Source organism: Hirundo rustica, chromosome 19 (assembly GCF_015227805.2).
Source record: "Hirundo rustica isolate bHirRus1 chromosome 19, bHirRus1.pri.v3, whole genome shotgun sequence".
Lineage (NCBI taxonomy): Eukaryota > Metazoa > Chordata > Aves > Passeriformes > Hirundinidae > Hirundo > Hirundo rustica.
Window position 1 is genome coordinate 10,375,391 of NC_053468.1, and position 132,389 is coordinate 10,507,779.

Genomic DNA, 132,389 nt, shown 5'->3' on the forward strand with positions numbered 1-132,389 from the left:
AATAGGACTGATGCCACCTGAGATTTTAGGTGTCAGGTGTGGGTGGCACAGAGAGATGAGAGATTTCCTTTTCCGCCCTAAGAAACTTTTATTCCCTTCCACCGAGCTCAGCTGGAGCTCCAGCATGGATGCTGCAACCAGTGCCAGGACTGGTGAGAAACCAAAAATAGGACACTGGGGAATTGCATGGAAGCATTTGCCATGTGGAAATATCAATCTCTGCCTTGGGAAGGCTGGGTTTGAGTGGGTTTGAGGCTTTTTATTTTTAAAGGTGTGATGGAACTCACATGGAATGGAGTGCAGGGAAGGGTGGGCACAGCTGGGGCTGTCACTGGAGGATCAGTGCTGGGTTTTATCCTCTGGGAAAAGGGGAACTGGGTAAATCATCCAGTCTGGGGCCAAAAGCAGAGGCTCTGTTGGCGGTTCTGGGGAGGGAGAGGCAGCCAGGGGATCCTTCTTGGAGCTGCAATGGTGGGATGTGGGAGGTTTGTGTATCCCAGCCTCTGGGGTGAGAGCTGCTTCCAGCCAAGGAAGCACAAACATTTTCCATTCCCATGTTGATAAGAGGGTTCATGGAGGGGACGATGGGGTTTGGCCTGGTGAAGAGCAGGAATTGGCATCACAGCCACCATGGAGCTCAACACCCTAGGCCAAGCAAGGTGGGGCTGAGGCAGCACTGGTAAAGGAGGGAAGGACTCCAAGGAGGTGGGGTCCATGCTCTGACCCTCAGCAAAGGGAGAAGTGGCTGCTACAGAGCAGTGGTGGGGCTGGCAGGTCCCACAAGGCAGTTTTCCTCCGCAGCAGAGACCATGGACCACTTCAGATGGTTTTGGTGGCCTCCTCTGGGCCTGCTCTACAAGCTCCATGTCTGTGCTGGGATGAGCTGGAGGCAGCTCCAGAAGGGTCTCAGGAAAGCAGAACAGAGCGGAGAAAGCATCCCCTTCCTCCCCTGTTGCCACTCCACTGGGTTAAGGCCAGGACACACTTGGCTTCCTGGGCTGCCAGTGCCCATGGGCAGGTCATGTCCCATTTGTCACCCACCAGAGCTCCCAGTTCTCTTCCACAGGGTGCCATCCATCCATCCATCCATCCATCCATCCATCCATCCATCCCTCCATCCCTCCATCCATTCATCCATCCATCCCTCCATCCATTCATCCATCCATCATCCATCCATCCATTCATCATCCATCCAGCCAGCCAGTCAACCATCCATCCATCCCTCCATCCATCCATCCCTCCATCCATCCATCCATCCCTCCATCCATCCATCCATCCCTCCATCCATCCATCCCTCCATCCCTCCATCCCTCCATCCCTCCATCCATCCCTCCATCCATCCATCCATCCCTCCATCCATCCATCCCTCCATCCATCCATCCATCCCTCCATCCATCCATCCCTCCATCCATCCCTCCATCCATCCATCCATCTATCCCTCCATCCCTCCATCTATCCCTCCATCCCTCATCCCTCCCTCCATCCACCCGTTCCCGGTCTGTGCTGGCCCTGGGGATGGCCCTGCCCCAGGTCCCCGGCCCTGCCCTCAGCTGGGCTGGATCAGCCCAAGGGCTCTGAGGGCAGGAGATGGAGGGGATGCAGGGGCAGGGGTGGGGTATTGGGGTGCAGGTGGGATAATGGGGTGCAGGTGGATGATGCCCACTGGGAGGCAGCTGGAGATGCAGCCCATCCATCCCTGCACTGCTCTGCCCAGCCCTCCTGCTCCTCCACCCCAGCAGCTTCTGGGGGACCCGAGCAGGGGTGACAGGGCACGGGTACTGGTGGTGTCTCCAGCCAGGGCTCCCCCACTGCGGGGGGACTCAAGGGTGCCCAGGGGCAGCAGGTAGAGGGCAATCCCATCCCAGCTCAGGCTCTGCTCTCCCCACTCCCATCCCAGCCTCACAGCAGGAGAACCCAGCACCCCAAAGCATGTGAGAGGGGGAGACCCCCTCCTTGTGCCCCCTCATCCCAGAGCTGGATCCCAAGGGGCTCTCCCACCACGCCCCAAGCTGGGTGTCCCTGTGAGTGCAGCACAAACCCCCCACTATCCATTTTGAGCCTTTTCCAAGGGGACAGGAACTGGGATCAGAAGGCCACAGCACAGGCCACCACCAGCCTCAGAATGTGGGTGCCCAGTGCTGTGGGGTGCCCAGGGCTGTGGGGTGCCCAGGGATGAGGGATGCCCAGGGCTGTGGGGTGCCCCCATTCAGTAGAAGCCACATGAGGTTGCAGACAAGCCAGGTCAGCCATATTTATTGAGAACAATTGTGGAGGGATAAAAATATTTCCACTACTCTATAAGAATTTATAAACCTATACTCTCTGATCCGTTAATAAACGCCTCTAGGACCGTCATGCCAGGGGAGGGGCTTCTGTAAGAAAATAGCAAGATTAAAAAAAGGAAAGCGCTAAATATTCCCTGCGGGGCCCTGCCCAAGGAGGCCCTGCCCATGGGGGCCTTGGGGCCCCCCGCTGGCACAGGGACATGGGGGACGCAGGCCAGATGTTGCCCTGGCACCCTGCAGCCCCCACCCCCGAGCCTCAGCTGGGCACAGCCCCCACCAGCCACATCCCACCTGGGGGACCCCAGCTTGGGGGCCTTGATGGGCACAGGACACATCTCCACACCAGCAAGTTCCCAGTGATCCCACTGATCCCACCATTCCAGTGATCCCACTGTTCCCAGTCCTGCCTGCATCCTCACCATCCCCTGTGGGCTTTCCCATACCCAGGAGGGGGTTTGGATCCATCTCCCCAGGGATGCTGTGAGAGGTGGCCAGGGCTCACCCTGGGGACACACAGTGGGGCTTTGCAGGGAGCAACACAGCTGGGGACATCCTTGGGGACACAGGGACACTACACAGAGCCCTGCAGGGTGGTGACATGGCTGGGGACATCCCAGGGGGACACAGGGATGCGACATAGCTCTGTGGGAAAGCAACACGGATGGGGACAGTCTGGGGGGACAAGCTGGGGGGACAAGCTGCAGTGCTCTGTAGGGCAACAACACCAACCAGGACGTGGTGGAGAACATGGGGACACCACGGGGGACACGGGGACACGCAGCAGTGCTTCGCTGTGAAGCAACATGGATGGGGATATCCTTGGAGAATACACAGGGCTGCTGTGCCAAGAAGCAGCAGGGACAGGGACATCCTGGGCACACAGAGACACCACAGACAAGCAAGTGGCAGCTGGGGCCGAAATTCCAGGCAGGGCCGGTGCTGTTGCCATGGGGTGAGAGGTGCCATGGGCACAGGACACTCATTATTGCTTTACAGGGCCAACATCATGGCAGCTGGGGGTGCCCAGCCTCTGATTTGGGACTCAAGGGACTTTTCCCTGGGGCCATTGATTCCCCAATGCTCTCCGTGCCACAGCCCTGCTGTCACTCAGTGGGGACAGGGTGAGGACACAGGGCTGGACACCGACAAGCTTCAGTCCCCTGCACTGGTGTTGGCATGGCAGCTGTCCCTCTGACCCCTCTGTCCCCTGTGGTCCCCAGGAGCTGCTGTCCCTCCACGCCAGCCAAGGCCAGGGGAACAGCCCTGTTCCCCACAGCGGGGCAGCTGGGGCCTTTGGGGGGCTGCCACCAGTGCCCCCCTTTCCTCTTCCCTTAGGCCAGGGCCAAGCTGAACATAAAGGCTGTAAGCTGAGAGCCCGGGGTGACACAGGGACAAGGGACACGCTGTGGGGACCAGGCTGGCCAGGGCCCTCCCCAGAGCTGTGGAGAAACGGGAAACCAAAACTTGGGGGACCAAGATGTCCCCAGTGAGGTGGAAGGGACTGGAGCAGGGGACCCCGGGTTGGGTGCCCTGTCCCTCACTGTCCCCTCGCCGTCCCCTCGTGCCCCCACGGGCGCTGGGCGCTTGGATAAGGCGATGCCGCAGCTCAGGGTGGTGGGTGAGTGTTGGTACCGAGTCTGGCAGCGGGGCCGGGCAGGTGGAGCGTGATGTAAACATTTCTGATCTGGGGCCAGGAGCAGGAGGAGGAGGAGGAGCGGGGCAGGAGGAGGGACGGGCTAGTGCGAGTCCTTCATCTGCTTCTGGATTTTCTGGAGCATCTCCTGCATCCGCCGCAGCTGGAAGGGAGCAGAGCCGGGATCGTGGACGGTGCCAAGCCCCAGGCACGCAGCTCCCGTGCAAATGGGGCTCGGGCTGAGCATCCCAGACAAACTGAGATCGCCAAGAGCTGGGCAAGGGGGAACCCTTGGATGCACCTCCAGACCCTGCTCGTTGGAGCAGCAGCAGCTGGCAGGCTGCAGGAAGGGTGGCTCCTGAGGGCTGTGCCATCACCGCGGCTGGAGGGAGCGGAGATGGGGTTTGGGAGCTCAGCCCGCCCCACACTCACCTCCTCATCCTTCTCCCGGATGAGCTTCTCCGTCTCCACATCTGGCACCGGGGGGATCACGGGGATGGGGAAGTCTGTCCCGCTCTCCCGGGTCAGCTTGCTGTGGACAGAGAGAGGAGGTGAGGGTGCTGCCCCAGCCCCTCCGGGGACATTCCCCCGTGGATGCCCCAACCCCCACAGGTGCCCAGAACCCCCTGCACGGCCCCTAGGCCCCATGCCCACCATCAGAGTGGCTTTTCCCCAGCAGGGGAGATGTGAGCAGTTCCAGGCAAACCTCAGCACCCTCAACCTGCCACTCATGAACCAAGGGGGGACCCAGGGACTTCCTCCACAGCCTCCCGATTTGGGGAGAATCTCACTGGGGTTGGGCTCTCCTGGGCTTGTATTTTCCCTGCTGCTTTAAAACTTCAAAACCTCGGCATCTCCACTCCGTCCCCTGGTCTCAGGAAGGGGTCTCCAGGCACTCCACTGCCCTGCCAGACCCAGGGATGCTCCACACCCTTTTCCCGAGCTCTGCCCCCATTCAAGCCCGCTCCTGCTGGAGAGAGCCGCGAGCATCCCCCCGAGGCCATGGCACCACGCAGGACCAGGGCCAGCCCAGCCGATGGCTTCTCCCATGCGCACGTCCCTGGGAGGGACCAGCTCTCCCAGCCGTCCCTGTGGATGCCACGTGCCACCCCAGCGGGTGACAAGGCCGGGACACCAACGGCGGCCAGCAGGGTCGCGTGCTGCCGTGTGCCACCGCCACGTGCCACCGCCAGCGCAGCCCCCCCGGCAAAGGGGTGATGGACACGGGTGCGGGGCGGGCAGAACAGGCCATCCCCACCCCACGGGTCCTACTGGGCCAGGGGCTGGGCCAGGCCAGGGTTTGGCCGCCTCGGGAGCCGCTTTGGAAGACGCTGCCGTTGTCTCGGCTCTCGCCGTGGGGGACGTGAGGAACACGTGGAGTCAGGAGCACGTGGAGCCCCTGATGGCCTTGGCAGCAGCACGAGACCGGAGCAGGGCACCAGCAGTGGGGTGAGCAGCAAAGGCTCTCAGCACCCCAAAATCACGTCCCCAGGAGGGCAGCGTGATGGGGGCATCCTTCCCTTGGGCAGCCCCGGGGGCTCAGTGCCACCAAACAGTGACGCATCCCCCAAACCTGGGGGAGCCGGGGTGACACCACCGGCACACAGCGTTCTTTGGCAGAGCAGCTTGTGTGGGGCACGAGTGGGTGGCCACGGGGCCAGAGTGGGTGTCCACAGGGCTGGCTCACCTCGAGGGCGGCTGCCTGGCCCTGGCACGGGCACAGAAGGACCAAGACAGTGTTGGGTACCAACAAGCACTTTATAGAGGGGCCGGGGGGGGCAGGGGTGGCAGGGGGGGCTGGGGGTGGCAGAGGGAGCTGGGCGGGGCCCAGTGCAGCCCCGGGCGGTCCCGGCTCAGTCGGCGGAGCAGTTCCCGCAGCACAGCCGCAGCACGGAGGGATGGCTCCTGCCCCGGGGCACACAGGGAGAGACACTTAGAGGTGCCTAGAGAGGTGCCTATAGCCACAGCACAGCTCCAGCCCCCCAGGAGCCACAGGGTCTCCACTCATTCCCACACTGCTCCAACTCCCAGCTGGAGGGTCTCACTAGGGACCCTGCTTGGGGGGGCTCCCTCAGCACCTCGGGGTGGCTGAAGCGGATGTGGGTGCTGTGTTTGGCTGATCTGTGAGCAAAGCCTCAGCCTTTGTCGGGCTCCTGCTGTAGTGCTGGAGCATGCTGGGGCGCAAGGGTCCCCTCCCTGTTGGAGCATCCCCCCACAGCCAGCCCCAGGGGGATGCAGGATCCCCCTCAGTGCTGAAGCATCCCCCAAGACACAGCCAGCCCAGGGGGGACACAGGGTCCCCCTTGCTGCCAGAGCACACCCCTGGCCCCCAGCCCCGGCCCTTGGGGGCACGTGGGGTCCCCTTCACTGCTGGAATATGCCCCTCAAACCAGCCCCAGCTCTGGGGAGATCCAGGGTGCCCCTCACTACCAGAGCATCCCCCCAGCCACCCTGGGGTCACAGGGTGCCCCTCACTGCTGGAGCATCCCCCCCAGGCACTGCCAGCCCAAGGGCACAGGAGGGGCCCGTCACCACACTGGGGCTCCCCAGCCGGCCCCGGGGCTCCCCGGCACGGATCCACGCACAGCCCTGACCCGCCGACACCCCACTTGCAGCGGGTGGGGTCACCCCGAAGCGAGGAGCCCCCCGTTCCGGCCCGGCCCCAGCCCTGCCCCGTACTTGCGGTTGCGCTCCTTGACCACCATGCGGGTCATGCTCTGGATGCACTGCGTGCGGTAGTTCTCGTAGTGCGTCTCCCGCGTCACGTCCTTGAGGTCCTGCATGTGCGTCCTCACCAGCATCGTGCGCAGCTTCACGAAGTCGCAGTGGGACGGGTTCTCCACTGCGGGGGAGGCAGGCTCAGGGGGCCACGGCCAGGGTCCCACCCGCCCCGGGGCCGCCGTGGGCGCACCGCGTCCCCGTCCCCAAGGCCGGGGGCTGCCGGGGACAGCCCAGCGTTACCTTCCACGATGCCCCAGGGGTAGAGGCGCCCGCGGACGCGCCGGCCCTTGGCCTCCACCACCGTGTTGCTGCCGATGACGGCAAAGGGGATGCTCTCCTGTAAGGGCGTGGGGGGTCAGCAGGGCCCTGCCGTGACCCCCCACCTGCCAGGACCCGCATCCCTCCACGTGCCCTCCTCGGCTGTGTCCACTACCGTTTGCCAGGATATCCCAAGGGCCCGGCTGTGGAGAGCCCCAGTGGGACAGCAGAGGCCATGTCGCGGGTTTCTCCACCCAAGCCCTATTGCACCGAGCTGCAGGCGTCACCCATGGGATCTTGGTGACATGTCTGGGTAGTGAGAAATGTGCCAGCCCCTCCGTGTTGGAGAGCTTGCACGGCCCCAAAGAGCACAGCAGCTAACCCAGGGTGATGTGTCCTCCTGGCCACGGGGCTCTGCCCCTCCAGTGATGGAGCTAGAGGAGCCAGACCCACCTTCAGTGCCTGGTCCTGCAGCTTGAACTCCTCATCCTCGTCTGAGTCACACTCAGGGAATTGGTAGATGCGGATGCCATAGTGGTCAATCTCCTCCCGGATCTGGAGGCAAACAGCTCCCTGAGGGCAGGGCTCCGGCCTCGGGAAGAGCATAGGAGGCACCACACAGGGCCAATGGCCCCCAAAAGCCCTTTCCTTCCAGCCAGATGTCATGGACACCCCCCAGTCCTTCCAACCCCCAGCTGAGCCCTGGGCAGATATGTCCTTGGTGGCCATGGGGGCAACATGGTCCCCTACAGTGCTTAGAGTCTGGAAAACGTTCCAGGGCAAATTCCAGGCAGGAGACGGATGGAGACCCCAGGGCACCCCTACGCCCAGGGACCTGCTGGGACATCTCCCAGCTGCCCCACCTCCCCTCACCTTGTTCTTCATGCGCTCCACCTCGGCAGGAGTCAGGGTGTCAGCCTTGGCCAGCACAGGCACGATGTTCACACGCTGGTGCAGAGCTCTCATGAACTCCACGTCCAGGGGCCGGAGCCTGCAGAGGGAGCCTGGTGAGCCCCGTCCCACAGAGACCCTGCCCAGCCCCCCCGGCAGCGCGGGCAGGGCCGCCCGTACCCGTGGCCGAAGGGCGAAATGAAGTAGATGCAACAGTGCACTCGGTTGTCCTGGATGTTTTTCCGGTTGAGGCCACTTTCGTCACGGAAATACTGCTCGAACTGCTGGTCGATGTAGTCGGCCACGGGCTTCCAGCTGCAGGGACAGCGAGGTGACACCGAGTCCTCCGTGGGACCCCCCCACACACACACTCCCTGTGGACCCCCAGCTCAATACCTCCCATGGTTCAGCACCTAAGCCCAGTGAGACATGGGAGGTGTCTGCCTTGGGGAGACCCCCACCCCTTGGCACTCAGCATCCCCCCAGCCCGGGGACAGTCCCCACCCCATGGCACTCAGCATCCCCCCAGCCTGGGGACAGTGCCCACCCCATGGCACTCAGCATCCCCCCAGTCTGGGGACAGTCCCCACCCCATGGCACTCAGCATCCCCCCAGCCTGGGGACAGTGCCCACCCCATGGCACTCAGCATCCCCCCAGCCTGGGGACAGTCCCCACCCCATGGCACTCAGCATCCCCCCAGTCTGGGGACAGTGCCCACCCCATGGCACTCAGCATCCCCCCGGCCTGGGGACAGTCCCCACCCCATGGCACTCAGCATCTCACCCAGTCTGGGGACAGTGCCCACCCCATGGCACTCACCACTCAGTGTTGTTGACAGCGTCCCCAAAGCCCGGTGTGTCCACGATGGTCAGGCGCAGCTTGACCCCCTTCTCCTCGATGTCCACCACGTGCTTGGTGATCTCCACTGTCTGCGTGATGCGCTCTGTGGGTAGGGACACGCTACCAGGGGAGACACCAGGGATGGTGGGGGTGACATGGGGACATGCTGTGACCCCTGGGTGTCATCCCCCACCCGGGGGCTGGGTGACCCAGCTGGCTCAGCCCCGACACATGCCACGCTCCAGCCCAGGAGGGGATGCTCCATGCTGTGGTTCCCATATCCCCGTGGACCTGCACCCATCCCACGGTGGCTGTGCCACTGCCACCCCAGGAGCACAGCTCAGGCAGCACAGGGGTCTCCTGGGGCTGGGCCTTGCTGCAGGAGCATTTCAGGTGACCCCACAGCTCCAGACTGCATGCGCCCCTTCAACCCAGGACCCTCCGTGTCCCTGCATCTCCAAGGATGCTCCTACTGCATTGTGTGTTTTGGCTTTCACTCCAAGCAATGGAAACAAATCAAAGCAAACCTCTCTAACTCCTGGGGATTTAGGCAAGTTTGGGCCATTTTAATTTAAAAACTGGCTGCAGCTGAGCTGGCACTGTGCCCCAGACCCTGACTGTCCCTAGCCTCCCAGAAATGCTGCAGCTCCAGCCAATCTCCAACAAGCCAGGGCTTGTTTTTCCTGTGGAAATAAAGTCCCCGTGGGGAGTCCCCATCCTGTGCACGGGGGGTCCCCATTGCCTCGGAGCAGTCCCCAGTGCCAGTGGGCAGTGGGCAACACAACACATGTCATTTAGAGGAGCCTGGCTGGGCAGGGAGAGGGGCTGCGGCCCCCAGGAGCATCCCTGGGCTCTGCCACTGCCCAGCTCACCCAGGACACCCCCCTGGGCCGTGACTGTCCCCCCTGACCTTCGGCGTTGAGCAGCTTGCGGTCCCTGTACATGTCCGTCAGGAAGAGGCTGTTGACCAGGGTGGACTTGCCCAGCCCAGATTCCCCTGAGAAAGCAGGACAAAGATGGGGGGCGGGCAGCCTGTGCCCCCCCACCCCCAGTGCAGGGTGTTTGGGATCCAGAGTGGGGTCAGGTCAGCACCCCCAGGCCGGCTGGATCCCCTTACCTGCCACCATGAGGGTGAAGTCGAAGCCTTTCTTCACCGACTTGCGATGCACCTGGTTGGGCAGCGTGGCAAAGCCCACGTACTCCTTGTCATCCTGCAGAGGGCACAGGGGACGTGGCACAGGGACACTTCCTACCCTGGAAAGCGCCCCCCGTTCCTCCTGCCCGCAAAAGGATTCCCAGCGTTGGAGTTCCAGGGGATGAAGCCATGCCTGCCAGAAGCCTTTGCGTTCACCTCCTCCCTCCCGCAGCCCCTGGCTGTATGTGTCCTCCCCTTCCCCGCGGACACGTCCTGCACCTCGGAGGAGTCGTAGGGGTCCAGCTGCCCCCAGGGGCTCCGCGGGCGGTTGGGGCTGGGGGGCGGGGGGGGCGGCGATGTGCTGCTGGAAATCCGGGGGCCGAGAGCGGGAGAAGATCCTGGCGTCCCTCTCATCGCTGGCTTCGTCTGGGGGCACCCTGGCCACGCTGCCGAGGGGCTCCCGCCGGCCCTCCGGGGCCTCCACCTTCCTGGAGCTGTCAGCTGGTGGGCAATCCCGCAGGAACTGGGTCAGCTCAGCCTCGTCCGAGTCCTCCTTCAGGAAACGCTTTATCTGGGGACCAAGGGAGGAGGTGACACTGGCGGTGGCAATGCCAGCCTGAGACGGCAGCGCCCAGCTCAGCCCCACAAGCCCCAAGCCGCAGCAGCCAGACACATGCAGCCCAAAGGTGGCAGGGATGGGAGGAGAGACGGGACACGGCCACCCCAGGGGACCAGCCACCACCCTGGGGACAGCCACGGGGACAGCCACGGGGATGGCAGTGGGGACAGCCATGGTCCCTTGCACCTCGGGCGCTTACGACTTGCGGCGTGGGGACGGCAGACGGCTCCTGGCACTCCGGGGGACAGGGGTGGGCACCTTCCCCCTGGGCACCCCGCCGCTCCTCGGGGTCTTCTGGGGCAGCCAGGACCCCCCCGCGCCCCACGGCCTGCCAGGAGGACAAGGAGGCACCCGGGAGGAGGCAGAGACACCAAGAAGAGATGAAGAGCAGTTGGGGGGTGACCTGAGTGGGGCTGCAGCCAGGGGAAGGCAGGTAGGAGGCAGGGGTGGGCAGGGGTCCCCTGGTGCCCGAGCCCCCCGCCCACCGCCCGTTCATGGGGTGTCAGCACAAGGGGCTCCCGTCCCCGCAGTCCCAGGAGACAGCCGGACAGACACGACCGGGAGCCCGACGCCTCCTTCCCCCGGCTCTGCCCGGGTCGGAGGGGGCGCGGGCAGCGGCCCTCGGCAGGGGCTGGGGGCACAGGCACAGCTGCCCCCAGCTGCTGCCCCGGGGGGCGGCGGGGCTGGGACGAGGGACGGGGACGCCGGGATTGGGATGGCTCCGCATCCTGTTTACAAGCGCTGGCGGGAGGAGACGCGTCCCCAAGGGCACGTCCGGCAGCGGCTGCCGTGGGACCAAGCCCCGCTGCCAGCCGGCACCGATGTCCCCAGGGTGCCAAAGCAACTGCCAGGCGACCCCAGCCCCACGGGCGGTGAGACCCCAAAGGAGAGGCATGCAGGGCCGGGGGGCCCGTGACCGCGGAGGCTCCCAGCCGGGGGTCAGCGCCCCCCAGACCGGGGCCTCCGGGAGAGACCCCTCCGTGGGGACGCGTGTCCTCCCTCCGCCGCGTCCCCGCTCGCCGGTGCCGGCGGCAAGGCGAGATGCGCGGAGTTAGCGGGCTGGAAACAAGGTCACAGCGCTGCCGGGGCTGAGCGCTCGCACGCCCGGCCCCGCTCCCGCTGCCCCCGCGGCCACAGCACGGGGACCGCGGGGGCAGGCTGGGGGGCTGCGGGACCCCCGTGCTCCCCCCTGCCCCAGCGGGTCCCGTGTGCTCGGTGGGTCTGTGCGACCGCAGCATCCTCTTCCTCGCCGCCTTTGACCTGGGGTGCATCAGCGCCGGCCCCCAGCACAGCGCAGCCCGGCCGGGGACACTCGGGGACGGGAGGTGATGCCACCAGCAGCGGCGAGCGCTCCCAGCCCTGTTGCCGCTCCGTCCCTCCGGGCTCCAGCCCCTTGGGGCTCGCCCCCACCCCTGGCCCATGATCTCGGCAGCGCCGCGACACCGAGGTTTGCGCCGCGTCCTTGGGGGTCCTGCAGCAAGCGCGACCCCGGCAGGGCTGTCCCAGGGACAGAGGACCAGCCGCGCCACCTCCCCACAGTCCGTGCCCCACACCCCCTCTCTCGCCTCGCCGGGGACGGGCGCTGCCCCCGTACCTCTTGCCCGGGCTGCAGCTCGGGGCAGGTGGCCATGGCGCAGCCGGTGTCGCCCGTGGCCAGCAGAAGATGCCGAGTGGCCCCGGCTGCGCCGAGGGCTGGGGAGCAGTATTAGCATAACTCCACCCTGGGCAGGCTCCGCGCCGGGCGCCCGCGGCACCCAGGAGCCAGGCACGGCCCCTGAGAGCGGCACGGGAGGGGAGAGGAACCCCCGGGGAGAGACAAAGCCAGCTCCTGCCTGACTGGGGAGATTTCAAGGAGCAGCCATCATCGGCTAAGGGAGATCCTGGGTGGGCTGCAGGACCACCATCAGCAGCACCGGCACCACCAGCACCCCTTGGCTGAGCACACAGATTGGCTGCAGCCCAGGAGGACACTCAGTCCTTGGAAACACCTCTGTCCCAGGACAAAAACCCACTCCATCCTGGGACAAAAGTCCCTCTCTCCCGGGAAAAAATGCCCCTCCATCCCAGCGCACACCATGTCCACTCCTGCTGCCCACCTGGAGCATTCCCCAGCAGGGCTCCACAGCCTCTTTGAGGTCAGAAACCTAATTTCTCCACACTTTTGCACCCGACAATTAAAGCTTCCCCACGTGGCTCCAAGCTCTTGCTCGAGCCGGGCCTGGCCAGGAAGGACCCAGCCCTGGGCTGGGACGCTCCCACCACAGGCTCCAGCATTCCTGCTCGGCTTTCCTGGCTCATCCTGGGAAGCAAAGGGTTGACAGCTCCCCAAGGAGGAGCCGTGGGTGGCAGTCAGGGTTCCCCAGCTGTCACTTCGGGGTCACCAGGGATGGTGATTCACCTTGATGTGTGTCGAGATGCATCAGGGCAGCTCAGGGGCTCTCGGCTGCTTTCCAAGCGTCCCAGCCCGCACTCCAGGCAGGAGCAGAGATTTACGGCAGGGAGAGCCCGGGGCTGCGCTGGTGCCCCCGTAAGCAGATTACACACGCGGCTGAGTGCAAGCCGGCCTCACACCCGGGCTGTCAGCCCCAGCGAGAGCCGCACACGCCGCCTCGTCCCCGCCTGTCACTTTGCATCGCACCGTCCCCGCGCGGTGACAGCCCGAGGGATGCGGCGGTGGGGGACACGGGGGCAGCGGGCAAAGCCTGACCTAGGAAAGCCACCGGCTGCCCCCGAGCATCGTTCCACGGATACCACATTCCCACGGGAGGTGTTTTCCCGGACTGCTTCTGCAGGGAAAGGAAGGGGACATCCCGGCGAGGTGCTGCCCCCACCGCCAGGCCGACAGAGGCGTTCCCAAGCCCTCTAAAGGTGACACCCAGAATGCCACCTCACTATGGCTGAGCATCCCAGGCACAAACGCTGCCCCAAAGGCACGAACCCCACGCAGGACAAGCCCCCAGCGAAGCCCAGCGCTGCCAGGACCAGGCCAGCTCGTTCCAAGGGAGACAGAACCTGGGCCGTGCCTGCTCGGCCCCGCCTCTGGACGCGCGGGATGCTCCCGCCGGAGAATCAGGGTACCCCCAGCTCTGCCATCCCACCCGTCAGCAGCATTCCAGGTGGGAAACTGAGTCTCTCGGCAGCTGCTAGAGGAGCAGGGTGCTGGGTACCCTAAGGATGGGGGGCAGGCTGAGGCGTGGGTCCCGGCTCCGGGCAGGGGGTCAGCCCCAGGCAGGTGAGCACGGGGGATGAGCCACAGCTCCTGGTGCAGCAGCTCCAGTCCCTCTCCCGCAGGGAATCCTGCAGCTTGAAGGACCTGTGAGCACCTGAGCGAGGACCCCAGGATGGGACCATGAGCAGCGGCTCCCTGTGAGCCGGGACATGACAGCAAGGCCAGTGCAGGCTGGAAACCAGCCGACATCGCAGCACGTGGGGCTGGACAAGTTCTGACCCACTCAGAGCCGGGAGCAGAGATCGGGGAGGAACCAGTGCTCATGCTGCTCCTCCGGGCCAGCTGGGAACTGTTCTGGGGACAGAGGGATGTGGCACCGGCGGCAGGGGAACCGGCTCTGCCTCTGTGGGCCCTCCTGGAGCACCTCCAGCCCCAGCTCACCCCCCGTGCACGGGCGAGGGAGCGCGGTCTCCCCCGGTCCCCAGCCGCGCCTGCTGTCCCCCCGCGATGTTTCCAAGGCTGATGCGTGTATCCCAAAGCCACTGTCTGGAGCCTGTCGGGAAGGCGCTCCGTTGCGACACGCTCCGCCAGCCGCCCTCCTCTCTGGTTTCACCGCGTCCAGCTCCGAAAGAATGTGCCGGGCTGGTTCCCACGGCGGCTGCCGGGGCAGCGCGGCCGCAGCGCTCCCACCAAGGCCACTCGTCCCGGCGGCCACAACCCGGTGCCACGCGAGCCGCGGCCGCAGCCCTTCGTCCTCATCCCCACCCTGGACACGGCCCGAGGTCCCCGCGGAGACGCGGCCCGGCCGAGCGGCTCCTGGTGACCCATCACCACCGCGGAGGAAGGAGGCAGAACGGGAGATGGAGAACAAGCTCCCGCGGGCTGGGAATGCCAGCGGCGGCTCCGGAGCTTGCCGGTGAGCGCAAAGCCGGCTCCACGCGTGTCACGGTCCCGGCCGAGGACCGGGCCGGGCCGGCAGCGCCACCAGCGCCGGAGGCCGGGGACCTGCCGAGAGCTAGGGACCGATGCTCGGCACGGAGCCGCGCCAGAGCGGCTCCCGCTGCCCACGCACGGACACCCGTGGGGGGAGCGCAGGACGAGGGGACACGCGGGTGACGCTGCCGAGCTCTGATCTCCGGGACGCGCCGGTGAGTGGCCCGTGCCCCTCACGCCTCCCCCGGGGCTGCCGCTCGCCGGGGCCGGGCAGGTGCTGCCCCGCCGCCCGAGGCCCCCCCGCGCTCCGCTGCGGCACCGGCGGCCCCGGCCCGCTCCGCCCCCGCGCACCGTCACCTTCACGGAGGGCGGCGGGCTCCGGGAGCGGGCCCGTGCCACGGTGCGGGGCTGCCCGGGCCGGGCCGGTCCCACGTCCGCGCCGGCCTTACCATGGCTGCGGCGCCGGGCGCCGTCCGGGAGCGGCGGCTGCCGATGGGCACGGCCGGGCCCCGCCGCGGATTAGCAGAAATAGCAGCGGCGGGGCGGGGGCGGCCCCGGGGCGGGGCGGGCGGGGGACGGGCGGGGCCGTTCGGCATCGCCGACAGCGGCACCGGGCACCGGCAGCAGCGCCCGGCACCGCGCACCGCCCGCGGGCACCGGCACCGGCACTCGGTGCGGCACCGGGCCCGAGCAATGCGTACCGGGCTCCGGGCACCGGGCACCGGGCACCGGGCACCGGGCACCGGGCACGGCACCGGCACCAGCACCAAATAACGCACACCGGACCCTGGCACCACACACTGGGCACCAGCACCCGGCGCTGAGCATCAGCATCCAGCCTTGGCATTCGACTCTGGCATCGATACTTGGCACGGGCCCAGGCACCTGCTTTGGCAGCTGGCACGGGGGCCGAGCACCAGGCACCGGGAACTGCACAGTGGCACGGGGTGGTGACACAGGTCAGCAGCACCTGGCACAGGGCTCCACCATCTGCACTGTGGCATCAGCACCAGGAACGAGACACTGAAGGAGGGACTGGGCACCAGTACCAGGGACAGGGCACAGGCAGGGCGCCAGTACTGGATGCTGGCATTGGCAGGGCCCGGTGCAGGCAGTGGGTACGAGGCCCCAGCACCAGTTACTGGTGCAGGTGAGAGGGAATGGCCCCTGTTACAGTGAGTGACCTCCTGGCAGTGTCACCAGCCCTGGGCATTGCCCTGCAGGTACCAGGTACTGTGCAGGAGGCGCTGGGCTCCACACCAGCCTGGCTCTTGGGAGCACTGGGCACCACCTAGGGAGCGTTCGGTACCGGGAAAACACCCCAGCAGCACACATCCCACATCACCTGCTGCCTACCAGGGACTGGCAACTGCACTGGGCACGGGTCACCGAATCTCAGTCTCCCAGTGCTCCCTCTGCAAAATCCCAGCCTGTCTCTCCCTCTCGAAGTCCTTCCCAGGGCTGTTGCTGAGCCGTTCTGCCCTGGCCGGTGGGCTGGCAGAGGGCCCCAGACACCCGGCTGGCTGTGCCCCTGTCCCCATCCCCACCTCATCCCGGCTCAGGGATGGCAGCGCCTTCCCGCGATGCCCCCGGCCCCAAGCCCATGTGAGTGGCAATGGCACGCGGCCGTGTCCCCGTGTCCCTGAGGGCAGGGAGGATGCTGGCACCGCGGGCGGGGTTGCCCAGGGCGCTCGTGTTCCGGCCATGAAAGGGGCCGGGAGAGCCTTGGCTGCGGAGGCTGCTCCCCGTGGCGAGCAGCTGGCAGAGCTCAGCCCTCCCCACATTTCAGTCTCTCGGCCCAGCTGCACCTCGGGACTGTCCTCGTCCCACCTCAAACTCACTCCAACCCAGGGAGCTGGTGAGGTCACATGCATTCCCAGCGCATCCCTCTCATGGGCTTCTCGTCCCTTGCCTCAGTTTCCCTGCTCATGAAAAAAGCCAGTGGTAATTCCCCAGCAGGAAAAGATAGATCCAGCCCCAGACAGGCTCTGACTGAAGTTGTGTGACTCCACAGGGACCATCTCTGCCTTGTCCCCAGCATTTTCACTGCCTGGAATCTCCTTCCCTCCAACGTTGTAGATCCAGGCTGTGTCCAGATGGCTCCACATTTCCTTTATTCCCATAAATAACCATCACAGGTTCAACACAGCCTCAGAGAGCCCCAGTGGCCACCTCGACCCCGAATTCAGGGGATCCAGGCAGGGATGCCGCTCTCCCAGCTCCTCATCTTGGCCAGCTGGAGGGTCCCAGCGGGGGGCAGGTAGGGGCAGGCAGGGGCAGGCAGGTGAGGGTGGCTGCTCACATCCCTAATCCCCACAGCCAGCGCTTTCCTCCAGGATTACCGGGGATTAGGGGCTCGGGGGCTCCAGGAGCTCAGCCTGGGCTCTCCCTGCCCTTCAAGGAGCAGCGCTGAGCCCCGCGGGGGCGGGAGGGCACTGCGGGAAGAGCTGGGTGTTCTCGGCCTGGCCAGTGGGCACAGCCTGGAGCAGCCACCCGCTTGCCACGGCCTCGCTCGGGTAGCCCAGTGCCCATCGAGGCCGGGGAGCTGCAACCTGGGCTTTACACAGGGCATTAAAAGCTGAAGGGATCAGCTGCGGGCAGGAGGGGACACAGGGGCTGCACCTTGCGTCTGGGAGATGACGCAAAGAGGGTGATGCCCGGGGAGGGTGGCACAGCTGGAGAGGTCCCCAAGGTCCCCGAGGCACCCCGGGGTCCGTCGGCCTGGCGGCAGCAGCGATCCCAGGTCTCGGCCCGTCTGGGAAGTCTCCGCTCGCTACCGGGGCCCAGAGATCTATAATTACCATGGGAGGCTGAGTTATTTTGGGAAGCGGCTTTGCTGCTGCCAAAGCTTTTATTCCTCCAAACCAAAACAAGATGGAAAGAGCCCAGCCCAGGATGCTGCATCCGGCGGGCGTGGGGAGCTTAACCTCCTCGCTGCCTACAGCCGGCACCACCCGGCACAGCGAGGGCGCGGGGCTTGGCTGGTCCTGCAGGGTTCGAAGGAGGGTCAGGGGGAAGATTTGGGGTCACGGAGACCACAGGGGGTCAGCCAGGCGTGGGATGGGGCTGGGGGTCAGTCCTGTCCTCAGCTGCTGGCAGGTCCAGGGGCCACGTGTTCGGACGCTTACCTACCATGTACCGTGAGAAACTTTATTTTTAGCTCTCGCAACAGGTCCCGTTTGGGGGCTGTCCCAGGGCGGTGGCTGGGCAGAGGAATGCCATGAGCATGGAGTGGAGCACCTTGCTGCTGCTCCCAGTGACACATCCCAGGGGACAAAACCCCAAGGGTCCATCCTCAAAGCCACCAGAGCCCAGGCAGAAGTTCTGCTCTCCACTTTCCAAAGCAGCCAAACAGACTCCAAGCTGGGAATAAACTCATTTTTCACACTCTGGGAAGGATGAGCCACATCAGGCACCCCAGGGTGCTTCTAAAGATCTGCTCCAGCACAGGGATGAGGTGGGCTGGGGGGCTTGTGCTCAGGGGGGAACCTGAAAACCTGGGGTGTAACTCCTGCCTTTTGGCCTCTTTCCCTTGGTCTGTGCCCAGAAGGGCTGCCCATGCCTGGGCTGCTCCCTGTGCTTGAGTCTTACAGGGCAGCCAATAGCCCCCAAACCCACAGTCTGGGGTCCCTCAAACCCAAACCCCACATGCCAGAGCCTTCCAGCTGCCCAAACCCACACGCAGGGGTTCCCTAGAATCACACGTCAGGGCTCCACAGCTCCCCAAAGCCATATACCAGGGTTGCCCCATCCTTGGGCTGTCTCTGCAGGGAGCTCCTGCTCAGAGTGGCAGGGCTGGGAGGTTCTGAGGGTCCACATTCCCCAAGTCTGGGCAGTGCCAGCCCTTCAGAAGGGTTTGGACACAGAACGAGCTCTATGGGATGGTGCCACAGCAGTGGGGACAGTGTCACATGCATCCAAACCAAGTGGTCCCACCTAAGCTCTGCCCACCTGAACCTTCCCACAGCTCCTCTTGTGTCATCAGCTCCCAGATCCCTCCCAAAGGACTCATCTGTCGATGCTGCCCATCCCTGGGGACCTGGTGGCACCGGGGAATAAGGAGCAACCCATCACTTACCTCCCGCTCTGGAGGCCCCCTGGGAAGGGGCTGCGCTGGCAATGGGACTGAGGAGAAGCCTTTTCCCATCAGAAGCAGCTGAGGCTTTCAGGGCCCCCCAGCTGCCCCCTCCCAGGTGCCTGTGTCCCCATGGGACCATAGCTGGGTGGGGGATGGGCCCCACATGCCCCCAGCTGCCAGAGAGGGGCAGGATGGCAGAACCGTATTCCCAGGGCTGTTTATAAATGCCACGTTTGTGTAGACCGTACAAAAACTGCTGGCAAATGAGGTTGGGTCAGCGTCCCATGGGATTTTCTTGCCTGGATTTGGCCAGCCTCACCTGTCAGGGACCAGAGGACACTGGAGCAGGGCCAGGAGCTGTGGTGACAGCCCTTTCTTCCCATCCTCATATCCCATGTGATGGGGGAAATTGAGGCAGAGAGGTACTGACCCCCCACCATTGGCCTCGGAGCTTCACCAGGGTTTTGGGCATCTGGATGTTCCCCATGGAGCCACCAGGTCCGGGTGACGTGTGCGACACAAGGAGGTGGCTCCTATGCCAGCCCCGGTTGCAGAGGGGAGGTGTGACAGTGACACCAAATCACGGAGGGAGGGCTCAGACTGCTCCAGAAGCACACAGAGCCCCTGCTCCTGAGCCAGGGGGAGGGATCCTGTACCCAGGGGACAGAGGGGACAGGATCAACCATGACAGACACCCCACAGAGCCACGTGCCAGATGCAGGGTGGAGCATCAGAGGGGTGGAGGACAGGAATGATCCCAGGATGTCTCCAGTCCAGCCTCTGGCTCAAAGGAGGGATGGGCTGAGGTGGAAAGGGTTCCAGAGGATCCCAGAGCCATCACCTGCTCACCGCAGGAAAATCCTCAGGTGGGGGTGTCTTGCTGTGGCCAAAGATGGGGACCAGACCCCATGTCCCCATGGAGCTGGACACCTCCACCCCTCCTTACAGAGCTGGGCACCCTGGTGGGATCCCAGTGACACTCCTCCAGCTCCCCACATCCCTACGGACCTGGGCACCCTGGTGGGAGCCCAGGAATCCTTTTCCATCTCCATACATCCCTGTGGAGCTGGGTGTCCTGGCTGGTCCCCAGCATCTTTTCTCCTTGCACATCTCGAGCCTCATGAGGACCTCTGCCTGTTACCCACCACGAGATGTTCCCCAGGAGAGTCCCTGCAGCACCAGTGCCCACCTTGCCAGGATTCAGGGAGACCTTGCCCTTTTTCCTCTTCTCTGGAGCCCCAAACTTCTCCACGAGGAAGGTGACAAACCCACGACCAGTGGTTCACGGCTGGAGCCCTCAGTGTGTCCTGCCAGAGCCACCAGTGCCTTTGGCCACCCCCTTGGTGGGAACACCTGGCTCCCCACGTGCCACCATTCCAAACCGGGGTCAGGTGTGGGTAGGACCTACCACGGACATCTCTGGGTGGCACAGAGCAGGACCTGGGAGGAGACAGTGGATGCAGTGGCAGCTCTTGGTGGCCTGTGACACAGTCTGGGTGGCCTTGACCCTCCTGGGAGGAGGTGACTGGAAGCGACAGCCAGGTGCTGGTGATGCGATGAGCCCCTCCTACAGGCACTGGGTCAGGCTGGACCAGGGCTGGATTTGGGGCCATGGTGCTGCACACCTCTACCTTCAGGTGACAGTGACAGCATAGGGCCACTGCAGCTGTGCCAGAGCCACCTCCCTGCCTGGTGAGGGGGTGTCCCAGCTGGTGACCAGGTCTGGGATAAGCTGCTGGTCACAGGGGTGACTGAGTGGCCACCTGGTGTTGGGGCCAGCTGCTGGCTCTTGCCCCAAGGGCCACCAGCAAGTGTCACAGCGGGTGTGCTGTCCCTGTCACCAGGAGGCACACCACACCCCAGCTGCACCCAGCTGGGTGAGGGGCTGGGGAGGGTCCCATGGGTTTGGGGGTTCCTACTGCAGGGCTAGGGGTCTCCTGTGGCAGCAGGGGACAGGGGACTGTGGTGTTTCCCAGGTGTGATGCCAACAGTGGGTCCCTCATGCCAGCGTTCCCAGGGAGTGACAGCATCCTGCTCCCAGAGCAAAGGATCAGCACAGTGGGGCGTCACCAGGGACAGTGTGGTGTCACCAAGGGCGGTGTGACAGCCTGTGACACCAGGCAAGGGCGTTGGTCCCTGTCCCTCACTGGGGTACTGGGGAGCAGGCAGTCAGGAGCCAGCCCAGGAGGGGGACAGAGCCACTGTCACTACATCCCCCCAGTCCCTCCAGAGCCATGATGGGGGTTCCAGCCCAGATCCTGGGACCCCTTCAGGCTCCTTCCCCAGCTGCAGCATCACTGGGGACATCCTTGGGGACATCCCCCCAGTCCCATCCCTCCCCTGTCACTCCCCCCTCAGCTCCTTGGGTTTTCCAGCTCTTCTCCAAAGCTTCCAAAGCTCAGCATCCCCCAAGGATGGAGCTGCCCCACCTCAGGGACCTTAGTTCGGTTCGGGAAGGTGTTCAGGTGACAGAAGGACAGCATGGGAGGGCCACGAGCTACCCCAGCATGATGTACCTCACCGTTCCCTGGGGCTGGCCTAACACCAAAGGCAAAGCAGTGCCGTGGCACCGACAATCACACAGCTCCATCACCTGCCCGTCAGCGCCCTGGTGTGACAGCGGGCATGGCCACCAGGCCAGCAAGGGGCCACGGGGCTTGGGGGCCCTGGTGACACAGGCAGGGACGGCACCAATCCCAGGGCTCGGGGTACCCACAATGGGGTGGGGGCAGCACAACGGGGGACAACAGGACTGCCCCCACGGGCGCAAGCGAGCTGCTGGGCGCCACCGCGGCCAGTGCCACAGCCCCACCCTGGGCAGAGGGACCGTCTCCTCCTGCCTCAGTTTCCCCAGGAGCTCCCAGCCCCCCCCGGGGGAGGCAAGCGATTGCCAGCAGGCCGGGCAGCGAGCGGGGAAGGATTTATTGACTCACGGCTCGGGGTACATCACAGTTTGAGCTCCCTTCCCGCCTCCGCAGAGGACATCGCCTTGGACTTCCCGGGCAAAAGTGCACGGAGAGGCTTCACAGTTTGATCCCTTCGGGAAAGCAGAACCGAGGCAGTGACAAATGGCAAACGCTACGTTGTATGAAAAAATAATACAAACTCTTCTCTTTAAATATCTTACAGAAAAATGAACCTGAATAAAGAGCATGAAAAGCACCGCGTGGCGTAACCCCCCCGGGCCCCCTGGGCCAGGGAGACCGAGATGAGCCGCGGCCCCACGTCCCTCCGGAGCACCCGGCGCCGTCCCCGGAGCTACACGGTCAGGGCTCAGCACGGGCAGCAGAGGCGTGGGGGCATCAGGGACCACTACGCGCCTGTCCCCACGCCACGGAACCGCCCCCCACGACCCCTCGCTCGGCCGGGAGTGCCGGCGGCCCCCCGAGCCCGGGGCGCCGGCGGGAGCAGCCTCAGGGGCCGGCCGAGGGCGGGGGCGTTGCTATGAGGGTGCCCGGGGGGCCGCGGGGTCTCTCCCGCGTCGCAGTGCAAGTTCACGGAAAGCCAAGGCACCGCCGCGAGGCTGCGGCTCCGTGCGGGGCAGCCCGGGGGCTCGGGCGGGGCAGCCCCGCTGTGCAAAGGGGAGGTGAGCCAGGGCGGGGGACGCGGGGACGTGGGACGGTCCCCGCGGTGCGGCCGGCCGGGCTGGTCCCGGCGGTCGGAGCTACGGCGTGCGGGGTGCCCAGGGCCATGCGGCCCCGGGGAGAGCCGGCTCCCCGGGGCGGGCAGCAGGGTGGGGGCGCGTCCAGGGGCCCGGGGATCCAGCCCCGGGGTGGGGCAGCCCCAGGAGCGGCTGGCGGCAGGCGCGGCTCCTTCTCCCGCGGCTGCAGAGGGGTGCGGGCGGAGGCTCTACCGCGGGGGCACGGGCAGCGCTCCATCCCGCCGGTGCGTCTCCCCGAAGGCTCGGTCCAGCTGCTCCAGCTGGGAGCTCAGCGGCAGGTGGATCTCCAGGTGCATGCGCAGCGTCTCCAGCCACTGCTCCAGCTTGGCGAAGGACGGCCTGAGCAACGAGGGGGACAACGTGGCTGCTCCGCCGGCTCTGTCCCCACCCCGTCCCCTGCCCCTGGGGGCCCAGGGGGTCTCCATCACCCACCGCTTCTCGGGGTCCAGGTCGCAGCAGCAGACGGCGATGGGGAAGAAGCTGGGGGGGCAGGCGGGGGGGCAGTAGCGCTCCAGGAAGCCCCGGACATTGAGGCCAAAGTCGGTGGTGCGGGGCAGGTAATCGGGGTCAGCGCTCACCCGGCCGATGATCTGGGGGCAGCGGCAGGGACGGGGCAGGCTCAGCACCAAGGGGAGACCTCAACCCCAAACAGGGACCCCTAAGCCCCAAGGGCGGAGATGTCCAAGTCCCAGGAGAGAGCCCAAACACAATGAAGAAACCTTAACCCCAAGGGAGAGACCCCAACACGGAAACCCTTAACCAAATGAGAGAGATCCCAACTCCAAGGGAGGACTCCAAACTGAAAAGGGGGAACTCAAGCACAGTGAAGATCTCAACCCTGAAAGAGAGACCCCAAAGCCAAGGGCGAGAACCTTATCTCAGAGGGGGACCCAAACACAATGAGGACTTCAAGCCCTAGGGGGCCCCAAGCCCAAGGGAAGAGGCTTCAATCCTAAGGTGGAGACTAAACACCCCAACCCCCAGGGGGACACCCCAAACATCACGAGGAACCCAGCCCCCATGGCAGACCCCAGCCCCACGGGCACTTGCCTCGCACAGGACAATGCCAAAGGAGAAGATGTCCACCTTCTCATCGTAGCTCCTCCCTGCAGACACAGGGTCAGACCATGTCACACATCCTGTCCCTGCCCCACCAAGCATCCCCTGTCTGGGGACAGAGCCCAGGCTGGCCACATTCCCCTCACCATTGATCATCTCGGGGGCCATCCAGTAGGGGTTCCCCACCACCGTGTAGCGTTTCTTGCGGTCTGGTTTCTTCAGGTTCTTGAGATGTTCGGGCTGGTTCTTTTCATCCACCATCAGCCGCGCCAGCCCGAAGTCAGCCACCACCACGCTCTTGTTCTGGGGGGCAGATGGAGGCGTGAGGCCTGGGGGGAGGCCACACAGGGACTGAGAGCCCCAGCCAGGCCAGCAGAGGCCAGCACCAAGGTGGGACTCACCTCCCGCACGAGGCAGTTGTGAGAGTTGAGGTCGCGGTGGATGATGTTCATGGAGTGGAGGTAGGCCTGTGGGAAGGGTGGTCTGAGAGCACAGGCACCCCCACGCCGTGGTCCCCCCACCCACCAGTACCCACCCCACCCACCCATCCCACGGCGGCACCCACCATGCCAGCGGCGATGTCCTTGGCGAAGCTGACCCGCTGGCTCCAGGGGTAGTGACTGTCCTGGGGGGCAGGAGGGGGAATTTGCCAAGGAATGGAAAACAAAGAGGGGCCCCCAGCCCCACTGGGATGATGAGGGACCAACCTGCTCCCCCCAGTGCTCACCATGCTCTTAATGAGGCTCCTCAAGGTGCCCCCTTTGATGTACTCTGTGATGAAGTTGAGCCTCTTCTCCTTGTAGAGCACCCCGATGAACTTGAGCACATTGGGGTGCTCCAGGCAGCGCATCACCTTCACCTGCAGGAGACCCCCCCCAGCCTCGTGTCTGTGACACCCCGAGGCTCCCACACCCCTGGACAGAGCCGCTGCTCGGGCTCGGTCACCCCTACCTAGGGGTTGTGCCCAGGTGGGGCCAGGATCAGACAGACCCAAGCCCGCATGTGCCCCCAGCCTGGGGGATTAAGGACAGGGGACCCTCACCTCCTTGAGGAAGGTCCTCTGCGTCTCCTCATCGAAGCGGATCAGCTCCTTCATGACCATCACCTCGCCCGTCTCCCGATGTGTCACCTGGCCGGGAGTGCAGGGACTCAGCCGCCCCCGCTCCATCCCGGGCAGCTGAGACCCCCACGCTCACGGCCCCTGTCCCACCTTGATGGCCTGGCCGAAGCAGCCCTTGCCCAGCACCTCTCCGTGGATGAGATCAGAGGGGCGGAAGATGCGGTGGGCGCGGGACACGACACGCAGGGACTCGGAGCGCCCGATGTCCTTGCGCTGGGACGCGGGAGAGCCCACGGAGCCCGAGCCCGGGGACTTGTCGGTGCTGCAGCTCCTCCTGCGGGATGGACAGGCAGAGGTCAGTGCGCGGGGGGGCCCCAGCGAGAGCGGGAGTAGGGGCTGGCCTTACGTGACAGCCCGCTGGCGCATGGCAGCGGGGTCCCCGCAGGGCACGGGGGCCGGCGAGCACAGGGGGCTGCATGGGGCGGGCAGGGGGCTGCCCGCCAGCCCCGGCTCCCGGCTCAGGGGCTCGTGAGGGTCGTGCTCGATGGTCAGCTGCAGCAAGCGGCTCGTCTCCTGGATCAGCAGGTCAATCTGCAGAGGGAAATGACGATGGCGTGGGTCTGGGGATGTGGCGGCAATGGGGCTGGCTGGGGTATGACAGGGGGACCATACCTCGTCCAGGGGGACGTGGCCGATGGGGGTCCCATTGATCTCCAGGATGCGGTCACCAACGTGGATGGAGTTCTTCATGTCAGGGCTGATGCAGTCCGGGTCCACTCTGCGGGGACAGTGGGGTCAGACCCCCAACACTGTCAGAATCAGGGGAGTGCGCTGGGACAGTCCAAACAGGTGTGTCAGACTCCACTGTCACCCTCCTGGACAGGGACACGCTGGCACAGTCTCCACAAGCCACCCCAACCACACAGGGACATGTGTGGACACAGCACACTCTGGCATAGGAGGCAACGTCAGCATGGCCAGGGATACACCGGCACAGCCCCCACAAACCCCTCTGCAGCTGGGGACACGCCACCGAGGCCCTTACAGGCCACCCCTGGACAATGGGCACAACCCAGCCCCATTCCTCTTCCTCCCACCCCAAAAGGTGTCCCTGGGATGGATCCCAGGGGCAGAAGGGGCACGGGATGCGCCAGCCCTGGGAAGGGGACGGTGGCAGAGGGGACAGGGACGCACTCTCTGACGCGCACGGTGCGGGGGTGCTCGGTGCCGCAGCCTTGGTCGATGGAGACGGAGAAGCCGCGCTTGCTGTCGGAGCAGGCGGGGATGGACACGAGGGTGACGGTGTGAGGGATGCGGGAGGCCGGGGAGTCCGGCAGGATCTGCTCGATCACCGGCGTCACCACCATCTGGTAGTAGCAGTGGCCGCTGCGGGGAGCAGAGCAGGAGGGTGGGTGGGGGTGCCAGGGGATGTGACCCCCCCGGTCCCCCCAGAGCAGACGTACCAGTAGAGCTTGGAGCGCTCCACCAGTGCATAGGTGTCCCCATCTCCGATGAAGGTGCGGCAGTTGAGGCAGCTGAAGCACTCGGGGTGGTACTTCTGCTCCCCGGCCACCTGCAGGCAATGCCATCAGCCCCGGGACCCCTGTCTGGGCACCGAGGGCGGGGCCGGGTTTGGAGGGGGCTGGGAGCACCCTCGGGTGCACCAGGGCCATGGGACTGGCAGGCTGAGCCATGCAATCGTGGGGACAGAAGTGCCACCAAGTTGGGGATGGCTGTAGGAACTCCCACCACCCTGCATCCCCCAACCCCAACATAGTCCTCCTAAAACACAGATGACACCCCTGCCACACCCAGTGGTGCTGGGGGTCTGCACCCCTTCCTTGTCTCCCCTGCTCCCCAGGAGCTCAGCCACGGGACAAGGCTCCGTGTCCCACCCCTGGGGCCCCCACGGTGCTCACCATGACCAGCCCCTTGGTGATCTGCTCGGAGCAGCCGTGGCACAGCTCCCCAAAGTGTGCCCAGTAATCTTTCTTGCAGTACAGGCGCCCATCCTTCTCGTAGTATTGGTGGGAAAGGGAGGCCCCGCACTCACAGCACCTGTGGCAGGGACAGGGACCCCCTTGTCACCTCATTCCCATTGTCACCCTGGTGCGCAGCCAGAGCTCGCTCCCTCCACAGCTCTCCTGGCAAGCTGCTTCCCCCAATTCCTATGTAGCTGCAGGGCCACTGCATCAATGTGTCACAATCCCCAGGGTGACAGGAGGTGATTCTGGCGGTGACAGTGCAGGCTGGGGCTGCAGGGACAGGTGGGGTCACTGGGGTGGACAGGAGGTGGGACATGGGGCAGGGAAGAGGAACGAGGAGGGAAGTGCCAGCCCTGCGTGGATGTGCCAGCCTGGACAAAGACACACAGAGGGATGTGCCAGACTTGCCATGGACGTGATACCATGGTGACAGACGTGCCAGCCTGGCACAGACAGAGGGATGTCCCAGCCTGGTCAGGGATGTGCCTGCCTGGTCACGGACACACAGAGAGATGTCCCACCCTGGTGACAGACGTGCCAGCCTGGTCAGGGACAGAGGGACATGCCCCCTTGGTCACAAACTCCCTACCCTGGCACAGACAGCCAGAGGGACATGCCAGCCTTGGGACAATCCGCAAGGGGCACAGGGGTTGGGGGAGCTGCTCGGGGACTGCTGGGGGGGTGAAGGGGGTTAACAACAGCAGGGTGTGCCCAGGGGTGCAGAGGGGCCCATCAGTTTTGGGGTACAGTGGCAGTGGTGCACATCAGACCGTGCAGGGCGGCACAGTGGGTACCAGAGAGGATTTGTGTGGGGGTGTGGCAGTGGCTGGGGGGTGCAGAAGGGGGCTGTAGAGGATTTTCTATATGGGAGTGCTGACTGGGTGCAGGAGATGCTGTGGGAGGGGTGCAGGGAGCTGCAAGGCAGGAGATCCTCTCTGGGGAGAGGGGTTGAGGGGGAGCTGTAGGGGATTTGCAGTACAGGGGTGCTGCAGGGGTGCAGGGAGTTGCAAAGGGGGTGCAGGGGGAGCTGTAGGGGATTTCCTGTAGGGGATTTGCAGTACAGGGGTGCTGCAGGGGTGCAGGGAGTTGCAAAGGGGGTGCAGAGGGAGCTGTAGAGGATTTCCTGTAGGGGATTTGCAGTACCAGGGGTGCTGTAGGGTGCGGGATTGCTGCAGGACACCCTGCAGGGGATGCCGCGGGGTACTCGGGGACTGTCGCAGTCCCCCCCCTCCACCCCCGGCCACGCAAGTGGAATACCAACCAGCGATGACGTCACGGCGCGGAGTTTCCCCACCCCATGACGTCACCACGCGAGGACTCCCCCGCCCTATGGCGCAGCACGAAACCTCCCCTGGGCTGGGGGCGGGGGGAGAGGAGGAGGAGGGGGAGGAAGAGCAGCAGGGGGAGAAGGAGAGGGAAAAGGAAGGGGATACAGAGGACAAGGGGAGGGGGAGAAGGAGAAGAAGGGAGAGGGAGAAGAGGAGAAAGAGCAGAAGCAGGAGGGCTTTCAGCGAGCCCAGTGCTGCCGGAAGCTGCTCGCCCATCGGGGGGACCGGATCCAGCTATAGCCCCGCAGCGGCTTTGCTCCAGCAGACTCCCCAGAGAGGGGGAGCAGAGCGTGGGGGACACAGTCTGAACCCCCCGGGGCTCCCTGGGGTGCAGAGCCCGCCCTGATCCGCTCCCGCTTCAATCCCACTGCCACTCACTTAGCTCCGGTGCTCAGGACGCGGCTCTTCCTCAGCACCGCCGCCAGCATCCTCCTCCACCGGACAGGGATACACCCCGGGGACAACCCTGGGCACCCCCAGCCCCACAGGGAATCCTGTCAGGTCCTGGGCACCCCTGTGCCCCCCTTTCTCCTTCTTCTCAGAGCTCCAAGGGCTGGAGCTGCTGGGAGGGCTCGAGTGAAAGAGGAAACAGGGAGGGAGGGGGGCGGGTGACACGCGCACCCTGTCACACGGCAGGAGGGGACAGCGAGGGACAGGCAGTAGAGCCCTCTGCCAGGCCTGCCGTCAGCCAGGGTGTCCCACGGGTGCCAGGAGCCACAGCCACGCTCCAGTGAGTGACACCGTGACGACCTCACGCATGTCCCTGACATGGCCAGAGCGGGAGGGAGCACTGCCCCTGTCCCTGCAGAGCATCCCACCGCCCCTGATGCCAGCCTGGCGTCCCTAAGGCCATCCATTCTGGTGCCCGTGACACCATCCATCCCGATGCCCCCGATGCCACCCGTGGGTCCCACCTGAAGCAGTCGGCGTGCCAGTCAGCCTTCAGTGCCTGCAGGTACTGCCCATCGTAGATGCCCTGCCCGCAGCTCGCACACACCGGCAGGTCGGTCCCTGCAGGCAGGGGAACGCCAGGGGACAGGGCCGTCACTCCAGCCCCGGCCACCCACAGCAGCACCCGGGATGAAATCCCTCTGCCCGGAGGGGTGAATTCCATCCCCCACCCATTGATCCCACAATGGGTCAAGGTCGTGGCACCCATGGCCCCAGGGCTGGGGTGGGATGGGGACACACAGTGGGTGCAGGACGGGGGCACAGGGGGCAGGATGGGCGCACAGAGTGTAGGGAGGGTGAGGAGGAGCAGCATGGGTGTGCCAAGGGATCCAGGGAGGATGGCAGGGTGTGGGATGGGTGCTGGGTGCATGGGGCAACAGCAGGATGAGTGCTGGGGGGTCCTGGAGGACACAGGGGGTGCAGAGTGGGTGCTGGGGCATGCACAGTGCAATGGGGGGACGCAGAGGGGTGCAGGGTATGTGCTGGAGGATGCAGGAGGACACACAGGGATGCAGAATGGGTGTTGGGTGATGAATGGGGGTCAGAGAGGGACGCTGGATAGGTGCTGAGGGGATGCACGAGGACACAGAGGGGTGCAGAGGGTGCTGGGGGATGCACAGTGCATGGGGGAACACAGAGGGGCTGCAGAGGTCCTGGGGGTGCAAGTTCTCGAGGTGTCTGGGGTTAAATGAGGGCCCTGGCAAGTGCAGAGGGGAAGGAATGCACAGCAGGGATCTGAGGGTGCAGGAGAGATGCAGGCCGGAGGGGATGGGGGGTGCAGGAGGGGCACATGAGGTGAGCAGGGGAAGTGTGGGGGTACAGGGGGATGTGGAGGTGCAGGAGGGGATGCAGGCTGGACACGGGCACAGAGGGAGATGTGGGGTGCTGGGAGGGTGCAGGCAGGGATGCAGGCTGGGTGCACAGGGGGGGAGTTCTTGACGAGGAGGATGGGGGAGATTTGGGGGTGCAGGGGTGAGTGTAGGCTGTACAAGGAAGGGTGGGGGATGCGGGCTGAACTGGGGGTACAGGGAAGATCTGGGGGTGCAGAGAGGATGCAGGGTGAACAGGGATGCACGGGGACATTTGGGGGTGTGAGGAGGATGCAGGCTGGATGGGGATGTAGGGGGATGCAGGCTAGGGGAGCGATGTAAGGTGGAATGGGCTGGGTAAGGGGTGCAGCGGGACATTTAGTGGAGGATGCAGTGCGCGATGTGGGCTGGATGAGTGAGAGGTGCAGGAGGTGATTTGCGGGTACAAGAGGGATGCAGAGTGGCTGGGGAGTGCAGGGAACGTGCGAGGACCAGGGGGATGTAAGGTGCAGGAGGAGAGTTTTAGAGAGGAACGTAGGGGTGCAGGGTGATGAGAGGGGCTGTGGGGAAGGTGCACGCTGGATGGCAGGGTACGGGATGTCGGGGTGCAGGGGGGAAGCAGATCAGAGAGGAAAGCAGTGGGGGATGCAGGCTGGGTGAGGGGCTGCAGGGGAGAGATGAAGAACGAACTGCGGGCGCACGAACGAACGAAATGCGGGACATTTCGGGACACAGGGGTGATGCCGGCTGGGTGGGGAGCGCAGGGGGGGGCATGCCGGGGGTGCAAGGGTGCAGGATGGGGATGCCGAGGAGGATGCAGGGATGCGGGGACAACGGGGAGGATGAGGCTGGCCGGGGGCCGCGGGGACGATGCGGGCAGGATGCGGGCAGGATGCGGCGGGCTGCAGGCCGGCGAGAGGGTCCGCACGAGCCGGGCTGGGGGGTCCCGGGGCCCGAGCGGCGGCGGAAGCGCTGAGTCAGGCGGGGGGGGGCTCGGGGGGTCACGCACCTTCGTCCTCTCCCATAGGCTCGTCCCTCCAGGTGCAGCACAGCAGCATCAACCTCATGCAGGCGCGCTGGCCGGCGCCGCGCCGGGCCGGGCCTGTGGCGGTGGCGGTCCCGCGCGGGCGCAGCCCCGGTCGGGCCCCCCCGGCCCTGCCGCTGCCGCTGCGGCTCCCGGGCGGGACCGCGGCGCCTGCACCGCGCCTGCGCGGCCGCGGGGGGGCGGGGCCTGGGGGCACGGGGCGGGGCCGGGGGCGTGGTCAGCGTGGGTGTGGTCTGGGGCGCGGTCAGGGGCGGGGGCGAGGCTCGGCGTGCACGATAGGCCCCGGGGGGATGCGGAGATTAGCGGGAGGTGGGGACGTCCTCACCCTCCCCTGACCATCACGGGTGTCCCTACACACCGTGGTGTTCCCAGCTACACCGGGCCAGCTCCGTGGGCAGGGCATGGGTGTCGCCACACCCACTACTGCCCATCACGGGTGCCCCCACGTGCCCCAGGCTGTCACTGTGGTCCGGGCACAGGTGTCCCCTTTTGCCCTGGGATGTCACCGTGGGGCATCACATGGGTGTCCCTGTCATTCCCCTCGTTGTCACCACGGGGTAGAGCGTGGACATCTCCCTGCATCCCCAGGCCACCACCATGGCAAGGGGCACGGACCTCATCCTGGGTCTTGGGCCTGTAACTGTGGGATAGGGTATGGATGTCCCCTTCACTCCCCGCACTGTTACCATGGGAGAGCACATGGATGTGCCCCCCTGGGCTGCCACCAAGGGCAGGAACAGCCCCGTTGATCCTTAAACTGTCACCGGGGCACAAGGCATGGACATTTTCCTGCACCCCCAGGCTCCCACTGTGAGTCAGAACAGAGACCTTTTCCCGAGGCTGTTACACTGGGACAGGGCAGAGAAGTCCCCAATACCTCAGGCCAGGGCACAGATCTCCTCCTGGGACCCTAAGTTGTCACTGCGGGAAAAGGCATGGGCAACCCCTAGGCTGCTCCTCCCCCACCCCCTAGCGTGTGTCCCAGGGCTGTGACCATCCAGTGGGACAAGCGACATCGCTGAAGCAAGGACCCAGCATGCTTCCAGGCTTGTGCAGTGCCACGGGGTGGGGCGAACCCCCTCGTCATTGCCACTGCCGTGAGGAGGGGTCAGGGACATGGGACACAGGATGGAGCCAGAATCCTTTAAAAACTTGTCCTTTATTAGTCTATCAGAAGCGAGTCCCTCTGTATAGGGCGTCCCACCCAGTTATAGCAAAGTGAGCAACGTGAAGGGACCGAGCCCCTCCGGCCCGCGGCCCCCCTAAACCGAGGGGAGCGCGGGACCGGAGCGGGGGCCAGGCTGACGGGGCCATCCCTCCCCGCACAGCCCCCGCCGCAGGCATCCCCTTCCCTCCCTTCAATGTGGGGTGCCCCTCATCCTGTGTCCCCCCCCGGGGGCCAGCTCTGGGGCTGGGGAGGGGCCCGAGAGCCCAGGCCCCCCTAAATCCCGCAGAGAGCGATAGCACCAAGGGGGACGGCTGCTCCCCGCACTTTATTCCGCGCTCCCTGCCGGGACCGAGGGGCGGGGGGGGGACGGACGCTGCCGGGGGACGCGGGGTCCCTCCGGGGAACCCGGGGCCGGGCACGGCCCTGGGATGGACGGGAGGGTCCGGGGCTCGAGGAAGGGCTGTCTCAGCTTTGCTTCGGATTTACATTCTGGACCATGCAGTAGCACCAAAGTTCATGAGGTGATGGGTGGCGGAGCGTTACTTCCGCTTCCTCCCGCAGTACTTCCCTGCCGCGCAGCCCGCGCCGCCTGCCACGGGGGATGCGGGATGAGCCCTCCCTGCGCCCCCGCACCCCGCCAGCAGCGATGGCAGAGCGGCGGGGGGGGCAGGATCGGCCCCTGGGAGCGGGGGAACCGTGCTCACCTCTAAAGCCCAGGGCACCCAGGGCTCCTCCGTAGGGCTTGGGGGGCTTCCCTGCAGGGGGAAGGCAGAGCGGGGTGAGCGGGGATGCGCATCCCCCCCCCAAAATGCCTCGCGGGGGTGGATGGATACTCACCACCAAATCCCAGGCCGCCGACTCCACCTGAAAGGAGAACGAAGCCCTCAGCATGCACTGGGCACCCCTATTTCTCTGCCCCACACCGCCCCGGCTGAGCCCAGCCCCTGGGGTCCCTCCCCGGCCGTGTCCCCGTGAGCCGGCCAGGCACCGACACAGGCCCCGGCTGCGTGCCGAGGCGCCGAGCTGGAGCTGGTACCTGGAAATATCGGTGATACGCCGAAGCCGGGAACTCCAGCCCCTGGGAAAAAAGCAACAGCCAGTGACAGCAATGCCACCCTAACGCGGGCTGGGGACAGCCTGGCTGGGATCCCTTGCTTACGCCAGGTACAGGAGCTGATGCAGAAGCCGTCCTCACCCTGGCACCCTCCTGTCTTCCCAGTGCTCCCCCAGGCAGCCGCGTGCCCAGCAGGGAATGGCAGCAGCATGGGGACAGCAAGCGGGGACGAGTGTGGCAGGGTACGGGACACACTCCCACGCCAGCCCCAAACTGCAGCACTCACCTGGCTGCAGCCCCCCAGCACCAAAACCTGCAGGTGGGTGAGCCCCAGTGAGGGTGGGGAGCGTGAGCACAGCCATGGCAATGTGAATGGGGACAGGAGCCACTCTTCCAGCCCCTCTGCCTGTCCCTTACCTGGCTTGGGAGGTTTCCCAGCAGCTCCTGGATACAAGAGTCCTATGTCAGAGGGGGACACCAGTGCAGCCTGCCCGGACTAACTGCCCCAGGGCGAAGGCCAGACCCTTCAGGAGGGGCCCAGAGGGTCCCAGGAGGGACCTGCATCTCCACAGGTTGGGGACACGGTACAGTACCATCCCCTGTTCCCACGGCATAGGCAAGGCTGGTGCTATGGCCCTCAGGCCCTGCTCAACAACGGCAATCCCTTTGGATCACCCCCTGGGAACAGGGCAGGTGGCAAACAGGATGGGGTACAAGGCACGGTGACCGTGTGGGGTGGGGTTGTACTGTGAGACCGGGAGGGGACAGAAGTGACCCATAGACTCCCTTTCCTTTTCATCGCTCTGCCAGCACTCCACTGCTGCTGCTGCTCCCTGCAGCCCAGCACTGGGGAGCCCCACGCCAGGACCAGCATCACTCACCGAGGCCACCAACTCCGAGCCCACCGACTCCAAGGCCACCTACAAGGAGTAGCCCGGGTGAGCACCAGCAGGGACAGACAGCGGGACAGTGTCTGACCCACTCCTCATCCAGTCCCAACCGTGCCCATCCTTCCTCAGGCAGCCCCGCTCCCTCTGTGCTCAGAAGGAGCATGGCTCCAGCTCCACCCCTCTAGGGAAGCATCCCTCTGTCTGCACCTCCCCACTGCCTGGGCTCAGCTCCTGCCAGCACTCACCTGGGAGGCCACCAACCCCTGGGACTCCAACCCCAGGAACACCTGCCAGAGAAACACCATTAACACCTGTCCCCCCCACAGCCTGGCACCCCCAGCTTGGAGCACCCCCAGCCGCTGCCCAACCTGCTGGGGAGGCCCTGGCACCCATGCTGGGAGTCCCCAGCACCCATCTCAGCACCCAGAGGGGCTTCATGACACATGAAGGAGAAAACTGTCCCCAGCGAGTCCAGGGCTGGGGGTACAGATGGCCCTTTACACCCATAGGTGACAGCACACCACTTCCCATGCCTGGGCCATCGGGGCACAGTTGGCACTCAGGGGACAGGAAGAGAATTCAGCACCCTGATGGCCACAGGAGGAGCGTGCCCGGGGACAGTCCGAGGTGGCCCTGGGTCAGGGGGGCGGCAGGGGTACGTACCAAATTTGGGAGGTTTAGCACCAGGCTGCACCCCTACTTGGGGGATGCCTGCAAAGTGAGTGAGGACACCAAGGTTAGGACAGTCATGCCCACACCACGCTCATGTGCCACCACCCTCCATCGCTCCCTGCCACCCCTTCTTGTAGCTCAGTGGCTTTTAGCATTCCCAGCCACCACTGTCCTCAAGCAGAGCGGGACAAAACATGTACCTGCCCCGGGAAGGATGCCAGTTCCAGGTACTCCTACCCCTGGCACCAAGCCAGGCACGCCACCAACACCGGGTATCACTCCGGGCACCGCACCTGGCACCCCTCCAACCCCGGCACCTGCGGGGAGAAGGGTGAGGCAGCAGGTGTGATCCCCGTGCTGATGTGGGATGATGTGCCAGGCATGGGTGCCCAGCTTCCCCTGCACCGGTCAGTGCCACACCAGGGCTGGCAGGGAGACTGAGGGGCTCCAGGCTGACTCACCAAACTTGGCTGCCTTGGCTGCTGCTTTGGCTGCTGCTGCTGGACCTCCAACACCTGGGCAGAGACAGCAAGAAGGGGTCAGTGACCCTGGGGAGGCCTCACAGCAAACCTGGGCACAGCCCATCCCTCAGGCTTTGTCTGCATTCCCCCAGGGAACACTGCTGAGGTTCTCCTCAAGCCTGTCCTGCCCCCACACCAGCCAGGCTGCCCCCACCCTCACCCTCCTTCTCACCTGGGACACCTCCAACACCAGGAACCAGACCACCTACTCCAGGAACCAGACCACCTACTCCGGGAGCCAGACCGCCCACGCCGGGAGCCAGGCCACCCACTCCTGCAAGGAGAAAGAGAAGGACTGGGCCTTCAGCTCAGGAGGAAATGTGGTGGAAGGAGATGGATGAGAAGGCATGGCAGGCTGGGGGGCATGGGTGGATGGATTATGGGATGGATATGTGGCTGGATGAGGAGTGTTTGAAAGGCTGGTAGGGTGGATGAATGGTTGGATGGATGGTGAGATGGACGAATGAATGGATTCTGAGATGGACACATGGGTGGTGGGATGGTGAGATGGAGGATGGATGGAGAGGTGGTGAGATGGATGTTGTGGCATATGGGTAAAACCTTACAAAAGAAAGGCCTTGTAAAATCATGGTTCAGGCCTTGCTGCTTTGGCTGGGTACAGCTAACAGCTAGCCTGATAAGTTCCCGTGAGAAAGGAATTGTAACAGTGAGAATCAGCTTGCATATCAATCAATTCCTGTGGGAACAAATTTGCACCTGTGAGGAGAGATTCTATCCCTGTGAAACATCTTCCCAGGAGACAAGAATGAAAACATAATTAGAGAGGAAAGTTTTTGATGGACATGTACAGTAGCCATTACTAACCAATGAACTGAGTTACAATAAGTTACTAACCAATTAGAATTAAACATGATGCCTTCAGAAAACTATATAAATATGAGCTGTGAAGAATAAAGATGGGCTATTCCTGCATGAAGAAATAGGTGCCTTGTCTGTCTACTGCAACAGGATGTGTGTGTGAATGGCGAGTGATTGAATGGATGGATGAACTAATAGTTGGAGGGATGGTGAGATGGATGTGTGGATGGATGTGGAGTGACTGAATGGTTGAATGGAGGAGGTACGGATGGATGCACAGAGAAGGGGACAGATGCTGCTTTGGCTGCTGGAACTTCAACACCTGGGCAGAGACAGCAAGAAGGGGTCAGTGACCCTGCGGAGGCCTCACAGCAAACCTGGGCACAGCCCATCCCTCAGGCTTTGTCTGCATTCCCCCAGGGGACACTGCTGAGGTTCTCCTCAAGCCTGTCCTGCCCCCACACCAGCCAGGCTGCCCCCACCCTCACCCTCCTTCTCACCTGGGACACCACCAACACCAGGAGCCAGACCACCCACGCCGGGAGCCAGGGCACCCACGCTGGGAGGTGGACGCTGAGGTGGAAGTGGTGTGGCTGGGTGGGCAGAATGGGGTGTGGATGGGCTGATGTATGAGAAGGTGTTTGAAGGGTGAACTTGGGCACTCAATGGGGCTCAGCTCTCTGGGGAGCAGCCCTGACACAGCCAGAACTTCATCCCACATTCAGCCCTCTGGGGAGCTCATCCCTCACCCTGACCCCCAGGGACCCTGGGCACTGCTGGGCCTCAGCCCCGACAGGGGAGAAGCCTGGGGTGGGGCTGAGCGGGAGACAGGACATGTGGGATAACCCCAGAGAGATGCCAGCTTACCGTACTTGGCTGCTTTGGCGGCTGCTTTGGCAGCGGCTGCCGGACCTCCTGCGGGACAGGGAGTGAGAGGGTCAGGAAGCGTTCAGCCAGCACGGCTGGGGACATCCGGGCATCCCTTGGGAACCATCTCACCTGGAACGCCGACCCCGGGCACCAGACCGGGCACACCAACGCCAGGCACACCAACGCCAGGCACACCCACTCCAGGAACGCCAACGCCGGGCACTCCAACGCCGGGCACGCCAACGCCGGGCACGCGTCCTGCTCCTGCAGAGAGGTTCAGGGATGTGTCCGAGGGGGCAGACTCCACAGCAGGAATCCCATTGACCTCCACAGCACCGAGGTGTCCCCACTTCTGTGTGCCAACACACCTCCTCCCTCCCTGGGAGAGCTGGTGGTGACGGTGGTGACAGTGGTGACTCACCGATCGCCGCTGCTTTCGCTGCAGCCTTGGCTGCGGCCGCTGCTGCTGGGCCACCCACTGTGGGGACATAAGGGACACAGTCAGGGCACTGCCAAGGCCAGCATGCTCCCCGCAGCTGGTGACAGCCCATCTGCTCACCTCCAACACCAGGCACAGCACCAGGAACACCAGGCACACCAGGAACGCCTGGGACACCAGGGACACCAGGGACACCGGGAACTCCAGGAACACCGGGAACGCCAGGAACACCAGCAATACCAGGAACGCCAGCTCCTGCAGGGAATGAAAAGGGAGAAGTCAGATCTTGCTGCAGCAACAGCTGAAAGGTGGGGCCTCTGTCTCAGAATTGTGGCCCAGAAAGTGGAGAATCCACAGCCACTTCCAGGACAGACACAAGCAGGATAGGAGAGGGATCAGTTCCATGTCTTGCTAGGCCCAGTGGGGCGAATTTCAGGATCCCACTAGGTTTTCCAGGGCGGTGGAAGAACACCAGGCCTCACGCAGCACGTACCGAACTTAGCTGCCTTTGCTGCTGCTGCTGCCGACGGCACTCCTGGGGACAAGGGAAACAGGGACCCTCAGCCACCACGGCCCCACAGAGCCTGGCCGTGGGGACAGGGCTCCTGGAACAGTCACCTGCCACCCCAGGGACAGCTCCAACGCCAGGTACCAAGCCAGGGACAGCTCCGACACCGGGCACCGCCCCGGGGACAGCTCCGACTCCGGGCACGAGGCCGGGGACGCCGCCTACACCCACACCAGGAACACCAGCACCTGCCGGGAACAAGAGGGGACAAGTCAGAGCTGGCTGCAGCAGGAGCTCAGAGTGGCACCTGCCATGGCTCTGTCTCATCATCGTGCCCTGGAGAGCGGAGCATCAATGGCCTCATCCAGGAGAGAGCCCAGCAGGGCAGGGCAGGGATTGGCCCCATGACTCTGCCAGCGATTGCCAGGAAGTCACCAGCACAGGGACCACAATGACCCTCATCCTCACAGGGGCCCAAGGTGCTCCTTCTCGCAGGGACATCAAGCCTTGCAGCCAGACAGGCCACAGAGGAGAAGGGGCTGGGAGGGCTGGGAGCCCAGGCACTGGTCAGACCTGGGAGCTGCCCAGGGCACTGACAGCCTGGACCAGCTAGCACACGGTAGTGCCACACGGACAAGCATCAGGTCCCTTCTGCAATGTCTGAGTGTCAGAGGGCTTTGTCCTCACGGGACACTGCTCATCAGGGGCACCACAGCACAAAGCACCCATTGCTGACTTCCTTCCTGATTCCCATCCTTCCCTGGGCTTCTGGAGGGATTTTTTTTCCACAGGGTGTAGAAGAGAAGTGGAAAACAGGAAGGGCAATAGTGGTTTAACCCTCAAAGGAGAGTTGCCATTGACCATGGCTCCTCCTGGGGATTCCCTGGGCTCTGCCGTGAAGATGGAGGAGTATGTCCTGGGACCTGGCCAAGTACCAACTGCTGACTCTGCCTTTTGGAGCAGCATGTGGAAGCCAGTTCTGCCTCTTCCATGCACACAAGCTCCAGGTTGGGGTAGTTATGCCTCCTGGATACCTGGGTCTCGCTGGACCCAGTTGGATGCACTTGACGGATCCCAACATGCCATCACATTTTGGAGGACCGTGACCATAGGGAGGGATTCCTCTAAGGAATCCCTGCCCTAATGGCAGCAACAATGAGGCTTCAGCACCGGATTTTGTGTCAGGTCTGCTGCTGGAAAACAGATTTTGCACAAAATCCAGGAATTCAGATGAGTCCAAGGCCATGAATTGGGGCTCATTGTTCACCTCCAAAAGGCAGCCGGGAGAAACCCTGGAGAGGGATGAGGTCCTGCCTTAGAGATGGAGCCAGGCCCAGGAAGAGCAGCTGTCATAGGTTAGTACAGTTTAGTTTTTTAGTCATAGAAGAATGTAGAATGATTTTCCAGGTCAGGACCCAGGAATTGCTTTAGAAAAGACAGGGACCTATCAGAGGGTTAGTTGGAATATTGGCACCTGTTCTGACCACTGAAAATTGTTGGCTACGACTTTGGGAAGTACCATATAAAACCCCTTGAGTTCCTGTAGGTGGGCCTTTTCCTTCTTTCCTTTGGCCAGAGAGAGGCAGGTAACATCCAGCTGGGCCTGCTGCTCCCCCTTTTTTGGGGGGGAGCTGGCCTGAGGCCTGGCCGAATTCCATTGGCTCCCGGGTGCGGAAGGAGAGGTCGCTGCTTTACAACAACTACTTTCTCTAAACTTCCCTGGAGCAGGGAGAGATCTCTGCTGGGCCCCTGATAAGAGCTATGGGCACCATTTAGGCTGAGGCCGCCCCGATTTACACTGAGTGATGGGCTGAGAAGGCATTTATGACCCTGCCTGGGTATTTTTGTGATTCCGGACTGCCCGGGTGCTCTGATCTCTGATGTTTCTGTGTGAGATCTTCCTCCCTCACCAGCATGGCCTGGAACATCTAACACCATAAGCTACAGAGGGAGAGACAAAGACTCTGGGCAGATTTAACCCTTTCCTGGCAACATGAAGCTTCCAGAGCTTGGCCTTTCTCTGAGAGAGTAAGAAAGGGACAGAGTAAACATGAAGAAGAAACAGCATGAAGTCAGTAGAGCAAGAGTGAAAAGACCATTGGGACAGAGGGCTGAGGAGTTGGTTGTTCCATTCTTATTTGAGCCATGGAAATGAACTCTATATTTAGATCATTCCTTTAAATCATGGGAAAGAAAGCATTTGGGGAGATGATTGTTTCGATCTGAGTGTGGATTTGAGCAGAGGTGTTTGTGATGGACTAAGTGATATTAATCCCATGAAATGCTTGAACAGGGATAGAGATGAGAAGCCCCCTGCACCAGTGAAGAAGTGAGAAGATATCTCTGTACCTTGCGATTAAGAATCCTTTGCTCTTGGAGTTATTAATCTTTAAAAGGTGACACCCCAGAATGCAAAAGTCTAAGACCCATGACCCATAAGCAGCCCGGGAACCTGCTCCTGGGAGGGGTCACAAAGGCAGGTTTCCCTGGGCGGTTGTTTTTGTGACAGTTTAAAACCCACAAGAGAACTGTTCTAAGTTGTCAGTGGGATCCATGACTCTAAGAGAGACTCTTCTCCTAAAGAATTGATGAAGGACTACTGTCAGATGGTGAAACTGACTAAAAATTACAAGTTTTGTCTCTTTATGTTGTTTTGTAGGAAAGAAACAGTTTGTAATAGGAGGGAAGAGTGTTTCTGGAGTTTCATTCTGTTTTGTTTTAGCTTTTTCCCCAACTTTCTTTTTCTATTCTTTTAATGTGTGTTAATAAAACTATTTATTCATTTTTAAGGTTGAGCCTCCTTTGTTTTTCTCCTAGGCTCTTTCCCACAGAAAAAGAGTGGCTACTAAGACCAGAATTTAATGAACGTGAAACCACTACAGTAGCCAAGAGCTGGGCTGAGCATTCCCCATTCCCCCTCAGCAGTGATCCCAGGGGACACCCCGTGCCCAGGCACCCCCCGCGTGTCAGGGTGGGCAGGGGCCAGGGGCTGGGGTCCCGCGCAGCACGTACCGAACTTAGCTGCCTTTGCTGCTGCTGCTGCCGACGGCACTCCTGGGGACAAGGGAAACAGGGACCCTCAGCCACCACGGCCCCACAGAGCCTGGCCGTGGGGACAGGGCTCCTGGAACAGTCACCTGCCACCCCAGGGACAGCTCCAACGCCAGGTACCAAGCCAGGGACAGCTCCGACACCGGGCACCGCCCCGGGGACAGCTCCGACTCCGGGCACGAGGCCGGGGACGCCGCCCACACCCACACCAGGAACACCAGCACCTGCCGGGAACAAGAGGGGACAAGTCAGAGCTGGCTGCAGCAGGAGCTCAGAGTGGCACCTGCCATGGCTCTGTCTCATCATCGTGCCCTGGAGAGAGGAGCATCAATGGCCTCATCCAGGAGAGAGCCCAGCAGGGCAGGGCAGGGATTGGCCCCATGACTCTGCCAGCGATTGCCAGGAAGTCACCAGCACAGGGACCACAATGACCCTCATCCTCACAGGGGCCCAAGGTGCTCCTTCTCGCAGGGACATCAAGCCTTGCAGCCAGACAGGCCACAGAGGAGAAGGGGCTGGGACTTGACCAGGTACCAACTGCTGGCTCTGCCTTTTAGAGCACCATGTGGAAGCCAGTCCTGCATGGAATGTCAGGGACAGGTCTGCCTCCTCTCTTGGCCTACGCTCCAGACTACTCCGCTGTCTGACCATATCCTTTGTCTCCACTCAGGTCCTTGGGGGTGGTTGTAACTGATGGATCCCACCATGCCACTAATTCCAGCACAGTTTGGAGGGCAATGACCCCAAGCATTGGGGACCCCTCTGCCAAGAATCCTTGCCCTAATGGCAGCAACAATGAGGCTTCAGCACCAGATTTTGTGTCAGGTCTGCTGCTGGAAAACAGATTTTGCACAAAATCCAGGAATTCAGATGAGTCCAAGGCCATGAATTGGGGCTCATTGTTCACCTCCAAAAGGCAGCGGGGAGAAACCCTGGAGAGGGATGAGGTCCTGCCTTAGAGATGGAGCCAGGCCCAGGAAGAGCAGCTGTCATAGGTTAGTACAGTTTAGTTTTTTAGTCATAGAAGAATGTAGAATGATTTTCCAGGTCAGGACCCAGGAATTGCTTTAGAAAAGACAGGGACCTATCAGAGGGTTAGTTGGAATATTGGCACCTGTTCTGACCACTGAAAATTGTTGGCTACGACTTTGGGAAGTACCATATAAAACCCCTTGATTTCCTGTAGGTGGGCCTTTTCCTTCTTTCCTTGGCCAGAGAGAGGCAGGTAACATCCAGCTGGGCCTGCTGCTCCCCCTTTTTGGGGGGGAGCTGGCCTGAGGCCTGGCCGGATTCCATCGGCTCCCGGGTGCGGAAGGAGAGGTCGCTGCTTTACAACAGCTACTTTCTCTAAACTTCCCTGGAGCAGGGAGAGATCTCTGCTGGGCCCCTGATAAGAGCTGTGGGCCCCATTTAGGCTGAGGCCGCCCCGATTTACACTGAGTGATGGGCTGAGAAGGCATTTATGACCCTGCCTGGGTATTTTTGTGATTCCGGACTGCCCAAGTGCTCTGATCTCTGAGGTTTCTGTGTGAGTTCTTCCTCCCTCACTAGCACAGCCTTGAACATCTAACACCCTGAGCTACAGAGGGAGAGACAAAGACTCCGAGCAGATTTAACCCTTTCCTGGCAACGTGAAGCTTCCAGAGCCTGGCCTTTCTCTCAGAGAATAAGAAAAGACAGAGTAAACATGAAGAAGAAACAGGATGAAGTCAGTAGAGAAAGAGTGAAAAGACTATTGGGACAGAGGGCTGAGGAGTTGGTTGTTCCATTCTTATTTGAGCCATGGAAATTAACTCTATATTTAGATCATTCCTTTAAATCATGGGAAAGAAAGCATTTGGGGAGATGATTGTTTCGATCTGAGTGTGGATTTGAGCAGAGGTGTTTGTGATGGACTAAGTGATATTAATCCCATGAAATGCTTGAACAGGGATAGAGATGAGAAGCCCCCTGCACCAGTGAAGAAGTGAGAAGATATCTCTGTACCTTGAAATGAGGAATCCTTTGCTTTTGGAGTTATTAGTCTTTAAAAGGTGACACCCCAGAATGCAAAAGTCTAAGACCCATGACCCATAAGCAGCCCGGGAACCTGCTCCTGGGAGGGGTCACAAAGGCAGGTTTCCCTGGGCGGTTGTTTTTGTGACAGTTTAAAACCCACAAGAGAACTGTTCTAAGTTGTCAGTGGGATCCATGACTCTAAGAGAGACTCTTCTCCTAAAGAATTGATGAAGGACTACTGTCAGATGGTGAAACTGACTGAAAATTACAAGTTTTGTCTCTTTATGTTGTTTTGTAGGAAAGGAACAGTTTGTAATAGGAGGGAAGAGTGTTTCTGGAGTTTCATTCTGTTTTGTTTTAGCTTTTTCCCCAACTTTCTTTTTCTATTCTTTTAATGTGTGTTAATAAAACTATTTATTCATTTTTAAGGTTGAGCCTCCTTTGTTTTTCTCCTAGGCTCTTTCCCACAGAAAAAGAGTGGCTACTAAGACCAGAATTTAATGAACGCGAAACCACTACAGTAGCCAAGAGCTGGGCTGAGCATTCCCCATTCCCCCTCAGCAGTGATCCCAGGGGACACCCCGTGCCCAGGCACCCCCCGCGTGTCAGGGTGGGCAGGGGCCAGGGGCTGGGGTCCCGCGCAGCACGTACCGAACTTAGCTGCCTTTGCTGCTGCTGCTGCCGACGGCACTCCTGGGGACAAGGGAAACAGGGACCCTCAGCCACCACGGCCCCACAGAGCCTGGCCGTGGGGACAGGGCTCCTGGAACAGTCACCTGCCACCCCAGGGACAGCTCCAACGCCAGGTACCAAGCCAGGGACAGCTCCAACACCGGGCACCGCCCCGGGGACAGCTCCGACTCCGGGCACGAGGCCGGGGACGCCGCCTACACCCACACCAGGAACACCAGCACCTGCCGGGAACAAGAGGGGACAAGTCAGAGCTGGCTGCAGCAGGAGCTCAGAGTGGCACCTGCCATGGCTCTGTCTCATCATCGTGCCCTGGAGAGCGGAGCATCCATGGCCTCATCCAGGAGAGAGCCCAGCAGGGCAGGGCAGGGATTGGCCCCATGACTCTGCCAGCGATTGCCAGGAAGTCACCAGCACAGGGACCACAATGACCCTCATCCTCACAGGGGCCCAAGGTGCTCCTTCTCGCAGGGACATCAAGCCTTGCAGCCAGACAGGCCACAGAGGAGAAGGGGCTGGGAGGGCTGGGAGCCCAGGCACTGGTCAGACCTGGGAGCTGCCCAGGGCACTGACAGCCTGGACCAGCTGGCACATGGTAGTGCCACACGGACAAGCATCAGGTCCCTTCTGCAATGTCTGAGTGTCAGAGGGCTTTGTCCTCACGGGACACTGCTCATCAGGGGCACCACAGCACAAAGCACCCATTGCTGACTTCCTTCCTGATTCCCATCCTTCCCTGGGCTTCTGGAGGGATTTTTTATACACACTATAGAAGAGATTGGCATTAGTGGTTTAACCTCTAAGGAGAACTGCCATTGGCCATAGCTCCTCCTGGAGATTCCTAACAATCTTCGTGGAGATTCCCAGAGTTTCACAATAACAATGAAGGAGAAGGCCCTGAGACTTGGCAAGGTAAGTGTTGGCTCTGTCTTTTGGAGAAGAACACGGATCCCCATTGATGCATGAAACCTCGTGGCGAATTCTGCCTCCTCCCTGTGCCTAAGCTCCAGAGTACCCTACTGCTTGGCCATGGCACTTGGCCCCCTGGAGCTCCTTGGAGGTAGTGATACCTGATGGATCCCATCATCCCAACAATCCCAACACATTTAGGAGAGCAGTGACCCTGGGCAGGGGCCCCTCTTCCAGGAATCTCAGCCCTAATGGCAGCAACATCGATCCCTTGGGCACCAGATACTGCAACAGATCAGATGCTGGAAAATGAATTTGGTACAAAATGCAAAAATTCAGTTAAAACCAAAGCCATTAACTGGGTCAGCGTTCAGTTCCACAAGGCAGCCTGGAGAAACTCTGCAGAGGGAGAAGGTCCTGCCCCAGGGTTGGAGCCAGGCCCAGGAAGAGCAGCCAAGAGCTGGGCTGAGCATTCCCCATTCCCCCTCAGCAGTGATCCCAGGGGACACCCCGTGCCCAGGCACCCCCCGCGTGTCAGGGTGGGCAGGGGCCAGGGGCTGGGGTCCCGCGCAGCACGTACCGAACTTAGCTGCCTTTGCTGCTGCTGCTGCCGACGGCACTCCTGGGGACAAGGGAAACAGGGACCCTCAGCCACCACGGCCCCACAGAGCCTGGCCGTGGGGACAGGGCTCCTGGAACAGTCACCTGCCACCCCAGGGACAGCTCCAACGCCAGGTACCAAGCCAGGGACAGCTCCGACACCGGGCACCGCCCCGGGGACAGCTCCGACTCCAGGCACGAGGCCGGGGACGCCGCCTACACCCACACCAGGAACACCAGCACCTGCCGGGAACAAGAGGGGACAAGTCAGAGCTGGCTGCAGCAGGAGCTCAGAGTGGCACCTGCCATGGCTCTGTCTCATCATCGTGCCCTGGAGAGCGGAGCATCCACGGCCTCATCCAGGAGAGAGCCCAGCAGGGCAGGGCAGGGATTGGCCCCATGACTCTGCCAGCGATTGCCAGGAAGTCACCAGCACAGGGACCACAATGATCCTCATCCTCACAGGGGCCCAAGGTGCTCCTTCTCGCAGGGACATGAAGCCTTGCAGCCAGACAGGCCACAGAGAAGAAGGGGCTGGGACTTGGCCAGGTACCAACTGCTGGCTCTGCCTTTTAGAGCACCATGTGGAAGCCAGTCCTGCATGGAATGTCAGGGACAGGTCTGCCTCCTCTCTTGGCCTACGCTCCAGACTACTCCGCTGTCTGACCATATCCTTTGTCTCCACTCAGGTCCTTGGGGGTGGTTGTAACTGATGGATCCCACCATGCCACTAATTCCAGCACAGTTTGGAGGGCAATGACCCCAAGCATTGGGGACCCCTCTGCCAAGAATCCTTGCCCTAATGGCAGCAACAATGAGGCTTCAGCACCAGATTTTGTGTCAGGTCTGCTGCTGGAAAACAGATTTTGCACAAAATCCAGGAATTCAGATGAGTCCAAGGCCATGAATTGGGGCTCATTGTTCACCTCCAAAAGGCAGCCTGGAGAAACCCTGGAGAGGGATGAGGTCCTGCCTTAGAGATGGAGCCAGGCCCAGGAGGAGCAGCCAAGAGCTGGGCTGAGCATTCCCCATTCCCCCTCAGCAGTGATCCCAGGGGACACCCCGTGCCCAGGCACCCCCCGCGTGTCAGGGTGGGCAGGGGCCAGGGGCTGGGGTCCCGCGCAGCACGTACCGAACTTAGCTGCCTTTGCTGCTGCTGCTGCCGACGGCACTCCTGGGGACAAGGGAAACAGGGACCCTCAGCCACCACGGCCCCACAGAGCCTGGCCGTGGGGACAGGGCTCCTGGAACAGTCACCTGCCACCCCAGGGACAGCTCCAACGCCAGGTACCAAGCCAGGGACAGCTCCGACACCGGGCACCGCCCCGGGGACAGCTCCGACTCCGGGCACGAGGCCGGGGACGCCGCCCACACCCACACCAGGAACACCAGCACCTGCCGGGAACAAGAGGGGACAAGTCAGAGCTGGCTGCAGCAGGAGCTCAGAGTGGCACCTGCCATGGCTCTGTCTCATCATCGTGCCCTGGAGAGTAGGGCTTCCACGGCCTCATCCAGGAGAGAGCCCAGAAAGGCAGGGCAGGGCAGGGATTGCTAGACCCAGTCGGATGTGTTTCTGACCCCCAGCAAGTTGTTGGAGGACAGTGATCCTGGGCAGGGGCCCCTCTGGTAGGAATCTCTGCCCTAATGGCAGCAACACTGAGGCTTTGGGCACCAGATTCTGCAACAGATCAGATGCTGGAAAATGAATTTGGTACATAATGCAAGAATTTGGTTAAATCTAATGCTATCAGCTGGGGCTCATTGTTCACTTCCAAAAGGCAGCTTGGAGAAACCCTGGAGAGGGAGAAGCTCCTGCCTGAGAGATGGAGCCAGGCCCAGGAAGAGCAGCCAAGAGCTGGGCTGAGCATTCCCCCCTCCCCCTCAGCAGTGATCCCAGGGGACACCCCGTGCCCAGGCACCCCCCACGTGTCAGGGTGGGCAGGGGCCAGGGGCTGGGGTCCCGCGCAGCACGTACCGAACTTAGCTGCCTTTGCTGCTGCTGCTGCCGACGGCACTCCTGGGGACAAGGGAAACAGGGACCCTCAGCCACCACGGCCCCACAGAGCCTGGCCGTGGGGACAGGGCTCCTGGAACAGTCACCTGCCACCCCAGGGACACCTCCAACACCAGGCACTGCCCCGGGGACAGCTCCGACACCGGGTAACAAGCCAGGGACACCTCCGACTCCGGGCACTGCCCCTGCACCTGGATGGAAGCAGAGTAATCAGACCCCATACAAACACACACTTTCCCACTGGTGGGGACACAGTCTGTCACATGGTCTCAGGAGTGTCCTGGCCACCTCACTCATCCTAAAGCAGCTCCTCAGGGAACCTGGGATGCACCTGGGAATTTGATTCCCGTCTCCCAACACCCATCAGTGTCCTGGCCACCCAGGATGTTGGCAACTCCCAAGGTCCCCCAGGGCTGTGGCTATGCATCCCAGCTGCCACAGCGCTGGCACATTTTCCCTGAATATGTGATTTGCTCCTCTCATTTCTCCCATGGAACATCCAAGGAGGGGAGCAGCAGAGATCTGCCATCACCAGAAGCATCCCTCACTAGGGAAGGACAGCTCAGCACAGACACCACGTCACCGGCCACCCCGCTGGCACCTAGCACAGCAAACCCACACCTCATGGAGAGACCGCATGTGATGGGCATGCGCTGCCCCATGCCAGGTTGCTGCGTCCCGAGGTGCCCACCAGCCAAAGCCACTGGAGCAGGGGGCAGGTAGAGCACCCCAGAGGATGGGATAGGGGCTGCTGGGGCAGCTGTGGAGTCACACAGCCCCTGGCTCTTCCCTGTCCCGAGATCCGTCCAAGGCAGCAGAAACTCACCAAAAGCTCCTGCCTTTGCCGCTGCCTTTGCCGCTGCTGCCGGTCCTCCAACTGCGGGGAGAGCGGGAGAGAGTCAGGATGTAGGATAACGGGAGGAGACCCTCTGCGAGCCCCAGGGCAGAGCCCTCTCAGCGCCTCACCTCCAACTCCTGGGACACCGCCGACGCCGACACCGGGTGCGACCCCCGGGATGCCTCCAACCCCGGGCAAGACACCGGCTCCTGCCGCAGGGGACAGCGCGGTCAGCCGGTGATGCGGGGACAGGGGGACACGGGGACACAACCCCCCGGGGCTGGGAGGGAGGGAAGGGGAGAGAGCGGCTCCCTCCTGGGGAGATGGGTGGTATTTGTGCCACAGAGGGCGACGCACCAAGTTTCGCTGCTGCCTTAGCTGCTGCCGCCTGTGCTCCGACCCCTGCGGAGGGACACGGGCACCGAGCCACAGAGGTCCTGAGACCATTCCCACCTCAGCTCCCCCACCCCACGGGGACCCTGGGGACCGGGCACTCCTGCCAACATCTGTCCCCTTCTCCTGTGGGAGCTGCTGCTCCCCTTCGGGCTGTCCCTGCAGTCCCCGGACAGCCCGGCAGTGCCCAACACCCAGCCAGGGGCCAGCGAGGTGACAGGGTGCACGGTCTCTGCCATGCCCGTGCCAGTCCCCACCCTGGGGCTGCAGGGTCGGAGCGTACCTGTCCCAGTGGGGTATCCTGCCTTTCCTGCCAGGAGGCCGGCTCCTATCCCGGCAGCCCTGAGGCCTGCAAACACAACACAGCCAGGTCAGGCACCAGCCAGGGGAAGGACAACGAGACAGACGGAGCAGCTCCTGATGGCTCTCTTCCCTCTGGCGCCAGAGGATGCGGGAGGATGCCAAAGCTAGCTCCTCCCCGCTTGAGATCCCAGTTCAAACATCCCTATCTAGAGCTGGAGTGGCTCAGGACAGATTAACAGCTCCCAGGGACGCCAGGAGAGTTGAGTTCCCAGGCTGGTCCACAGCCACCGTGGGCAAGGCGCAAGGTCCCCAAGGAACCACCTCACCCTGGGAACGGGATATCCCTCACGCCACCCCCAGGGTCGGTAGCCACGAGGTGACGGTGGCAGCCAGTGGAGCCACAAGGAGTGAGAACACAAGCACTCACCACGGGGCAGCTTACCATTGGTGTAGGGCAGTCCATAGCCACCTGGGGACGAGAGGAGAGGAGAGGGAGAGAGAGAGGGAGAGATAGAGGAGGTTAGCACCTGCCTGCTGCTGGCCCTGTCCCCTCTGCCCCACGGCGTGGCCCCGCTCTGCCAGGGCTGTGCAGCACCAGCCCGGGGGCTCCGTCCACTGTGACAATGAATCCTCTGGGATACAAACCCCCGTGGTGGAGCAGACCCAGGAGATGCTGTTCTCCCTCACCTTGGAAGCAGTGACTGAAAGAGCCGCCCCCTCTGAGCCCTGGCCGAGGGCTGTGGTGCCTGAAGCTGGTTCTGCAGGAGCCTCCCATGGGAGGGGTCCCGCGGGAGCCTCGCAGCAAGAGCTGTACCCAGCTGGCTACACCCCGGCCAGCTCCAAAGGAAAGGTTTTAATTGGAATCAGGGCTTGGGAGCCTCGGCTGAAACGTGACCTCGTTAGGAGGTCGGTGCACATGGATGGGGAGGGATTATGAGCTGGAACGTCACGGCCAGGGAAGTGTCTCCTTGCGAAAGAGCTGGATCCCAGCGCTCGGACTGGCGCGGGGATGCCCCTGACTCAGCGGGGACCGTGGCCTTGGCAGCCAGCAGCTCCCAGCTCCCATCACTGCTGGCAGCAGCCCGAGGCCACGGGCTGCCACATTCCTGGGGGGGACACCTCGAGCTGCACGCAGGGTGGGGGGTGCCTCCAGCAAGGGGGCCATGGGCAGGGATGTGGCTGCCTGCAGCCAGGATGCAATTACTCATGGCACAGCATCTCCTCGAGCACTGGACAGCATCCCCACCCAGGAGCCAGCATGTGGGGACCAGATTTCCTTCCATCCTGCTGAGCTATCCCATGGGTCCCACACCAGCACAGTGCTGGCAGGCAGAGGCTAACAGTCAGCTGTGCCAGGTGTCTCCCACCTTGAAGGCCACCCTTGCCCATCCAGGGGCACCTTATCAGCAGCACCTTGCTCACCCTAAAGCTAGGAAAGGGCTGACACACATGGAGGTGACTCCAAGGACCAGAAGTCCAAGCCTTGGGTCTCCAAGGGTTTTGCCGGGTCCAAGTGCAGCTCCCCACCATCCCCAGCTGGATGGGAAGGCAGCCCCTGCCCTGGGACTGTGCCCATGGGAACGTCACCAGCACTGCCAGGGCGGCTCAGGTCGGTGCACACACTGGAAGGGCTGCGCACAGACTGGTGTCACCCAAGCACAGATGGACACTGGGGAGTAATCCCCATCCCTACAGCATCAATGGGCCCAGACTGAACCTCTGAACCCACCCAGCAAGGTGAGTGACCCCAGGGCTACCTCCTGAGTGGGGACAGCACAGGAACAAGTCATCTAAAGAGATGATTTTCCACTGAAAATTATTTGTCCCACTGTCCCCTAATCCCCTCTCAACCAGACCTACTGCAGCAGGGACAGTGCAGGGGATACCCCACATGTGGCAGCCCTGGATCCACCTGCAGCACCAAGACAACAGCCTCCACAGCCAGCAGTACAGTCTGTCCTTGCCCTGCCAGCCCTGAGCCCTCAGAGGTGACAAACTGGCATCCCCCAGCACCCCAGGAAAGTCTGGAGACACCCCCACTATCCTGGTCCCTGTCCTGGGGACCCAGATGGGATCTGCTGGTGGCAGGGCCGAGTCTCCTTAAGGATCCTAACTCTGCTCCACTGCAGGAAACCAGAGCGGGCCTGGGATCCCTGCCACTGCTTGTGGCCACAGGCCCTGCTGGGGGGAAGCCAGCAGAGCTGCTGGGGCTGGAGCAGGGCTGGAGCGTGCTGGGCTCAGATGTGCTGCCTGGGGTGGGCTCCTCTCACCGAGGCTCTCTTGCCTCCAGCAACTTGTTTGAGTGCAATGCTTGCAGATCTCCAACGCACTCCCCAGCTCCCCAGGGACGGGGGCCCTGCCCAGGTGTGGCTGCCCTCTTCCACGGGATGCACTGGGGAGCAGTCAGGTGGCAGCATGGCCCCTGGAAGGCACAGAACCCGCCACTGTCCCTCCGTGGGCATGGCTGCCCAGGGACAGGCAGACCTGGCACCACAGCTGGGAGAGGAAGGTGTCCAGAGCAGCCCAGGCTAGGAAAGGGGTGAGCTCCCCCAGGCTGACCCGGGCTGGGGCTGAGCCCCATCCAGGTGGACAGCGGGGAGGAAGACCTGCCTGGAGCCTCCAGATGGCCTCAGCTACAGCTCCTTGAGCCAGGACACCTGGCCCAGGTAAATGCCCAGCCCAACCCCAGGAGCCACAGAAACCAGACTGTCCCTGCAAGGGCTGTGCCTTGTGCCAGCAGGAGCTGGCAAGGACATCCCAGGGTGGCCTAGCCCAGAGCATGTCCCCAGAACATGGTCCTTCCTACCTCACAACAGCTGGAGAGAGGCACAGCATCGTCCACATGAGCTGGGGGCATCACCCCAGCAGCTGCCCAGGGGCTGCCACAGGCAGGGCACAGCAGAGCCCCCGGCTCTGTCCTGCTGTGCCAGGGCCAGCACAGGCACTGCCAGGTCCAGGGGACCTGTGAGCACCGTGCCTCAGCCCCGGGGAACGGCGGGTCCTTCTGCCACTGCTGGGGATCCTTCACCCACAGTAAAGCCACTCTGCTGGCTGTGGAGCTTACCTGGGAGCTTAGGAGCTTTGATGGGATACCCCAGAGGGACACCGGGCTGCTGACCTCCAAAACCTCCCAGTCCTGCAAACCAACAGCAGACTCTCACCTGGAGCCCGCGCCACGGCTGCCACCGGTCCTGGAGGGAGGGGAGTGCCCCAGAGCACCCCGGCAGAGGAGAGTGGGTGGCTTGAGAAGCCCTGAGGCATCTTCTGATGTGGGGAGACCATGGCTGTGAGGAACAGGCTTGGGAAGGAAGAGAAGGACAGGCAAGAGAGATGGGACACTCACCAGGGATTCCTCCAAAGGCTCCAGCTCCTAAAAGGAAACACAAAGACACCTGTGTGAGCCCTGAGCTGCTGCCAGAGGCCCAAATTAACCTAAGTGGATTCAGCCGTAGGTGGACTTCACTGCCAAGTGCCCTGTAGGGCTGTGATCCCAAAGGATGGGCTGAGGGGCCGAGCTGGAGCCAGCCCTGAACCCACCCCAGCATTCCAAAGGGATTGAGGGGACCTACCTGGGGCTTTAGGCTTGACTCCAGCTCCAGTGGGGACTCCAGGCAGCACCCCCACGCCAGGGAAGCGAACACCTGGAGCAGAGACCAGAGGGGTGAGCTGGGGCCTCGGGATGTTACTGGTACCCAAAACTCCCACACCCAGTTTCCAAATCCCTGTCACCCATCTCTTGTCACCCAGGGCACCCTCACCCTCGGGGGCTTGCTGGGACAGCCCTGTGCCAGCTGCCTACACCTCCAGCTGCCAGGAGAGGTTTGCCCCAGGCCTGGAGCTGCCTATGGAACAGACTCGGAGCCTGCAGGAACAAGGCGCTCAGGAGGGGTTCCACTGGCGACAGCAAAGCTCCAGCCAGACCTGGGGAGTGCTCAGTGCCCTGGTGATGCTCAGTGGCCTGGGGCCAGACAGGGCTCTCCAGCCCTCCAGGGGCAGCAGACAGTGTTTTGGCCTTGCGGTCGTTTGGGTCGGATTTTTGGGTTTTGAGTTTCCTTTTGGTTTGGGGTTCTTTTTCCCCCTTTTTATGAATGTCTTTCATTATAACTCGAGCGTTTTCAGACATGGAAAAGACATTCCTGACCAGCAACACACTCCGGACAGTGTCGAAACATCTTGTTTTCACAAGTTTTCCTCCCCCAAATTACTTTGCACTGAGGAATTCCTCTCTCCCGCCACCTCCTCCCTCTCCTTCCCACGCCGCCAGCCCTGGCGGCTGTGCCAGCTCCTCTCCTAGCGCTGGTGCTGCCTGCTCCCGCCAAGCTCGGCACGGGACGGAGGTGTCAGGTCCCCTCATGCCTTTGGCACGGTGGAAATGTCACTGTGACCTCAGCCAAGGGGTTTGGAAGCTGCAGGGAGCAGCGGGAGGGCGGCAGGGCAGGGTGCTCCCCCCACGGGGCGTGCTGGCATGGGCGGGGATCCCTTGGAGGATGGGGTGCTGACGGTGGGGTGGGGACCCCCAGCTCACCTGCGCCGGGGAGCACGCCGCCCGGAAAAGCTCCAGGAATCCCAGCACCTGCAGGCAGAAGAGATTCAGGGATGAGGGGCCGGATGGAGTCGCTCCCCGCCCCGGCCCCGACTCCGGGGCCGTCACCTACCTGGTATTTTAGGGGGCTTCCCTGCCGCGCCAAGGCCGGGCTGCACCGCGCCCGGTACCACGGCACCTGCGGGCAGCAGAGACCCCTGAGCCCCCGCCCGGCTCCTGCCCACCCCGGGGACAGCTCTGTCCCAGGCTTGGCTCTGCTGGGATCGAGGGGTATTTCCTACCTGTGGAGACCCCGAGGCCACCAGGACCACCAATTCCACCCACGCCTCCAATGCCAGCACCTGGGGGCATTGGGAAGAGCGGTGTACCAAGGGGAGGTGCCACCGCTGGGCTGCGGCTGGCCGGCACGGTGCCGGAGAAGGGATAATGAGCTCAGCACGGCCCTTGGGAGGTGAAGGGGACACCCTGAGGCAGCCCCGGGGTGTGTGTCCCCCCCATATTGGGCACAGGGACCAGTCAGCTCTGCGCTCTCTAATCCTGGGGGCTCAGCTTTGGCCAGCTCCCCCTCGCCTGGGTCCCTCCGAGAGAGCATCCGCTCCTGCCTGCAGCCCCGGCTCCAGGAGGAATCTGTCCTGGCCCAGACTCCCAGGGGACACCGGGAGTGGCTTTGCCCAGATCCCCCCCCGCCCCCAGCACTCACCAGCTTTTGCAGCAGCCTTGAGCGCCGCGGCCGAGGCGGCTCCCGGGAACACCCCCCCGGGAAAGGCAGCTCCGGGGAACAGACCCGCAGCACCTGTGGGGAGAACAACCAGCATCAGCACCCCTCAGAACAGCTGCCAAGAGGGTGTCCTGCCCTCGCGGTGGGCACAGGCGGCTGCGTGGCACTGCCGGGGCTGGCGTTAGGCTGGGCGAGGTGGCATTAGCAGGCGCCGCCCTGTCCTGCGTTCCCCAAACTGGTGCTCCCATCCCCATCCCGGCTGGCACACAGAGCACCTGACGCCCCTGCAGCGGGTGCTGACACCCCTGAAGCCCCTGGCTGACCCCCTGCAGGCACTGTCCCTCTGCTGCTGGCCCTGCAGGGACCCCAGGTGCCTCCTCTCCTGCAGGGTCACCCCACTGTGGTTGATGTCATCGTGCTGGGGGACCTCAGGGCTGCCCTTTGGGTGGCTGCAGTCCCTCAGGTCTGGGAAGGGCACACAGCCCACATGGGACCCACCCAGCGCGCTCTGGAGAGCTCTGGAGATGGGGGCAAGGGGTGTGCTGTCCCCAAGGCGGGTGGCTCTCTGGGGACATCGCCCCGGGCATGGCCCGGAGCAGGGGTGGACAGCGGTCGGTGCTCACCTGGCTGCAGGCCAAGGGGGCCCAATCCCCCAAGTCCTCCGACCCCTGAAAGAGAAGCGGGGTGAGGTGGGGGGTGGCCAGGCCCAGAGGGACAGAGGAGTCCCTGTGGCACCGTGACGATGGGCAAACAGCGCAGGGACTGGCACAGGGACGGGTGACAAATGTCCTTGCCAGCACTCGGGTCCTCCATCCCGTCCCTTCTGCCTCACCCACCCCCCACCCTGCCGGGCCGCAGCGGGACGGAACCAAAATGTTTATGGCTGAGGAATGAGTCCCTGGGTCTCCGGCCAGCGCTGCCTTCCAACATCTGGGGCTCATCAGCCCTCGCTCCCTCCAGGCGCAAATTCCAGTGCCGCTGGCTCCGGGCGCGGACACCGCTCCGGCTGGGCCTTCGCGGCCGCCCCGCGTTTGGTTTTAATTACGCCGAAAGAAAGGGCCTTGTTTTTCTTTCCACGAGCTGAAATCTGAGCAAACGGAGGCTGCTGGCCCCCGCCTCGGGCTGCGGCTCCCACTGCGCAGCCGGGCCGGCTCGGGGGGCCGGGGGTGCGGGGTGCCCCTGCCCTGGGCACAGCGGGGAGAACCACCCCTAGGGTGGGCACGGAGCGGACCCCAGGGTCTGCCTGAAGCACATCTCTCCATGGGGATCAACAGGCACCGGGCAGAGAGTGCCAGGACAAGGGGGAATGGTTTGAACCAAAAGAGGAGAGGTTTAGGCTCAAAGCAGGAGGAAATTCTCTGCTCTGGAGGTGGTGAGACCTGGGCACAGGGTGCCAAGGGAAGCTGTGGCTGCCCCTGGATCCCTGGCGGTGTCCAAGGCCAGGTTGGACAGGGCTTGGGGCACCCCAGGACAGTGGAAGTTGTCCCTGCCATGGCACTGGGTGGAACTGGATGACCTTTAAGGTCCCTTCCAGCTCAAGCCATTCTATGATTCCATGATTTCCCTTGGCCCCAGATGTTGCACACTCAGTCCCTGCTGCCCCAGGCTCTGTGCCCTCCAGCTGTGCCTTCTCCAGCTGTGCATCCTCCTGCCAGCATCTCCCCTCTCTCCTCCCCAGCAGCCCTAGGCCAGGCAAAGCCCAGCGTGGGCTGCAGGAGCCCCTGCAAAAGCTGCTTGGCCCCGATGGCGGGCAGGTGGAGGCGCTGCCAGCTTCCCACTGGGGCTCTGGCTCCCGGCTTTGCATCTCCTCCCGCAGCTGTGGCGCAGCTTTACAGGCAGCAAGCACCCGCAGAGGGCAGCGCCGAAGCGGGGTGTGGGAGGGAGGCTCCTGGAGGCTGTGGCAGGATTAGTGTGGCAGGGCAGGGCTGGCTGTGCCCTGGCCAGCGCGGGTCCCCCTTGGCCACGGGGTAGCAGCGCGAGGGCGGCAGTGGCTGGGAAATGTGCGGCGTGCCTGGAGGTGGTGAGAGCCGGGGAAAAGCCTCTTACCTGGTTTAGGAGGCTTTCCTGCAGCCCCGAGTCCTAGGGGAGAGTGAGCAGAGGGAGAGGGGTCAGAGCCGTCCTCCCTCCGAGCATCCCCGGGCAGGGGGACACGTGGGACAGGGCCAGCCTCAGGCAGGGGAACATGTGGGACAGGGCCAGCCTGGTGGCAGATCCCCTGCCCAAACAAGGCAGATCTGCCCCTCTCCTGAGCCCAGCACAGCCTGGCAGGGGGTCCCAGCACTCACCTGCTCCCAAACCCCCAACTCCAGCACCTGCAAGCAAGGGCACAGTCTGAGCGCTGCCCTGGGATCTCCCAGCACCCATCCAGGCTCCCGGGGGTCCCTCGGGAGGTGGAGAGGGTCACACGGGTGTCAGGGGATGGGCCAGCCCCCCTGGGATGTCCTCGGGATTTTGGCTGAAGCTCTGGGGACAGGCTATGATCTCTGAGCACCTCCTGAGGCCAGGGCTGGGCAGGATGTGGGTGCCAGCCCTGGGCTATGGGCCCCGCAGGGTAAACCTGGCACTGCCACCCAGTCATGTCCCCACACCATGGGGCTGATGTTGAGTCCGTGCTGATCAGCCAGACAGGGCATCCTCATGTCACCTGATCCTGGCTGGCAGGTCCTCAGCCTTCCATGGTGTCTCAAAGGCGTTCAAGGACCCCCCAGGCACCTGCCCATCCTTGCAGACAGGGTGATGCCCCCTTACCTGGGAAAAAGCCTCCTCCGGGGACTCCTCCTCCCGGGATAGCACCAGGAACCCCTGCAAGAGAAGAGACCTTTGTTAAAATCCCTCCAGAGGTCCAAGGCAGGGGGGTGGGGGTCTCCTCCTGGTTCCCCTGCTGCTGCCTGCAGAGGAGTTGGGATGTGGAGATCGATCTGCCTTGCATCCCTCTTTGCTCAGGGTGACAGCGGTGACAGGGCTCGGAGGGGCCCCAGCTGGGACCCAGGCGTGGCACCTCAGTGGGGGCATCAGCGGGGCCTGGCCCTGCATGGGAAGGAGGGAGGGACAAGGGGCTGGCTGCTGTCCAGCTCTGCTTCCCAGCTCCTGCCCCCTCCCACAGGCAGGGCTGTCTCCATCACCTCCAGCTTCCCGTGGCCCTAGGGGGTGGCTCCAGGCACGGCCACTGACGTGGGGCTGTCCCCGTCCATCCCCACAGTCCCTGCTGGTCCCAGCCATGCCTGAGCATCCTCTGGGCCTGCCCCAAGGATCCTTGGATGTGTCCTGTCTGCTGAGGTGACAACAGGAAGAGCCAGCTCCGGCCAGTGGGACTGGGGTGACAGACTGAGGGGACACTGCTGAGAGCCATGGAACCCCCCCGTGTCCCTCTGCCTGTCTGTGTGACACTGAGGTCAACACCCAGGCGCCAGCGCTTTCCAGGGCATCTCAGCTCATGCTCAAGAGGCCACAACAAGGTGTTTTGGCTGGTTTGGATGCTGGCAGGGGCATGTCTGCTTCAGGCCACCAGGCTGCCACCCCCCGCTGGCCCCCCGGCTCCATCAGGGCCGTGGGCAGCCTGGGGACTTGCAGGTGGGTTGGAAACACGAGAGGGCTGCAGTGCAGAGGGAAGCTCCTCTTCTGGCAGCGGCACAGGGGTTGTGGTGGGGTTTGCAAGGCAGAGCCAGGCAGGGGGGCTGCCAGGAGGGTGTGGGGGCACTGCCAGGAGGGTGTGGGGGCACTGCCAGGAGGGTGTGGGGCACTGCCAGGAGGGTGTGGGGCACTGCCAGGAGGGTGTGGGGGCACTGCCAGGAGGGTGTGGGGTGCTGCCGAGGCCACAGTCCCCATGGGAAGCTGCAGCCAGCCCTGCTGCCTGCGCTGCCACAGAGGAGAGACTTCAGGGGGCACGGGCACTGGAGACCCTATGGGGGTGTTGCTGGGACCTGAGGACCTGCAGTGGGACGTGAGGACCTCCCCAGCAGCCCGGGAGGTGGGTGCATGCAGTGGCACGGCCCTGGCAGCACCACCACGGGCTGGGCGATGCCCAGGGGCCGGGCAGTGCCAGCGCCCAGGGGGGACAGGCAGGTGGCAGGGCTGGCACAGCACGGTAGAGCGCATTGTGCTGCACATCTCCATCGCGGATGTGGGGCAAACTCTGGGGGGGCGTCCCCCGCACTGTGCCCCACCGGAGGCAGCGATGGGGGCGTCCCCTGGGCCCTGCTGATGTGTCCCTTCCATTCTTGGTACCTGGCAGGGAGGCCCGGTGCCCCACAGGGATGCACCAGGCTGTCAGGACACCCCAGTGTGTGACGGGAGTGCCGCGCTGTGCAGGCACAGGAGATCTTGGGACGCTCAGTGGCAGGACAGGACATCCCTGGGGATGCAGCATGCAGGGGGAGGAGCCGTGCCAGGACTCATCACACAACCCCAGAGAGCGGGGCCGGGCCCGTGCCCCCCACAGCCCGTCCCGAGGTTCCAGCGGTGTCCCTCGGACAGGAGGGGACGCGCGCTCAGCCCTCTGGCACGGCCCGGCCTGGCCCCGGCCAGCGGGTTGCAGAGCAGCTCCTTTTCCCGGCCAGGGGATGACAGAACGGCTCCTTTTCCCGGCACATTCCCCGCCCCCAGCACCCCCCAGCCTGGATAAATACAGCTCCAACTTCTGCTTTGTTTCCAAACAAACTCCAAGCGTCCGCACACGGCCGGTTCTCCCTCCCAGCCCCGCCGCCGCTGGGAGCCAGTGCCGGCCCTGGCCAGGGACACGCGGGGCACAGCCAGGGACTGTCCCCACCCGCGAGGGGATGCTCAGCCCCCATCACAGTGCGCAGCCTCAGCCCCCCAAAACCAGGCAAGGTCCCTGGTGCTGGAGGAACAATGGGGGACCCGGGCTCACCTCCCCTGCCCCTCTGTCACCCTGTGCCCGTGCTGCCTGATGGAGACTCCCAAGGAAGCTGGGACAGGTATTTCTCACAGCATCCCCCCAGTGTGGGGACCACGGAAATGTCCAGGTGTGCCCTGCCCACATCCACAGCTGCCAAACTCAGCCCTTTATCATCATCACCACTGTCCTGGGGCACCGGGGGTCCTGCCAGGAGGGTCCCAGTGTGGTGACACTGTCATTGCCCCCTCCCCAGGCACCCCCCAGGCGCCATCCCAGAGACAGGGCTCTGTGCCTTGGCACATTCAGGAGGGTTGCAGAGGCTGTGCTGGTCCATCTGCCGTCTCCTTGCCCAGATCAGGGTGGGCAGGTCAGCAAGGCCTGGCAGGAGACGGGATGGCCTGAAGACAGTGGGATGGATGGCCAGCTTGTAGTGCCAAGTGGCTTTGGTGGGGACAAACCTTTCCCTCAGGAGCTCTTCCTGACCCGGTCTGCTGCCAGGCACGGCCAGATCTGCACTGCCCTGGACGCTCCTCCACATGCTGCTCCCCCAGAAGCCAGCTCAGGGCTGTTCCCTGGTGCAGGCACTGCCAGGGGGTCTCTCCACATCCCTCCAGCATCTCCAGTCCCTCCCCCTGGCAGCAGCACCAAGCACAGGTGTTGGTGACAACCCACACACTGGAGACACCATGACTGCCCTGGGCTCTGGCCATTGCTCTCTGGCCATCTCTGTCCTTGCCCACCCTCAGGACCAGCAGATTCCGGCCCAGTTTGGGGTCTGTGTGCTCCCAGTTGTCCTCTCCACCCATTCCCTTGGCACATCAGGGAAGGGGAGACTGAGTCAGCAGCTTCCCAGCGCTGAAGGAGCTCTCTGCTGCCTCTGCTCTGAGCCTGCCAGTACCATGGGAAGGGGATTTTCCTGGGCTCCCAGCCTGTCTCCTGGGCTGGGCTGGCTGTGAGCCCGCATCCCACCCCAGGGATGGTTTCTCAATCCAGGAGCCAGAGAATTTGCAGCCACTTGTGCAGCCCCAGCTGTGTCAGGGTGTGAGCCATGGAGGTGCTCAGGGTCTGGTGTGGAGTCTCCTTGTTTATGGGAATGGGACGTTTTCCCCCCAAAGCTCCATCCACAGGTGTGGATATCCATGCTGTTCTGCTGCCAGAGCTGCTTCCGATCCCGTTTGGATCAGCTGCACCATTTCTATCTGCACCACTGCTTGCAGCTCCCTTCACAAGCCAGAAATGCAGAGGATTTCTCTATTCCATTGGTTTTGAGACCAAGACCAGGATGGAGAATCCACCACAGGACAGCCTCATACCTGACCCCCTCTCTGCGCCCGTGGGCACCCGCTCCCCGAGGAGCCTCAGTGCGAAACCACCATTGCCCCTCTTCCCTTATTCCGCTGTTTTCTTTTTCTTGGGAGAAAGTTATGGAAACATTCAGTCTCCAAGCGACTTTGAAGCTGTGCTGCATCCCAGGCCGAGCTCGCTGGTAGCAGCTCGGGGGGAGCGGGGGGGCTGCTGCCGGGGCCTGGCTCCTCTCCAGCCCCCCTGAGGCTCCAGCTTTCATCTCCGAGCGCTGGCGGACGAGCTGCACCCTGCCAGTTGTGAGGGGAGGGAGCAGCCCCAGCAGGCCAGGCTCCAGCTGCGAAGGGGCGATGCCATCCCAGCCCCACCCCGGGGACTCTGGGTGTCCTCAGAGGGTCCCCAGGCTGGGTGCCAGCACACCCAGTGCCTGCCCCTCTGCACCCACCCGAGCTGCTCCCCGTGGGCCCAGAGCCTGAAGGGCTGGGACCTCCCCAGGGTCCCTCTTGTCTCCTCTGAGGGTGTCACTGCCAGATCGCCTGTGCTCCACACAGGAAGCGCTGAGGAATGGATGGAACGCTGAGGGATGGATGCCCTGCTCGACATGCTGGGATAGGCTGCACTTGGGACCTTTAGGGAATCACGGCACCTTCCCCCTGCAGTGACATGTGTCCGGCTCTGCAGGTCCCCATGGTGCCAGCACGGCTCTGCTCCCCAGGGGCAGATCCTCAGGGGCTGATCCTGACACCTGCTGCTGGGGGTTTCCTGAGTGCCCTGAGGTGACAGGCACAGCTCTGAGGTGACAGTCTGGGTGTAAAGCCCTCAACCCTGGGATGTCTCAGGGTTCCCTCTCCTGGCAGGCTGATTTGGAGCTGCACACGCAGCCTGTGCTGGAGGACGTGGCCCTGATTGTCTCCAGCACCCCTGGGATCCCCCTTCACCATGCCACCATGACTCTGTGCCAGCTCTGTCCCCAAGGGCTGGCATGCCGGGCTGCAGAGACACTGCCCAGTCCTCCATGGGAGAGCCTTCTCCTGTGTTCTACCAGCACTGGGGCCATCTCCAGGGTGAGGTCACCTCCTCTGTGAGCTGCTTCCCAAACTAGCAAACAACCCTGGAGACTGAGCCAGGGCCCAGAGTAGGGCCAACAGTCTCAAACTGCTCAGGAGCTGCTGCAGGGTCTCAGGGCTCCAAAATCCTCCAGCAACTGTCCCAGCTGGCCAGGGCTTGAATGATCAGAACAAAGCCAGTCTGGATCAGCAAGCCACATCTCTCTCACCACCAGGGATGGCCAATGCCTGGGACTGAGCACATCCCATCCAGTACCCTGAGCAGGATTAGGCATCGACAGCAGCTCCACTTCCCAGGCTCTGGAGTCCCACTGCCTGCACAGCCAGGGTCAGCCAGCCCAAGGCTGGGTCCATGAGCTGCAGGCCATGAGCAGATGGAGCTCGGCCCTTGGTGACAGGTGGTCCATCCTGTGGCTGCCCTGGTGCCCACCCAGCCCTGGCATTGCCTGTGGTATCTTTCCTCCTTTCCTCTGGTCCTCAATCCTCTCTGTCCTACAAGCCCCACATGACAGCCCGGGCACTGACCCCATGGCCGATGGTGGCTGTGCCCATCGCACGCTCTCCTTGGCACAACCACCCAGCTCTCCAGAGGTTATTGTCCCCTCCCTGGTGGTGCTGTCGCCTCCTCAAAGCCCTCTGCCCAGTTTGGCCACTGCAGTGGCGGCTCTGAATCTGTGCTCAGCTGCTCTCCCCGCCTGGGTGGCAGTTCAGCTCCCAGTCCGACCCCGAGACAGGGGCTGGTCACCGGGCATGTGTCACACGGCCGGGACACAGACCCCTGCGCTGGCTGTCACCTCCCCGCCCCGGCCGCGTGTGCCGCACCTGCGTGTGCGTGGTCTGGGTTGTCACGCGGCCCTGGGACCGCGCTGGGACAGGGACCCGACGCTGGTGGCACAAGGGCGATGAGGGCGGTGCGAGGGCCCCCGGCACCCCCAGCCTGCCGTTCGGGTGGGTCGCGCCGCTCTGCAGCTGCAGCAGCCCCGGGGCTGTCACGGCCACACACTGAGCGGCAGCTCGCACACAACGACTGCGGGATGCTGCCACCCACCCTCCGCCCTCAGCTCCCGCTGCCATCGCACCGCGGGGTGACAGCTGCCGCCTCCCCCGGTCCCTCGCACTTCTAAATCCCATGGGAGTTAGGTGGCCGACCCTGGTGTCCTGTCTGCGTGTTCCTGAGCCTTTGGTGCCTGCAAGCCTCTCATATTCCTTAGCCTCTCAAAACCAAACCTCTCATGTCCGCAAGTCTCTCACGTCCCCAAACCTCTGGTGTCCCCAAGCCTGTCACCAGGACACGCCTCGCAGCTTCCCCCTGACAAGTGCTCGTTGCAGCGGTGCCGTTACCGACCGGCCCGTGCCACCGCCCTCGGGGACATCCCATCCCACCCGGGCACGGCACAAACCACCCGTCGGTTTGGGGAGCAAAGAGCCCTCGGCGGAGGTGGCACCCGGGCGCCTGCCCACCCACCCTCGGGGATGTCCCCAAGGCGGGGCAAGGCGGGTGACTGTCCCTGCTCGGGACTGGGCAGCCGGGACAGGCGAGGGGCAGGCGAGGGGTGCCCGGAGGGTGGGGGTGTCGCAGCCCCGGTGCTCGCGGAGGGTCTCCCCGGGACTGGAGCGCTGGCCGGGGTACGAGAAGGAGCCTTTCGTTCCTTACCTCCTTGCTGAGTAGCCGGGAGGATGGAGAGGAGGAGGAGGACTCCGGGGAGGAGGGGTGCAGCTGCCTGCCTTGCCATGTCTTGAAGCAATGCCCCCGTGCTCCCGCGGGCTGTGTGTTTTATCCCAGAGCTGCTTAATTGTGGCTCCCAAGGATGCGAGGGGAAGGGGAGGGGGGTGAGGAGGGAGGGGAAAAGGAGAGGGAGAGGGGGGGAGAGGCACAGGACACTACGTCATGAGGAAAGGCCAAACACACACGAGCCTCTCCCGCCGGTTGGGCTGGCTGCTCGGGGAGGGTTTTTTCCTTTCCCCCTTTTTTTTTTTTTTTTTTTTTTTTTTTTTTAATTCCTCGCTGCTCTCTCCAAGCCGGCGCGTCTCTGCCAAAAAAGCTGGAAGAGGGGGGGAGCTGCCAAGGCAGGCGGTGGGGGAGGACGGGGGGACTGCGGACTGCGCCCACCGGCATGGGGACCACGGGGGTTTAGCATGACGGAGGTGTGTCGCACCGCGACTGGCACCTGAGTGGTCTCGCATCCCGGATGACATCGGGGGGGTTCGCACCCCGGGTGGCATCGGCCCGAAGGGGGACTGGGGGGCAGGTGGGGATCGGCGGGGTGAAGGGACGGGGGTGTCCGGGGGTGCAGACGGGAATTTGGGGGGTGCAGCTCCAGCCGCGGGGCGCGAGGGAAGGGATCGGCCCGATGGCCGGTACCGTGCCCGGTGCCAGTGCCCCGTGTGCGGAGTCCGGATCTCGGTGCCGGTATCGGTACCGTTGCCCAGTGCTCGGATCCCGGTGCCAGATACCGGTGCCCGGATCCTGGTACCGGTGCCCGATGCCCGCGTTCCGGTGCCAGTGTCCCGATCCCAGCGCCGGTTCCGGATGCCGGTGCCAATCCCGGTGCCGATGCCGGTGTCCGCCGGCGGTGGCCGTTAGGTGGCGGGCGCGGGGTGTGCGGCCGCCGGCAGGACTGGAAAACCGGGCATTTTGCAGGAAAACGTGCTGCCGGGCCCCGGGGGTCCCTCCCGGCCAGGGGTGCCCTGGGGACACGCAGCGCCAGGTCCGGCGGGGACTCGTGATGGACTCGCGGTCCCCGCGACCCCCAGAGCCAGGGATGAGGGGGGTCTGGCAGCTGAGCTGCTCCCAGCCCCTTCAGGGGCTCCGAGTTCCATCAGCTCCAAGTCCAAACCCGGGCCCTGCGTGTCCCCACTGAATTCCTCATCCCCCTTTTCGGGGGGTGTCTCTGGACAGAGCCTGGGGAGCAGCTGGGGTGGCAGCGAGTTAAATGGTGGGATCAGTCACAGGATCATGGAATGGTTTGAATTGGAAGGGACCTTCAAGACCATCCTGTTTGACCTTCCTGCCACAGGCAGGGACACCTTCTGCCGTCCCAGGTTGCTCCAACCCCTATCTAAACTGGCCTTGGGCACTGCCAGGGATCCAAGGGGCAGCCACAGCTTCTTTGGGCAACCTTGTGCCTCCCCACCCTCACAGGAAAGAATTTCTCACCACCTCACAGGGAAAAATTTCTTCCAAACATCTACTCTCTCACTCCCCTCTGTCAATGTGAAGCCATTGCCCTCATCCTGTCCCTCCATCCCTTGTCCCCAGTCCCTCTCCAGCTCTCCTGGAGCCCCTTTAGGCCCTGGCAGTGGCTCTGAGCTCTCTCTGGAGCTTCTCCTCTCCAGGTGAGCACCCCCAGCTCTCTCAGCCTGGCTCCAGAGCAGAGGGGCTCCAGCCCTTGGAGCACTTCTGTGGACTCCTTTGGACTTACTCCAGCAGGTTCATGTCCTTCTTATGCTGGGGACCCCAGAAGTGGCTAGAACACTGCAGCTGAGCCAGAGTAGAAGGGGAGAATCTGTGCGGATGTGAATTAGAATCCGCTGTGTGGATGAAGGGCGAGGAATGCAAAACCACCCTCTCCACGGCAGGTCCAACACTGCCCTGTCCCCGTGTGCCAAGGGTTTGAGATGCTGCTTACCCCAGTACCTGACTCCTCACGCCCCAAGGTGCTGGGAGTGGGAGCACGTGCACGGAAATGCCGCGTCTGCACCCCCTTCCTGCAGGGCTCCCTGTCATCATTCACCCGATTCCCCACGCTCTTTGCACCGCTGCGGAAATTGGCAGCCAATTATCAGCAAATCCACCCGGTTCCTCTCCGGCTGCGAGGTGCGAAGGCCCGACCTGGCCGCCCACTTAAAGAAGTGTGAGCTCAATCCGCGCTCGGGACCGGCCCTGCGGAGCCTGCCTGTCTGGCTTATCTCAGCTTCCACTTTATTTTAGGGAAAGTGCTGATGGCTACGGCCGCAGGAATTCCGGGAGGTGGAAATTACGGAGCGTTTTGCCCTCCACGCCCGGCTCTGGGACACGTCAAGGAGATGGGGAAGGGGGCTGTGCGTGAGCCCCTCGGCGGGCTGTGCATGGAGGTGGATTATCTCTTCACCTGCACAGGGCAAAGGGCTGCGAGCTGGGGACATGGGGCACGGGACAGGGGACTAGCATCGACAGGGACAGCGCAGCCGGGCTGGCCCCGTCCGTCCATCCGTCCGTCAGTCCCGCTGGCGTTGCCAGGTGATGTAATGCTTGAGCGAAAACACACGCGGTCGTTAAACACGAGCTCCCCGCTCCAGAGGAGCGACGCGGGAGCAGATGGATGCGGGGTCCGGCAGCTTTGCAGCGGCTCCGGCAGCCTCGGGGCTGTGATGCGGCCCGCGGGATGCAGCCCCCCGGGCGCGGCTGGCAGGGTGATGCACCCTCGATGCGAGCGTCTGCAAAACACGCAGAGAGCGGGGCTGGGAAAGCGGCCTCGCTGGGAATCAGAACTGGGGCAGCTGGCCGGCTCCGAGCAGCTCCCAGCCCTTGCCAGGGAAACCGCTCTGACTTTTGAATGCGTGTTTTGTACCTAGAAAGAATAGATGTGAGGCAAGATCTCCCCGCCCCTGGCACTCGCGCCGGGGAACGGGATCCAAACCCTTTGTGATTTGGCCCGAGCGCTCCGAGAGCCGCCCGCGGGGATGGGCCGGGAGCATTCCCCCGAGCCTGCAAAGTGTCGGAGCTGCGGGGAAGGCACAGAGACGGGCACGCTCTGACGGGAAAGGGGCAAGACAGGAAAAGCTTCCCACAGCGGGGCCCGTGCGGAAAAAGGGGGGTTGCTGCATCGTGCAATATCGGGGTGAGAAAAGCCACGACCAGGGCTGCAGCAAGAGCACCTGCAGCCGCAGCCTGTACCAGCATAGGGGGTCCTGGGAGCCGTGACAGCTCCGGGAAGGATGGATGCAGCCGGTCGGTGGCAGGTGCAGGTTACACACAGCTCCCCCAAACGCTGACATAGCTGCTGGGGGAAATGCCGAAGAGCCTTACGCTGCTGTGACACGCGCGGGGAGCTGTCCCGGGGGTAACACTGACGTGCAAAACACAGAAGTAAACACCCCTTTGCCATAGCTACGAGGAGACCCACACCTGCCCGGCCCCCGGACCCCAAGCCCGCCCCGAGCGCTGTTGACGGCGTTGTCATAGGAAACGGCACCGGCGGGGAGTGCCGGGGCTTTGCGGTGCCTGCGCCGGATGCGCTCAAAGGAAAGGTATGTGCAAGGGGCAGGTCACACGCCCCGAGCGGCCTCGTCACCGTCCCTGAGAAGCTGAGGCTGGTACGTGGCTTTGGAACAGCCAAACTCACCGCGACCGTGAGGCCCCCAGGTTTTCATTCTTCCCGTGTCTCTGCTGAGGAAATGCTCCTTGTTTGGGGTGTGCCAGGAAGGTGGTGAAGGCGGTGAAGGGACAGGGGAGCTGCCTCTTGCTGTGCTGACCATCCTTTGGTTTTCCTGCCGTGGTTCATCACTGTTAACTGTTGGCCAACAGATCATCGCCCCTGGATATGCTGTAGAAAGGAAGCTCCAAACCAGAGAGTGTCTGGAAAGGACACATCCGTGAGACATCCCAGAGAAAATCCTCCTAGGACTTGGGGCAGGAAGATTGTGAGGCACAGACAGGGCTCTGTGGTACCTGGCAATCAGGGCAAGTCTCTGCTCAGCTTTATTTTCAGCAAGTGAAGCCCTTTTATTTTGCCAAGTGCCCCACTCAGAGGTGTTGTCACCCAGTGTTGTCCCTGTGGCTCTCCTGATGTTAAAACACCAGGGATCTCAGGGTGCTCTGAGCGTGGTCTGGGAATGGGGTCTCCATCTCTCCCTCCTCTGTGCATCCCATTGCATCCCCCGGCACCTTCTCTGGGGGAACATTTGACCCCATGCACAGCCCACGCCACCGCCCCACAGGACACCCATGTGGCACACATCTGGGGCAGCCAGGGAGCCACCCTGTCCTCTCTGTGAGGCTGGAAGCCACCACAGCCTTATTCCAGTGTCACGGGCAGGATCCTAGGTTAGAATCACAGAACCATGGAATGGCCTGTGTGGAAGGGACCTTAAACATCATCTGGTTCCAAACCCCTTGCCCCCACTATCCCAGGTTGTTTCAAGCTCTGTCCAGCCTGACCCTGGCCAATTCCAGGATTAGATTTTCCCAGCTGTCCCTGTACACTTGGTGCTGGGGTGTTTGTCATGGCAGGAGGAGCATTGCCAGCTCTGCAGGGGCTGTTTGGGGACCAGAGGGGGCTCAGGCAGCCCCTCCCTGCCAGATCCCATTGTCTGTTGGATCTGAAGGCTCTTGTGATCCCATCTGTACCTCGCCTTTCCTTAACTTTCCATGAGCTCCTCTTTCCCTAGCAGTCTCTTCCCACAGTTGTTATGGGAAGAGGTTTTGCCAACACAAGGATGCTGTTTGGAGGGAGCAGGGCTGGAGCAGCAGCCCAGGGCCATGGGGGGATTCTCTTCCTTGACATGACCAACAGAAACAGGATCACCCTTCCAGCACCAGAGAGCCACCTGAGATCTCTTGGGAGTGCTTGTCATTGGAGTCTCCTCATGAGAAGAAGGGGAGACACCTTCCCCAGCCCCATCCCAGGTTTCTGTTTTCTGCTGGGCATGAACAACCAGGAGCAGATCCATATCTCCTCCTTGGTAACCCATCCTTCTCCTGTCCCTCCAAGTTGGTCTCCTTTTCTGTCTTTCCACCTGGTGCCTGGTTCTGCCCCGCCCTGGCCCCCTGTATCTCTCCTGTATCTGTGACCCCCTCACTGCAGGCCACACTTGGCTGCAAGCCCTGCCCCAGCTCTCCTTGCCTTGGTCACAGCAATATTCGTGGCAGTGCCTTCTCTGCAGGCTTTGCCTCTCTCACCCTCTGCCCTTCCCTCATGGATAACCAGCTCTCCGTGTGCTGGGAAGAGCCGTGGATGTGGCCCATGAAGTTGGGATTGTGTTGGAAGTGGTGCAGCCATGGGACGGGATCTCCATCCTTGGACGTGTTCAAAACATGCCTGGACATGGCCCCGAGCAGCCTGACCCGGCTTTGGAGTGCTCACTCGCTCTGGGGCTGGGCTGGGGACCTCCAGGCAGCCATTCCAACCTAAATCCTTCTATGATTTATATCGAATTGTCTCTGGTATTTCTGCAGTTCTGGGAAGCCATCAGTGATGTATCATTGAACAGCTCTGATCCGACGCTGGCCAAGGAGGGATTTAGTGGTCCTGGCTCCTTCCATCTCATTCACATTGTCCTTCTCAAGGACAGCTGAACATCTGCTAACGTAGGTAACTCCAGGCCGCCGCTCCCCGCCTGGGTGTGAAACCTCTGCCTGCCTCCATCCGCAGCTCTGACCTGCCCTCAGAGCTTTCGAGTGATTGTTTTCATCCTGCTCCCACTGTCTGGAGCTTTCCAAGTGTTGATTAAAAGGTACCATCACTGCAAAACGTGCTGTGCCTGAGTGGCTGTAGCTTTCAGCAAGGGAGACTCAGTGTTTACTGGAACGGTCAGCACCTCTTCCCCGCCAGATGTCAGTTCTGACCCCCAGCAGTTTCGGCAGCAGATCCGCTTAAAAATTGGAAAATTGTTTTGTATTCTCAAAAGAAGGGGGGAAAAAAAAGCAGGGTATGTTTATCATGGAGATATGGCTTTCCACTGCCTGTGTGCTCTGCGATGGCCAAAGTATGTTCAAAGAGACTCTCAAACCTCCTTTGTGCAGGGAGCGGGGCTGGAAAATCTCAACCCAGAAGGGGAAAACTGAAGCAAATCGTGGGCAACCGAGCACAGAGATGTAACTGGTTACACTCAGCCAGAACATGAACTTTAGACACTGCCTGTGCTCCAGTTTGTGTCTGCAGCACAGAGGGGCCCTGAGGAAAAGGCGGTGGAGCTTTATTATCTCACAGCCAGATCCTTGTGCTGCTGGGGGGAAACACAGAGCAGGCAGGGCTGGGCTGCCCCCTCCCCTCCCCTCCCCTCCCAGTGCACCCTGCAAATGCCAGTCGATGGCTCACAGAGCCCTGATAATTCCAACCATGACTCAGAGACCAAAAATCAAGAGCAGAGCCTCAATTTAAGAATTATTAAAAAAAAAAAACAAAAAACAAAAAAACACCCACAAACAAATAAAACCCACACTGGGTACAGTTTTTTGTATTCTGTTTTTCAAGCCATAGGGTTTATGCCTCTGGCTTTTCTGTGCATCCAGAAGGGCTCAGAATTTGCCTTTCAGGGATGTGAAATACGAGCCTCCCTCAGGCACAGGACTCTGGGAGATGGGGATTAGAGAACCTGCGAGGTGAGTGATGCATATGCTGATTGCAACAACGCTGCGGATCCACACAGGATATTCTTTCCCCAAAGGTCCCTTGCAGGGAACTGTAAATCCCCACACAGGCTGGGGGACACTGGCCTGTCCTGCTTTGAGGTGACCTGGAGGCTGGAAGGGAGCAGCTCAGCCATGGGGTGATCTTGAGATGAGTTCCCTATGCCAAAACACTTGTCAAGGTGGGGATCTGGCTCAGCAGCCACCTCCAGCCTCCTTGTCTGACTCCCAAAGAGACACAACGTGTGTGATTAAAAGCCCTGCAATCCTGAGATCTGGAAGACGGTGGTGTCTTTGCTGGGAAATGACAGAAATCCTGCAAAAAAATAAAAAAGTGCTTTGCCCAGTGCTGCAGCTGGGTACGTCTGTGCAGGCTGGTGGCAGGTCCCTCTGCCACCTTCCCAGCGCTGCCGAGGTCCTTGCAGTTTTTCCATTATTTTCTCTCTTGGGAAAGCACCTGCTGCTGTGGAGGGTCTCTGTCCTCAGCTGGTCTGCCTCTGTCCTGGCAACTGGAAATGTGACTGTGGGATTTAATGGCTTCAATGAAATAACATGGAGAGGAACCTGGGGAAGTGATGCAGGAGGTTGTGGGTCCGGGGGATTGCCAAGCTGGGGGGTCTCCACGGCAACGTGGGTGTGGGGACAGGAGGACAAGCAGAAGGGACCAGGGAGTGGGGTGAGGAGATGGCTGGACCAAGGCAAGGAGAGCTGGAACGTGACTTGGAGCCACAGAGCTGACCTGCAGCAATGGGGTCATGGACGCAGGAGAGATTGAGTGGCCAAGGACGGGGAAACCAAGTGTCAAAATTGAGGGAAAGATGGAAAAAGGGGGACCAGAAAGGGATAGGTGCCCACCAGTTAAGGGATCTGGATCTGGTCCAAGATGGGAGAGTGAGGAGAAGGCATCAAACACCCTGTGAGATGGAAGGGACCAGTTCTCAAAGCTGGGAAAAGAGAAAAAGAGAAGACCTGAGACCTAGTGCCAGAGACAGCAGAGGGGTCAGGGGCTGAACAAGGGCTGGTGACACCAAGCAGAGGTGACAGTGGCCTGAAAGTCCCTTCATGGGCTGACATCAGGAACGGCAGCTGTGACAGAGCAGAGGAGGTAGGGAGGTTCTGCTTTCATCCCAGCACCAGCCAGGATTCTCTCATACCTCCTGGTGCTCCTCCAGAGCTGCTTTCCTGCAGGATTCTGCCAGTGCATTCCTGGCCATCTCTGGTTCATTCTTCTCAGTCAGTGCTGTTCTTCAGTCTTCCTCCCTGAGCAGCAGCAGAACCAGATCCTCCCTCAGACGGGCTCTGCCCAGCCCTGGCTGCCTCTCCCCATCACCGTGGGGTCTCTGGCCAGCATGGTCCTGCTCTTCAGCAGTGCCTGTGCTGGGAACATCCTCCCCGAAGTGTTCCAGCCTGTGCTACCCTCTGAGAGCCAGGGTGGGAAGGAGAGCCAGGTCACCAGGAGCCTACAACCCCCTACACCTCCAGACCCCAGGGATGCCTGGCATAGCCGGCAAGGATCACGAGGATCTGCCCCCGTCTCTCTCCCAGGGGTGCATAAGGGATGATCCAGAGCCGTGTGTTGCTACATCCTCCTGCAGCTTGAGGAGAGAAACACTGGTGGAGCAGAGAAGTCCCTCGGTTTGGAGTGATGGGCAGCCTTTTTGGGGTTGTTTCACTGAATTCCTTCTCTCCCTCCACCAAGCCCCACTCCAGGTCTCAGCTTCGCAGGGGAAGCCGTGACTTCGTCCGTCTGCTGGGGCTTGGCTCCTCTCCCGAGCAGCCCTGGGAGCCGCTGCCCGGCGCTGGCAGGTCTCGGCGTCCCGGTTCCCAGCGGCGTGTCTGGGCTGGGAGCAGCCGCGGGGCTCAGCCCGCGGGGCTCAGCCGCTCGCTGCGCAGTCTGGCAGCGGCTCCGGCACAAGCGCAGCGCTGGCCCGGCCCCAGCGCACGCTGTTTCCTCCCGGCACGCCGGCCAAGAGGAGTCAGCTGAGGACAGGAGCTGAGCCGGCAGCTCAGGCACCTCGGGGAAGGGGTGACGGGAGCCTGGGGTCGGTGCTGGGCAGTGCCAGGGAGAAGCCTCATGGAAGGGCAGAGGGAATTTGGAAATTGCTGCCGGATGCGCCTCACTTTTCTTCCACCAGGTTTGGGGGTGTTTCTGGTTCTGTTCTTTGCCAGCATCCCTCGGCAGCCGCTGGAATTTGGGGCTTTTCCCTAGTGTCAGAAATCCTGCGCTGTCAGACACAAACAACCCGTTCCCTCCAAACTGTCCCTCTTGCACAACCATTGCTAAATTTTCCTCCCAGCCGTCGAGTTTCACCTGTTGCCTCGAGGGATGTCATCTCCATCTCTCAAGTCCCTTATTCCTGCTGAGATAACAGAGGCTTCCCTGTCCTCCTCTCTTTTATTTGCTGGAACAGAGGCTGGACGGGGCGATTCCTTCTGCCTCATGGCTCCTGCCTGCCTGTATTTGAAGCTGCTGCTCTTCATGACGTGTGTGCCCTGGCGTCAGCCATGTGCCAAAACCTTCAAAGATGGGCAGGGATGGAAGGTTTGAAAGCTTTCAGGTTCACCTCTGCGCTGCCCCCCAGGATCCCGTTGCCCACGGTGATGCTTTGGCTCTACTCGGCCAGTTACGACGTCATTTGTAACTAGCACACGGATAATGTTTCAATTTAATTAAGTAGACTAATCCTTGACTGCAGAATGTTGCCTCAGGCCAGGTGAGCTGCTCGCTGAAGAGGCTGCAGACAAATAGATCATTGATGAAATATTTCACCATTTCAAAGGAAAATTTGTGAGATTTTTTTTGTTTCAGCGTGGAACTGGATTGCATTTCAGGGCTGAGCACATAAAGCAAAACCCAGCGATTATATTTCAGGCTGAAACAGGCCCGTTTCACTTTTTCACTTTGAATCCAAATTATTAGGAATTTAGTTCTGTTTTCAGGGATAGAAATCACAGAGATACTGGGTTGAGGTAAAGCTAATAAGCATCAGGCTTTTAGGTCCATTGGAATTGCTATGGGAAGGTGATTCCCAGTCCCTGAGGTACTCCAGTGTTGGATCTGAGGAACTCCAGCCTGATCAGGTGAGAGGATGGGGAGTTGTGTGGTGGCTTCAGGAAGGTCTCCACAGGTGCAGCTGGATGAGACACTCACAGCAGGGGCTGCAGGGCCACTGCTGTCATGTCGTAATCCAGGGGGATGTGAAAAGTAGTTAAACACACAAAGAGCAAGATGAGACTAAAGAAGAAGAAGTGACAGTATGAGCTCCCTTGGGGGTTCTGCATAAGAACATCCTCTGGATCAGCATCACTTTCACTAGACACAGGTTTTCAGGTGGCATTTGTGAGGGTAAATATTCTCCCAGGGAACGGCCAGCCGAGCCCCTCCGGAGCTGGGGTGCTGGGAGCAGGCAGTGCCCTTGGGAGGAGGCATCTGCCTCTGGGCAGCACCGGCGCTGCCTGGCAGAGGCACGGGCTGCTCTGCTGACTCGCCTTGCCATCCCTGCTGGAGCTGCCTTTCCTTGCAACACTTCACAACTCAGCACTCTCGAGTTAATTAGAGAACCATCTGCCCTCTGCTCGCACATCATAAAAGCGTGTTTAAAGCCGGGCGATAAAAGGGAGCATTAGTCTGGGTCACTGCAGGCTCCGGGCCCAGCGTGGCCCCGCCTGCTGCACTCCCTGGCCCACTCTCAGACCAGGTGGGAACGATGTTTGAGTCCATCTGAACTTGCTCTGCTGCCAGCTTCCTTGAGAGACTCACAAGTATTTCACAGCGCTCTCTCTCAGGCACGCTTTGTTCTCTAACAGTCTCCTACAGCCTGTCCCTACTTAACTCTCCTGGCTCCTTCTCTCCCCGGGTGCTGAGTTTCCATCTTCCACAGGAAACTTGGGACCTTGCCTGGTGCCAGCTCGTGATAGTGGCCAGCAGGTCTGTCCCTGGTTTGGTCTTCAGATGTCTTCAGGCATTTCCAGGTGGCTGTGGACAGCACAGCTCCTGTCCCCTCCCTGAGCTCACAGGACATGTCCCAAGAATGGCTTTGGGCACATTCTGGGGGACACGGGTACAGGACAGTGAGCACACAGGGACAGCTGGTCCAGTGGCTCGTGCCCATCACTTTAAAAATCCAGAGAGCTCCTCTTCCCTCATTTCTGCCTGGAGATATGTTTCCCTCTCATCCTGGTGTGCAGGGCAGAACAACTCACCAGATGTTTCATGTTAAAAACTCCCTTTTCCTCTTTTCTGCTTTCTTTAAAGAGTCTCAGACGGGGAGGTGAGGACCCTGTCTGCTCTGCTGAGGACCACCTAATCTGATCAGGTCCCTTCTGGCCCGAGGCACATCCAGGCTGCCATCAACCTCACATTTGAATATTGAGATGGAGTGCAGGCCTGGGCATGGAGCCACAGAGCAAATCGGGTGAGCAGAGAGCTGTGGAGCTGCAGAACCAGAGCCTGCAGCATCCTGCAAACCTGCGGGGCTGTTTCCAGGAGTTCAGGGTTATGGAGAATCACCAGTGTGGTGGGACCATGCAGCCTGAGGAGGTCACTGGGAATGGGACCTGCTGACCATCTGCACAGGTGTCTAAAGTGAGGGGGAAATCCCTCCAGATGCTCCTCAAGGAAATGTGTGTGCCAGCCAAGCTGAACAGACTTTGGGGAAGGTCCACCACTGGCCATGTGTCCTCTGTGTGCTCTGACCAAGCACAGAAGAATGGGGAGATAGGAACATCCTGCTGGTCAGTGCTCCAGGAAACTGGGATTGGAGCAGGGAGATGGCTCTGAGAAGAGGATGTTCAGTGTCTGAAGAGAGGGAAAGTCACTGAATCACAGACTGGCTGAGGTTACCCAGGACTCTGCAGGTCATCTCCAACCCTCTGCTCGAGCAGGGACACCTGGAGCCAGTCACCTATGGATCATGTCTATTGGACTGTGTCCATGGCTCAGAGCAGGTCCTAGGCCCATTGTAAGATGGATAGAGGGGAGGAGCTGTACCCTGGGGCACTTCAGGAAGGCCAGGACACTCTCCTCTGGTGGAGCAAATCCTCCTTGTTGTGTGTGGGGCTCCCAACAATTATCTCTCCTGCACATCCATAGCACCGTGATTTCCCTTTCCTGTAGCACCAGGATCACCACCAGTGTCTGGAAGAATGTCCCCCATATGTTCCCCCGTCTGCTGGGGAGGCTCTGGGAAAGGGGACCTCAGCCCTGCTCTCCTCCAGGGACAGGGTCAGGAACAAGCAATGGGCAGGGAATGAGGAAGAACCAGAGCCCCAGCACGTTCCTGGTGTTCTTACAGACCCTTCTGACATGGGTTTCAGGATCTCCAGGGCCACAGGTGTCCCAAGCCCCAGCACAGCTGAGGAGGCTTGGGGAGAACTGCACACTGTGTTCCTGCCAGCCTGGCATGCTCTCTGGCTCCTGGACAGCCCTGGCTGCTTGTGCCTGCCCAGATGCCTGGGACCTGGCTGTCCCAAAGGATGCTGAGCTGTGAGCAGCAGGCCCTGGGCTATTTTTGCTGTGCCCAGGCCTTGCCCTGCATTCCTCTTTCCTTGGGCTATGTTTAGACAACTTTGCAGGACACGCTCCTACTCCAAGTTCATTTTTCTGCATGACTGAATCCCCACAAGAGAGAGGAGCAGGTGAAAGCCAAGACAAGGCCCCAGGCTGGGTATGTGCCTGGGCCAGGTGGATGGCACAAGCAATGTTGGTGTTGGGCATCCCTGGATTAAGCAGGGTCCACTTGCTCCTCTCTCAGCGCATTGGGGAGCATAATCCATGTCTCACACATGGGATTGCCAGAGCTTGGGGCATCCTGTCATGGATGGAGCTCTGCAGGAGGACAGGGAGACTCTGGCCACGCCATTTCCCTTGCTCTTGGTCCACTCTTGGAAGAGCTTGATGGAGAGCTCATGGACAGGTCTCTCCAGAGCACGGGGGTTCTGCTGAGCTCTTGTCTCCTCCTTGGACATCGCTATGGCTTCACAGACAGATGTCCAGCTCTCTTTGCTCCTGAGGCCTGGGAAAGTGGGGTCACCTTTCAGGGGGACAGGTGTTAAACATTGCCCTTCCTCCCCAGGCTCTGGCACCGCTCATCTCTGTGGTGCCTGAGTGGGAAGGTTATTAAGTGAGTATGAACATCCTTGAGTGTTATCCACACGCAAATGCTAAGTTAAATTGAAACCAGAAGATCCCTTTAGCAGCACGGTTTATTGCCATTAACCCTTGGGTGACACCAACTGGACTTCCCCTGCAGTACCAGGAGGGAATGGCCCACCTGAAACTCCAACCCTGGCCTGGAGTTTGTGCATGGATAGCTGTGGCCACAGCTGGTGCCTGTGGTGCATCTCCAGCTGCCAAGCCCCATATGCAAACCCAGGAGTGCACCAGGAGGTCAGGCTGCTGGTGTGCATGGCTGGAGGTCAGCAGCATTTCAAAGGGGAGATGCCCCTCCCAGTCCAGGAAAACACCCTGGGATGGTTTCCTGGTGCATCCAGGGCACCCTGCTGCCCTGCACCCACCGGAGCCCCTTGGAGGCCTCTTTGGAGGAGCTGTGAGGAAAGCACCTGCTCCAGACAGAAGACTCAACACAGCTTGCCACAAACATTTTGGGGGAATCCACAGGGATGCCCAGAGTTTCTGCTCCTCTCTCCAAGCTGCCTGTGCCAGGTGCTGAAGGTCAGAGGAGGCGCTTGGACGTGGGGCCACATTCGAGCATGGTGGTGCAGAGTTCCCACAGGGACAGGGAGAGGATGGACAAGGCAAAGTTCCAAATGGCCATGGAGCGAGAGGAGAGGAGAGGAGAGGAGAGGAGAGGAGAGGAGAGGAGAGGAGAGGAGAGGAGAGGAGAGGAGAGGAGAGGAGAGGAGAGGAGAGGAGAGGAGAGGAGAGGAGAGGAGAGGAGAGGAGAGGAGAGGAGAGGAGAGGAGAGGAGAGGAGATGGAGCTACAGTACAGCTGGACTGTGGCAAGAAAGGGCAGAGCAGTGGCCGGTGCCTGAGGAGGGAGCATGGGACAGCCCCGTGTTTGCAGCGTTCAGGCAGGGCCACATCAGCCTGTGCTTGTTCACCTGCTGCCTGTTCCCCTTCTATGACCTCCTCCTCCCCTGCAGTCCCTGCCCTCTGCTATCCCAGTTGCTCCATCCCTCATGTTTCTCCAGCCACCCCTTCTCCACTCACCAGGTACCACCACCCCAGCCCTGTCCCCAGAGCCAAGCTGGGACCATGCCATGGGGTTTTCCCCCTTCTTTCCCCCATTCTTCCTATGCAAACCCCTCTTTGCATCCCAAAACCCTGCCTGGGGATGGGATTTCTCCGAGGCTCCAAGCTTTCTCTGCCCCGCTCATGCCAGCAGCTGCACGGGATGTTGGCAGGAGGCAGAATGACCTCAGCGACGCGGAGCTGGTCCGAGCTCTCCCATTCCAGGGAGCGCAGGCAGCTGCCAGTGGGAGCCAAGGTGCACGAGGGGAAGGCTTAGGACATGGTTGGCAGGGCCACGGCCACCCCTGCTCCAAGAACCACAGAAATATGTAAATGAGAAACTCGGCCCCTTATTTATGAGACTTCGCGATTCATTTTTCATTTGGGGAATGCGAACAAATGAAAATATGAAATATTTCTCCGATGACACAGTTTCCACCCAAGAAAGCACATTCCTTGGAGGCAATGTGCGTGTGCACGGGGGCCACACGGGACCAGGCCTGGGCTCTGGGGCAAGCTGGGCTGAGTCTGTGGTGGGACAGCAGTGAAAGTCTTGGTGAGCTGGAAATCCCTTCTGTGGTGCTGGAAGGGCCAGAGCTCAGGGCAAGGGACAAAGTTCAGCTGGTCCAAGGAGCAAGGAGGAGGTTGCACTTTATTTACAACCAGAGCAAGAATTCATCTCCCTTCTGCCCACTGAGAACAGAACTTGTCCTCCCAACATCTACAAAATGCTCACTCTGGTGAGGCCTGGATTTCCCAAAGATGTCCAAGTCTTCCCATTTATTGCCTTAACAGCTGAAATTCATTACTCAGCTGGGTCCTTCAGGATGGCCTTTCCAAGGTCAGTGTTTCCCATGTGCTTCATGAGCCCCAGACAGAAAACCTGCACTAATAAAATCTATGGATTCAGTATCCACATGATGTCCACAGACCAAGCACACTCCATGTTATGGTCCTGCCTATTCCCACATTTCATTCCTGGAAAGTTTGTTCCAGCCCTTACCTGCTCTTGGTCCTCAGGCACCAGAGGTGTTCTCATCTACCCTGAATCCTTCTGTGCCTCTTCCAGGAGCATGTCCCAGCTCTGCAGAGAGCTCCTCCAGTCCCCTGAGCCAGGCACAGGAGTCTCCCAGGGCTCCAAAGAGACCTGTCCCAGTGCTGGTGGTGGCTGAGGAGTCCCATCCCTGCTGGCCCTCCCCAGTCCATGCTGACTTACTGCCATGGTGGCCGTGCTGAACTGGAGCCAGTTCCTCTAGGATTGGAGTAGGTGGGCTGGAACCACCACTGGCTTTGGCTTCCTGGGGACATTGCCATGAGCCACCCTGTGATGACTGAGTTAATGTCACAAAAAAGTGATGTATTTAGGGTGGGCCCATCCCAAGATCACCTTTAATCTCCCCTCTTCTCCACTCACATTGACCCCTTCCCTTTATTGACCCAGCCATAGAGTCTGTCACTATTTGCACCTTCCCAAGGTCCAGCTCAGCTTGACTTCTGGCAGTTCTCATTTCCACTGGGCACTTCCAGCTCCTCAGACCCACTTTTCCCTGACGATTTACCTGGTCTCTCTAAGCTTTGCTCATTCTCACTGTGATTTTAATAGGCAAACCACTGTTGTGAGAAGTACCACCAAGTTTTGTACCTTTGCCTTGAAAATCCTGCCATCCTCCAGCACCTTCAGCCTCTGGGCTCTTCATCTCAGTTGACTTGAATCCCTAAAAATCTCCCAATGCAGGAAAGAGGAATCCTCCACCTGCACTGCTGATCTGGAGGGGGTTATTCTTCAGTCTGTTTTAGATGAATCCTACGTGGCCAATGTGCACATTCCACAACTGGTTTCTCCATCGTGTTCCCCCGACGGCAAAGTCCAAGTCTAAAATAGTAAATCCTAGAGCCATCTATCAGCTGCCACATCCCAGAATAGCCAGTAGCATTTGCTCTCCAATCTATATCTGGAAGTAAAAGCTTCCCTCAGTGACAGCAAGATTTATGGGCAGTTGTGATTAAGGGACATGTGCAGACTGCTCACTCTGGGGCCTAAAAAGGACTTGGGCACAAGCAATGGGAAAAGCCCCCTGGGGCTCTGCTGGGCCCCTTGAGCCCAGCTCAGCCAGGACATCCCTCCATGGGGTCTCCCTGTCCCAGTTCCCAGGGGGAGGGGGACAGACCTCATCCCACCCACCACTTTTCCTCCATGATGTCTTCAGCAACTCCAGCAGGCTCCAAGCGGACTTGAGCATCATCAGGAACTTCTGTCCACAGCCTCCTTTTTCCAAGCTGCAGATCCCAGTCTGGAGGCAGCCGCAGTGCTCTGGAGGTGCCCATTTCTCTCCACCTAGTGTCTCTAGTCATGGAGACACTTCTCCTCCCAAAGCAGAGCCTGCAGCCAAAGTCAGTCAAACCTCAGCACATCAACCCTCAAAGTCTTTTCCTCTGAGCATGATTCTGGAATATCCCCACTGACAGACTGATTTTCTGCACAGCATTCCCCATCCCAGGGGTCATTCCGTGCCCTCACTCATCCCTTGTGTCATCTCACACTACCAGGTGTCCTGAGAGAGCTCCATGGGCTTCTGTTACAGCACACACCTCTCTCCACGGTTTGGCCCCAGTCATGTTTCTTCATGGGCCCTGTCCTCTCCTAACCCCAGCACTGCCCAGGCCCTCGTCCCATTGAGCTGGGTTCTTGGTTGACCATGCTGTGAGCAGGAACCTGGGGGTGACTCCAGCCACAGCCATCTTTACCCTCACAAATTTGTCTCGTGCTCAGATCTACTCTTAATGGGATTTGGGTTGGGATGGCCGTAAAAAAGTGACGTGTTAGGGTGAGTTCTGTTCTTGCCAGGATGGGAAGGGACTGGAGCACATGGTGCATAGGGGACAGTTAGGGATTCATCAGTAAGTGACTCTCTAATTGCTGTTTTCAGCTGCCTAATGAGTTACAAAAACAGAGCCAAACTCTTCTCAGGGGTGTGAGAAGGATCCAGTGGCTGCCAGCACAAGTTGTGATGAGAGAAAATCCAGCATGAGGTGAAGAAAAAGAAAGATTTGCACAGCAAGGGTGAAAATCCTCTTTGGAGATGTTCGCAACTAGCCTGGACAAAGCCCAAAGCCACCTGGTCTCTCCTTGGAGCTGGCTCTGCTCAGAGGCAGCGATCCCTCCCCGCCTGTAGCTCCGTGCCATACTACGATGTCCTGCAACACATGGTCCTGGCTTCCATCCCAATTAAAGAACTTTTTTCACCAAATATAAACAGTCTGCTCCTTTCAGGGAAATCTGCTGGCCTCTCTTCAGAGCCAGGGAGCCACATTGCTGGTTGTAGCTCGGCCATTGATTTATTGGTGTGACCAAGGCCAAGTTGGACAGCGTCGCCATGCCGAGATCCAGCATCCTCGAAAGACAGGAGAAACCCAGGCTATCAGCTTGTCCATCTCATCCTAATCCAGCATAGGGCCTTCACAACCATCAGCATAATCAGCTCACAGATGAAAGCCACTGGGGAAGTGCATCCATCATTGTTAGGCTGATTAGAGCTAATTCACAACATGTCTGCTTTTGAGAGATTGTGTCTTTTTCTCTGCCTCGCTTCCTGTTTGCAAGCAGACTGCATCAGTCTTTAATTAATTGTGGCTTCAAATTATGCCGGCACTTCTCAGGGAATAAATAAATCTTCCCTGAGTAAACAGAGCGTTTTGCAGGGAAGACACAAGTTGGAGGGGAGCAAGGGATGTCTGCCGTGGGCAGGACTGTACCTCTGTCCCAAAGCCTTGCCCCGTGCCAAGGCCCAGGGCTGACCTCCATCCCTTTGGAGCTGAGCACTCCTGTTCCTTGGCCGTTCCAAGGGCTGGTCCCTCTCCCGCTCGTGAACGGCCTGTACAAAGCATCTGCAGCCCAATCCCGATCTGCCCAAGGAATGCAAGTGAATTTTCCTTGGGAATTACTTTCACTACTTGCTCTGCTGTTGCTGTCAGAGGGCCATGAGAAGTGATTGCCATAATGATGGTTGAAATCCAGTTTCCCTTCTAAGCCTTTTTTCATGTTATTTAGAGCTCAAATCAACTCTTTTTTGGTTGAAAGTTTCCACTCTTGGGTTCAAGCCAAAAGCAGATTTTTCAAGAAATTGGAATCGACTGGGTTCAGTCATTTCTGAGTCACACACATGGAAAAATACACATTTCCCTCTCTTGCTCCACGGAGACACTTTGGACATGTACGACTCAAAACCAGCTGGAACAAAACACTTCAGACTTGGCTTGTTTGAGAGTCCACATTGAGGTGTAAAAATCACGCCAGGTTTGGAGAAGCTTTCATTGGCATTTTCACACTTCCCTCCCCAAAAGAGCTGTTGAGTGGTGTGCAGTGGGCAAGAAGACACTCTGTTCTCTCCCCCGTTGCTTTACGTTGCTCTCTCCAATGGAATAATCCCAGGGGATTAGCATTTAAAGTAATGAATGTTTAAAGTTAGCAAGAGAAGAATTCCAGCAATGTTCAATTCTTCCTAAGCCCCTTAAATGGAGTCGAGCTGAGGGGGCCTCAAACAGGGAGACATCAGTCAGCTCCTGAAGTCCAACAGAGTAAACACAGGGAATGGGCGCTTCCTCAGTCCAGGGCAGACACAAGGACTTTCACCCCAAGTGGCCCAGCAGCTGGGATGGTGCTGGTGCCACCACTCCGAGCAGTGGGGAGCAGTTTGGTCCATGGCACTTCTGAGGGTTCCGTGTGACTCCCTAGGACTGAAGCGTGGCAGAGGCAGGGACAGAAGCCAAGTCTCAGCCACCAAACCTTTAACCACAACCCTCTTCTTTCTTCCCTAAATGAATTGTGTCAAGACCACATGAATTTCACTGCTGGAATTTTCTGCCTTCTTCTCCTTGAGGCAGGGAGTGGGCGCGGAATGAAGAATCACCACGAGACACTCCTGTGACAAGCAACTCCCAGGACAAGTGAGCACGTTTGGCCAGATGGGTGGTGTGTGTTTGCCACCAAATCTGCCCCTTTTGTGCCCAAAATATCAGGTGGGGAAATCAGTTTTCATCCTAGCCCACAGCTGTGGGGCTTCTACAGGCACATGGCTGTTCCACAGCGGTTTCCCTAAGGAGATGACCAAGGAAGCCTCTAGGTTTGAGGATCTCCCAAAAGAACAATTGTTTAAAGCAGGTTCTCAGGCTCAGGGTGTCCAGGATGCCCAGGATGCTGAGTGTATCCAAGGTGCTCACAGTGTCCAGGATGCCAAGGATGCACAGGGTTTACAGGATGCCCAGGATGCCTAGGGTGCCCAGGATGCCCAGAGTGCTCAGAAAGCAGCAGGAGGGTTGTGGCCAGATGAGCCCCATGGCCTGCCCAATGCCCCATCCCTGTGGGGTGGGTGGTGTGGGGCAGGGAGGTGCCTGCCCCTGCAATTCCTAGGGAGCAGGGCTGCGATAAACTGGGTACTTCACACCCTTCCCTGCCAAGGAAGGGTGGAAGTGGGAAGGAGAGGCCAGGAGGTGCAGAAAGGGCTGGGAGAGGAAACCAGCAGCATGAGTCATTGCAGCTGATGGGCAGTATACCCACAGGAAATGCCTTTTCCCCTGGATAAGGTGCAAGGGTCAACTGGCACCAGCCCCTGGGCACAGGTTGTCCCCAGCTGGGTGCAGGGCACATGTACGAGCAGCAGAGCCAGACAGAAGCTGGCAGAGGCTTTACTCAGCTGTTTACTCAGCTCTTGATGTTCTGCCCCAGGACTGGAGGGTTCCCTGCAGTGTCCCCCCTGTCCCCAGCAACCCCATTGGCCAGAGGACACCTCCAGCCCTGCTGTGTAGCTTGTACATGAGGAGTCTGGGAAAGCTGGGGCTCTTCCTGTGTGTTCCCTGGTTTGGGCAGGGAGAAGGATGATGGTGATGTCCCAGCAGAGCTGGAGAATCATGGAATGGTTTAGGTCGTAAGGGAACTTAAAACTGATCTCATTCCACCCCTGCCATTGGCAGGGACACCTTCCCCTATTCCAGGGTGCTCCAAGCCCTGTCCAAACTGGCCTTGGACACTTCCAGGGATCCAGGTGCAGCCACAGATTCCCTGGGCACCCTGTGCCAAGGCCTCACCATCCTCATGGGGAGGAATTTTTCCTAATATCTAATCTAAACCCTGCCCTCTGTCAATGTGAATGCATTCCCTCTTTTCTTTTCACTCCAGGCCCTTGTAAATAGCCTCTCTCCATCTTTTCTGTAAATTCCCTTCAGGAACAGGAAGGCCACAATAAGATCACCCTGAACCCTTCTCTTCTCCAGGCTGAACAGTCCCAATTCTCTCAGTCTTTCCTCACAGGGGAGCTGCTCCATCCCTCTGATCAACTTGGTGCCTCCTCTGGGCTCACTCCAACAGCTCCATGTCCTTCCTTCTGTCCTTCCCAGCAGCAGGAAGGACAGTGTTCCCTGACTTCCCCAAAATACCTCTGATAAATTGATGGAGCTGGTGTTTCAGAGCACGTTGTAGAAACCCTGCCCAGTGGGTCAACCCAGGCTTGTCCCCAAACAAGCCCTGGAGAGCAACACAAGGCAGTTCCAATGTAGAAGGAGAGCAGATCGTGCTGCCTGTCAGGGCTCTGCACCCCCTCTGTCCTGGACAGGCACAAGGCACCCCTTCTCCAAGGGCTGGGGCCACATAGGAGCCCACAAGCTGTGGAAACCCTCTGGCTGAGACCCTGGGTAGTGACAAGGGTCCAGAGAGAGCAAATGTGGCAGCCACAGAAATTTTCTACACACCACACAGGACTGAGCTGGGGTTGGCCTGGCCTTGGCAAGGCTGAGCCTTCCCAACTTGCTCCCATGAGCTGGAGAGTGGCTTTGGGCCACTGCACAGGACATGCCTGGCACTGGGATGGAAATCCAGGCCTTAACATGAGCAGGGGGTAAAGGCAGGCAGGGAGGGAAGCTGGGAACGGTGCATCGCACCAGCACAGTGACCCTTTGACTGTGGGATCAGCCACTGCTGGTCTGGCTGTGGGACCTCTCCATTGCCCCATTCCACACCCCATTACCTCCAGACAAAAGAATCTCCTGCAGCTCCCTGGCCAGGACAGAAACCCTGTCCCAGCTCCCAGGGGGTGGGGAACGGGTGATGGGGAAAAAATGTGGGCACAGCAGAGGAGATCAGGGGGAAGAAGGGCTAGGCTGGGACTGGAGCAGAGCTGGTGCCCACACCAATGCCCAGGGATGCCCACAGGATCCAAGAGGAATGGCACAGGGTGCAGGAGTCTCATGGGTGCTCTGTCATCCACCCCACCCCAGTCCTGGGCCCAGGCACTTCCATACTGACACAGCTGCTCCGGCTGCTTTGCTCCGACTGCTTTTCCCTGTGTTTAACCTGACTTTCCCCCACTAAAGCCCATTTGATATCCTGTCTGCCACCAGAGAACAGTCTGTTCCTTCCCCTCTGGAGCTGTTTTACGTCTTTGAAAAGACCAGCGCGGCTGCCCTTGCCAAGGCTCCATGAGTGTCATCCCGATCTCCAGAGCACTGTCCGTTTTCCATCCCATGGACAATGCCCTTTTACCTGTTTTCCTTGCCCTGCCATGAGCAGAGGCAGCAGGGGCAGCATGGGCAGGGCCCTGGCAACCATCCCACAGTGCAGCATCTCTGACACATGCGTGGCTCACTCCAGCTGGGCCTGGTGTGGGTGCTGGAAGTCCCACACGCACCCCAGGGAGGGCTCAGAGGGCGTTTGCTGGAGAACACCCCAAAGCACGGCATTAATGGGATGGAATGGCTCGAATTCCCCACGGCTGCCAGGCCGGGCTGGGGGCACACGTGTCGCCAGCAGCTGAAATATCCGGTCCCCACAGGTGCGGAGCAGCAGCCGGCACCAGTGGGATGTGGGGAAGGATGCTGGGCAGGGATGCTAAACCAAATCGCCAGCTTGGAGAGGCCCTGGCGCACAAGGGCTCTCCTGGAACGTGGTGGCAAGGGTTGGCCTTGGTGTTGGAGCTCTGTGTGAGTGCTGGAGCCAGGCACAGCCAGGGATGTCCCCATGCCACCACAGGGATGCCCCCGTGCCACCGGCTGCGGTCCTGCTCGCTGGCCTCCCTGCACAGTGCCAGGGGACAAGGCTGGGATGAGGCAAAGAGGGCCAGGCTGGGGCCGTGCAGGGAAAATGCAGGCACCATCCTTACAGCTTTTGGTCTTTTTCCACCAAAGGGTTTTGGGGTGGAGGGTGTTTTATATCTCGATTTTTTGGAAGGGTTTTGGTTTGATTTCCTCCTCCGCCAAGCACTAAGCAATCTCTCTTTCCCCCCCTTGGCAGGAGCTGCCTGTCTCGTGGTGTTGACCTTGGCTGGGTTTTCTCTGCGGCTGGAGCAGACTCACACCATAAATTCCCTGTCTTCTAGGAATCCAGTATGGGAAAGAAAAGAAATGCGAAAGAGAAATGTGGATTTAAATATTTTGCATCTTAGCACATAAAAAAGGGGGGGTTTGCTTCGAGCAGCAGATGACTTCCTCGAGCTGAGAGGTGTTACATGGACACCCCAGGCAGGTTTGGGTGGCACCTGTGTCTCATGGCACCTGTGTCTGTCACAGGTGTGTGGGGACAGGAGCTGCCCTGTCCCAAGGGAGAGCCATGACAAGGGTGGCGCCGTCCTCAGGCACACACGAAGATAACCATCAAGCACTGCTGCCTCTCCTGTGCCCATCACATGCTCTGCTGGCATTTGGGGCAGAAGGAGAAGCAAGTGCAAGTGCCTGGGATGGGATGGGATGGGATGGGATGGGATGGGATGGGATGGGATGGGATGGGATGGGATGGGATGGGATGGGATGGGATGGGGGCCCAGAAGTGAGGCTGAAGGGGGAAAGTAGGAGGGGGAAGTACTGCTGTGGCAGGCATTGGGGTTAGAGGTAGAGCCTTGCCAGCACCCAAGGTGTCCCATTGCCTGGAGCACACCAGCCTCAAGGGCTGAGAGAGTCCCGCAGCAGGGTTGTGGCCAGTATTCCCACAGCTCCCAGGGCAGTCAAAGCCACTTTGGCCAGTGTTCCCACAGCATCCTGGTCCCAGGGGAGTTGAAATCACCCTGCCCAGCCCCAGTACAGAACCCTCTTCAGCAAAGCCCTGAGGTGAGGCTGCTCCCACCAAGTGATTTAAAGCTTTAAGTGATTGCTTTCCCAAGCAGGTGAGGCCAGCACAGCACTAATTGGATCCAGCAGAGCCACCTTGGGCAGACAAAGCCCAGCAGTGACTCAGCCTCGAGCTGAGCAGACACAGCCAGCACAGCACCCAATGGGATGGATTTGCAGCGCCTTGGAGTATGGGAACATCCCAGGTTGATGCCACTCCACAGGCTCCAGGATATGGAGGAGAGAGAACACTTTTTGGGACAGACACTGAGCCTGGGATGTCCAGGGTCCTGTTGAGTGTACAGGAGCCCAGAGGAGCTGGGGGTGCTGGGAACACTTGGACAGTGGGTGCTGCAGCAGAGGGCACCCACCAGGTCATGATGCCTGAGCAGCCTGGGGCAAGGTGTCAGGGTATCCCCAGGGGTGACTGTGTCCCCTACATGGAGGGTCAAGACTCCTGCACCCTGACAGGGCTTGCAGAGCCCGGTGGCAGCCTAGTGACTCAAAAACCCGGCTGTGACCCCTTCCCACCCTGCTCTCCACTGGATATTAGCTGAGTATGTCCAGAAGGTCCCCCAGGAATGGAAGGACATGGCCACAGGTTACGGGCAGCTTGAGAGCTGACAGGAGATAAGATCCTCATTTCCACGTAGGGGAGAGAGGCTCTCAGTGTATCAGGGTAAATCCTGTGCCTGAGAACTCTGCGGAGCTGTGAATGCAGCACAGGCAGGCCCATCCTGAGGAGGGGTCCCAGGGGGCTGAGCCGTGACGTGGAGAGAGGAGTGGTGCCGTGCTCGGGGAGCAGCTTTACATCTCCTGTGCTCCGGGAATGCCAAAGCACCAGTGCATATTTGACACTGGAAAAGGGCCCCATTTCCCAGAACTGTAACCTGCTCTAAGCCCAAGTAGTTGGAAGGAGGCCCTGAGTCCCCCGAGCGCGAGCGATGCTTCTCATCTCTCCTCAAACACTTTACAGCAGCCATCCCTACTGCCTAGCCTCGGCACAGCTCATTCCTGCTTCTCAGAGCTTCCCGGGACAGGGAAGGGGGGAGCCATGAAACTGAACAAAGCCTCCAAATGGGCTGGGAGGAAAAGAGGAAATTGATAAGGAATGTGAAGCAAAATGGTCACATGGAAAAATCTGCCTGTAGCAAATCATAGAATCACAGAATGGTGTGTGTTGGGGTGAACTTAAATCACATCTCAACCATGGGCAGGGACAACTTCCACTATCCCAGGTTGCTCCAAGCCCTGCCCAGCCTGGCTATGGACACTTCCAGGGATCCAGGGGCAGCCACAGCTTCTCTGGGCAACCTAATCACAGAATGTCCTGAGTTGGAAGGGGCCACTAGGATCAAGTCCAATTCCTGGCCCTGCACAGGAGGCTGGATGGGAATTCCCTTGGGAGCACATCATGAGAAGGTACAACTAGGAATGGTGTAGGAAGGCTCCTTCCTTGGGGCCTGCAGGTGCAAACACCTGTGCTGGGTGTGCATGTTGTGTCACAAATGCTGCACCCCCTGTCAGGGGCTGTGCCCTGCTCTCTATGCCCACTGCCCATCCAAGGGGGCTGGGCAGCAGGAAGAGAGCAGGATCCTATGTGATGGGGAAATGGGGAAAAGTGGGAAACCTGAGTAACACCAATGCTGAAGGGTATTGATGGCCCAGGAAAGTGAGTGGCAGTTCCGTGAACCTGACCCAAAACAGGCAGGGGAAGGATCTGGGGCAGGGTCTCTCTGCTAGTGTGCAGCTCTCCCCACACCTCTGCATCGCTGATGCTTTGGATACTGACACCTTGGGGACAAATCAGTACCTGGGACTGTGGCATTCCTGCCAAAAACCTTCTGGGAGCCATGGATGCAGTGTAACAACATCACCCCTGCCCCTTGTCGTGCGCAGGGAGTAGCTCTGGGGAATCCCGGTGTAGGAGGCAACAGCACCCGTTACCTTCACCATGGCTTTTATCCATGTCCCACCAGAACATGGCTGTGGTGGGAGGAGAGGAAAGGAGAATGTGGAATAAGGAAACCAGTCCTAGGAAAAGGGCTTGGAGGGCAGGCAGTGTGAAAGGTGACTGAGTAGCACCAGGAACTCCCTGCACACAGGCAGGGCTGCTGAGGGAACTCCTGAGGTGGGGGCTCTGAGGGACAGGGAGGGAAGGTTTGATCCCAGACCATGCAGGGAAGGAAAATAGCATAGAAGAGGCTCTGGGGTCTGCGAAGTTGTGATGGGAGGAGGGAGGTGGATTAATTGGCACCGAGGAGAGTGGGAATTATATGAATGGTGCCCTTGAGCATCACCCTCACACAGCAGTGCAGAGACCCTGCGCCCCTCTGGAGCATCAGCTTATGAGATCCTCCTGCAGCATCACCTTCCCAGGCAGCACAGCTGGGATTCATGCAGTGATTAATTCCCTCTCAACTTCCCAAAGGATAATCCCCAAGGGCAGTCTCTGTGGCCATGGAGCAGAGCAGGAGGGAGCAGAGAGGTCCCATAGGAGGGTAGCCAGGACAGCACTCCCCCTGGTCATGGCAGGGTGTCCATGGCCTGGTGCTCCAGGCTGCAGCCACAGGTCAAATGCCGGCCGGGGAAGTGCTCCTGAGGGACCCATTCCCATTCCTGCTACCACAGGCACCCATCCGGGTAAATCCTCCCCATAAATTTTCCAAGCTCCATCTTGAAACCAGTCAGGCTATTTGCAGTCTTGGCCACATGCCAGGGTTTGTAGTTCACCAGAAATGTTGTGTTTGTTTGGTTTTTTTAAACTGGGCCTGGGCCAAGCTGGATCCACACCAGGGTTTTTTGAAGTTTCCGGTGCACCACAGCCTTCCCAGCCCCACAGCTGCTCCATGAATTGAAGCCTCCAGCTCCTTCCCAGCTCACACCAGTGGGAACGTGATGTGACTTCAGCTCTGACAGCACCCAGGATTCTGACCAGCCTCTCAGGGCTGCTCTGGGTGACTCTCCCAGGAGCCCACCAAGGATCCACGAAGGGGGTCCCCTTCCATGGTGACACAGAGGTGCAGAAGCCTCTGAAGATGATTTTTGACAAGGCTGCTGGGCCACAGTTTTCGGCTCAGTGTAGGTTTTGGCCCTTGCTGACCCCAGGAGAGGCTGTCCCACATTTGCCTTTAGCAAGGAGGGGATGGTTCCTCTCTCTGCAGCGTAACCACATTCACGGCCAGCTGATAGCCATCTGCTGCTCTGCCAGCACACTCCTCCAGCCTAAATAGCTCTGATCCTTCCTGATGTTTACTCCCAGATGTATTTATAGACTAGCTCTCTCTCAGCCTTCATTTTCCTAGACTAAATAAGCCCAGCATTTTCATGCTTCTCTCCTAAACCCAGCTCTCCTTCCACCTGCCTGTCCCTCCTCTGCCCACAAAGCTCCTCGCGGTGTCTGTGTGTAAGCAGGGCTGGGACAATGCCAGCTCTAGGCAGTGCCCCCTCAATGACATGGGGATGAACCAGTACCCACTGCAACCACCCTGCCAAGGGGGATTGTCCTTTACAAGGCCACGGTGGTGACTCCTGTGTTCCCACACTGCTCTTCTGTTCCTGTTTCACCTTTCATGGACGCTTCTGGGAGTGCTGTGCCGATACCTTGCCCTAATATTTCTCCCAGCCCAACCCTTCCAGGCTATTTTGATCATTCTCTGTGCCTGTGATGTTGTCCTGTGTCAAAGGCAGAGAGGCAGCAGGACCAGGGCAGTGCCTGTCCCCTGTGCTGGCACTGCTGAGACCCCTCAAGGCCTGTGTCCAGTCCAGGGCCCCTGAGGGGCTGGAGCGTGTTCAGGGAAGGGAACGGAGCTGGGAAGGGTCTGGAGCCCCAGGAGCAGCTGAGGGAGGTGGGAAAGGGGCTCAGCCTGGAGAAAAGGAGGCTCAGGGGGAACCTTGTGTCTCTGCACAAGTCCCTGACAGGAGGGGACAGCCAGGGGGGTCAGGCTCTGCTCCCAGGGAACAGGGACAGGAGGAGAGGGAATGGCCTCAGCCTGGGCCAGGGCAGGCTCAGGGTGGACATCAGCAGGAATTTCCCCATGGAAAGGGTGGTCATGCCTCAGCAGGGGCTGCCCAGGGAGGTTTGGAGTCCCCATCCCTGGAGGTGGCCAAGGAGGGGCTGGTGGTGGCACTCAGTGCTCTGGACTGGAGACAAGACGGGGATCAGGCACAGACTGCACTCGATGATCCTGGAGGGCTTTTCCAAGCCCTGTGGTTCTCTGTGTCCGTTATCTCTCCCATCTGGCACTCCAGCAGATTACATTAGCAAGGCCACAGTCTCTGGACCAGCTCCAGCACCTGCCTTCAAGCCACAGCTCATCCTGCAGTACATTCTCCTACTGCCCTCCCTCCCAGTTCCTCTCCATCCAGCAGCCCAGCCTCTGTCCCTGTTTCCCCACCTTTCCGCTCTATTTCCATGCAGCTCTTTCCCAACCCCTTTGCCAAATGCAGGCCAGATGGACAAATCCTCGCAGCAGCCCCGGCGGATGCACCGAGCGCATCTGTGGTGCTGCAGGGGAGCATGGGCGGCCTCCTGGGTCGACCGTTCCTGAGGCTCCAAGGGACACCAGGCACCTCTGTGTCCATGGACTGAAGGAGAAGGTCTTGCTCACAGTCACTAGTGCAGGCACAGGGCTCCAAACACTGGGGACTGATTCCTGATATCCACTGGCACACGTTGGCTGGAAGGACACTGATGCCTCTGGTCCAGCCGCCCTCAAGATCCCTGTCTGGAGCTTGGCAGCCACCAAAGGAGCAGTGGGCTGGTTTGGCATGGTAGTGAGGAGACCAAGGGCAGCAATAAAATACCCCTCAGTCCATTTATCAGCTGGTTTAGCCCAGATCCCGCAGCCAGACCCGGGCAAGATGCATTTTTAAAGGAAAGCTGCTGCTGGTATAATCAAGGCCTGGAAAGCTCAGGTTGGGGGTGCTGAAGGCTCAGGATATTGCACACAATCCCAGAATGGCTGAGTTTGTAAGGAATCACTGGAGGTCACCAGTTCAACCCCGCCTTGCTCAGGCAGGGCCATCCCAGAGCACAGGGCACACGATTGTGCCCACAGGGCTCTGCAATATCCCCGCTGAGGAGACTCCAGCCCCTCCCTGGGCAGCCTGTTGAGGGCTGGGCACTGCCCAGGGCAGAAGTTGTGCCTCCTGTGCAGGGGGAATTGCTGGGCTCAGGCCCTGCCCGTGGCTCTGGTGCCACTGCTGGGCCCCGGAGCAGAGCCTGGGCCCTGCTCTGCCCCTCCCTGCAGACCTGCACAAGACGATCTCTGGTCCTTCCAGCTCCTGCCAGAGGAGTCACATTGCAGAGGTCTTGTCACTTCTGGGGAGAGGGACGGGCATCTACAAAGCCCCACAGGAGAGCCTCCATGGCACCGCTCCTCAGAGGGCCACCAGAGGGTCTCCCTGTCGCCTGGGGCTCACCAAAAGCCAGTTCACCTCTGAAGCCAAAAGGTTTCTGCCCAGCACGAGGTGGTGGCTGTGTGAGCTTCACAGGGACAGCACAAATGGGGTCCCAGCCTGGCCTGGGAGGCTGCAGCAGCCTGAGGCACAAATGTGGTTCAAGGGAGTTCACTGTAAGCGAGAGGGATAAAGGATACCGTCCCAACCAGTAACGGTGCTTTCTGGTCTCAGGAAGAGCCAGTTTCCTAAATCTGAGAACAATTACGACCAAGATTGTCTTGGAGGAAAAATTTAAACAGAACAAAATGGGAACCATGGCTGGGAACCATTCAGAAATACTTTCCAATGAGCCCGAGTGTTGGCCGGAGGCAGCGGAGCCTGGATGATTGCAAGACCCGTTCAGACCTCCCTGGACTGGCAGCTCATCCCTGTTCCCCCCCCACCACGCCAGAGGCCTCAGCAGCACTGCTCACACGGTGCCCATCTGCATCACTGCTTTCTAAGAAAAGCAGCTCCGAGGAGCAGCAGCCATCAGGGCTTTGCCCCGGGGATCGCTACGCGGTCTGCCCGACTCCCCACCCAGCTCTGAGGGGAGAGAGCCAGCCCTGCCGAGCCCTCCCGCTGTGCCCTCAGGCTTGGGCAAAGTCCTGCTCCTCATTAGGAGAAGCAGCTGCAGCAAGGGATTTGTTTTCTTGTGTATTTTGCCCTCCTTTTCCTGGGCCCCGGGGCCTGTCAGTGCTCCGGCTCCTGTTCCAGTTCCTCCACCTCCTCGGGAGGCCTGAGACACAGCTTGAGTTTGGGACTGCAGGACAATGACCCAGGGCTGCCCAGAGTGTCCCACCTGAGCCAGGGCTTCCCAGCAGAGCTGCTCAGTCCCCAGGGAAACTTTATAGCGGCTCGGTGTCAGTTTTGTGTGCAGGCAGCCCGGCCCCACCGCTGCAGGGCCCTCCTGGATGCTCGTGGGATGGACATCACCCAAACAACAGCAACAGGCTCCTCTCTGAGCTGAAGAAACAAATGCAGCAAACACAGGTCCCGTGACAGATGGGAAAAGAGATATTTTTAGCTGTCAGCACCTTATGCTGGAAGGAAGACAAGAAGAGACACCACCCCTGCTGAGGATGGTGAGGAGTCAGCTCAGCCAGACCCAGCTGAGCCATGGGAGTGGCAGCATGGAGAGGCCATGGTGGGCTTTGGGATAGACAAAACTCTCTGTTCTTCGTTTCTACCCCTGCTAAGCTGTGTCTGGGTTATCCCCTGCCTGGGAGAAGTAGGGGCAGCGCAATGCCAGTGGGCATCCAGCTGTAGTTTCTGGGGACAGGGGATGTGCCAGGCAGAGTTTAGACTGGAAATACTCATTTGCTTTGCCAAAAACGTTTATTTTGTTAGGAAAGAGACAGAATGTCTTAACTTCACTAATGTAATATAAGAGTTTTGCTCATAAAATTGAATTAATTTCTATTAGGGAACACTGCCTCTGCTGCTCTCCACAGCAGCAGCCACATCCTCACATCCAGGTCTTCCACCCATCACTGCTGCTGGATTTGGATACAGCCAGATCTCCCCTGGGAGAGGGAGCTGGAGGGGCTCCAGGTGCAGTGATGGCCAAACATTTCCCTCCCAGTGATGGTGCTAGGGCACCAGGATGGGCACAGGGAGCTCCAGGTGCTGCTCCAAGGAAGCTGATGGTGTCTGCCAGCACTGCAACATTGTCACGTGTACCTTATCTGGGTACAGGAGCAGCTCTGGGACAGGGGGTACTTCCTAACCATCCATCAGCACTTGCCAGTGCTCTTCTCAGGAGCCTTCAGGGAAACTCCAACAGCTCAAAGGCTAGTGGGATCCAGGTAGGGGTGCTGGGGGTGCACTCAGCCTGGCTACAGCTAAGGGATCAGAGGCTCCAGAGAATCCACTCTCTACCTTTCCACAGAGACAGCAGTGCTGGCACCTGCACCTGGAAGCCTTTCCCCAGGAGCTTGACCACAAGTCATGCAGCTGCAGCATTTGGTGCCCATGTGTGCTCCTCTGAGCCTCGTCCCCTGCAAACGTGGACCAGACACTCCTAGAGAGAGACACCAGAACAGATGTAAACAGGAAGGAAAGCTGCAAAGATCTGTCTCTCACTCAGCTGCTCCCCAGTGAGCGATTTATTTTGGGTACCCAAATGCAGGTCGGCATTCTGTTGACATGAGGTTAATCCCGGCCAGAGGCTCCCCGTGCTGGTGCTGAGCGCTGCTGTGTCCCAGCAGATCGATGCTCCTGGGCCAATGTCCAGCCCAGCCCAGCAAGGTCAGCAGGTCTGACCTGAGCCTCTCTGTGCCTTGCTTCACTTGCTATGCTCTGGATGCAGGTCCTGGTTGGAAAGCAGAGCTCTGCTGCTCCAGGGGAATGCCAGGTGTGAGGAGCTGATCCCCCCTGCTCTTGTCCAGACCCAGAGTCTGAGCTCTCTGAAGTGACAGGTTGTGCACTGCAGTCAGAAACAACTCCCCATCACCGTGGCTGTTCTCCTGATCTCTTCAAACACCTCCCTGTTACTTGCAGCTTCGAAGTTTCCAGACAGGAATATCCACCCATTTTTCTTTTCTTCCCCTCCACTTTTCAGGGCCATAAAAATCCAGTGTGTCTAGGATATGTATTCATTGCACTTTTCCATTTCTACCCATAGCTTTTCCAAACCTCTTCACCTCTGGAAGAGCTACAGAAGCAGGAAAAGGAAAACTGAAACCCAGGAACGCACCACAGCAGGGCTGTGCCAAGTGTAAGGCCTTTGAGAGGATCAGCGGGACAGAGGAAAAAGCCTCTTCAGAGTTGTTTGGAGAGAAACAGATCCTCTTCCCCACAAGGATCAGCTGTGTGATGCTGACATGCAGCCAGATCGAGCCCTTGGCCCCACAGCCTGAGGATGCTGATCCCCTGAGCCTTTCCTTGGGGCAGTGGGAGCTGTGGAAACCCCCCAGGGGTCTCAGCCCCTGGGGTTCAGGGGATGTAGGGGGGGCTGCTGACCTCACTCCCAGATGTGTGTCCAGCAGGACTAGTGTGGGCAGGAGCAATGCTGACCATGGAGAAGGAGTTGTGGGTGGATGGGATTCCCCCAGGTAGGCACTGGGGTGTCGTGGGGGTGAAGGTGGAGGGAAAGGCAGGGAGAGCTCCGTGTGCCTAGAAGTGGACGCTGGAAAAGAGAAGCAGATGGAGAACACTACCCTTCTTCCCTGGATCTGAGATGACACAGAGCACCACCTCTGCACCCCCACACTCCTCAAGCCCAAGGGTGTCCCTGGAGGATCCCATTCCCATGCTGGGCCATCCCCACAGCGCTCCTGCTCTCCTGGACTGCTGGTGCTGTGCTGCAGGACAGGGACAAGCTCGATTCTGCACACAGGGCAGGTGCACTGCATACAGACCTGGGACATCTGGAGGGGTGCAGGCTGCACCTAGAGACACAACTGGGCACATCTGTGGGTCAGGGAAATCCTGTGGGACCAGGAAGAGGGGCCGGCACTCCTGTGCTCTGGTCACAGGCTGAGCGTGGTGGAGCCACAGGAACCTCATGGCATGTTCTGCACATGGCCCAGCCCCAGGTTCAACACGAGCCATCTGGACTTGCATCAGCACCGAAGGCTTTTCAAAGAGCGTCCTGTTCACAGCAACCAGCCTGCAGGCTGATGTTCTCCAGATGACACTGTTGTCTTTGGAAAGCCTCCTAAACACTTGAAAAACACCTTCAGCCATACTCCGACACAGCCGAGCGGGACCGAGATTAGAAGCTGCACTTGAGAGTGCTCAATTTGTCCAATAGGATTAAAACCAGATCCAGTTCATGTCTCTGCAATTACACACCTCCCTTCCATAGGAAAAGGGCTTTCTCTTTCATCTGACATCAGGGTGTGCACTTTTTATTCCTCCTTAAGCCTCAGCCGAAGGGCTCCTGAGAGTATTTCAATACAATCTCAAACTATTCTGGACAGATGTTGCACAAACTGGTTTCAAAACAGCGGTGGTCCTCACCACGACAGCCCGAAGTTTAATACTGTTGGATTCTGGGATCCTATTGGGACAGCAGACTGAGGATTTTGACTTCTACTGAACCAAATCCATTAAGGCAGTGCTGATAAGGCTGTGTGTTTGTGTTGATACAGCGAGAGAAAGCACCTCACAGGGAAAATGGGAGCCCTGGCTGGGTTATATAGAGCTGACAGAAAGGTGGAGGGGTTGGAGAGGTGGATGAGAGCTCTGGGATCATCCATTTAGAATGGGGACACTGTAGCACCTTCTGTGGATATCATCAGCCACCAAACACTCGTCTCCCAGAAATGCAGCCACTGAGGATGATCACAGTCCACACCCCAGGAAAACACATTGGAACAATTTGTTTCTCCAACCTTATTTTTCCTGGATAGCTGCAGAATTGTCACTGGACATCCTGACATCACGCTTATCTTTTAAATGGACTTTTTAAGAACTTGATAACCCGCAAGTGAGAACTGAGAAATTTCCCTCCAGATCCTGCAAAAATCCTGGTGTTCTTTCCAGGAAGGGTTGCAGTTCCTCATCTTCCCTCTGGGCACTGCAGTCGCTTCCTTTCCCAGCAGAGGGACTGTCCCTTCCCAGAGAGATGTCTCTGGTGCTACAGAGCTCCTGGGACAGTCTGTGCAGGAGATCTGGGCCAGTGGTTTGGGATCAGCTCTAGGCAGAGGATTTTCCTGGGACCCCTCACTGGTCTCTTTGTGGAGGCACAGAGCTGCAAGGGAATCATGGAATCAAGGAATCATAGAATGGATTGGGTTGGAAGGGACCTCAAAGCTTATCCACAGTGCCACCCTTGCCATGGACAGGGACACCTCCCACCATCCCAGGCTGCCCCAAGCCGCTCCAACCCGGCTTTGGGCACTTCCAGGGATCCAGGGGCAACCACAGCTACTCTGGATGGAAAAGAGGGAAGAGGCTGAGACAGTGCTATGGGAATCTAGAGAGCACCAACGTGCCAGGGAGAAAGGGAGGAGCAGCCTGGAGAGAACGAAACTTTAGAGATGTGCAGCAAACTGAAGGCTGTTGAGTGATCAAAAGCAGCACTTGGGGGTATTCAGGGCTCTAATTAGGCCCAGGAATTAATGAGGATGCCAAAATCAAAGCTGAGTGAGCTGGCTGGGGTATCCTCATTTAACACCCACAAAGCCAGTCTGCTTCTGCCAGCCTGGAGATCACATCCTGGGGGGAAACACCAGGAAGGGAAGGGAAGGGAAGGGAAGGGAAGGGAAGGGAAGGGAAGGGAAGGGAAGGGAAGGGAAGGGAAGGGAAGGGAAGGGAAGGGAAGGGAAGGGAAGGGAAGGGAAGAAGGGAGGAAGGGAGGAAGGGAGGGAAGGAAGGGAAGGGAAGGAAGGAAGTGAAGGGAAGGGAAGGAAGGGGAAGGGAAGGGAAGGGAAGGGAAGGGAAGGGAAGGGAAGGAAGGGAAGGGAAGGGAAGGGAAGGGAAGGGAAGGGAAGGGAAGGGAAGGGAAGGGAAGGGGAAAAAGAAAAAAGAAAAAGAAAAAGAAAAAGAAAAAGAAAAAGAAAAAGAAAAAGAAAAAGAAAAAGAAAAAGAAAAAGAAAAAGAGGACCCAAAGAAGGACTCCTCAGAGAGAGGAAAATCTCTCAGTGCAGGATTCCCTGTGGGCACCCAAGCATGGGTGGGACTGGAAAATCCCCTTGGTGACCACTGATGCAGGCTTGGAAAAGCTGCTGAAAGGAACTTTTGGAAAAAAACTCCTCGTGTTGTGCACAACCACGTCAGAGCTGGATGTGGGATGATCCTGCAGCATGGGACACAGAGGCAGCATGGAAAAGATCCTGCTGGAGGCTGTTTTGGGAAACTTTTCGGGGGGAGAATATGCCAGATGGCAGCGTGGGACCGCGCTGACCTTCAAATGGGTACAGAGATCTGGGGGGAACCCACAGGGGGAACCCACCCCAGCTGCCCACTCTATGCCTAGACCTGGCTCCAGTGCCCTCCTTGGGAGGAGAGGACAGGGCTGGGGAAGCTTAGGAAATAATGGGTAACGTGTAATTTTAGAAAATCACGTTGTCCTTTCATAAGAGCAGCTAAAAATGTCCCTCTGGCACTGCAGCAGTTCCGACAGAGGAACCAGCTGGCAACAGGGAGATGGAGATAGCAAAGCCCTTGCATAGCTGCTCTGTGCAAAGGAGAAGGGAACTCTTTAGTCTGGGATTGAGTTTGGTGTGAAAATGGCTTGTTCTGCCCTGCCTGCCAGGGAAAGGGTTTGGAGCAAGTGGCAGAGGTCAGATGTTGTCATGTTTTCATCTGGATCCTCACCGGTGCCGCTGGACAAAGCCCAGCCTTCCTGCATGTGTGCTCCGAATGCCTTATCTAGGAGGTGCTTCCTGGGACTCCCTGGGGGTGGGCTGTGCATCCAAGATATTTCACAAAAAGATACTGCAAATATTTGGGATGCTGAAGGCAGTGGAGTTCACAGGGATCATATTGTACTACAGGGAAAAATGCCAGAAGAACAGAACTGAAGTCCTGAGAAGCTCTGGGAGGGACTTCAAACAGGCAAATCCTCCAGATTAAAGAAATAAAGTAAATATTTGAGGGAAGGTTGAGCCTCAGCCCCCCGGGGAACTGCCTGAGCTGCCCACCCAGACCTGCTGCCCTGGTGGCATCACCTGGCCTCCCACCCATACACCAGTGCAAGCCAGCAATGCCCCCTGAACCTGCTGGCTCATCCCAGACCAGATTCAGTTCATTCCCACTGGAAATGTACAGAAATGGATGGAGTCACTCCCTGGAATAACCCCCAGAAGGGGCTGCTCCCCTGCAGGGAAGTCAAGGCTCTGCTCAGACACTGCGACCTCCTCCCCCCGGAGCCACACTGGGAGCCTTGGGATTGGGACTACTTGAACAAGCCAGAGGACACAGGCTAAGAAAAAAACCTGGGAAAGCCTCTGTGCTGGCTGATCATCCCTTCAGAGCCATCAGGAGCCTCAAGGGAGAAGGGAACTGCAGGGGGATGTGTTCCCTGGCATGGGCACAGTGCCCTGTGGCAGCAGAGCCCCTGCACAGGTGGAACCCCAGCCTGGTAACACCACCTGTCCTGGCAGCATGGGAGGAGAATGCTCACGGACAGGAGTCCTTCCAAGCATCCAGGCTGGCTCTCCTTGGGATCAGGATAAGGGACGTGCACATCCAGGCACCCTCTGCCCCAGAATCACCGTGCCTGTGGAATGAAATGTCACATAATGCAAGACCACAAGCACTAGGAGCTGTCAAACCAAACAAACAAGGACGGTAGTTCCAAAAATTAGAGACATAATCCAGCACTGGCGTCAAGTCATTTGTATAATTAATGACACACTAGTTCTCAATTAGCATCACTGCAATCCAGAAATAGTATTATTAGAGACTGCAGCACTCAGCCATGTAATGGCACAGAAAGAGCTGCACTCCAAGCCATGACCCACCTACTGTGCTGGCGACAAAGAATGGCCCACGATTCCCTGGGAGGAGCTCCGGTTTCTGTGGCGAGCAGGCTAATGAGCCTCAGCCTAATGAGGTCATGGAAAACACTGTCAGATGCTTGAGTGGACACTTGACATACCTTCAGATTCCTGAGCCATCCCATCCGGATCCTGTTCAGCGCTGCTGAATTCCTGGAGAGCTGCCTTGAAACCGCAGCACCCACCTAGAGAGGCTGCAAAACCTGAGCTGGTTCCAAAACCTTCCCTGCCAAAATCTGAGAGCCCCACAAACCCCACGGGGGAAGGGGGGCGGGGGGCAGCAAAAGGCACGTGCTGTGGGAAGGCACGTGGGAAACAGCTTTCCAGGGTTTGCAGACACCAGGAATGGGAAGCACAAGGCAGGACACTGGGGGGCACCTGGGGGATAGGAGCTGTGCCTTCATGGGCTGAGGTAGCCCAGGACTCTGCGCTCAGCACAGAGTGGTTTGGGTTGGAAGGACCTTAAAGGCCATCCAGCTCCTGTCATAGACAGGGACACCTTCCACCAGACCAGGTTGCTCCTGCTGAACACAGCTAGGGGTGCACCAACTCCTGCAGTGTCCTGGTTCAAGGGATATATCCCCCACTGGAAATTGTCCTGCCTGCTGCTGTGGTGGATCTCCATCCAATCCCTTCCAGCCTTTTTCCTCTGATGTTTGCAAATTGCTGTTAGATTAAAGGCTGCTTTAAGTTCCAGAGTTAATGAAGACCAATCCACTCCTCTGTGGGAATCCCCAGGGAATGTCCTGCCCTCCTTCCATCTCCTGGGACAGCTCATTCTCCAAACCCTCCACGGAAGAGGGCAGAGAGCCCTCTCTGTCACGGGGGACTTCCCTCTAGAGCACAGCATTCCCAGAGCACTGGACATGCCGTGAGAAAGCAAACCAGCAGACATGAGCCCCTTAAGAGGGACAGTGGCAGTGAGGACCTGGAGAGGACACAGCTGAGCAGCACCAGGGCTTCAAGGTCTTCCTGGCACGCCTCAGCACCGTCGTGGCTGCACTGGGAATGCCGGTGGCCGGGCTCCAGCCTTCGTGCCCAGATGGAGGCGCTGGAACTGGCACCGTGTGGCGCGGTGCCGGCAGCAGCCGCCTCTCCTTGGCTCCGGCACTTGGAGCCATCTGTGCCTGTCGGGGGGCGATGGAGGGGGTTCCCAGGGCTGGAGAGATCCTGGGATACGAACCAGCCGGGGCCACTGGCAGCTCCTTGGATCAGTACTGGGAATATGCACACCCCACGTTGTCAGCCCAGTGCCAGAGCACAGGGACAGCGCTGGGCTCCCCTTTCTGTGGGGAGCAAGGGTGGGGTTGGAGCAGGGAAGCACATCCAGAGTCCTAGTCCCCCCATCCCGAGGCACTGGAGCCGCACAGGAGTGGAGGTGTGTGTGAGGAACAAGATGTCACCTGCACCCCAGGGCTGGGGCCGTCCGGACACACTCAGATCTGATGGGCTGCTCTGCCTGTGCCACCATCCCTGGGCACTCCACTGGTGCAGAGCTGTACCAGGCATGTCACCGATGGCGTGTTACGCCCTCATTATGTCTGCTTGTCTAAGTTTAATGGGTTGTGACGGAGCCCTTTGGAGATATCTAAATAATCTCTGATAATGGATCCCATCTGTTGGTCCTCGAGCTCTAGAGCCGTCCCTGACAGCCCAGCCCGGCTGCCTGGGCACCTGCCCAGTGGGCACTGGGTACCCCTTGTCAAGGAGGAGATGTGCCATGTGCCCATCCCAGGCTTCCTCTCCCTCCCAGCGCAGCCCAGACATTGGCACCAGCCACAGGCCATGCTGGAAGGGGGGGATGTCTGCAAGGGGTGAGCAGGGCTGCTCTGAGGAGGGCTGCAGGGAAGGCTGCTGGTTTCTCCACTGCTCAGATCTCAGTTCCCCTTTTTTGCTCTGGCTCAGCTGTGGTGGGATCTCCCCAGGACTCCCCAGCATGAGCAGGAACTTGGGTGAAGGTCCGTGCCCATGTCAAGGCTGGGAGCATGTGGATGAGTCCTGGCAAGGGTGTGCACGGACAGCATCAGCCTGTGGAGGTGGCACAGGGAGGTCAGTGGGGACCTGGGCAGGGAGACACAGGTCCTGTGCAAGTCCTGCAAAGGATGATCCCTCCTTGGTGGCAGAAGGGAGCAGGAGGTGACCTTCAGAGCAGAAAGCTTTCAAGGACATAACAGAGCAAGCACAGTGACTGGAAGTATTCAAAACCAGACTGGACGGGGCTTGGAACAACCTGGGGTAATGGAAGGCGTCCTTGCCCATGGCAGGGGGTGGGACTGGATGGGTTTTATGGTCTCTTCCAACCCAACCCATTCCATGATTTCTGTCTGGCATTCGAGGGAAAGCCAGCTCCTTTGAAGCCAGGCTTCAATGAGTTTTGGTAACAGGTGGCAGAGCCTCCAGACAAAAATTGTTCCATTTCAGTGCTGCAAAATCCATCCTGCAAGAGGGGTCTGGAAAGAGGGGGACATGGCAGTGCTGGATAAGAAAGGCAGCACCTAAGGCATGACCAGCAGAGCTCAGTGGGATGGGGTGTGAGCCCTGCCATGGCCCTGATTCCACAGGGAAGAGATGGAGCTGTGTTCCCCTCCCTGCTGTCACAACAGGGTTAACACCAGACATTGCACAGAGTTGTGACAGGGGCTGGTCCCTCTATTTTCCATTATCTAGCAGCCCTCTGTCACGCCGGAGCTATTTATGAGGATCTTCCCAAAGCAGTGCTTACGTGCTCCGGCCATAAATCACCAGAGATGATATCTGAGTATCAGCACCAGGCATGAGAGCTCACCTCTGCCAAGTCCCAGCTGCAAGGAAGCAATTCCCTCCTCCCTGTACACATCCCTTGGCTGTGTGAATGTCCAGGGAATGGCTGTCCTGGTGCCTGCCAAGGTGGATGTGTCAGTGGAGCTGTTGTCCAGCTCTCCATGGGCAGTGTCCAGATACAGGCAATATCCCTCTCTTGAAGAGGACTCAGGAGCTCATGGATCTCTTGTGGAGGAGCTCTGTGGTTTTGGGCCCTTGCCACACTTCCACAGGGACAATCCCGGTGGCCCCCACCAGGAGCACCAAGCACAGTATCCTGCCCATCCCCACTCTTGCTGTGGCAGTGACTTGGTCTCTCCTGGCCCGCATGAGCAGAGCTGTGGTTCAGGAGCAGGGTTTCCATGGTGCCAGGCTCCCAGGAAGTGCAGGCACAGGGCTGAGCCAGGCATCTCCTGCCTGGCATGGGATGTATCCATGGCCTCGGTGCAGCTGGAGGTCTGCTGGGGTCTGGTTAGGGGGCATTGGGAAGAGGCTGGTGCTCCTGCCAGAACAGGCTCAGCAGAGAGCATCTTTCAGGTTGTGGGAGAGATGTCAGACCCCTGCCACAGATATGGGATTTTAAGAGACAGATGTTGCTCTAGATTCATCTCCTGAAGCTCCAAGAAGCATTCTGGGTGCAGGGATGGGGTGACTTCCAAAACACCTGATCGTGGCCTGCCAAACACTGGATCATTTTCCTTCACTCACACAAATCACATTGCCCCTTCCCCAGGGCAGAGCTGCCTCCTCCTCTTTCTCTTTTCCTCTTAGCCCAGGACCTCATCTCCAGGGTCACCAGGAGATGGGCACTGCTGGGCACAGGTCAGTGCCACTGCTGGGCATGGGTCAGTGCCACTGCCAAGACCAAGGGCACCCACAGCTTCCCCTCTGCACAGTGCAGGCACTCACAGAGGTGGAGACCTTGCCATGGCCCCATGACAAGACCATTGTTCTGCAGAGCCAAAGCTCCCCAGCCCATCCAAGGCACCCTGGGAGCACCAGCTGGGCTGTCTAAGATGCTGCTCCAGCCCCTGCCCTGCCTGGAATTCCGGGGCTGGATTTCCACACTCTGCCTGCTCTGCTTCTCTGAGTCCAGGCTGGAAATCCCAACCATTGCAGCAGAGTGCATAGGCTCCTTCCTGCCCAGTTCCACTTGGAGTCCAGCCCTCCCCTCCCCTAGGCCTTCATCCAGCAAAGCACTTAAGTGCTCACTCCTCCCTAAGTGAAACAAGTGGGGCCACTCACGTGTTTAATTCCAAGGCAGGGATCACCAGAACCACCGGCTAACAGATTTCCATGCCAGAGCCCACGTCCTGCTCCTTGGACACAGATCCTTGAGGATTTGATCTGATTTTATTTAGTTTTTGCTTCCTCTAGACCCATGAAAACAAGCTGCAGGACCCAGCCATGGGGCACAGCACTGAGAAGTTCAGTACAGCTTCCCTGGTCAGGCCCACGTATTCCATACCCACCTCTAGGGAAGCCTTGCTTGCCAGGCTCCTCGATGCCTGGTTTCTGCGTTCTCCAGGTGGCTGCAGCTGCCTAAGGTTCACAGCTTCTCATTATCCCCCAGCACAGGGGGCTCTACCCCATCACATCTGTGGGTAAGAGCTGAGCTTGTCCCCAGAGCTTCTCCCTCGCTGTGTTTGCTGCCATTTGGGCCTGGGCTGTTGTGCCCCAGCACATGTTTTTCACATATGTGTTCCTATTCCCCTCGAAGGCGGTGAAGAAGAAGTGCCAAGATGTTGCAGTCACAGCATCACTGAAGCCCATAAATATCACGCTTGCCCTGCTCCCAACGTGGACAAGAAAGGAGCTGTGACTCGGTCCAGCCCCATTTATCCTTCAGACACCCAGACTGTGGAACATGCTCCTACTTTCCGCCAGATGTTCTGAGTTCTGCTCTTTTTATTGTTTATTTTTTGAGCCTATGAGCCGGTCCCTGGCCGTGTTGTGCTCAGCCTAGCTCCTTGAAACCCTTGAGTCAAGGCTTTCAGATGTACTCATTTGGAAAGTGTTGGGAAAGCAAGAGAAAATTACTGCCCTTGAGATTACATCCTTGACCAGAATCCTTGGAGTGAGGTCAGGCCTGGTGCGTTTGCACAAGGCTTGGAACACGTGTCCTGCTGCAGCAGCATGGCGCTGCTCGCTCCTGGTGCAGCCAGGGAATGAAGCTGCTTCCAAAGGGAATCTCTGTATCCCAGGCAGGGACCCCCATCCCAGCACCATCCACAGGGACAGTGTTTCCAGCTCCAGCAAGGAGGAAGTGAATATGGAGACCTCTTTATTTTCCAGATGGAAATGGAGATGTTCTGAATGAAAGGAGTTATCAGGATTTTAGTCCTAAGAAGTTTGGGGTGCTGTCCTTCTTCCCTGTGTTTTTCCTGCTCTCTCCATTCAGCCACTGCGTCACAGATGTCCCTGTGGCCGTTCTGGTGCACAGACCCTTTCCCTGCACACGGTGAGCAGGTGAATTAGAGGCATCTGTGCACCAGGAGCTGCTCTGGGGACTGTGCTGGAGGACTTCTGGCTGCCAAGAAGTCCAAGGTTACCTCATTCTTAGCCCTAATCCCCTCCCACTGTTGCTCTGAAAGATCTGCAAGGGGCAGAAGTTGTGGGGAGACTCTGGCTGCCCCACTGCTATCCTTGGATTCCAGCAGCATGGACTACCTATCTTCCCGAGGCTGCAGCCCTGATTTGGATATGGGATGCATTAAGGGGAGTGGGTGCCTTTGGATGTGAAACCATCCACCCACATTCCAGGGCAGCCAGAGCAGGAGCCCAGCAATGCTGGGCATGGACAGGAGCTCCCCGGGCTGCCTGACCTTTCCTTAGCACTGGCTGTTGGCTGTGGGAAGGCTGCATCTCCATCTCCTGAGCTGCTGAGTTTCCCTGGGATCACAGCAGGACCACACTGGTGTCCATCAGAGGAAGAGGAAGAGGAAGAGGATCCCCCACACTGACAGGCACTGGAGTGGGGTGGGCAGCGAGACAAGCTTCCCAGTGAGAGAGCCAGCACTGGGCTGAGCAGGGTCCTGGTGCCAGCCATGGCACCTTGCTACAAACCTGGAGATCTCCAGACACCAAGTTACAACTTGTGAAAATTCAGGCCCACAAAAGTGACGGAGACAAAACGCTGGAGCAGCGTGGGAGGAGCCAGTCCATGGCTGCAACAATATCTGCACGTGGGCTTCCCAAACAAGGAGTGCCTGATGCGCACACAGGGCTGCCACATCCAGCTGGGACTCCCCAGGAGCCACAAAATCAGGCTGGAGCCACCTGAGCAGGTAATGCTGGTGGGGCTGATGGAGCCCTGGTCAGCACAGGATCCCCAAACTCACTGCAGGACAGCACAGTGCAGAGCCCAGCCTGCACACAGCATCTGGCAGAGGCACCGGGTGATTCATGTCCAGCCCTTCCCCAGTCTGGAAACATTCTTGGCATGTGGCAGGTCCCAGCCGCCCCTCTGGTTAACCCTGGTTTAGCCCAGTCTGGCAGGAGACGGAGCACACATGGCCCCATTCAGCCCTGTGGTCAAGTCCAGCTCCCAGAGCCCTGCCCAGACCCAGAGCCCTGCAACGACCCCAGAGCCTTCATCAGAGACCCCAGATCTCTCCTCTTCGGTCTCTAGCTTGAGAAGGAGCAAGGCAGTTCTGGTATGGCTGAAAAACCAGGAGGAAGGAGCTTTCCCAGCTATCAGACATCCCGGGGTGGCACAGGGGTGCTGCTGGTCTCCTCTGTGTGGACTAAGTCATGGGAGGGGTGTTGGGGTGAGCAAAGGAAGGTGTCCTGAGAGGAAGTAACATCTCATTTGGTTTGATTGCACTGGGAAAACGCTACAAAACAAGCAGCTAGGCCCATGCCTGGGCTCCCAGCAGCCCTGATGAAACTCAGCGAGACCAGCAGAGCACAGGGGCTGGGTGTGCAGATGTGCTGGATGCACTGGTCACCAGCACCCACAGCCTGACCTCTCACCCCACACCAGTGCTGCCCAGAGGGGACAATGAGCCTGGGGTGAAGGGCTGCAGCACCCAACCCTCTGGGGTGACCTGCCCTGCCTGGGGTGACCCCAGCACTGGGAGCTGTGCCAGCCCCATGAACTCAGCCCTGCAAGGCGTTAGCTCCTGTTCCCACTGCTCACAGGGCTTGGCAGACACCTTCCTTCCTGCCTCTTTGGGATCCAAAGACATGACCCCAAGCCCAGGCTGGGCTTTCTCTACCCAGTCAGGGGAGACAAGCCCTTCTCGGCACCCCGCATTCCCCGAGCCCATTGGTGTGTGGGAAGCCCCCCTGGAAGGTTCCATGCCACAGGTTCAGTGCACCTGCCATGGAGGCAGCAGAGGGTGAGGCTCCACTATCCCTCCTGGACACTGTCCTGGGATGGAGCAGCCTGTGCCCAGGGTGGAGCTGGACACGAGCAGGCAGCACACAGACGCGGTGTCTGAGCGTGAGCTCTGGCAAAAGTGAAAGCAGAGCATGCAGCAGTGCACAGACACAGGGGAGGGGTGGCCACTGTCCCTTCCACATCGGCCAGGCCAGGGTGGCCAGAGCAGAAGGGAGCAGCCAGCACAGGAGGAATGTGCTGTTGCATGGGAGGGAGGAGATCACAGCAAAGGAATGCGCTGTGCCACAGCCAGGGCTGGGGGGAGCACGAGAGAAAGCAGCAGGCAGGAAAAATAAACTCCGTCTCTCCCAGGGCTACAGTCCTCTGGTCACAATTTTTTTCCCTTCTCCCTCTTAAATAAAAATGACGTCAACCATTGTTCTGGCTGCACAAGGGTTGCCAAGAGCTCTGGCTGTTCCTCAGTGTCCTCCAAACCGTGATCACCTCACCAGGCCAGGACTGAGGACATGAGGCCATTGGTTGGGGTCACCCTGTCTGCTGGTCCCTGCAAGTCCAGGATGCAGCAGCATCAACCAGGATCATAATCCCACTGCCCTTTCCTTCACCTCATCCAGGAGCACTACACCACTGTGGCAGGACTTTTCACCAGCACCATCTCCATCAGCCTTCTTCAGACCCTCAGCAAGCCTGGAGCCTCCAAAACCTCCTGGGCTGGTGGCCCTGAGCACGGCCTGGGAACACTGTCCAGGGCAGGAGTGAGGGGGAAGCTTGGCAGGTCCAAGATGGTCCCCACAAGGCTGTGCACAAAGTCCTGCCCTAGCACAGGCTCTCTTCTCCCTCCACCCCTGCAAAGACACGGCTCTGCAGGAGCCCTCACCAGAGCAGAACAGGCCAGAGGAGCTGGCAGGGATTCACTGGGACAAATTCAGCATAAGACTACACACCCCTGGCTGTACTGCAGGTGGAAGGAGGATGTGTGTGTGTGTGTGTGTGTGTGTGAAATGGCAGAGGCTGTTCCAAAATCCTGATTCAGCCATACAGAGTCTCGTCGATCTCACAGGCTGTGCTCACGGGGGTCAGTTCCTGCTGCAAACACAACCCCTCTCTGTGCCCTGGAGCAAGGGAGCAGCTGTGTCACAGCCCCCTGGCTATCACACAGGGCTGGCTGTCACACCTGGGGGTCCAGCAGGCCACCCAGAGCATCAGTCAGCCTGGCCCAGTCTGCTGTGAGCGCTGTGGATGCAACCCAGAGAACCAAAATGAGCCCACAGGGGGTTTGGCCCATCCCATTCCTCCCTGTCCACCCCAGCTCATCTGCCAGCTCCAGGTGGTTGTCAGACAAGCAGCATCTAGCTCAGGAACTTCGAGTAGTGTCACCAGACCTTCCCCAGAACAACACGTAAACCACAGTGCTTGGGAGAAACCTGGTCCAAGGCAGAAGGGACTGAGGGATCCTCCAGGAGCAGGACTTGGAACACAGCCAGAAGTGAAGACCCACCACTGCAGGAAGGCTGGCTGCTGTGGCCACAGCAACAAGTCTGGGTGGGCAGGATGCAGGAGGGGAATGATGCAGGTGGGAGAGCTTGACCTTTGTGCACAAAGCACACAAGGAGTGGGGGTGTGAAGGGAAGCAATTAGGGGAGAACTCCGAGGAGTTCTCCAGAGAACTCTGCCGGTGGAGCCCCTCAGGGTGAGAGATGGATGGAAAATGTTCCTGAAAGCATGGTGCTCCTGCACAGCCAGGACACTGTGCCACCCTCTGGGCAGGGCTGGGCAGAGACATCCAGGGATCTGATGTCACTAGACAGGCCAGGTTGGTGCCATGAACAGGGGTCAGGACTGGACTCCTCCAGCAGGTGAGACAGCGCAGGCTGGATGGCACAAGCAGGGGCTGGCCAGCACACCAGCAGAGGTTGTCCTTGTCACCAGTGGGACCTGTCAGCTGTGAGGGCTTCAGAGCCCACTCCATGGCTGGGGCATGGGTCAGTGTTGGGGGTGAGGTTTGTTCCTTTTTGTCTTAAAGAATTTTTTCCCATAAGTTGCTAAGAGACTAAGTACTGGTGCTTAGATAGTGTTTAACCAACACAAAGGAGGGGAAAATCATGCGAGTGTTGGGGGAGGAAAAGGACAGGGCTGGGGGGGCTGGGGAGCTGGGGGCTCTTCTTGCTCTGGGCATCGGAGGGGACATCCAAGCTGCTGCTTGCTGCGGGAGAAGTCCACCACCAACAGAAAGTCGGGTCCTGGGAGATCTACCATCATCTATCTGCTCGTGTGCCCAGGAATTCTGAGCTCCTTCTCCGGTCCTGCTGGAGCTGGGCCAGCCCCGTCCAGCCGTCACAGTTTTCTTCAGCACCACTCTTTTTGCTACGCTGTAGCCCCACACCCCCGTCTGCCTGACACCCCCCTGTCTGCCAGGGACATCCTGCTGTTCCAGCCACCAGCCAGGGAGTTTCCACTGCTCCAGCTTGGTGCTCTTGGGTCCCAAGAGATCAGATTGCCCCAGGCTTTGTGAAACAAAGGCCCTCAAGGTTCCTGGTTCTGTTTATTATTAATGCTGTAGTTGTTGTTTGTTTTCCTTGTTATATTTACTAGCAAAGAACTGTTATTCCTTTCCCCATACCTCTGCCCGAAAAGCCCCTTTAATTTTCTAAATTGTAGTAACTTGGAGGGAGAGGATTGGAATTCCCCATTCCTAGAGAGGCCCTGCCCCTCCCTAGCAGATACCTGTCTTCCAAAGACAGTCAGTGTCCCTTGAGCACATCCAATTCTGCCCCGTGCTCATGGGAACGTGGGACCAGGGTGGTCCCAAGCCCCCCTCCACCACTTAGTAGTTTCCACAGGAGCCACATCCTCTTGTGTGGACATTTCCTTAAAGAAAATCTCAGTGACACCAAGGAATTATGGACTTGCTTTTCCCTATCATTATCCATGAGCTGTTAACATTAATTTCTTCATGTGCCAAGCCCAGCCATGTGCTCAGGCAGCCTTCACCCACAGACTCTTCTCTTTCTCTAAGCCAGGATGGTTTTCCATGGCTGTCATGAACTTCATTGTCCCCTTCACCTGCTGCCACGCCACAGGGTCCCTGTCCTCCTGCATCACTCTCAGGGTGGGAACCATCATCTTCAGTCCAGTAGGAGCTGGGTTTTGTCACAGCATGTCACAGTTCATCTCCATTGCCTTTCTTCATGTCTCGCCCTAGCAGCCTCCCCCAACACCATCAACTCTGGGCATCCTTGACCAGGCTGTGTTCCCACAGCCATGGGAATTGAGGGTCCTCCCTGTGCCTCTTGCTGTCCCATCATCACCCCAGCAGGGGCAAGGGACTCTGTGCAAAGGGGTGACACCCCCAGAGTGCCACCACTCCTGCCAGCATATCCCTAACCCATTTCCAGCTCATGCCCAGCCCTACAGCCAGTCCTTCACCTGGTCACCACACACAGGACAGGTGTCATGTCCCCTCCATAATCCCTGCTCCATCACCACTGCCCCTGTGGGACTGTGGCAGGGAACAGGGACATTGCGCTGACCTTTCATGGTGACTGTTCCTGGCTTGCCACCAGATCCAAGGAAAGGAACTGGGGAGCTCAGCCACTTCTGGGTGTCCCCTCCACAGAGACCGGAATGTGTTCCACATTTTTTCCTTGAGATTTAGTCCTTTCCAGTCCCGAGGGCTGTCCCCTCTGGCCAGGGAAGCAGAACATTTCCTTCTCCCTCTGCTCACTTGTGCATCCCCAGAAGCATCGGGATGTGTGGAATGGGTGCGGGGCCAGGGTGGGCGTGCAGGGCAGTGGGACCCCCACTGTGCCCCCAGGCCAGGACTGTCACCCCATCCCTCCTCCTCTGCTGTGCCCCCAGGCCAGGACTGTCACCCCAGCCATCTGCCTCCACTTGCATGACTGTGGTAAACAACTCCCCACATGAAAAACGGGTGGGAAGCATGGAAAGCGAAGGGAGCTGTTTCCAATTCCAGGCCTATTAAAACTTGTCCTTCCTGGAATGAGAAGAAAAATATGGTCTTGATCCTGGAGATAAGACCAGCAACAGTTAACATGTGAGATGTCTGTGAGGATTTTGCAGCCACCCCAGTGTCTGAAGGGGAGTGGAGATGTCACCAACACAACCTGTGCAGGGCAGATGGGTGCTGTGCTGTGCTGGGTGCCCAGGGACACATCTGCTCCTGTCCAGGGTTGAAAGAGAAAGGTGATGGGGTGGAAACCTTGTCCAAGAAGTGAGAGATTTGAACATGGGGAAAGAAGCCTGGAGGTGTCCTTCAGTGGAGCGATTGTTCTGTGCTGCCCAGAGGTGTCAAGGGCTCCTCAGGCTCTGCCAGAGCTCTCCCAGAGCCTCCGTCTGCACACTGAGCACGCACCAAGCACAGCAAGCCTGGGGACCGTATCCTTCCTTCTTCCTGGGATGGAGCATCTCCTGAAACTCTGTCTGTGACCACAGGCTTTGAGGAATTTAACAATGGGATGGCAGCACCACTGTGGGCATCTGAGAGCCTGGGGCTCTGATGTTCCTCACCATGAGGACCCCGCCACGCTGTAAAGGGGGCACATCATCTGCTGTTCCCCCTTCATCAAACACAGATACACTTTTCCAGAGTCAAAGAGAAATTTTGGGTGCTCTCCAGTGGCCACACAATCCCACCCTAAAGCAGAGGGAACACAGTGCAGTGTTCCCCCACATGTGGCTGTGCCAACCTGCTCGAGGCAGTGTTACAGGCTGAGAAAAGTGATTTTCCTTAATTTTCTTGGAATAACTGATTTTTGGAGTAACATCCAAAGTCTCCAGTCATCTGTGGTCAGAGCAGGTCTAATTCTAAAGCTGAATCCGTTTGCTCAAGGCCTTGTCCATAAGCAACCTGAACTGGGCCCTGTGTCAGGACTGCACATGCTTTTTGCGTCTATCCTTATTTGCAGCTCCTTGCTTGTTGCCCATTTTCCCCTTATCCTTCACTCCTGAGGAAAGTCTGGCTCTGTCTCCTCCATAGCTTCCCTTCAGGCAGAGGAAAACACAATCAGATCCTCCTTTCCACCTCTCTCCTCCAGGCAGAACAGCCTCACCTTTCTGTCTCTTCTCACACATCTTCCCTGCAGATGTTGGCCATGTTTTGGGCATCACAGCACACCAGTTGGCTTTTCCCACTGGAAAACTCACTGCTGGTTCATGGTCAGGTCCCCTTCCCTGTCTCCATGTTCTGTGCTGCAGAGCTCACATACCTGCGCTGGTTGTTCTCCAGGCTCCCCTGGCGTATGGGTTGCTCCATCCCAGACTCAGAACTTGCTATCTTTCTCTCTCTGCTGACCCTCATGACTTTCCTACTGTCCCACCCATCGAGCTTGTCAAAGACAGTGGGGCCTCAAGGTCCTTTTGAGTGGCTTGATCTGAATACGGATCATTGTTCCTTCCAGTGCCTTTTCCTGCACAAAAGCTGCCGGACTGTTCCCAGGATCATTGCTGCTGCTGTTTTTGCAGACCAGTACAACATTTGCTTCACTCCAGACTTCTGGAAAGCAGTAGCTTCCATGTTAAATAGTCTGCTCCAGCAGACAGAGCAGCTGCTGCATTCCTGGTCTCCCCAAGCTGTCTCAGCTCCACCACGTGGATCTGGCAGTTTCTTCTTTAACGTCTCATTTTGTTCCAGCACTTTTCCTTCTGCTACCTCAGGACTGAGACCCACGTCTGCTTTGCAAACATCTGGGATGGCTTAAGGACGGATTTCTCCCTGCTCGTAGTGTGGATCATGGAAGCACTGCTTCTCTGCTTCAGTACAAAGTCACCCCGGTAAAACTGAACTGTCAAAAGGACACAGTTGGGTTTCCAGCTGCTGCCTTAAAGCAAATCTGAGGGTGCTCACACATCCTTTTCTATCCCTAAAGCCATTGACAGGATCTTCCAATGGAATGAGGAAGGAGGCAGTGGTTATGATTCCATTTCAGTCCGGGCCAGTGTTCAACACTCCCTCTCCAGTTAAATCATTCCTCCTGCCTCAGGGCCCTGGAGATCCCGGTTTCTCACCAGGGTAGCCAAACTAGAGGTGCTGGAAGATGTCAGGAGATCTTGTGGATCCAAGTGATGCCACTGCTCCAAGGAGCCAGCTCTGGCTCACAGTAACTCCAGGATGTTTATGGTCTTCCCTTGGAAGCACCGAGATCTCCCCTTGCCTATGGATGCCTTTCCCTGCTTCTCCAGAACCCAGGTCGGGGACTTCAGTCAAAATCAAGATGTTTCTGGAATTGCCATGATATATTTTTTTCCCTGGTCATGGCTTCAAAACCTTTTCCCTGTTGACAGGACTAAAGTGATTCCTGTTCCTGCCCTCTTTCTTCGCTTAAATTTTGTGAACCCTTTGCGACTTGTACAAATGTTGAAGCAGCCTCTACATTCAGCTGGAGGACTTTAATTCCTTTTGTGCTTCAGGCATTTTTGTCAGCTTCTTGATCCTCTTGAAAATTTCCCAGCTCACAACGATGCCTCTCATTTTTCCCATGGTTTCTCCACACAACACTGACAGGACACTGGAGTGCCTGTTCCTGGCACTCAGGGTTCATTGCTATCGCACTTTGTCTGTAGTTGCCTGAATGCCATTCCTTGAAAAACTGCCCTGAGTTAAGTATCAGCACTTGGACAGACTTCCCTGGGTTTCTGTAGGTGCTGGGTGAGGAATGACATCCCAGCCTCTGCCAGGTATTCAGGTATTTAACTCCTCTTTGCACTGGGATGCAGCGAGACCCAAATGTCTTGGAGACCCTCATTTCTTGGGGCACATCGTGAAGTAAACATTACTTCTTCATCCTTTCCTCCGGAGATGAAGCCTGAAGAGTCTGGGTCAAGGTCACCTCTCCACTGGCTTAGTGTGAACTCCTGAAACTTGGACAATGATCTTCCCCAGCCTTGGAGCTGGATTTCAAGGATATTTCTGTATTCACCTCCAACAGCTCTACCCCACCCCAATGATGCTGGCAAAAGCCTTCCCAAAGTCTCACTCATCCACCTCACCAAGGCCTGGCCTTCCTCCTGCAGTGCCCGTCACCCGCCATCTCTCTGCATCTGGGCACAATTTTTGGAGTCGAAGAGTGTCTCCAAGGCTGCAAGCCTTTTTCCTTCACTTCTCCCAAAACCACAATCCATAAAAATTAAAAAGCATGGGCACAAAAAAAAAAAAAAAAAAAAAAAAAAAAAAAAAAAAAAAAAAAAAAAAAAGCTCCAGCACAAGTTGAGGAGTGTGAGCTCCCCTGGAGCTGGGAGGCGGGTGGTGGGAAGAGCTGAGCCCTCCTCTTGCTATGTGGTCTGTGAGCAGCACTCACCTCCCCTTCTCACAAAAACTTGCGTCTCTTTTCCACAGCCTTGTTCAATAACTGTTTAGCTCTCATTTGGCACTGGCCAATGCCTTCTTGTCAAATACTCCTGGAAAATGCCCAGCTGTGACCCAATGCCCCTGGAGATCACCTTTAAGGATGTCAAGCACCACATGTAAGAGCTGTAGCCCCTCCTGGTTTTCTCACTCCTGAGGAGTTTGTCTGGCTGAGGAACAGGCTAGTCGCTCACTGAGAACCAGGCATGGGCTAAGTACAACTCCTCCAAATCATGAAGCTGATTTTGAGCTATCTGACAGCTAGTAAGGATGAGGAAAATGTTTGAAAATAGGAAAACATATTTATTCTGATGCTTACATAACACAGAAACAGTCAAACAGTTTTTGCTCAAACCATCCCCAAATAATTCTTCGGTTTTTTGGGCTGAGATCAAGCATGAACAAATTCAATCCAAAAGGATATTTTTTGAGCGATGTATAAACAACTGCAAACAGGGGTTTCGGCTGGAATGTGTGTCTCAGCCGTAGCTCAAGTGTTGCAAGAGCAGTTCGTGAGTGCTCCTCCGGGGAGTGCGGTTTGGCGGCGACAGGCGGGACTGAGCTCGGCAGTCTCGCATCCTCCCCTGTTGGAGAGGGCTCCTTTACTCTAAACTTAGAAGTATCTTATGGGATCTGTTCCACTCGTGATGGGGCCTCACTGGCAAGCAGCTCCAGTGTGTAATTGTCCTGTCTGGTAGAAATGTTCCCAATGTTTGACTCCGGCCTGGCCCCCGCTCCATGCCAGCACGTTGCTGCGATACCGTCTGCAGCCACCCCCGTCAGCCGCGCCCAGCCACATCCTCGCAGCTCTCCTTTTCCACTCATCAGCTTCACATCTCCCTTCATCTCTCCCCTCGTCAGCCAGGATCCAAGTCCTGGCTTGCCCTGCTTCGCTGGTTTTGGAGGTGATGCTGAAGCAGGCGGACAGGCTATGTCGTGGCGCAGGAGTCTCCCAGAGGGATGGGCTGCCTGGTTCTTTACAGTGAGCCTGGTGCCTCTTCTGTCTCCTGGGAGAGGCATCATGGATGGGGCTGAGGTGGTGCGATGGATGAGGTCCCAAGCTGTGGTCCCCTCTGAAATGTCCACCAGCTCATGGCTGGCCATAAGCTGACCCAGAGAGCCCGTAATGAGCAAGGAGGTCACACCATTGCCTCCCCAAGTCCTTCTCCATCTCACTGCACCCCAGAAGCTGAATCCCCTCACCAGCCCCTCTGACATGTCAGTCCCTGTCTACAGCCCCATGAAGGCCCTGGGCAGGGCCAGCTCCAGTGACCACCAGCACCTCCCACAGCTGGCCAGATGTTGAGGTGTTATACACAACCACTGCCCTCTGCACAGGCTGAGCAGGTTTCTCTGTCCCTTCCCCAGAACAAGCACAGAGCAGTCCCGGCCAAAATATTTTGCCTGGCATCAGCGTGCTCTAGACGAAGGCGCTTGTTATTCCTGTCGGCTCATCCTGACTTTCTAAGGGTGACTAATGCTTTTTCTGGCTGCAGGAGGATTTAGGGGCATGTTAGCAAAGTGACTGAAAGGAAACAGGCAGCTTCTCCCATACCCCATCACTGGCAGCACCATCACTTGTCCCATTTAACCAGGCAGGAGCTCTCCGGTTTTCAGGCTCAGTGCTGGGGCCTGCAGAAATGGTGTGTTAGGGGTCACACGAGGACATGGCACCCCCCAAGCTGGCAGCCTGTTCTGTGTGGGGCAGCCTGCCCTCAGCAGCATGTCTGGGCAGACACTTTATTCCATGTCTGGGATCTCTCTGATGCATCCAAGGAGACCAAACGTGGTCTCAGTCCAATGCTGAAATGGCGCTGGACCCACAGGCTGAGCACAAGGCACGTCCTCTTGATGATTCCAAGGAGAAACTTGAGGCACAGCACTGGAAAACTGCAAAGCTCTTGGAGCTGTCTCCAAGCCCCATGGAGGCAGCAAACCCTGGCACAAGGTGAGGATGAGAGGAGGAGCAGGATCCAAGTGACCCCATGCCATGTCCTCTTCCTGTGCTCCTGTCCTGAGCCCTGTTCTCATGGCAGAGCAGTGGGGGCAAGGAGGAAGAGGCATCCAGCTGTCAGCAGGTGTCCTGTCACAATCAGGCATCCAGTCACAGAGGAGAGATCAGATTTTGTTTCCTGTATCCTTCTGAGAGCAACTCCGTTGCTTCCAGACCCATTTCCATTGAGAACTTGGCCTGACACAGTGACAGATAAACGTGACATTTTTTCACTCAGAAGACTGCCCAGCACCACAGGGCAAGGTGAATTCAGATGAAATACAGGAGCTGGGACAGCAGGGTGTCCTCTGTTCTGAGGTCATGTGGAGGAGGAGGAGTTGGGGTCTGCCCACTTTCCAGCCAAGGCTTCTCCAGCAAGCAGAAGTGCTCTTCCTGGATGGAGGGCAAGACAGATTTTTGCCCTGTTTACAAGAGCACATCTCCAGGCACATGCCGAGGTCTGTTTTCGGACCCCTCACCCACAGCTCAAAGATTTCTGTTGGCTGGAGGGCCCTCAACCATTTCTGCAAGAGCTGGATCAGGAAAAGCCAGCAAAAGCAGATGTTTCTAGATCATCTGCCAGGAGCCTGAGAGTGACAGAGGCACTGTTGTCCTCAGGGTACGGCCATGTGCCAGCTGCAGCTGTCCAGGTGCTGCTGGTGAAATCTCCTCTCTGGTGACTCTTGCCCACTGGTGGCCACCTCACAATCTGCTTTGGACTGTCGCCAACATATCTGGGGTTGCTCTGCTGTCAGTGTGGCCTCCACTGGCTCTGCACCACTGCTTCCATTCCCAGCTCCTCTCCACAGAGGCCCCTGCTGAACAAAGCCCTTGGCTCCGTGACCGCCTTGGGCTGTTAAGAGGTGCACTCCAGGACATCAGGCCTCCGAGGTCAGGATCTGTACTGCTGCCTGATTTCCAGGGTCTTTGTACAGGAAAGCAGCAGCCCTGTGAATGTCACCATCAGGAAAACCTGGCAGTCACCATCCACCTCAACTCATGCTGGTCTATGCACCTCTGACCCAAAGGCTGTGGAAAGGGAGGCTCATCTCTGCTTTCGGAGAGAGCCCGATGCCCAGCCATGCCAGCTTCTCCTGGCACATCACCTCAGAGCCAGCATCCAGCCAGGCTATTAGCACTCTCTCTTCCCTGCAAAACAACCCTGTGCCTGAATGGCTCCTACTTTTCCTATCTTCCCTTCCAACATCCCTCTCATACCCCTCCCAGCTGTCCCCCACTACAAGGACATCAGAGGCAGCTGCCACCAGACCCAGCACACCTCTCTTACACACTCTCAAATAATCCCCACGGTGCTCAGCGCCATTATGCAAGGCCTTCACACCCACAAAAACTGGTCTGAGTTATTCCCCTCCTCTCCCTCAATTCCCTTTGGGCACTTCCAGATTTATTCCTCCCATTACAGAAGTGTTTGGGATTCCTCCTATCTCTGAACACAGACTGCATTCGTATGCTGGGGATGTCATTTGATTACATCTGACCCAAGCTCTAATCCCTCTGTATAAAGTCTCTGTTGTGCTCAGTCTGTACTGTTTGCCTATGTTAAGATCTTTTCTGAGTTTCATTAGAGGAAAGACTTGCTTAAATAATTTGGGAAACAATTTGGAAATACTTATAAAAGCACTGAGTTCAGTGCTGTCAGTGGTGGATTTATATTGCCTTTTTTTGTGAACGTCCAGATGGTATTCTCTAACTATTAAAATGCTTTTCATGATGTTCACAATGATTATGCACTTAGAAATTCCCACAGGAAGCTGAAAACCCACAATCTGTCAGTCTCTTGCTTGAAAAGCCTGTCAGATGAGAGGCTGAAACCACTGCAGCCCTCCAGGTGACAGGACTGTTGTCACCCAGCAGATCCACGCGATGCACCTTGCAGGGTCAGTGCCAGGGAGCACCCCTGCAGCCACCAACACCATCAGGCACTTCAGAGAAGAGATACAAAGGTCAGGCACTCATCTCCTTCACAAAAATCTATCCAGACATGTCCCTGGGGAGCCCCAGCCAGCCCTGCTGCAAGCTCCGAATGGGATCTGGCTTTTTGCAAAGCCTGGCCCCGGCTGCAGTGCTGAGTGCTGGGAAACCTGGCACTGAGCTCCTCGAAATCCGACTCTTGACACTTAATGACTTTCTCTCATCCAACGTGCTCTGTTATTTAACTAGGAATAAAAGTCGGATGTTGACTGCCAGACTCTCTCCATCCTTCTCTTTCTGAAGTGCTGTGCACCACCATCCCTCCCACGTCCTGCTGCTTTCACCATTGCTCATATTTTTTATACAAGTGAAGCAGTTGGCTCCTCGGGCACTATCTGTGCTCCTCCAGAGCCTGTCCCTGGTCTCACTGAGCTGGGCTGGGATGGTTTGTCCATGCTCTGCTAGGTTTGCTCCCCAGCAGCCCGCCTGCTGACTGAGTCAGGGGGGGAACACCTCCATGCCACCTGGCCAGAAATGATGTGCAAAAACCCTGTTTCCCCTCTTGAGCCAGGAGCTAGTGGGTGCCCCGACTGCTCCTGCCAGAGCAGAGTTTGCTTCTCCTGACAGCTCACCCCTGCTTATGTACACCAGGAGCCAGCACCTGCTGTGTCCTCACACTGTTCCCCTGTCCTGGCCCTGGAGAAGGAGCTCCCTGTGCCACATCACTGGTTGATACCTTGGGGCTGCCCTACCATGCCCCAAGCCCGGGGAGCTGGGAGGATTTGGCCCAGCTGCCCTCTTCTGTGCAGCTGCAGGAGAGCTGGGGGCTTTTTTCCAGGGTTATTCCAGTGCATCTCCGCCTCCTCTCCCACTCTCTCCCCTCATCTTCCCTCAGCCTGGGCTCAGGATGGCTAAACTTTCGCCGGTGCTGGAAAGTGTCTTCACCGCCACAGAGAGGGTGTTTCTGCCTCTCCAGAGTGCTATAAAGCCATGAGCTGGATGCTAAATTCCCAGCCTGGCCCTTCCTGTCCAAGACCCAGGTGTGATGCCAAGATGCCCCAGTGCAGCCTCCCTGCACTTCATCTAGCTCCAAACATCCAAGGACCAGCCATTCCACCCATGGGACCACCCTTACTTCCTGGGAAAAGTGACCATCTCAGCCACCACGCAAGACCTTGGACACCTTGTTTTTCCACAGTTCTGCTGGGCTGGGAATTGGCTCCCAGTGTTTTTGCTCAGGTGTCACATGCAGGAAGGGTGCTGGGGAGGGCTGGACTGTCTGCTGGGCTCAGCTGCTCACCAGCACCCAAACCCTCACACTTCATCAGCTCCCTGGGGAGTGTGGCACGGTGGGGAGCACCGGTGGAGTGCCTCCCCCCTCACAAATCCCAGTCAGGGTCAGCTCACAGGGCCAGGGAGCACAGACCACTGTCCTAGGAGTGGCAGCCACATGGGGAAGATGGTTTTCATCTTCAAGTGAGTCTCCAGAAGGAGCAGGGGCCCAGGCTGGCTGCGCACACACGCACGTGAGGGCGAGCCTCCCACGGCGCCGAGCACAGGCCCCGTTATGCAAAATCACGGCTGGCCAAGGAACGCAGCAGCACCGGCCCTGGCATGCCAGAGCGAACACACACAGCACCGAGTGCACCTCATTTACAAAGCACCGGCAGACACACACTGGAAACACAAACCACATGTTGGCCAGCACACACCCGCCCGGCACAGGCCGCACCCTGCGCCCCGCTGGCCACGTGCGGCCCCACACGCTGGGAGAGCACACGCTGCGTTCCCGGGGAGCCTCGCTGTGCTCGTGGGGAGCCTCGTGTGCCTGGTGATGCTCCCTGTGCTCCTGGGGAGCCCTGCATTCTCAGAGAGCTTTGTGTTCCCGGTGACCCTCACCATGTTCCCAGTAAACCTCACCATGTTCCTGGTGGGCCTCATGCTCCCAATGAGCCTCATGTTCCCAGTGAACCTGCCCACCCCACAGGACCATGTGCCTCTCTGATCAGCCGATGATGATGGTGGAACTGCCTTCCATGTGGGGACATCTCCCCTCCTATCTAAGTATCCCACACTGGCAATGCCAAAGGGCTGGGACGTGCCCTTGGAGGGTCCTGGCTGTCTCCTGCACCCTGGGGTGGTTGGTGTGGGTAGGATCACCGCTTCCTAAGGTGAGGGAGCCCTGTCCTGCTCTGCTGCCCATGCCAGGAGTGACAACAGGGCTGAGGGACATCTCTGAAGAAGCAGCAGGAGTTTGAAGACCATCAGGATCTCTCAGCAGAGGAAGAAACTCCAGGTCCCTCTGATGTGGATGCAGAGGAGCTGTCACTGCAGTGAGAGGCTGGGAACAAACACACCACACCAGAGAAGACCCTGGCACCAAGAGCTGGGATGTGTCTTGCTGTGGACAGGGCATCATGTCCTCTACATGTCCTGCACACCTCAAGGCTGGCTCTCACCAGCAGCTGAGCATTACCTCAGCTCTTGGGCTGTGTGCACACACTGGGCCCAACCTCAGGGCTCCTCAGGCTTCACCCCACCGCAGGAAGGGCTGGTGGGGCTGTTGGACTCCTGAGACACCCACCCCATGCTCCTTTCATGTCCAGTTGGGGCTCCTCAGGCTGCCCAGCTCTCGTAAGGGTCCTTCTGTCTCATCCAAACCCAGGGGAAGAGTCTGGACCTAGGCTGAGACAGCACAGTCACACCTACAGCATCCCAAGCCAGGGCCGTGCCTTTGAAGTGTTTTTTTTTTCCTTCAGAAACACAGCCAGGAGGAAAAGTGAGAAAGCCGCCGCACGAGAGTTGGTCAGAAACATTTAGACAAGACATTTCTCCATTGGAATGTGCTGGCTCATGGAGATGTTTTGTGGAGACGGTTTGATTGCAGTTGAACGCTGCCAAGAAACTGCCAGACCTGCTGCCTGGCAATGCTCCGCCTCCGGAGCAGCTGCCTGGGGCACGGGCAGCCGCCCAAGAGCCTGCGGAGTCTGCGAGCCCCAGGTGTCACTCACCGCTCCAGGAGAAGCTCAGCTCCCATGGCTGGCCCGGGTTTTGGCTGGAGGACAGAGCAGCAAGAGGAGTAGCGTGAAGTCAGCGTTCCCAGGAATTCCCTGGACCTGGGTGTCAAGGCAGCCAGCTTCGGATCCAGGCGCCCCTACCCTCCCCAAAAAATATGTGCACACGACAAACTGTGTGTTGGGGCCATTCTATGTCCCAACAAAACCAAGGCTCCAAATGTCAGATTTTTAGGGGAAAAGAGACCTTGGTTTGTGCACCAGACCCTGAGAGGGTCCCCCCTTGACCCAGGTGCTCTGTTGGTACCACGCTCCAGCAACTCCAGCAGCTCCAGGAGCTCCATCTCCAGGGAGAACTAGAGGAACCTGACAGGAGAAAGCTGTGCCCTTGTCCCTCTGCCAAAGGAATGACAGTCTTCCCCAGACAAGCTTTGGGTAAAAGATGTGGGAAAGCTGTGCTTAGCATGACCATGTGCGGAAATCCCTCCTTCTGACATGAAAGGAAGGTCCAAATGTGGCTGTGGCAGTGAAACAGGGACTGGATCCCCCTCCAAAAGTGCTTCTCAGCACAGGAGAAAGCCTTCCCTGCCCTTGGTAGGAAAACAGAGACTGCAGTTTGTGGCCAAGATCGGGGTGTTTGTTCCAGATGAAGTGTTGATTCTGGAAGGGCCCCAGCATGGGGGACAAGCACGAGAGGTGGGGGAGCTCTCGTTCTGGAGGCTTTCAAACCTCAGGTAGACAAAGCCACAGCCACCGTGACCGAGTGCTGGCAACAGCCCTGCTGTGAATCAGACTGGTCTGGAGCCCCCCAGGGGCCCCCTCCCACCAAATCTTGGGGGGTTCTGGAGAACTACCCCAAGGGATGCCTTCAAAGCTGGACCTTTCCTGCCAGGAGATGCAGGCGCTCTGCAAGCAGGATGGGGATCATGTCTCAGGCATCTGTTTCTCCACAGGTGCAGTCCTGCCAGCCTGACTTCAGTCAGGGCAGCCCCAGACCAGGCAAAGGGATGGTATTCCCTTCCTGAGGGACAGTGTTCCATGGGACAGGGGTGGATGTCTGAGAGCCGAGCATGATGATGGCGTGGGACGATCTCCAGCGAACACGAGGGCTCCATGATGTCATTGGAGAGGCAGTGGTGGTGTCAATGCACTCGGCTGTTGTGGGACAGGTAATTGAAGCCGGCCCCAGATTTCAATCAGAGACTAAACAATGCAAAAGCCACATGGCACACGCGGAGAGGAGCGGAGCTCTGGCCAGCTGACAGCTCTCAGAAGCAGCTGAGCTGAGGCCCATCACTTGCGAGAGAGTTCCCGCAGTCCCAGTCCTCCACTGTTCAACATGAAGACAACATGATTAATGTTAGAAAATATTAATGGCTGAAAAACATGATTAATGTTGGCTGCAGATGGCACAGGCTGCTGTGGGAGAAAGCAGCCACTGTGCCCTGGGTGCAGCAGCATTTTTTTAGCCACATGTGAAGCCACTTTTGGAGGAGCAGGGTACGGACCAGGGGCTCTGGCCCCATATTTGCAGACTGAGGGTCAAGATTCCCCTTTCCACAGGCTGGGCCTCCATGCCAGGAGACAGCTTGAGGGTCTGGTAGGTGATCCCAGCCCCCAAAACAGCGACACAGAGGAGCTGGGGCAGAAGCAAGGAAGGCCGTGAGTGTCCGGGTGTGCCCCCACAGAGGGCTGGGCTCAGCTCCCACCCATCACAGGGGAGGGCTGGATGGAAGGTCTGGGAAGAGCCATAGAATTGATTATGCAGGGAAGCAGAGAGAATCAGGATCCACGGAACTACAGGGGTCACTTTGTGATGTCCACAAATGTGTTTTGATGGGCAGTACATGAGGGTTCCGTGTCTTTGTTTGCAGAGGGGTGTTTGCAATCCTTTAAGGAACTGACTGCACTGAGCAGCCCCTCTTGAAGCTGAGGAAAAACTGGGTCCTGAGAAGTGACAGGGAGGGAAGGTCACAGGTACAGCAGGGTGAGCAGGAACCTGTGTCCCAGCAGGAATGTGGGAAGAGACAGCCCACTGCAGTGAGATGTCAGTGCTGGAATCCCTCACGAGATAAAGGGGTTAAAGGATCATGGAAAATCCTTTGGAGGACCAGCAGGGCAAGGATTCGGTGAGCAAAACATCTGTCATGTGAAATGCACCAGCTTTCCTCCCAGCAGCAGTGGTGCAAGGGCTGGAAATAAACAGCTCCTCTTTGGAGCTCTGGAAGACCCCCAGAGATCCCAGTGCCAGGGCAGCTGGGCTGGTGCTGAGCTCCAGGACGGACCCTGCGGAGCAGCGGCCACCCACCACCGCCTCCCTCGGGGCAGGGAGACATCCGAGTGCCGGCGTCGCCTCCCCGGAGAGCGGCCGGGACCGAGCCGGGTCCCCCCAGGCCAGCGGTGACCGTTCCCGGGAGGTGTCCTGGGGATTAGCAGCGAATTCCAGCCCGGCGTGGATCAGCCAGGCTTTGCCGGCTGCCCCCGGGGGATTATCTGTCACAAATCGGGATTCCTCTCTGCAGAGGGCTGCTCGGGGCCGTGTCCGGAGGGATGAGGGATGTGCAGCTACCTGGGCGGGGCAGGTTCCCCCTCCCGGGCCGTGCAGGAGCCATCGCGGCACCGCTCCCCGGGGGTGGCCGGGCTGCCAGCGGGAAGCAGACGTGCGTGTGCGGGCAGGAATGTTTGCTCAGGCAGGTCCAGCCCCGGCGCTATTTCTGGTCCCAAGAGGCCCCGAGGGAGGGCTCTTTATCAGGGATAGACTGTACCAGATGGACTTGGCATCTCTGAAAAAACAAAGCTCATTTGGGGGGTAGGTGGGGGTTTTTTTGGACAAGGCAACTGCGAGGAAGGCTGGAGGAGAAGGAGGTGACACGGGACAATTTGGGCTGTAAGAGACGGGAGAGGGGGTGCTGGACGGCCAGCAGAGCTCCCTGCAATACCTTTTTGAAGCCAGGTCATCAGAATCCCTGAAGAACAAGCCGCACAACAAGGACTGCAGTGGGTCAAGAGGCTTCAGGAGAGCCACGCATGGGAGACACAGAGCTGGAGTCAGGAAACAGGCCCAGCGTGATGCTGCAGGAAGGTTTTGCATTTAAAGAGGTCCACGGGGCTGTGCAGGAAGAGGGACTTTGTCTGGTGGAAGCCTCCAAGGCAAAGACTGGCTGCAGGTGTCACCCCGAAGCCAACAATGAGACATGGCTGTGTCAAAGGGTCAAGAGCATGCTGGGATGACCGAGGCTGGGCTCCTGGATCCTGGGGAATGGGATTTGCCACCTCTGTGCTGCTGCTTGTCCACCATGTGCCTTCATCCTCTCCCTCTCCTGGGAAGCACAGGGTGGAGCTGTCCACAGGCCTCCATGAAATCCCTTGAGGTCCTTTGGGCTGCCCACTGTCTTATCTTCTGTCCAGCTGTGTGCTAGAGTGGCTGTTGGTGTTGGGTGGGAGGATCTGGAGCACTCAGAGGAGGGAACAGAAGTTCTACATGGCCTCAGGTCACTGGATGGTTGGGGATTCATCACGGCTTACAAAGGAACGGGACCCCAGCCCCTGGGATGGGTTCCTGGAGGATTCACACTCGGCATCCCACACATGCAGCAGGGCTCAGACAAGCTGGACTGCTTCCAGGTCATGGGAAGGCTAAAATAGGAGACACCTACTTTTATCACACTGGGAAGGAAGGGTGTGAGACCCCACCTCGCTGCTGTGAGGCCAGGAGGACACAAGGCACAAGAAGGAGCTACAGGGCTCCAAGCTATGTGGCATTATCGGCCACAGGATGTCCTGGCTGGCAGGTACCCGAGCCTGCGCCTGGGACGGGCTCCCAGGCAGGGAACAGGGCCAGAGTTATCACTGGGACAGTGATAACAGAGGTTCTGGGCCACTCATCTGCAATAGCAAAGCCTGGGTGAGAGCTGGGTCTCCTTTGGGAGCTGAGCTCATGGCAGGGATCATGGGAACAAGCCGGGGATGTGCAGGGGCAGCAGCCACCCCAGGACAGCCCATGGCGGGGCAAGAGCTGGCACAGGGCAGCTCCTTTCAGGAAGGTTCACCCATGCAGCTCTCCAAGACTTGTTCTCTGGCACCAGGAGCCAACTTCCAGGAACTCCTGGCTGCCTGGGAAAGCCTCTGCTGCCTGCGTGTCCAGCCATTTAAGGAGTTTGTCCCCAGCTGAACGCCCTTTGCCCTCCCCACGCACCCTGGATGGCGTGGGCACAGCCAGCGGTGCTCCAGCACGGCTCGGGCATGGGCTGCCTGCCCTACTGGCACTGCTGGCACTGGCAGCGTCAGCCTGCAGCACCTGGGCATCAGAGGGAGCAGACTGAAAAAGTTTGGGCAGGGATTTGAAGGCTTCCAGTCCTTAGCACGTGGAGAAGGAGTTGAGGTGCAGCAAGATGATATTTGGAGCACCACGAAGCCTCAGGACTGCTGGGTTGGGGCTCAGAGCCGGAGGGCACCTGTGGGGGTGTGTGCACACGTGGATGGATTGATGGATATGGTCCTTCTGGTGCATGTCTGGGTGCTGCCACGCTCAGCCCTGGGGTGTGTCTGTGTCCTGGGGCACGGCAGCACTCGTGCTTGCACTGAAGCAGATCCTTGTGCCTCTGTGTTGGTGTGTGCTGAATGGTTGCCAATGCTGGGCAGGTGTGTGTGAGCAGGGACGTGCTGCTCCCCTCCCTTGCAGGGCTCTGCCATGGCCACTGGAAGCTGGTTACACTTCTTTGGGATGCTGGCCAGGGTCACCTGCACCCTGCAGTGTGCCCAGCCAGCTCCCCACCACACCTGAACCCTCCAGCAGTGGCTGGATTTAGGGCAGGGAGGGCACAGACCTGCTGTGCTGCCTGAGACCCTGCCAGTCCCCACGAGTGGCCTCATCCCCTGCCAGCCCTCCCAGCAGTTGTCACTTCCAGCAGAAATCTCTGGGTTTCTGTGGGACACAGCTTCCTCCAATTGTTCCCAAGGCACCGGGCTGGGCACGGGGCAGCCTTGGCACGGGGGACACTAGAGCCAGCACCAAGCGAGGTGGGGCAGAGAGATAAGGAAGGGGCCCAGCCACAAAAAGCAGCAAAGCCAAGGCTGCTGAGGCACATGAGAGAGTTCAAGACATACACCTTCCACAGGGACAGCTTGTCCTTACAGGGAGGTCAGGGCCAGAGGAGATCCTCGCTGTGCTGTGGTGCTGTTGAAGACAAAGGGACAGTGGCCTTGTGTCCTGTTGGTGCTGTAGGGCTGCACAGCAGGGTTAGGGTGGCACAAGATGGTGGAGGCATCAGGGAAAAGCAGGGAGAAGGCATTCATGGAATCACAGAGTCACTGAAGTTGGAAACGCCCTTTAGCATCATTAAATCCAACCATTCCCCAGCACTGCCAAGGCCACCGCTACACCAAGTCCCCAGGTGCCACATGCTGTTAAATCGCTCCAGGAACAGTGACTGCACCACTGCCCTGGGCAGCTGTGCCAGGGCCTCACCATCCCTTCATGAAGAAATTTTCTCTAATACCAACCTAAACCTCCCCTGGCAGCACTTGAGGTTTTTCTTCTTATTTCTTGTTCCCTGAGAGCACAGCCCGACCCCCCCGGCTGTCCCCTCCTGGCAGGGAGTTGTGCAGAGCCACAGGGTTCCCCCTGAGCCTCCTTTTCTCCAGGCTGAGCCCCTTTCCCATCTCCCTCAGCGTCTCCTGGGGCTCCAGCCCCTTCCCCAGTTTCATTCCCTTCCCTGGACACACTCCAGCCCCTCAATGTCCTTTCTGTAGTGGGGGGCCAAAATTGCCCCCCAGGACTGGAGGCATCTCAGCAGTGCCAGCACAGAGGGACAATCACTCTCTTGTGACACAGAACCCAGGGCTTGGCCACCTCTCCCAGCTCCTTGTAGAAGTGACCTGGAATAGTCTGACATTTGAGCAGCTGGATGGAAGGATCCTGTGCCATGAGGCTGCCCGGACCTCAGCCCCCGGCAGGAGTCACCACCCCATCCCAGGGGGAGCAGGGACAGCGGGTGCAAGGCTGTAGGGCAGCCCCCGACACCAAGGGGGTTTGGAGGTAGGCTGAGTCCCTTCCAGCCACGGGAGGATGGGAGCCGTAGGCACAAGCCGGGTGCAGGGAGTCCAGCCAGCAGAGACCTTATCCCCCATGTTTAGAGGCACAACTCATGGAAAAAGTGACCTGTGTGCTCCAGGTTTGTTTTGTCATTGTGTCTTGCGCATTTTCTGAGGTTCCTTTGGATTTTGATCAGCAGTTGGGGAAAAAAAAAAAAGTTACTAAAATCCATTTCATTGAAAGTTGCTTATTTTGCATGACTCATTATAACTGAGCACCTGGGTCCTCAGCCCATGTGTGACTTGCTCCATGTGACAAGGTTTCAGAAGTCACTCTGGGTCTCCCGCTGGGATTTTGATGAGCAGAAACCCAAGGGCAGCAGCAGCCCTCCAGCTTCCCACAGGCAGTGGTGGAGTCACCACCCCTGGAGGGGATTAACAGCCCTGGGGATACGGCCCTTGGGGACATGAGTTAGTGGCGGCCTCAGCAGTGCTGGGGATGGTTGGACTCAATGTTCTTAAAGGTCTTTTCCAAACTAAATCATTTTGTGATTCTGCTGCCCCACAAAATAAATTTGGCAGTCAGGAATCTGAGATCCAAATTCTGTGCTTCCTCATCCCCAGAGAGCTGGGACCAGACACATCTCAAAGTGCCTTCCCCCAGTATTTTCTGGCATTCCTATCTATTTCTTCCCCACATTCTTGTTCAGCATCAGGAATACATCCTTTAGCACCTGCTCTTGTCTCAGCCCAACCTCTCCATGCTGCCAGAAGCTTCTCTAGATGCAGCACATCTGTGTTGGAGATGGCACAGCAGTGCTTGGTGCTTCTGGCACAATTAGGGCATCCCATCCCATGGATCCCATCCCATCCCATCCCATCCCATCCCATCCCATCCCATCCCATCCCATCCCATCCCATCCCATCCCATCTCATCCCATCCCATCCCATCCCATCCCATCCCATCCCATCCCATCCCATCCCATCCCATCCCATGGATCCCATCCCATCCCATCCCATCCCATGGATCCCATCCCATGGATCCCATCCCATCCCATCCCATCCCATCCCATCCCATCCCATCCCATCCCATCCCATCCCATCCCATCCCATCCCATCCCATCCCATGGATCCCATCCCATCCCATCCCATCCCATCCCATCCCATCCCATCCCATCCCATCCCATCCCATCCCATCCCATCCCATCCCAATCTTCACTTTCTCTGAACACTGCTTATCCTGTCCCATTCACTGCTGGACAGTTTCTCATCCACAAACAACTCCTGATAGTTGGGGTGATTCCTGGGCAGGGAGAACTTCCTGCAGAGCCAGCCGTGGGCCATGGGAAGGTGGAAAGTCTGGAAAGACCTGTCTTCTTCCAGGTAGTTGTGTTTCCAAGGCTGCTGGGCCCCAAGGTCCCCTCCTGCAGGCAGTGGTCTCTTCACCCTCTGTGCCAACCCTGCTGCCCCAAAAAGCACCAGAAGCTTGTTGGGAGGGTTGAGGTCCTGATCCTGCTTGTCAGAGGTCTGCAGGAACAGCCCTGGTGCAACGGTGTCCCCAGTGTGGGATCAGCCCCCGGGAACCTGCCAGCGCCTCCATCCCAGCCCGAGCTGGCAGAGGGCCTGGGCGGGCAGGGGGGAAAGGCTGCAGGAACTTGATAACAGTGCGGAGGGTGGGGACACGGGGCTGGCTCCGGGCTGTCCAAGGACAGCCCTGGTCACATCGGGGTCCCAGGGCTGGAAGCGGCGGAGGGGTGCTGGGCTGGGGGGTGAGGCTGGGAACAGGCACAAGCCTGGCTCTGGCGTTGTGTCCTCACTAAGCAGAGAAAGGGTCCCTGCAGCCTGGCCTGGCTCAGGTGCACCTGCAGCAGTGCCCAGCGAGCAGTCTGTGCTCGAGACATGAAAGAGCAGAGCAGAGGGGTCACGCTCTGCCCAGGCACCACCTGCACACATCTGTGTCCTGCTCACAGTACCCCATGGTTTGAAGCTACAAGGGGCTTTCACTGGAGCCTGATGGTCCCTGAGCTGTCTCAGACACCAGAGCTTCTTCCTGAGCCCCTCAGAACGTGCTCCCCAAGATCATCCCCGCCCTGGTGAGACACTGTCCATGGGCAATAGTTGGCCAAGCAGCCCAGCAGCATCTGGGAGTGCTTAGCCCTTCATGGGCAAGGGGATAGACTGACACCAGAGAATCGTGGAATCATGGTATGGTTTGTGTTAGAACAGAACTTAAACTCATCCAGTTCTATGCCCTACTGTGGGAAGGGACACCTTCTACCATCCCAGTTGCTCTAAGCCTGGCCTTGGACACCTCCAGGGATCCTGGGGCAGCCACAGCTGCTCTGGGCAACCTCTGCCAGGGCCTTCCCACCCTCATAGAGAAGGATTTCTCCCTGACATCCAATCTCAACTTCTCTTTGTTCCCCCTTGTCCTGTTTCTCTCAGCCTGTGTTAAAATTCCCTCTATTCCCCCTGCGCTGCCCATGTTTCATCCCTGCTCGGACCGCTGCCGGTGCGTTCCTGATGCCGTGTCCCCACAGCACATCCCAAAGGGATGCGGTGCCCGCGGTGCCGCACAGCCCGCCCGATGCCCTGCTGCCCGCCGGGCTGTGCCCGTGGAAGCGCGGCACCGCCTCTATCCGCTCCGGCGGCCGCAACAGCCGCAGCTCTAGAGCCTGCCCGGCTCCTTCTGTGACCCAGACAGGCCCTGCTGCGAGGGAACGGGGGGTCAGGGGCCGCAGGAACATCTGGAGGGCGGCGCAGCCATTCCGCACCCGAAGGGCTCCCCACGGACAGGCAGCGCTTGGGGGTCAGGGGTGCCAGGGCTGCGCCCCGGCCCCACGCCGAGCCGGCCCGGGGCCCAGCTGGCAGCGTCCCTCGGACACAGCCGCTCTGAAGACTCCCGGCAGCAGCGCACAGCTGGTCACCCACCGCCGGCACATCTGGAGCCGCTCAGGCGGGTCCGGGAGCGGCACACGAGGCAGCAGAGGCAGGGCTGTCACCCTGCCAGGGCAGGGCAGGCTGGGCTGTCACTGCACCCCACTAAAGCCACCCCACTCTCTCTGAGAGAGGCCACGCGAGGAGCGGCTGAGGTCGCTTGGAATGTTCAGCTGGAGAAGAGGAGATTGAGGTCAGACCTCACCGCGTGCTGCAGCTTCCTCCCAAGGTGAAGTTCCAATCTCTGCTCCCTGTGAGCAGCGACAGGACCCAGGGAACGGCTGGAGCTGTGTCAGGGCTGGGTATCAGGTAAAAGTTCTTCCCCCAGAGGGTGCTGGGCACTGCCCAGGCTCCCCAGGGAATGGGCACAGCCCCAAGGCTGCCAGAGCTGCAGGAGTGTTTGGACACCACTCCCAGGGATGCACAGGGTGGGATTGTTGGGGTGTCTCTGCAGGGGCAGGAGCTAGACTGGATGATCCTTGGAGGTCCCTTCTCACCCAGGATATTCTGTGATTCTCTCAATCTTTGGTTCTATCACCCTTGCTCCAGACCCACAGGATCTCATCCCTTTTCCCCGGGGCTGCAGAGCCTGGTTGAGCAGCAGAGCAAGGCAGTGTGCCATAGGCGTGCCACAGCAGCCACCAGGACAGAGGGAGCAGGCTGCCAGCACCCCCTCAGTGCCCACAGGTGTCTCCTGGAGGGACAGATGGGAGGGGTGGGCAGGAACAAGGGACATGAGCAGGCTGAGTAGGGAGGAAGCAAGGCATGGGCACAGCTGGCTTGGAAGGGTCAGCCTGAGCAGCCCAGCTCTTGTTGGACCAGGATGTTTGTTTCAGCCATCCCTCTGTACCTCGGGGTCCTCCTCCTCTGCAGCCAGTGCACTTTTCATGGGATTCCTGTGTAGTCCCAGGCAAGAAGCCAGGAAGATCCCAGGCAGGCTTTGGAGCATCTCCTGGAGATGGTGACCACAGGATGAGGGGCATGTGGGTAAGTGAGGCCACCAGCAGAAGGAAGACATGCCCCAGTCCCACCCCTGCCCAACAAATCCACCAGCCCAGTAGAGAGTGCCACTACAGCCCTTCTCTCCACCACCCCTCTTTAGGCACCCGGCCCTTTCCCCTTGCCAAGGCTCCCATCCAGCCAGGGTTTTCCCACACCAGCCTTCATCTGGGGATGGAGCAGGCACCCGGATGCTCTCCTGGGTCCATCAGCAGCTGTTGTCAGTGCCACATGCAGCACTTCTGTATTAGACCAGCAAAGGCACCAGTTACACTGAAACAGGGTGCAGACCCCAAGGTGAAACCAGCCCCGCCCCTGCCCCTGCATTTTTCTCTCCAAGGAATGTCTGTCTGCTTTAAAGCAAAGGTCTCCATCCAGGTGCTTTCCCCAAGCCACTCTGGGCAATTTCTATCCAGCTCCAGCCCAGGGAGGCTCCTGTCTGTGCACATGTTGGAGTTTGTGCTGTTCACAGCTGGATTATCTCCAGAGCATCTGCTGAGCACCAGCCCCTCCCCAGCCAGGGGTGACCACCACTGCCCACCAACACTCTGGTGAGGGAAGGGGAGAGAGGGAGTGGTGTCCCAGGGCTGGAGTCAAAAACATCACTAATGAAGCATCAGTAGCTCATCAGGGGAAAGCGAGGCTGTTTCCAATTAATTCAGATCTAGATTAGGCAAGAGAGGTGAGTAACAGCGTGGGCTGGACCCATGTAAAGCTGTTGGCTCAACTAAACTAAAAAATAAACTGGGAAAGGGAAAAAAAAAAAAAAAAAAAAAAAAAAGAGAAGAAATACCATGTTCAGGTTTGGTTTGTTTATTCAGAAATAGAGAAAATTAAAACATAAGTACTAGGACAAAATACGCCAGCTCTAAATTCTGCCTGAGATGATGATTTTATTAGCAAAGAATCTGGGTCTCAAGTTATGTCTCAAAACAACACAAAACCAGATGCAGAGGTCAGTACTCTCCTGCCTAATAACAATGCTTTCAGTGACATCCTTAAGGAAGAGATGGACTCATCAGCATTGCAAGAGACTTTTAAAACAAATTTGGAGAGCAAAACAACAAGATTTCACTCTTATAATTTGCAGTTCAAGTTGAGACAGAGCATAATGGAAGCTCTGTTCCAAATACAGTCTCATGACATCACGAAGACTCAACAATTAACATCAGCTGCTTCCCAAGTAGTTTGAAAAACGGAGATGAAGTCATAACTCATCAGCTAAAGCCATCCTATAGGAAAAATCAGCAGTGTTCTGAAAAAAAGGGGGCTTGAAGTCTCAACCCAAAGCCATTTCCAAGAGGAATAATAGCAAAACTAGTAGGAAAATCAAGTCCTGTGGAGGAAAAACTCGCACTACCCACCAAGGAAAAGATATCCTGAAGGTCAGCAGGAACAGAGCTCAACTTTGCAGGTTTGGAAGAGACTACCCAGCTCCAGAGAATAATGTGGGCATGACAACATGACAGCAGTAACCAACAAAACCCTGGGGAAGTGGTGGAGTTACCATCCCTGGAAATGTTCCAAAAAACGTGTGGATGTGGCACTGGGGACATGGTTTGTGGTGGCCTTGGCAGTGCTTGGGGAAAGGTTGGGTCAGCCATCTCAGAGAGCTTTTCCAACCTTTGCAACTCCTACGATTTTATGATTAAAAGAAGCCACTCAAAAAATAAAGCACAGAGACTGTCACAGGAAAGGTTAAGAAAAAATCCTGAAAAAATCCCCAAGTATGGGGGCACTGGGACCAGCTGGCACCTGTTATTTGTCTGCAAATCTTGTCGTCATTGCCCTCATTTGTGTGCAAAGCCCAAGTGTTTTTCATTTAATTGCAAAACTCTCCCAGAAGTCATACAAGGGGGTTGCAAACACCCTGACACCCAGGAACAAAAATGGAGACAGGGAAATGAGACTGTGTCCACGGAGAGCAGTGACTCTGGACGGATGTGACGTGGAAAACTCCATGATTATCCCAACGGGTGTGAGTGGCCTGCAAGTGCTGCAGCTTGGTTTAACCCAAAACGGCAATTCCAATCCTGAACTTCAGTCAGGACACAGCTCATGGCTGACAGAACATCTCCCAGGAGGACTCCTTGGCTTTGTGTGCTGTTGTCTGTCCTGGAGGAAATGTTGATGAGATTCCACCACAAAAAAAAAAAAAAAAAAAAAAAAAAAAAAAAAAAAAAAAAAAAGCCATTATCAGTCCCTGCCATTTGAGATCCCAGAGCAACACGCCACATACCAAGATATCAAGACTTTCTGGAGTTTGGAACAGACAAATATGGCACTAAAACCATGATAAAGGCTCCCAGAGGGAGTAGGAAGAGAGTATCCAATGCCATGGGAAACCCTCTCTTATCTTTAGAGAAAGTTACAAGTACATGGCATTTGGCATTTTGAGGAATGTTTATCAGAAATGTTGATGGCAGATAAAAGCTCCTTTAGCTATTGAAAGACAAAAGTAAAAAAAAAAAAAAAGAATACAAAAAACCAACTCATTTGGACACTTTGTACTTCCAGTCATGTTTTACATGCTCAGCTCTCCCAGTCCAGCCCCTGTCCCAGGGGTCTGGCTCTGACAATGTCCTCTCAAATAGGAACGTAAAACCCACAGAAACCTTTTCCCACCTTAAAAATGCCCCCACTTTGCCTGGGGAGGGAAGGAGAGCCCAGAAGATGGGAGGTGACCACTGTTCTGGAGGCACCAGGGAGCTGCAGGGCGGTGACCTGTGCTTGGCATCTTTCAGATGCACCAGATTCAAGGCCATGAGACCTGAACATGACTTGGACATCAG

General features: G+C 59.1%; 3 protein-coding genes across 17 annotated transcripts; all 3 read right to left on the reverse strand.

Moving 5' to 3' along the window:
* Nucleotides 1–2,226: 2,226 nt before the first annotated feature.
* SEPTIN4 (septin 4) lies at nt 2,227–14,215 on the reverse strand. Its single transcript, XM_040082650.2, is given in 13 exon segments — nt 2,227–4,081; nt 4,351–4,450; nt 6,598–6,760; nt 6,880–6,976; nt 7,351–7,452; nt 7,771–7,888; nt 7,969–8,103; nt 8,609–8,732; nt 9,540–9,626; nt 9,747–9,840; nt 10,044–10,112; nt 10,114–10,335; nt 11,978–14,215. Coding segments are annotated over 13 exon segments (1,407 nt in total). The 5' UTR covers nt 12,014–14,215; the 3' UTR covers nt 2,227–4,021.
* An 8,122-nt stretch (nt 14,216–22,337) lies between these two features.
* Nucleotides 22,338–30,531, reverse strand: LIMK1 (LIM domain kinase 1). Its single transcript, XM_040082427.2, has 16 exons — nt 30,426–30,531; nt 28,571–28,667; nt 26,263–26,401; nt 25,807–25,916; nt 25,538–25,729; nt 25,016–25,121; nt 24,750–24,934; nt 24,494–24,677; nt 24,326–24,412; nt 24,011–24,142; nt 23,849–23,908; nt 23,685–23,750; nt 23,430–23,586; nt 23,275–23,330; nt 22,657–22,814; nt 22,338–22,563 (listed from the first exon to the last, which is right to left on the reverse strand). The coding sequence occupies exons 1-16, from the start codon at nt 30,481–30,483 to the stop codon at nt 22,413–22,415; spliced, it is 1,938 nt and encodes a 645-aa protein (XP_039938361.1). The 5' UTR covers nt 30,484–30,531; the 3' UTR covers nt 22,338–22,412.
* A 1,090-nt stretch (nt 30,532–31,621) lies between these two features.
* Nucleotides 31,622–62,490, reverse strand: ELN (elastin). Of its 15 annotated transcripts, XM_040082787.2 has the most exons (44): nt 62,338–62,490; nt 56,208–56,261; nt 55,745–55,771; nt 55,506–55,538; nt 54,083–54,127; nt 53,442–53,534; nt 53,023–53,082; nt 52,854–52,919; nt 52,724–52,771; nt 51,768–51,839; nt 51,542–51,568; nt 51,263–51,334; nt 48,641–48,667; nt 48,179–48,244; nt 47,860–47,904; nt 47,631–47,711; nt 47,491–47,541; nt 46,751–46,855; nt 46,626–46,667; nt 45,908–46,045; nt 45,783–45,824; nt 44,756–44,893; nt 44,631–44,672; nt 43,228–43,365; nt 43,103–43,144; nt 40,540–40,677; nt 40,415–40,456; nt 37,513–37,650; nt 37,388–37,429; nt 37,015–37,149; nt 36,877–36,933; nt 36,585–36,719; nt 36,453–36,500; nt 34,939–35,040; nt 34,707–34,760; nt 34,446–34,562; nt 34,237–34,284; nt 33,819–33,860; nt 33,565–33,603; nt 33,101–33,127; nt 32,666–32,707; nt 32,467–32,493; nt 32,334–32,384; nt 31,622–32,218 (listed from the first exon to the last, which is right to left on the reverse strand). In XM_040082787.2, the coding sequence occupies exons 1-44, from the start codon at nt 62,414–62,416 to the stop codon at nt 32,169–32,171; spliced, it is 2,967 nt and encodes a 988-aa protein (XP_039938721.1). In that variant the 5' UTR covers nt 62,417–62,490; the 3' UTR covers nt 31,622–32,168. The 15 variants fall into 15 exon arrangements, with proteins under 15 accessions (XP_039938721.1, XP_039938723.1, XP_039938708.1 ...); XM_040082789.2 differs by lacking the exon at nt 33,101–33,127; XM_040082774.2 differs by having other exon boundaries at nt 32,666–33,127.
* Between the last annotated feature and the right edge of the window lie 69,899 nt (nt 62,491–132,389).

Excerpts from the sequence above, each read along its gene's own strand:
- LIMK1 (XM_040082427.2), bottom strand. The coding sequence starts at position 30,483 with ATGAGGTTGATGCTGCTGTGCTGCACCTGGAGGGACGAGCCTATGGGA. Across the intron at positions 23,587-23,684 it reads ACAACTGCCTCGTGCGGGAG|AACAAGAGCGTGGTGGTGGC; the intron begins GTGAGTCCCACC and ends TCTGCCCCCCAG. Across the intron at positions 22,815-23,274 it reads TTGGCATTGTCCTGTGCGAG|ATCATCGGCCGGGTGAGCGC; the intron begins GCAAGTGCCCGT and ends CGCTGCCCCCAG.
- ELN (XM_040082774.2), bottom strand. The coding sequence starts at position 62,416 with ATGGCAAGGCAGGCAGCTGCACCCCTCCTCCCCGGAGTCCTCCTCCTC. Across the intron at positions 40,457-40,539 it reads AGCTGTCCCTGGGGTGGCAG|GAGTGCCGTCGGCAGCAGCA; the intron begins GTGACTGTTCCA and ends CCTTGTCCCCAG. Across the intron at positions 37,651-40,414 it reads AGCAAAGGCAGCTAAGTTCG|GTGCTGGTGTTCCTGGTGTG; the intron begins GTACGTGCTGCG and ends TGTTCCCGGCAG.